Source organism: Lutra lutra, chromosome 4, assembly GCF_902655055.1.
Source record: "Lutra lutra chromosome 4, mLutLut1.2, whole genome shotgun sequence".
In the NCBI taxonomy this organism is placed as follows: Eukaryota; Metazoa; Chordata; class Mammalia; order Carnivora; family Mustelidae; genus Lutra; species Lutra lutra.
Window position 1 is genome coordinate 121,134,802 of NC_062281.1, and position 144,179 is coordinate 121,278,980.

The following is a 144,179-nucleotide window of genomic DNA, read 5'->3' on the forward strand; positions in this document are numbered from 1 at the left end:
AACACACACAATGGAATACTATGCAGCCATCAAAAGAAATGAAATCTTGCCTTTTGCAATGACATGGATGGAACTAGAAAGTATTATGCTGAGTGAAATAAGTCAATCAGAGAAAGACAATTATCATATAATCTCCATGATATGATGAATTTGAGAGGCAACATGGGGGTTTTGGGTGGTAGGGAAGGGAAAAATGAAACAAGGTGGGATGGGGAGGGAGACAAACCATAAGAGACTCTTAATCTCACAAAACAAATTGAAGGTTGCTGGGGGGAAGGGAGTATGGAGAGGGTGGTGGGTTATGGACATCGGGGAGGGTATGTGCTATGGTGAGTGCTATGAAGTGTGTAAACCTGATGATTCACAGATCTGTACCCCTGGGACAAATAATACATTATATGTTTAAAAAATCTATATAAATTAAAAAAAAAAAAGAATCCTGAATCACGTCATTATGGCAAATTCCCAGAAACAGAATAGCTGGCTGGCAGGGATTAAACATTTTCAAGTCTTTTGCTAAAAATACTGCCAAACTGACCTCCAGAATGTATGGATATATACACTTATTCTCTTAAAGACATTTAAGGAAGTGCCTCTCCATCTTCAACAACATATGGCCTTCAAAATAAAACTTTCACTAATTTGGTTGTTGAAAATGGGAATCTCACTTTCATTGAAATGACTTTGAATACTACTGAGGTGAACCCTGTTTTATGCATTTAATTGGCCATTTGTATGCAGGCTCTGGGGAATCATCCATTTACGCCATCTACACAATATCCTTCTGTGAGGGATATCTTTTACTGATTGGTTTGCAGGTAGCTCATTGGTCTTTTTCACAGTCAGACCATTTCCAAAGTTGAATTTTATGGCAATGTTTGTTTTACATCTTCCTTTGTCGCATTCTCTAAGAAGGTCATGGAAAATGAACACATGCTAAAACTGGCCACATTACTTTACTTCCTAATTTACAAGTGATCTTTTTTTTTTTTTCTAAGCGAACTCATGTAATTACTCTGTTTTGAAATTTTGCAGTAACTTCTTTCCACCTTTAGAATGAAAATGAAACTTACCAGAAAAAAAGGGTATCTAGCAGCAGACCTCACCTGCTGCTGTGCTGTTCAATACAATAGCCAGAGCAGCTCTTTCCTTAACTGTTCTTATCATGTGGAGGCCAAGAAAAACAAGGCTGTACCTACCTTGAGTCTGGCCCTGACATAAGTACAGCCATCTTGACAAAGCAAAAGCTGGAACCTTACACCCACTCTTCACCTGCTCTCCTCCCTTTGGTAGTATGTGTGAACAAATAGTTAACTTGCAGAAATCACAGTCCTGCAAGACAGGAGTCTCCCTCAGTTTACAAATGTCCCAGTGCTAAATCTCACTAACAAGTGAGTGACATTCCACCAGGAAACTCCCAACTGTCTTCACGTTAGTGCCTCATTAGAGGGAAAAACGGCCTTGGCTTGATAGTAACCAGGCCTCCATTATTCTGACAGTCCCTTCTTTACCCTGATAGCCCTTCTGAACACCCACTTTGTCCTCACCCACCACTGAGTCCACCCCTATTCTGCCTTTAAAAACTCTGACTGTAATCTGGTTCGGGGTCCAAGTCCCTACTCCACTGTGTCGGGTATACTTGGGCCCAAGCTTAAGCTTGCTGAATAAACCCTCATGTGTTTACATTGGTGTTGGCTCCTTGGTGGTCTCTCGGACGTGAAAACTTGGGCATAACAATCACACACACACACACACACACACACACACACACACTAATAATAAATAAAGAGGGCAAGAGCAAACCTTTGGAGGTGATGATTTCCCAAGTGTCTACTTATCTCCAAACTCATAAAGTTGAATACATGGAATCTTCACAGTTTTTTTTGTATGTCAGTCATGACATGGAGAATAAAGGCAAAAGGAGATGTAGACAAAATTAAATTTCCTTACAACTTGCAGCCCATTGACAAATACCTGAGGTAGGCTGCATATGATGTTTCTCCAGGAACTCCCAACTGTCTTAGCATTAATACTCTGCTAAAGGCAAAAAGCAACCTTGGCTGGATAATAGTCAGACCTCCAGCATCCTCTGTCTTCTTTAACATATGGAAATCATTTTTGGAAACTTCTTTGTGTCTTACCACCACCCCCAACTTAAAAAGTATAAAACCAAAAGCTCCTCAAAACCCTAGTGTGGGTCTTTCTGCCCATGGGCCATGTTTCCATGCTTTAACGAAACCACATTTTTTGCACTGAAAATGCCCCAAGAATCCTTTTTTGACCATTCACTCCCAGATCCCACATCAAAGCACCTCAAATCATACGTCAATAAAGTGGTGTTAAAAAAAAGAAAAAAAAAAAAAAACAGTAGCCCCTAGTTGCATGTGGCTATTTAAACTTAAATTTAAAAAGAGAAATAAAATGGAAAATTCAGTTCTTTACTTGTTTGATCACCACACATAGCTGGTAGCTATCATTTTGGACAGCACAGATATCGAACTTTTCCATCACTGCAGATAGTTCTGGACAGCACTGATCTCCAGATTTCATTTTCTAGTCTCTGGGTCTGCTCCCTTCTATTTCACCTAGCTTATGCTTGAAATGCCTTTCTCCTTTTCTTTGGCTAATTTCCACACATGCTTCAACATATAGCTCAGAAGCCACCTAATCTGGGAAAGTGTCTGCTGACCAGGCATGTCCCTAGTCTGGATGGCAGGCTCTTCTGTGGCGTAGAAAGCTCAGGCCACAGCATGGCTTCTGTGGCCAACCATGGATGTCATTTCACTGGTTCTTGCTCCCTACCAACTCAGTGAGGGAAGAGTACATATCTTCAACTTCGGATTCCGCAGGACCGAGCATAGTTCCTGAAAAATGGACAAAACTTGGTGTACATTATGGACTGCCCACCATTTGCCCCACCCTGTGCAAATGCAGTGGCTTATTTTTAAAAAATTCTCAAGAACTAGGGGCGCCTGGGTGGCACAGTGGTTAAGCCTTCAACTCTTGGTTTCAGCTCTGGGTGTGATCTAAGTATCCTGGATCAAGCCCCATGTTGGGCTCCCTCAGTGAGGAGTCTGCTTGAGTTTCTCTCTGCCCCTCCACTGTGTGCGTGTGCTCTCTCACTTCCAAATAAAAAAATAAACCTTTAATAAAATTCTCAAGAAGTAAAATGTATATCAAGCAGTATACCAAATAGTATACCAAATTGGTTTTCAAGGAGCAACACATATTTTAAAGAATAATACAATGATTAACTATAATAAAGTAATAAAATACATGGGTATACTTTACGAGCTGCCTCACAGAATACAGTTACAATGGCACTACTATACCCTTTCTCTTGTGAGAGATATAGACATAATATCTTCCTACTTCAAACATGTGTATCATTGGAACAACTACAAACCATATCCTCTTAATAATTTTCACCAAAAATAAAAGACTATGGAAACTTATCTGTTATCATTAGTCTTCTGGAATCATTCCAGGATTTTCATCTTATTTTTCCTTCTAAGTTACAGCATATTACTGGCAGAATATGCATTTTTGAGCAACAGGCCCAAGATACATTTTTCCTTTTAAATTAAACAAAATCACAATTAATACATATTTCTTAAAGGAAAAAAATAAAAAACACTGTTACATATAAAGACTAATGGATAACCCATTCTTAATCTTACCACCAAATGACAATTTCTGTTTGCATTTGGCAAATAACCCCCCAACTTAAAAAAAATCATAGACATATGTACTTTTGTTTCTTGCAAACGTGAGATCACGCTGTACTTTGAATTTTTACAATTGACACATCATGACTAAGTTTTTATGTCAACAAATATGCTTGTAACATAATTTTCAATGTCCATCCAGTGTTTCATTGTAAAAATGTCCCATTTAAAAAATCACTCTCTGTTTTTTGGAAGTTTAGATTATTTCCATCTCCCTCTCGCCCCCGCTCTTGATAACAGTGCTGGGTTGGATGGCTCTCCTTCTGACTAAATGTTTTCCAGAGATCTGTAGATCTGAACTTTTCCAAGGAAGAAACAAGCAATGCCCTTCTTTTGGGGTTTTAGAGTATGTTGGACAGAGGTGGATATAAACCTGCCCAGGCCAACCCAGGAACAAAGCAACAAATTTATGGGTCCAGAGCATTTTTCTGTGGTCAGTGGGCTGCTGGTAGTAGATTCCTTAGAAAACAGTCTGGGGCAAAGCTTAGCTGCTAATGCTTCTTTGGGAGGTGCAATGGGAGGCTTACAAAAATGAGGAGAAAAGGCAATCAAGGCAGAGAAGGGGCAAACTAAATAGTGGTTAATGAGTTGGTCATGGTAAAACACAGCCAGGCTCTTGCTGATTTGGGACAGCTCTAGCAGGGTATACCCAACAGTTGAGTTTGGGGATGATTGGTTGGAGGAGGAAGAGTATATTTGTCAGCTCCCTGTGGTCTCCTGTCTTTGGTTCAGGTAAATCCCACTGGGCATGATTTGCCCCACTTCTGGGTTGTGTCACCTGGTCCCTCTGGACAGCCATGGCCAGAGCAGCTCGACACTCACCAGTGCTGTGCTTCCTTTGTGTCTGAAAATGGTTGGAAGAGGGAGGGGCTCCCTGGGTCTGGTCAGGGAGAACACAGGTCACAGAGATGCTCCCACTGTGGCAGTGGGAGGTGTGGTAGTTTCCCTGGGGTCCTGCCAGGATCTGAGCCTTACCTTGGGGGAGGCAAGGGAGTGAGAGACACACTGAGAAATGGTACCAGCAGAGGAGGGGGACCATTTGTCACTTTTCAACTTGTACTTTTCCTTGGAGGCCCATCAAAACCCTTGGTTTTGAGCAAAAAGGGATTCTGTGGAGGGCTATCCACACGAAACACCAAGTCCCAGTCTCCCCAGGAGGTCGGACAGGAATGCAATGTTGTAAAGAATGGGAAAAGGAAATGAAGTTCTGTGGGCAGGAAAGCTCCACCTTTCCTCTGGAGACAGAAAAAGAGCAAGAGGTCAAATGGGGATGCTTGGCTGAGCCGAGCCACACCTTCCTCCACTTCTCCTGGGCTGGACTATCCAGCCCGCAGGACAAGCAGGCAGCCTGGGCTCACCCAGGAGCAGGCTTCAGAGGGCCTGGGGAGATACAAAGTGTGTACATCCTTGTTTGCTCTGAGATCAACGGCACCTCCACATGATCATCCTGATACCTTGAGGGGCAGGGGCAGAGGAAGGAGGAGAGTTAGGTCCTGAGACGTACACTTAGAGTTCAGCTGAATGGACTGGTTTCCTTTATGACTTTCCAGACTCGAAACAGGGCAAATTTCCCGCAATTAGCTGGGCTATTTAAAAAAAAAAAAATGACAGCAAAGCAAAGGAAGAAACTAGGGTGTGAAAGAAGAGGAAGAGGCGGGGGCAGAGGAGAATGAGTCTGCTGGGTGGTTTCCCTGATGTGTCCTAATGCCAAGGACAAGTTCAAGCAACACTTTGTTTGTGAGTCTCATTATGCACGGCCAAGTTTGCTCTGGGCATTGTCAGTCTGCCGACAACGCTTGGCTTCCCCTCACAGCTTTTGGTTTTCTGCAGGACCAGATGGTGATTTTTTTCTTCTTGCAAGGCTTTGAAAACAGAGAGGAAGCTCTCAGGCAGACTTTGTAAGATTATCCAGGCTTTGGATGTCACTGAGGATGGGCTTAAATTCTTTCCCATTTCCCACTGCCTGAAGGATGAGCTCAACCGCTCTCTGGCATGGGTGGCTCCTGCAGGATGCCCGTGAGCATCCATGTCTTCCCATCCGCACCTTCCATGTCTACAATGGCTCATGATCCTTCCCTGATACCCTGTGGTCTTGCAGGCTTCTGTACCCACACAGAAAGTTCCCCCACAGTACTCTCACTTCTGCCAGGGAGTGGGGGGGTCACATGCATCCAGACTCAGCTCAGGTTTGCCTCCAGAAACCCTTCCTATTTCCAGGGGAATCTGCCACACCCTCCCTTGACCTCCTGTGTCATGTGAGTTCTTCTCATTGGTTCTAGCTATTGAATACTTGGCTGTCTTTTCTTATCATATCAAGAACTGCTTAAAAACAGGGATCATGGGGCGCCTGGGTGGCTCAGTGGGTTAAGCCGCTGCCTTCGGCTCAGGTCATGATCCCAGGTCCTGGGTTCGAGCCCCACGTCGGGCTTTCTGCTCAGCAGGGAGCCTGCTTCCTCCTCTCTCTCTGCCTGCCTCTCTGCCTACTTGTGATTTCTCTCTGTCAAATAAATAAATAAAATCCTTAAAAAAAAAAAAAAGGGATCATATTCATTCTTGATCCTTCAGCATCTCAAAAACAGTGAAAATGCATTTGGTGGAGAAGGAGCCTGTGTTTCCCGAGTACTGTGGTTCCGTACTGGCTACCCCACTCATCACCCTGCCCATGGGTACTGCCTCCCTGTGACTCTCCTGCTATGCTCCAGCTCCTTGAGGGCACACCTACAAGCTCGCTGCCTTTAAGACAACGTCCAGCACATCTAGGCGTTAAATCCATGTTGTCTTTAGGAAAATGGACAATACCATAGGCTACTTCCTGAGTTACCCAGAGCTCTGTTCACAGTCCCCTGATGCCAGCAAATCTCCTGAGTGCAAGCCCTGAGCTGGACACGTGGCACGCATCACACTCGTGACCACCACAGCAGCCCTTAAGGTGGGGGTCTCCCTCCTGCTGTCCCTTTTACCGATGAGGAGACCGTGACTCGAGGAGCTAAGGGATTTGTTCCAATACACGCATCTGGACAGTGACAGAGATGAGAGGTCAACTCTGGTTTGAATTCAGAGGTTATGAGGCAGCCAGGCTCTTGGCTGCAGCCTTTACCCCTGGAATTTCCAACTACCTGTGAGCATTTGAACTTCTGGAGAAAAGGGAACAAGTCATCCCTCCCTAACTCCACCCATGTCTCCTCACAGCCCAGTAACAGCTGTGGGACAGAGCAGACCGTATATGTGATTACATTGTCACTTCATTTCACTCTCTTGCTCTCAAACCATGCGTCACCCCGTAGAGACCCTGAAAACAGCTATGACTTATGGCTGAGGATACAGGATACAGGTAGAATTTCCAGAGCACAGATTGTCTCTACCTTGATTGGAACCAGGACTGGTGATCAACTATGAAAATAGATCTGTAGTTTAGCTGGGACAGACTTGGAAGTAATCCCAGCATGGGGATACATAACATTTTCGTCCTTCCTGGGAGGGGCAGTATATGGATGCCTTTCATATAAACAGAGACCAGAGAGTTTACATTAACAGTCTCAAGGTTATGTATCAGGTAAATGGATAGTGAGGATCTGAATTCACTTTGGATTCCAGGGCCTGTGTTGGAAATGCTGTTCAGACCTCAATTGTGGTGGGCCTTGAAACACAGGCTAAGGTCTACGACTCTATTAAGAAAACAGCGAGAAGGTTTTGAGAAGAGGAATGGTAAGATCAGAATTACACTTTGGAAAACCAGTCAAGCAATAGAGAAGAGGAGAATGCGAGGCTGGAGGGATGAGCAGTTTGTGGGGGAGGCCAGCCAGGGGGCTGTTGCCAATAGTTGTGCTTAAATGAGGTTTTCTCTCAGACAGGTCAAGCCTGAGACGACAGAACAGGAGGAAATGCTCAGAAGGCAGCTGGAGGTGAGAGGCGGGGGGCTGTGGTGACGGGGGGCACAGCTCTGTGAGTTATTGAAAGGCAGCAGACGTAACTTGGAAGTCATGAGGTCACTAAAGGCTCCTGTGAGGACCAAGGGGGACAAAGGGCTGAGGGTGAAACTTGGAGAGGGAAGGAGAGAGGCAGGGGATTTTGAAGAAGATGGGAGGAGCCGTCAGAGGGGCACAGCCTAGACCAAGGGCTTGTAGCAAACAGGCTGAGAAAATAATCTAATGGCAGACGCCAGCATTCCTCTTACGGAATTGTGCTGAGAGACTCTTTGATAAGTGGCCGGGGTGGAAGAGGTGAGTGAAGAGGTCCATAGCAGAAGGCCACGGAAGAATGGGGAGAGTTAAACTGCCCTCACTGGCCTGACGCATTTGATCTGGGGCTGAGTGTGAGAGGCGGAGAAAGGGGCTGGGGAATCTGAGAAGAGGAGAAGAGGCGTGGAGGAGGGGTGGGGAGGGAGGGTGGGGAGGCAGAGGAATAATTCATGGACATGGTGAGGGCTTTAACAAATAGGCTGGAAAGTGGCTTGCATGGCTCTCTAGAATGCTCTGCTTTCTCTCCAAACCTTCACTAGAGTCTCCCTGACGCACCAAAGCTTGGTGTGCGTGCGTGCGTGCATGCGTGCGTGCGTGTTGGGGGAAATCAAGGAACAGGGCAGACTCTTCTTCCAAGTCTGGAAGAGGGATCAAACATACGGAACCATGAGGGGATGCATAGAAGACATTCCATAGAAACAGAGATGCAGAGTCAGTGGCCTGAAACCATACACACACCAAAATTTGTGAAGGTTTGGGGAGGGCGCAGGACTTCGAAAGGGCTTGGGATGGGGGTATAGCCAATGTCATCTAAATCTTAAGAGACATTCAGACTCCAGCTGACCTCGGCGGTATGACCTTATGAGGGAAGACATGCCATTGAATAGTTATTTTTTCCAAATGAACTAAGTATGCTGGTGGATTTTACAAGGGTGAACATGAGCAAGGGGAGCCCGCAGTGAATGGTTTGAAGATGAGTAGGCTGGAGGGAGGACACCGATCCTGAGGCAGCATGACACAGACTGGGTTCCCATGGGCCCCCATGGGGCACACTGCCCAGCTGCGAGTCATTAGTTTAAACTGTCTGCTGGAGAACATCTCTGGGACTTTTCTGGTCTCTTTGCTTGTGAGTAATTGTTTCCTAGAAAACTTTTCCTAACCCCAAATCTTCCTTCTGAGCCGAAAGGGCGGGATCTAATAGAGAAGGCTGCAGAGAAGCAGGGGGTGGGCGACTGCCAAGGCCTGCTCCTGTGGGAGGCCGGGGAGGGCAGGGAGCTGGGCACCGGACCACGTCTGGGGCTTGGAGAAGAGCTTCAGCTGAGGGAGCCGGCTGATGGGCCGCTCCAGCTCTCCCCACCTTTCAGCACAGACACTGATGAGACTTTTCCTCTGGTTACTCTAAGTCATAGACCAGGGCTGTGCACGCCCTGTGTCCACATGCGTCTCCAAGCCCTGCAGGAAACTCTGGCTGTCTCTGGAGAAACACAAGACAGTCAAATAAAATTTGTGAAAGAACCTCTCGCTTAAACCCCGTCAAAAGGTTAAAGATTTAAAAAATTTTGTCCTTTTTCAAGCTGTGCATTATTTTAGTAAATTCTATCCCCAAGCAGGGCTCCAACTCAGGACCCCCAGATCAAGAGTTGCATGTTCTGCCGACTGTATCAGCCAGGTGCTCCCAAAGTTGATGATTTTGAAGATACAATCCAACACAACGAAATGATCACTCTCTTACAGTTATTCCTTAACACATTCTGCCAGGCTCTCCCATCTGGCCCAAAGAAATTAGAAACAAAGGAAAGGGGTGAAGAGAATATTTGTCGGCTCAGTTTTCTGGTTTTCTATGATAGTCACTGGATTTGCTGAAGGAGTGTGTCGAATGTCTTAATGTTAGTGGCCTCCGTGGGTCCTGTATTTACTAGCTACAGTTGCTAGTGGACATTCATCAGGGAGAGGTGCTGCCTCTGACTGAAGAGACTGGTGTGGATGATGGGACACTGTCATTTTCACAGAGGCCATCACAGGATCTCTTGTTCCCCCTATTCTTCACTCTCCCACTGAAAGGTGAGGTCTGTATCCCCTCTCCCCTGCCCCTAACTGGGGCCAGATTTCCAACTGTTTCAAACAATAGAATATGGCAGAAGTGATGTCACAAAAGTGAGGTCATAAAAGGTGATACAGCATCCTTTGTGCTTTTTAGGATAGTCTCCTAGGAGCCATAATGGTTTACATAAGAGCTCTGATTTCCGAGAAGCTCACATGCTGTGTGGAAGCTCAGGCTGAATCGAGAGGCTCAGCTGAGGTTCAGGTCGACAGCCAGAATCAAATGCCAGATGTAGGAGTGTTGATGACTGCAGATGATTCTAGCTCCCAGCCATTGAGTCTTCCCAGATGAGGTCCCAGACGCTGTGGAGCAGAAAGAAGCTGTTTTTGCTACGCCCTCCAAAGCCCATATCCACAGAATCTGGGAGTGTGAGAAAGTAAGTCGTTTTTACCTACAACGTTTTGGGGGTGGTTTGTTACATGGCAACAGTAATTGGGACAGATATGAAACTGAGAGCACTATCTGGTCTCTGAGTCCTTCTGAGATACTTTGTTGGAGCATTAGAACTTCTTGGAGCACTATTTGAAAACTCTGAATGAACCAATCTTTAAGGGCCCCAAATCCTATGTTTCTAATAAACCTGGAATGTAATAGTTTTATTAAGAGAAGCATCTTGCCTAGTGTTACGGATTGAATTGTGTCTCCTGTAGTGGCCAAGGACAAGCTGTCCCAAGACAGGCCATGTTGGCATGAAGATTATTTTGAGCTGAAGGCAATTGAGACCTGCAGGCTCAAGAGAAATTTTTTGTCTCTCCCTTAACTACATAGAAAGATCTAAATTGGGGTCTCTCCCAGAATGAGTGTTTTTAGCAGAGATAAATTTTATCTGACCTATGCCCAGCCCTATGGCTGGGCAAACATCTAATTACCAAATATCTGATCTTCTTCTTCTTATTATTTTTAAAGATTTTATTTATTTATTTGACAGACAGAGATCACAAGTAGGCAGAGAGGCAGGCAGAGAGAGAGGAGGAAGCAGGCTCCCTGTTGAGCAGAGAGCCTGATGCGGGGCTCAATCCCAGGACCCGCGATCAGGACCCCAGCAGAAGGCAGAGGCTTAACCCACTGAGCTCCCCTGATCTTTCTCTTATTACTTTGTAAATTGCATTCCTTCCCTTTGAAGACCTCAACCCCCTTCTCCTTAGTTCAGGATGATATATAGACCTCCTTTTTCCTGTTTTTAGAATTTCCAGTCTGTGTGGATTTCCCCTAGGTACGGTCTTAAAATTTTCTCCTCTTAATCTGTCTCATACCAATTTGATTCTTAGTCCACCTAGAGGGATCTTGAAGAGGACACAAATTCCTGCTCTCCAACACTCTCAAAATGATGAAGTCCTAACCCCCAGTACCTGTGAATTTGGCCTTATTTGAAAATAGGGTCTCTGCAGATTATCAAATTAAGAGGAAATTATTAGGCCGGGCCCTAATCCAATATGACGGAGTTTTTATAAAAAGGGGGAATTTTCGAGGCGTCTGGGCGGCTCATTTTTGGTTAAGTGTCTGCCTTTGGCTCAGGTCATGATTTTGGGGTCCTGGGATCAAGTGCAGCATCGGGCTCCCTGCTCAGTGGGGAGTGTTTCTCCCTGTCCATCAGCCCCTCCCCCTCTGCTCGTGCTCTCTCTCACAAATAAATAAATACAATCGGGGTTGGGGGGGATGTTTGAACACAGAGGACACACGGGGAGGATGCCAGATGAAGATGAAGGCAGAGATTGTGTGATGACGACGCATCTTTAAGTCAAGGATTCCCAGAGACTGCCGACAAACCGCCAAAAGACAGGAGGGGCGTGGAGCAGATTTTTCTCTTACAGCCCTTGCAAGCCACCAGCCCTGTGGACCCCTTGAGCTAGCACTGTGAGATGATAACATTGTTTGTGGAAGCCACCCAGCGAGTGGTAGTTATGGCAGCCCTAGGACAACAATGCTTCCCAGAACCAGTTTGGACAGGGATGATGGCCCTCGTAGCCCCAGGGCTATGAGTTAATAGAATTAGGCTGTACAGGGGCGCCTGGGTGGCTCAGTCATGAGCCGCTGCCTTCGGCTCAGGTCATGATCTCAGGGTCCTGGGATCGAGTCCCACATCGGGCTCTCTGCTCAGCAAGAAGCCTGCTTCCCTCTCTCTCTCTCTCTCTGCCTGCCTCTCCGTCTGCTTGTGATCTCTCTCTGTCAAATAAATAAATAAATAAAAATCTTTAAAAAAAAAAAAAATTAGGCTGTCCAAATGTTAGAGTATGATTTTTAACAAAATTACTCCACAAAGGTTATATGAAATCATAAAGGAATCCTAAGAAACTTTGCAATTAAGATTGAAGAAATACAACTTTTTATATTAAAATCACTGCTGGAAGTTTATAATTTTTTTCTTAGACTATAAAGGAGATATAAAACACAAGAGTTACATGCTGCCTCTTTTGTGTCACTGTTCCCAAGAACTATATTAGTTGAAACTATTACTAAAAGGTGAATAAACACTTTTTAAAATGGTGATGTCTAAATGTAACTTGAATTGAAATAAATTCCTCGAAAGATAAAAAAAATAAAGCCCATTTTCTACTTGTTTGCAAACTTTCTAACAGGATTCCCTAAATCAAAATTATCAGAATGGCCAGTTATATTTGGTAATAACATCTTTGCCTAATGCTGTGTCTTTTATGTAAAATCTTTTTAAACTAGGAAAATAATCTCCCATCTATGGTATCATATAAATGTTTGTACCTTGCTTGGCTCAAATATGAAATCTTAAGTATATAGCTTGTATTCAAAGATTTACATACAAAAATAGTACAGCCTCTCACTTTTTTCCTACTTGGGTACTGAGGATAACATTCAAACTTACATTCTGAAACCTGCAGGCCTGAGGCCAGGTGAGTACCCCCACTGAGTCTAAAATTGTCTTTAGTGACTTTCCTCCTGTGTGTTTCTGGACCCAAACAGAAATGCTGCTATCTCACTAGCCTGAGCGATGGACTTGATTCATTCAACATCAGTGTTTACCTCAATGTTGTATATAAATGAAAGGACTGGAAGATGGGACATTGGAAGGTACCAGGAGACAGTCTTCTCCATATCGCAATTGCAACAAATCATCAGCTGTCTCCATTCTATTGCATTTCTCAGCTAACGTCTCCAAAATTTCTCTAGCTGCCACACAATTCTGTGCTTCTTTTTTAAAAAAACTTTTTTAAAAAGATTTTATTTGTCAGAGAGAGAGAGAACTAGCACTCACAGCAGGGGAAGCAGCAGGCAGAGGGAGAAGCAGGCTCCCCACTGAGCAAGGAGCCCACGGGACCTGAGCCAAAACCAGATGCTTAACCCCCTGAGTCACCCAGGGGCCCGCCTATGTGAGTTTCTGATGCACACATTTGCAGGGCCTCTTGCCACTCTCAGGATCCTTCCTTGTCTCCTGTAGACTTTCTCCCAAGGGCTATCAGTTGATGATCAGTAAAACGATGGGGTCACAAAGGACTACAGAAAAATACGGTAAGTGACAATTTAACTTCAAAAGTCACCAATCACAATTTTCTTATGCATAAGTGGTATATGAGATTTTCTTAAAAAGGGCTTCCGTAAGTCTGGAGTGTGTGTGATAAATGATTCCTAGCTGAGCAGAACCATTCTGATTCCTTTAAGTAACCACAGTCATTACGGTAACAGTATTTGGTGAAAGCCACGTGAGACAGCAATCGCATAATCTGATCTGGCAACGGCAGCGCCATTGCCCTCCAGACTACATATTCGAGTGCTAATTACTCAAACGGAACTCCAGGGGCACCTGAGGTAGATGCAGCAGCACACGGAATTAAGGGAGGAAATAATTAGTCACGGTTGCAGAAACTAGCTCGACATGAAGTGAAAAAAGGCACGTGGGCCAGTTTCCTGCGCAGCCCAGAGAGCCTTCGGAAGGGCAGATGCAAACGCCTGAGAGAAATGCAAAGGATAAACATGACTTCTGTAATCCAAGAAAGGGCGAATTTCAACTTTAAATTACAAAAATGACTTTATTTAAGTTATTTTCTGTTCCTGTGTACTACATAACCAAATAACATGAAGACATTTTATTGGGAATTTGCACTACAATGAATCAACTTTCAAGCATTTTCTGGAGAGTCTTAGAGGTTTTAAGAGCATTTGACACAGTCTGAGCAGAGTGGGAGAAAACAAGTGGCAGGAAGACCGACGAAGGGAGCACATAAGGCATTGCGTTTCAACCCAGTAAAAATATTCATTCAAGAGGCAGAATCAGGTGGGAGAGGGACTAGTATTCAGGAGAGAGCAACTGTATAACTACATTAAAAACCATGCATAGGAACTGTTACTTCACATGGCCAACAAGTTGTTCAAAGTACCCCTTTTCACAGTCTTCTGATAAAGAAAAAATCCCCGGGGGCGGGAGTCTATTCTTCCCTCTCCCCAGAAAGAACCTTATGGTGTTACCTTTGTCGTGCATGGCTCTGGGAAGACACAATGAGCGGGGACACCTCGTTTGAAAGGCTGGCGTGAGATTGTATCCAAAGCATGTCACTGAGGCCTAAATCTGAAAAATCAACGGCAGGTCTGGCTGAGACTGTCCAAGTTTTCTTACAACGTGTCTGATTTGACAAGAAGGGATGAGAATCTCTTACAGACCCTTTGAGGCATTCCCTCACCCATAACTGTGCTGTTTTGTTTACTTGTTTTACTAACTTAAGGTTACCGTGGGGCCCTACTGTGAGTTACTGAGATCCTATCAAAAATGTCAACTGCTTGACGAGCATTATCACATTCAGAATTAATGGGAGAACACAAATTGAAATTCTGTGAACATTTATCTTATCTAGTCACTACTAAGTATTGCTGACCATTTTCATCACGATGGATCATGGATGTCCACTGTTTAAGTATAGCATTACTATTGACCAGGTATTTGGTAGGAAATTAGAGAGTAGAATAAACTACTTAAAAATGGACTTTTTTTTTTTTTTTAAATGATAGACTTGGAAAAATAAACAACAGCAAAAATCTTCTTGGGGGAGATAGTAAGAAGAGATATAAAGAATCTCTCTTCTTCTTTCTTAATATCAGAAATCATAAGACAGCATATTGCAAGAACTCGGACCTTCCTCATCCCACGTAGCCTGAGAAAGACGCCAGCTTGTCTCAGACCTTCTCTAAGATGGCGGCTTGAGGGGCAGATACCGAGGCACCTCTGAATGGACGAATACTCCTAGAAGGCGACTCTCCAGGCCTTCCTGCCAAACAGGATGCCCTGTAAGTTGTTGGAACTCTTTACAGCAGCTTCGGGGGAAATGTAATGGCAGGGAAAAGGTGGGTGAACAAGAAAAATCTACAATTGTTTCACTGTATCAAGAACACTTATGTTAAGAGTGTTCAAAGAACAACATAAAACAACAAAACAAGAACCTATCACATAACCAGTTTTCTGAGGTGTGGTCTTCTTAGGGGAGTTCCACTGGGATATACTTCTATGCTCTGCTTCAAGCAGACCCTCACCAGACAGATACCTGTTCTCCGCTCCAGGTATGAAAACCGACCAGAAAGCGCGCCCATCATGGGCTTCAAGCAGCCATAGGCGTGATGAGCACCTATGGTGCTTTTCCACTGACAGAAGCAGTTTCTCACGAATCCTATAGAGGTTGGAGAAATAGAGCTAGTTGTTCCTTTTTAGCAAGAGCACTTGTAAAATACAGAAAGGGATTAGGTAAATACCCCTTTTACACTGAGTTGATCCATTAAAGGACTTTAGAAAAGTCAGCAGTTCATTTACCTGAGTTTCCCATTTAAAGGCTAAATGCAATTGAATACTTTTTGCTTATAAATGTGAACCAAAACTCATGACATTAAAAAGGGCCAGAGTCAGAAAATTGAGACTCCAGATGAAGTTTGAGACTTTGGAATTTTTATAAAATCCAATAGAAGCATCTATGAATTTTCCTTCTTCGTTAAAGCATAAAGTCACAGAAAATACTGATTTACAGACTGTTATTTAGAATTTAGGTTAGGGGTCAGCCTGTGACCTCATTAAGCAAGCAAATCAGAGTCTTTTAGAATTGGGAGCAAATTATTACAAGTTATAAAACTACTTACTAGTCCCTTACTTCAGTTGTGAAGCCCATGTGAGATTACGAATTAATACCAGATAAACACGTCAGCACAAATGATTTTTAACCTGAATAGATCCCTTTTGAAGGGTGATATAGAAAATAACTATAAATTTTATCCAGAAAAGTAGTGCACCCAGTGTTTTACCAGTAGTTATTTAAGCTTACCTTTCAAGAGGGTGTTTTTGTCATGCTCAGTCATGGAGAATCTTCCAAGTCTTTAGTTTGTTTGCTTAAAATAAAGAGGTCTGTGTTTCTAAATACAACACATTGTTCATAATCAGGATCCTAACTATGTTCTGGAATCAAATATTCTCTCCCACAAGAAATATAGCCATGCACTCTTTTAAACATATAATTTCAATTCTAGGTGGGAAATAAGTTATACAAAATCACCATTCTGACACGTGGACAAGAGCAGAAGCCATAAAGCATCCCAGACTTCTTGATTTCATTATTAAACAAATGAAAAGCATCTCTTTCCCAAATCTTCCCTCCATGACAGCTCTTTGCATCTCAAACACGACTGAGGTACGTGTGTCTGCTGTGTAGTTCCTAGAAGTTGTGTTCTGTACGTGACTCGGAGCAGCACTGTGCGAAGTCACTGGGATCGAGGCGTAAAATTTAAAAGCAGTTGTTTTGAAACCCCAAATCATCTTCCTAGTTCCTTTCATTGTTAAGTCACAAAACTCTCTTAGATGAGATTAGAGTTCTGAAAACAGTCAAGTGTGAATTTACTACATAAAACAAAATTCCCACAATCAGCAATACCAGTCTTGGATTGAGGGCTCAAAAAGTGTTTTCATTTTCCTGTTCTACACAGCAGAAGAATCAGGAACAGATTTTGCCCAAGAAGCATCTACTAGGTTGGATTAAATACAAAGATAAGGAAAAGCCCTGCTGACCATCAAGCAAAAATTATTTTCTAAGTGACATCCACTTAGCAATTTGTTCACCCCTTAAAAAAAAAAAGTAACAGGACCATTTTAGATGAGATGCTTATTTTAAGCCAAAAAGCAGAAGGAGTTCCTGTGCCTGCATCACTCGCATCTGCAGCACGGGCAGGGTTACGGGAGCTCAGTTTATGGGGATGTGGGTTATTCGGTGGCACAGGCAGAATGGGAGGCAGTGGCCGGCCCCACAGCTGCCTGGGGCCACCAGCACACCTGGCTACAGGACCCCAGCTCTACCAAAGAGTGCTTCAGCGGGGAATATTTTTTCCATCTGATGTACCCACATATCAAGATATCAAAGATTATTACATTACTTAAAAACCAGGCTTCTGATTCTGATTTTTAAATTTAATTACCTATTTTAATTAAAATAAATTTAGCTTCTCTAAGGTGGTTCACCAGTACTACATAGCAATATTCAGATGGAGGGTGGGGTGAGGTGGGGGGAGGAGAGCCTCTGTACTTTGTTTTTAAATGATATTTTTGAAATGTTGGTGAGAACGCAAATCAGTTAGATGGGAAATGACCAATTCAGATCAGCTCAGCATGGAAGAGATTACTGTCTTCACTCACGTAACAATATCCCAGCCTAACGATCACATGGACCGTCAAGTAGAGGAAATAACACAAGTGGGGTTCTGCTGGAGATGAGGAGAAATTTTGAAAACAATGGTCTGTGGCAATGCACTTCTGTGAATTTACCCTCCAGAGAAGAGTCTTCTGTAGGACGGAGGACTTGGCCAGTGCAGAAGGCAGCCAGTATGACGATGACTAGTACAGACTCCTTGGTACATACACAAGGAAAACAAATATAAGGACCCTGGACAGGTGTAAACAAGCAAAATAATCACCTTGGCAAAATATCTATTTAAAAAAGACCAAAAAGCATGCAACTTAAAATTCCCTCCCTTTGACGAGAATGAAATGAAACACACAAAAAAACCCAGATGGAACCACCTGTTTCTGTCAGTAGAAAACAATAATAGATACATTAGGTTCCTGGACAAATAAAACTTTAAAATATTAATATTGAAAAAATACAATTAAATTTTTATTAAAAAATACAGACTCCTTACTCAATCTCTGTGTACAGTTTGTGTTGTGTGAAAAAGAAAAAAGAAATAAAATAGGAAAGGCATTAAAATGACTACCTAATTATTTATACTGTATTTGGTAGAAGCACGGTTCAGTGAAGCTTTAAAGAAAAAGAAGTTATTCCGCTTTCATTTGCTCCCGGATGTCCGAAGGCAGAGTTTCAAACAGAGCGTCTTCCACAACCAACCCGGCTCTCTTCAGGGCCCGGCAGTCTCCCAGTTCTGGAGGGAGGATTTCAAAGTGATTGCCTTTAACGTCTAAGTAGGAAAGAAATAACAAATTCCCGATTTTCGGTGAAAGTACCGAGAGGCTGTTTTTCCCGATCTTCAGGGTTTTCAGTTTCTTGCAGAAGTAGAGTTCGTCGGGAAGGCTCTCCACTTTGTTACACGTGATGGAGAAGTACTGTAAACTCTGCAGAACTCCGATTTCGGGTGGGATGAACCGGATGTCATTGTAGGACAAGTCCAAATACCGGATTTTGTTACACAGGAAGAGGTGGGAAGGCAGCACCTCTATTTTGTTGTGACTGAAGGCCAGGCGCTCCAGGCTGGTGAGCTTCTTGATGTGCTCCGGGATGTACGTGATGCTGTTGTGCCACAGTTTGAGCACCGTCAGCTTTCTCAAGTGCTGGAAGCTAACGATTTCCTCTATGGACTTCAGATTATTCTCTTTGAGGTCCAGTTCCTGGAGGCTGAGCAGACTGAACACGGCGTGGGGAATGCGCTCCAGGTCGCAGTGGACCAGCTCCAGCTCCGTCAGGTTGGTCATCTTCTTCAAGTTGTTGAGCATCACCAGCTTGCTGCCATCGTTATGGATGCACATCTTCTGGAGATGGCTGGCCACGTCCACCACGGCCTGTGGGATCTTGGAAACGTTGCTTTTGATAGAGAGAATTTTAAGGCTTTTGAGATCCCGCAGAGACTCGAGGGTGACGTTTTTGGAGATATCGTGACTTAGAGAGCCGACCAGGTAGAGCTCTTCCAGATTCCGGAGCCCGTACATCCAGGGGGGCAGCTCCCTCATGTCATCAAACTTGACGCTCAGGACCTTGAGGTTCTCCTTCAGGAAGGAGAGTGCCGCACTGTGGATTTTGACTGAGCACTGGTGGAGCGAGAGCTCCTGGAGATTGTCGAGCTGTGCGATGGTGGCTGGGATCATCACATTCTTGATGATTTCAAGTTTTAGAGACTGCAGCTCTGTGATCTCAAAGACCGTGTCCGGAAGGCCAGAGAGCATGATGAGAGGCAGTTCTAGCCGGTTATGGGCATTCATCTGCAGCTTCTGCCTCAGTTTATCGGGAGTCCACTCATTATTTAAGTTCAGCTGCTTTAATTTGTTCTCGCTCACTTCAGACAGGAACACGGCAAATCTCTTGGAATACAGCGGGTCATACTGGTCTATCATATGAAGCATGAAAGCAAAGTCATTTTTCACATCCGGAATGTCATCAATGCCGGTCTCCTGGCGGACATACTCGAAAGAGTATTCCCGTAGAGAACGGTAGAATAGCCAGTATAAGGTGTAAAGGCACGTCAGTCCGTAGATGCTTACAAAACACAGGTAGCAAAAGGACAGTTTTGAGAACAAGTGGGCCATGGTGTGATTACAAGAAAAATTTTTATATCCGGTCATGTCCTGAATGTCAACATTACAGTCCACGGTAAACTGAACTTTGGAAACCAGGGCGCTATTGTATGCGATGATGATGAGGAATTTTATAACCTTCAGCACCGTCTGGCGAACGTACATAGCATAGAGTATATCGCCTTCTTCGACATGCAGCCTGAACTTCTTCACCTTCTCAAACAAGGCCTTCGCTTGCTCACCTTCCTTCTTATCCAGGGCCCCCGCTGTGGACTTGTCAACCACGAACTTCTCAGGGATGGACTTTAATGACTGAGAGTTGACCAGGCTGCCTTCCGGACCAGACTGGATGGTGTTGGACCTGCTCATGTTGTTCTTCCTGTTGTCCTTTTCCTCTGAATCCTCCCCAGACACTTCTGATAAAGCCCGTGTGGTCCAAGGGGAGTCAAAACACTTCCCCAGGATCGAGATGAAATGCTCTATTTTGGAGCTGGAGCCGGGGAACTTAAACCAAAAGTTGCTGCAGAGCATGAAGACCAGGGTATGGATGAGGACTAGGTAAGGGAAATACTTGGCATACCAGTGGAGGGCTCGCTCGTAACACATCTGGTTTATAAAACTGTACTGCTGGAGGTCCAGGTCTGTCTTGAGTCCTTTCATCTCCACGGTGGCAGGGTTGGTAGGCGATGGCTTAGGGGGAGGCAGCGGGGTGGTGCTGGCAACTGCTTGAGAGACATTGGACACAGAAGAGTGATTCTGAGAAGGCTGGACTCTTTTCGGAAGGCAGATGATCTTGTCTTGCATGACCTGAAACACAGAAGTAATATTTTTGAATTATATTATTCCAAGAGCTCTGATAATGTCATTAGTGTGAAGACAGCAGCAATAACATCCAATAAATGTCCATTTCCTTTGCCTGGAGAATACAATGTTTGATTCTGGCACCAGGATTTCATTCCCTGCCCACGTGCTGGGAAAATGAATTATTTGACTTTGCTCGTCAGGTCTAAGTTCTGACATAGAACACAGTGGTTTTCTTAGGCCACAGAAGAGCTTACAACAAAGTATTTAGAGAACATTTGTGTATTTTAAAATTTTGCATTTCTTCTCTCCTTGGAGCCTGGGAGAATCAGTCATTGGTGTGGGAAGTATATCCCCTTATCAGACTGGATGGCTCCCCGGATTAGATGGGGTTGTGTATGGGAATTAACAGGATTGGCAGGAGGAAATGTGGAAGAAATTCCTGTCTTGATCCTCTCCCCTTTACTTTCTACCCATATCCTGGATTGCATGCATAGATAGATGCAAATGGTCTTCATAATGGGAATTCACTAAGCTTTTATAAAGACCATTTCATCTCTCTGAAGAGAGGTATGAAAGAATACAGAAGCACTCCATAGTAAAACAATTAGGTTTAAACTTGCTGGCTTTTCACACAAGACATTACATTGAAAACTTTAATCTGTCTACCAATACCACAATTTGTTGGAAAACAAAACAAAACAAAACAAAACAGTAAGCCCTGAGCATGTCCAAGAGTCTCCTACCACTGCGATTTGGGTAAGAGAGAGGGCATCTTCTTGCAGATGAGGGAGCAGGAGGCAAAATACTGTTTGAATCAACTGGGAGGAACAGTCTCACCATTGAGGAGACCAAGGCACAGAGAAGTTAAGTCACTTGCTACTGTCATCTTGCTCAGGCCACCTGGACCCAGAGCCCACATTTTTATTTTATTGTACCGCATTTCTAAAATTAAACCAAAAAGATGTCAATTTGACTTCATCATAATAAATTAGCATGTGCAAATTATGTTACAGGAAAAGAGCTTACTTCTTCAGGACCCTATGCAGATAAAAATGAAAGAACGAGGTTAAGGGGAAGAGAAGAAGTCTCACTACAAGAGTTACAAAAGCTCTGTCCAAGAAGATAAAGTGGGGAGCAATTATTTACTATGTCAATCAGGAGATGCAAGGAAGAATTCACACATGTGACTGCATTTCTAGAATCTGGTGGCCACAGAGGTATGCAAACTGAATAGTGATCTTCAAGCATTTTTGTAAAAAAAAAAAAAAAAAAAATATTTAACAGAAAGAGAGAGAGAGAGAGAGAGAGATCACAAGTAGGCAGAGAGGCAGGCAGAGAGAGAGAGAGGGGGAAGCAGGCTCCCTGCTGAGCAGAGAGCCTGTCTTGGGGCTCCATCCCAGGACCCTGAGACCATGACGTGAGCCAAAGGCAGAGGATTAACCCACTGAGCCACCCAGGTGCCCCGGTCTTCAAGCATTTTTATCACTTACCTATGTCAGAGAAAAAATTGAGCGTGCCCACTCAGTATATGTATGTCTATTCATAATTATATCCACAAAGCACTGTTGAGCCATATGTGAAATATTAGAAAACCTTAATTCCTTTCCCTTGAAGCTTAAAATAAATACAGGTATACCTTGAAGATCCTGCAGGTTTGGTTCCAGACTACCACAATAAAGCAAATACTGCAACACAGTGAGTCAAATTAATTTTGTGGTTTTCCAGGGCGTAGAAGAGTTACATTTACACTATACTATAGTCTATTTTTTTTTAAAGACTTTATTTTTTTATTTGACAGAGATCACAAGTAGGCAGAGAAGCAGGGAGAGAGAGAAGGGAGGGGAAGCAGGCTCCCTGCTGAGCAGAGAGCCTGATGTGGGGCTCGATCCCAGAACCCTGGGATCATGACCCAAGCTGGAGGCAGAGGCTTAACCCGCTGAGCCACCCAGGCGCCCCTACTATAGTCTCTTAAGAGAGCAAAAAAGTGTCATGTTAAAAAAATGTCCACCATCATCTGAGCAATTTATAATCACTGGTCATGGATCATCACAGCAAATATGATAATAATGAAGAAGTTTGAAACACTGGAAGAATTACCAAAATTCCTGAGACAGGAAGCGAGTAAATGCTGTGGGAAAAATGGGGCCAACAGACCTGCACGACACAGGGTTGCCACAACTCTTCCATTTGTGAAAAACACAGTATCTGTGAAGTGTGATAAAATGAGGTATGCCTGAATAAGAGTTTCCATTTCTATCTCACATCTCAATGCACACCCTTTGCATTTCTGGGGGTTGAAGCACTCTACCTTGGAAACCCCTGAAACAGAAAATAGCAGGAGGACATCTAGACAAATGGCAGACTACCCTTAAGGACTGTAGGAAGGAGACAAATAAGCAATTCGGCCTTTGGGGTCATGTTCTGGATGCATTCCTGCTTGTGGTCTCATTTAATGCTCCTACAGTCTGTGTAGTAAGCAGAAGGTGGGGGTGAGAGATGAGCACTTTGCCCAAGAGTGACACCTTCGAGCTACTGTGTTCATATGGCATTGTTAGTGTTGTGATAAAAACATGGAAGACTTGGTTTGTGGAAGCGAGATCAGAAGGTAAAAAGGCAGGCACCTTCTTAAAGTGCTAACTCCCTGCCAAGCAGCCAGGCAGACCCCGTTCCTGGCCCCTTGCCCAGCACTTCCCCAGGCTTGTTCCTAATGGAGGAAGATGATAGACCTGTGGAGCTTGCTTGCAAAGGGTCTCAGGATAGGCATTGCACCAGGGTGCTAAGCAAATGGGGCAGACAAGGGTGGGCTCCTGCTGGGCTGGGCTCCCCTCAGCGGGATGGAAGCCCCATCCTCTTGGGGCTATCTATGGTTACACGGTGGGGCTACCTTTTAATATTCTGCATAAAGGTACCCGATTGGCTAGCATCTGCCATGCTAAGGAGGGAGGCAGGTCATATTTTTGCCATTCTACAGAAGAAAAAACCAGCTAAGGTTCAGAGAATGTCAGTAACTTGTCCAAGTTCACATAGCAGGAATTTAAACCTGTCTTCTGTTTACAGCCTAGTGTTCTTCGACCCCTCCACACGTCTTCTCATCTCACTGAGCTTCTGCTGAGAAGGCTTCACAGAGAACAGCCCAGAGTAGGGGAAGGAGACCGAGCTGACCTTCCCAAGTTCCTCTCAGTCTTCTGATGCCAGATTTCTTTTTCAGTCTTCACGAAGACAATTTTTAAAATGTGCCTACTTCAATCGCAGGAGGGGAAGGACGGTGATCTGCTTTCCAGCAGCCGCTAACTGTTCGGAAGTGAGCACAGGGTAGAAAAAATGCTGGAATTCAGTTGCTAAGGACAAGAGCTGCTCCTGTGGCTGAGAGAACATCTCGTCGGAAGACTCCAGCAGAGACGCAGCTCAGAGTGGAACTCCCCAAAAATGTGACAGTAGGTTGCCTAATCCAGGATTAGGAGAAGGAACAGGGCGGGTTCAGTGTGAGGATTTAAACAGTAAAATGGCCACGGGATGGAGGAAGGAAGTTGCCTCCTCCATGTTAAAGAGACACAGTATTTCTGAACATGGTAGCATTGAGAAGAACTGGGTGAAGGATCTGTGTTTTCAAAGGCATGGTAAAAAAGGGAAAGACAGACAAAAGTAAGGCAGCCAGGCTTCCTAAAACAGCAGCCGCAAACTCAACAACAAACGGCACAGGGTGCTTTGTGGTATCTTTGTAAAAAAGAGTATCTTGTAAGAACTTGAAATTCTTTGTTTCCTCTTTTCTGCTTTTTGGAGAAATTTGTTAATTAAACTTAATATACCTCACTTCTCTGTACATTTATCAATCATTTAAAGATTAGGGCACCAAACAAACCTTATAGAAAGGCAGCAACATGGATCCTCAGGATTCTAGGCTGCTGGTGCAGGACTGAGGAAGAGTGGCTGGGGGGTGGGCAGGGACAAAGCCACGCCTCCCGCACCCCTCACTCATGCACAGATCATACACACACAGATCACAAGGCAGAGGAATTCCACCATTTTCATCCAGAGGCAACCCTCAGAATGCCTTTGGAGGAAAAGGGCTTGAGACTGGTAGTTACAATGTGTGTTTGTGAAGGGAGACTGGAGGGGCAAGGAAAATGGGGTGGGGGGAGAGAAAAAAAATGGAAAAGCAGGATAAACCAGAGAATCCAATCCAAAAATACAGCAAGGTGAGAAAGTTATTATCCTAAAGGCAAATATAAGAATAATTCTTGAATTAAAATCATCTGTGTTAAGGAAAATACCTGAGTTGGTTTGGGAACTGGGAAGGGAGGTATCCAGAATAAGGTGAGTCACTGAGAGCAAAGGTCAGATGCACCATGGCGGCAAAGAGAGCCAACCCTATACTATATTGGGATGAACAGGCTTGGAGGTGGGAGGAGGTGTCAGCAGAGCAGAGAGGGGCTGGAATCAAAGAAAATGGGTCAGGCAACATGGTGGGAGGCTGGAGTGTATACTCATTATTTCTATTTTGAGATATAAATACATTTCACTCTTGCCCAAAACTTTGGTAAAATCTGCTACACAGACACAGACACACACATGCACACACACACAGAGCTTTTGTGAGTTAATTTTATAAAAATCAACAAAAAGGAACAAACTTTCATGCTTGGATTAAATCTGTACAGACGGAGAATTTGCCTGCGATGGTAAAAATCTGTGATCTAAACTGTTTCCATGGCAGCAGGAATGAGGACCATGAGAACCAAATCCTTCCAGGAGTCTGTAGAACTTGGAGAGGGTCATGGGTACGGGGGCTGGAATTTGATCCATCACGGTCTAGATCATAAGGAGCAGCTAATGTCTAGGTGACAAACATATATAAATGCTCTTTCAAGGCCTTACAACAAAAGACCCGGAGGGATAAAAATATACAGGTAAAATTGTTCCATCACTGTGATAATATCCAGGTAATGTTTCTGGAAAAGGAACCCAAGGGTTTCAGGGTTTGCAGAAATGGGCTCAGTAAAATTTGGACTCATAAATTCTCATTTGTAAATTATTTTGCGATAACAGCTGCGCTTAGGAGGGAAAAATGAAACTCGATGTGTTTTCGAGAGAGAGCGAAAATTCAAGCTGCCTTAAAAAAGGAAAACGACCCTTCCAAACCATGCTTGAAATGCTGCTCAGATCTAGGAAAAGAAATAAAATATTTCAGATCATAATTATCAAATTTATACCAGGAAAGAGATGAATTTTTAAGTGGAATATGGGCGTACTACATCACCTATTGAAATGCCTCACACGGTCAAGCCTTTGGGTGGTAGCTGTCACTATTTTAGAACATTAGTGATCATGCCTCCATCTTAGATTGTCTGAGGCAGCTTTGATGACAGTTATTTGAGTCTCAGTACTTTGTTAGAATTATAACAACCACTATGATAATGTAAAAACAAGATCTTAATTTAGACAATTTCCAGAAACCGCAGTGCGCAGTGCGGTGAAAAGCGGAACCCACCTGTGGTAACAAAAAAGTATCACATTTGCATGAATGAGACACCAAAGAGTGGAGGTTAAAACAAAACAGAACAAAACCAAAGCACTTAGCTTCAGAGAAGCTGCTTGAAATAACAAAGACAGAGCAACAGAAGTAAGTGCCAGCTAATCTCTAACACTCCGGAGATAGAGAGGACATTGATGGGAGGGGCAGAACAGGAGAGTGGAGTAGTTCTGCGTGTGCCCTCCGGAGAAGGCAAGCATTTTGGCCTCTCTGCTCTATGTCAGATAATATGTTAGGGTTACCAAGAGCAATAAGGTCTTCAAGGTCAAGCACTCGAGAAAGACAGCTAATCAGCGATCAGTGTGATAACTGCTTAAACCCCTGCTCGTCGTTCACAATGAACTTTATAATCAACTTGCCTAGACCCAGAAGGGGAAAAAAAAACAAAACACCTTGGTGGTATTTTTATTGGAATTAAATTACTTATAAATTAGTTTAGGAAGAACTAACATCTTTATGGCGTTGATTCTTCTTCTCCACGGTGTGTTTCCATTTGTTCCCATTCAATTTTAAGACTTCCAAGAGTGTTCTATAGATTTCCTTACATAGATTTAGGACATTTAATGTTATGCCTAAATATTTTTATTATTTGCTATCATAAGCTTTTTTTTTTTTTTTTTTTTTAACACAGATGGTAGAGTCCTTCTTTCCTCCTTTCCTACCTTTGTGCTGTTCTTTAGAAAGCCTGGTGAGTCTGGTGGACACTCTTCCAGATCTCTATCTGTGCATTTGCAGATATATGACATATAAATGCATGGAATCTTACTATATGGACTGTTCCTCCACCTTGAGCTTTTATGTCCTGAAGACCCTAATGTGTTGGCACACAGGGCTCTATTTCATTTTGAGGACCAAAGAATTCCTAGGGTGGGTATGCTTTACTTTACTAAAAACATTTCAATGATGACATGCCTTTAGGTAATTTTTCTACTGAAACCAATGTCAATGTTACAAATGACACACCGTCTCCCTTTATATGGAATTCTACAAAATGGGACAGAGAACGACGGGCAGTCACCAGAGGTTCTCGGCAAAGTTTTGGCACCAGAATGCCTTGGGTGACTGAGATCTTCTGTATCCTGTTTGTGGTGGTGGTTACAAGTTTTATGCATGTTTTAAAACTCAGATGTAGGGGCACCTGGGTGGCTCAGTGGGTTAAGCCTCTGCCTTCGGCTCAGGTCATGATCCCGGGGTCCTGGTATTGAGCCCCTCATCGGGCTCTCTGCTCAGCAGGGAGCCTGCTTCCTTTCCTCTCTCTCTGCCTGCTTGTGATCTCTCTCTGTCAAATAAATAAATAAAAATCTTTACCAAAAAAAAAACCAAACAAACAAAACTCAGATGTAGACCTTGTTTTGATAAAGAGTGCATTCTTGAAGATGGCAGGGTTAAATGAGATCTAATAACAATACCTCACCAGCTTTAAAAAAAAATATATTGTTCTTTCAGACTTTGCACCTGTCTATGATTTTGTTTCATTTTTTAGGTGTCTCTCTTATGGATCTTAAAAAAAGAAAAATCCAAACTAATTGCCCTTTTTATAGTGAATTTAACTCATTACATTATTTTGCTCACTCATATTTGGATATTTACTAGTATTTGGACTTATTTCTGTATTTTTTTATTTTTATATATCCCTTTCCTTCTTCCTGCCTTCTGCTGCACTGATCATACCACTAGCTAGTTCCCATCCTGCCTCACCTGGTTAGTAAGGTGTAGACTGTATTTCTAGGAAGAAGCTAATTATAATTTCTTAAAACATACATATTTTAAGTTCACAGTATTGCAACCCTGTCCCCAAGCATGTTTGAACTACCCAGTGAACTACTCTATTGCGCTGTTCTTGGGCTTTGTTTCAGTTTTCTCCTGAAACACACATTTAAAAAAAATGACCTCTAGTTGGTTGAGGTTATTTGTAGGTTTATCAAATCATGAGCTCATCAGTTCTCTTAGTTCCTGCATCTTCTCTAAGTAAATTCCTTAATAATTCTTTTAATAAGGGTCTGTGGACTGCAAGTTCATAAGCCCTGTGTATCTGAATGTGTCTCTACTGCTTTCATTCTATAAAATTCTCTCTTGATAGCAGTTTCCCTTCCGCACTTTAGAATACAAGTCCATCTTCTTCTGGCCTCTATTTTCACTGCTGGGAAGCCTGCTGTCGGATCGAGTTTGTTCTTTCGTGGGCAATCTAGCTTTCTCTACGGTAGCTTTTAAGATCTTGCCTTTAATCCCAGATCCTCTACAATTTCACTTTAATTTGAATATACATGGATTAATCCTGCTCAATATCTGTAGCTCAGGACTCAACTTTCTTCAGTTTTGGAAAACTTCACCAAAATTTCCTTAAAGATTGCTTACACACTTCCTCTATCATTTCTTCCATTTTTTTCCCCCCATCATTCCTATTAGATGGATGTTAGAACCTCTCAGGGATCACCCATGGGTGTGGGTGCTTTTTAATTTAATTTTAATCTGGGTAAACTCGGAATCTTAGCGAATTCATCGTCTTATTTTTCATATTTCAAATTCAGTGACTTTTTTTTATTTCTAAATGTTTTCTATCCATTTGCTCTTCTGTCACAGCTCCCCAATTTTTAATGGTATATCTTTATCTCTCTGACCACTGTAAGTATATTTACTTTAACTTCATTATTTGGTTCAAAATGTAGTTTGGTCTCAAGTAAATCAATGGACCATCGGCTAATTTTGCTGAGAGCCTTCTCTGAGAGTAGTTTTCTTCCTGTGCCCTCAGTGGGAGGCTGGTTCTGAGGTGGAGATTGTCTCCCACCATCTCCTGTGTGCTCTTTTGTGGTTTCCTGCACCCAACCCCCAGCCCCTCAACCCACCACTGGCTCTTATCATGGCGTTCTGGTGTTCTGCTCCCATGTCAGGGTCTCACAGATCCGGCTGGGAAACAGCAGGCAGGCTGGCTCCGTTCCTGGTTGGGAGGCTCGGTTTCCTCAGAAGCACCAGTCCACCACCCAGTTACTTGTCATTCTTTTCAGCTTCCTTTTGGGAAGCAGGGGCCTTTGGCTTCAAACAGTGACCAGGCTCTGGTCTCTTATCTTGTTTCGTGCATTTTTAGCTCCCCTTGCTGGCGGGAGCGCAACCCCTGGCTGCTACTGCCTGTCCTTGGCTCACAGCCTGGCAGTCACTTCAGCTCAGCTCCACTCAGTAGTCCATTCCTACTCCACAGAAATGCTCTCTTGTTTTCAAGTCCATGAAGGCATTTTTAAAAAATCTCCTCTTATACTTTATCGTGGCTACCTACATTGAACAGAGCAAGCGTTTTCAAGTACAACACTTGCTTTAGGATCTTTTCCAGAAGAAAAATCTGCGTGTGTGTGTGTGTGTGTTTTAATATGAAACTTTAGTCTCAAGACTATGAAGAATCAGCATTACTTGGGTAGTGCCAGACAAGGTACACCTGTCACGCCGAATCCCTCTCCCTACCACACAAAGGTTGAATTTCTTTTTGTGTCTCCCAATAACAGCACGAGAGTACGTATTGTCCTACAACCTCAACAATTAAGTCCATTACTCTTTTTCTATACATTAGAACCCCAAGATTATTTCTCTCATCTAGACTTTAAGCCACAAATATGACTATATTACCACTAAAAGAAGTGAGAACTTCTTTGCTGCGTATGATAAAACGGCAGGTGTCATTTCAACATGCTAAGTTGTGATCCAGGCATATTCTTTAGATTGGGGTTGATTCTTTAAAGAGGTAGTGGTTTATTTATTTTTTTTTAAGATTTTATTTACTTGTCAGAGTGAGAGCTAGAGCAAGAGAACAGCAGGCAGCAGGAGAAGTAGGCTTCCCACTGAGCAGGGAGACTGAGGTGGGACTTGGACCAGAGCCAAAGGCAGATGCTTAACTGACTGAGCCACCCAGACGTCCCAAAGAGGTAGAACTTTAACTTGGTTATGGTCTAGTTACAATCAGGTAGATGGTAGCCACAAAGAGGCAGATGGGCCAATATGAAGGTGATAAACCCTGTCCTTTTCCCACCCCATAGATTCAAATACAGCTGATTCCAAAGGGTTCTATCCCACAGCTAATCATCTAGATTTGCCCCCAATCTGACATTAAAAAAACAAAAAGCAAACAACAACAACAATAACAACAACAAAAAACCCTCTCCTAACCCAGAATGACCTAGCAAGAAACAGATCCTAAAGACCTCTTTCCCAGGACTTGTTCAGAGATATTAAGGATAGAGTAGTTTCAGTTTTATCAGCTAGAACTGATAGAATCTTCTTCTTTTTTTAATTTTTAAAGATTTTATTTATTTACTTGACAGACTGGGATCACAAGTAGGCAGAGAGGCAGGCAGAGAAAGAGGAGGAAGCAGGCTCCCTGCTGAGCAGAGAGCCCAATGCACGGCTCGATCCCAGGACCCTGGGATCATGACCTAAGCTGAAGGCAGAGGCTTAACCCACTGAGCCACCCAGGAGCCCCTCAGCTAGAACTTCTTTAATATCCACTCTATGTTAAGCAACATAGCAAAATCAAGGAGGCATAACCAAGGTTTACTCTTCTAAAAGCACTTCAGCTCTATTAGACATAAAGAGTCACATGAAAAGTCACACGGGTGCAAACGAGGCATGTATACACCAAGTGAATGGTGTGGTAAGTACAATGAGCACTCAGGCTTGGAGTGAGGGGGGTAGGCTTCATGGGGTTGGAGCACCTTCACTTGGACCTTGAAGCTACTGGACTTGGATAGGTTATGGGAGGGTTAAGGTCAGAACCTCGTGGGTCCAGAGGCAGGAACAAAGAGTTACATGGGAAGAGCCAGAGAAAAGAAGGGAAAGATGGAGTGTGGCTCTTTCTCTCTGAGGTAGACTCAATTCTCCCGGGAGAAGGGAGAGATACAAGGGAAGGAAGTTAATGTTCATGTCTCTAAGTTATCAGTTAATGTACAAACTTAACTCTCCCAGAAACAAGGTGCTAGAAGATAAAGAAAGCACCTATTCTCAAGAGACAATATTTGCTTCCATCAGTGACAGGATTCACTCTGAAAATGTAGATTTCACTTCAGGGCTAACCGGTGGAAATATTTTAGGCACAAACACATCTTGGTGAGAAAGAGAAGGAACTGAAAAGGTAGGAAAGGTGGTTCTAGAGCGGTGAACACCGAAATGGGTTCATTCTCAGCAAATGTCTGATTCATATGTCTTCCTATTCTCCAAGGCTGGTGTGTGTACATTTGTGTGTACATTTGGAGGCAGTCACCACGGAAGCACAGACACAGACATCTCCAAGCACTGCACCCGGCAACCCTCTCACCAGCACAAACCAGCACCTGTCTCCAGGGGAAATGGGAACGCATAACTGCGAGGTGTGGGGTTCCCTGTGTGCCATGTGCATTGTATCTGCCTTCTCTTTAAGGATGGCGCTTAAATCTTATGTGATGGACAGGTAGTAAGACACTGTACGGAGGAAGTGTACCTATAGCCAGAGAGTAACAAGGAAGAGAGAGAAGAAAACACCAGTCTTAAGCAAACTGTCCATTTTAAGGTGTTTATTAACAAACACAAAGGCTGAGTAAAATGTCTGTTTTTATTGGTTGCTCATTTCCTCGACAGCAACGGGAAATGGAGAAGAAGAAAAAAAGTCATACCCTGGCACTTCTGATGTGCAGGGTCGATGTCCTCGAAGCCAAATTCAAGGGAATGGAGGGATGAACTGATTAAAATGTGAATTTTTGAATTCATGAATTCTCTTGGTAGTAAGGTATAGCAATAGTTCACTTGCTACAGGGTTCATCTGTACTGACTAAAACCCAGGCATCAAGCACTTCTTCTCGGCCCTGCATTATCAGAAACTTCTGTGCTTGAGGGATTTGAATGCCATTAATCTGGGAGAAGAATTAAACACTGAAAAAAGTTATAGTTTCTGGAGTTGTTACCATATAGAATAAGGACATATAGTTAAACAGAACAGGAAGAGGGAGCCTGAGTGGCTCAGTCGGTTAAATGGTTAGGCAGCTGCCTTCAGCTCAGGTCATGATCCCAGGGTTCTGGGATTGAGCCCCCCAGTAGTCGGGCTCCCTGCTCCATCAGGAGTCTGCTACTCCCTCTCCCTCTGTCCCTCCCACTGCTAGTTTGTTCATCCACACTCTCTTTCAAATAAATAAAATCTTAACAACAAAAAAAAACCCTGAAGAGTCTTTTAAGCCCTGGTTTGCCCCCATCACAGCAGATAAGGAAACAGCATAATTGCTCATCATTTTACCTCCCAGACCAGCAAGCTCTCTAAACGTTGACTCCATCCTTAACTAATACTGCCTGGTAGAAATTAGGTATGCAATAAATAAGAGGTGAATAAGCAAAGACATTTTCCCACCAAAGGGAAAAAAACCACAATGGTAAGCACACACACTTATAAAATCGGATGCCAGTGAACATCTGGAAATAATATGTGTTCGAGCTATGCTCCTCTGAGATGAAACAATTCATTTCACACATCTTCCAAATTGCCAAATGATGTCTGCCTCGTGATTCCTAAAGCCGGAGCTGAGTGCTTACTCATTTAAGATACACGAAGAGGGGGCCAGAATTGGGAAGCAACATCCATTTATTCCTCAGTCAGAAAGAAACCATCTCATCTGCCTTAGAATCACGTCTACATTTGACACTTCCCTTAATAAAGGTGATTCTCCTACCACTGTAAATACACTGACTTTTCAAGGGTGAGGACGACTACACATATTATAAATGTTATTTTAATTGACTATTTTTAGAGAGAGCGCGGGTACAATTTTGTGAGTGTGGTGGGGGAGGGGGAGAAGGAGAGAGAGAATCCTAAGCAGACTCTGTGCCCAGCGCAAAGCCCCAACGCAGAGCTTGATCTCACGACCCTGAGATCATGAGCCAAAATCCAGAGTTGGTTGCTTAACCGACTGAGCCACCCAGTGCCCCAAATATTAATTTTTTAAACCTTTGGTGAGTCTGAGACTTTTCAGTCATCAAGGATGCTCTCATTTCCTGTATCTTAGTGGTATCTACATTGTGTTTTCTTCTCCATTTGAGGTTGGCTGCACCGGGATGCAAAAGGAATTAGGGGAAAAAAAATTTAAAAATGAGGGAGTGGATCAGATTCAAAACTGTTTTTGCTTCATGGCATTTTTCCATAAGCCAAGTGGACTAGTGAATTATTTGAATCTTGGCAATTTAAGATTTAAGTGGAAAGCATTTCAAAGTCAAAACCACATGAGAGAATTTAGAGGATTTAAAAGAAACTATGGGTAAACATTAGGAAACTACAGTAAATGGTTCACAATAGAGAGAGTTTGTTTCAGTTGCCTGTGGAATTTAAAATATTTATAGTTATGCTCTTGAAATAATGAAGGGAAAGATCTTTTTTTTTTTAAAGATTTTTTTATTTATTTGACAGACAGAGATCACAAGTAGGCAGAGAGGCAGGCAGAGAGAGAGAGGAGGAAGCAGGCTCCCCGCCGAGCAGAAAGCCCGATGCGGGGCTCGATCCCAGGACCTGGAGATCATGACCTGAGCTGAAGGCAGAGGCTTAACCCACTGAGCCACCCAGGCGCCCCGGGAAAGATCTTTTTGAAGCAATCTCCAGGAACTGAAATCCTAGTTCTGCAATCAACTGACTTATCCCTGGACACCCTGTAGTTCACAGATAAATGTGTGAACAGGACTAAGATGAAAGAAATTAGAGGAGTACAAAGAGAAACATAAATCCTCTGGGCTATCTAGACAACAGTGCTGTAAACCAGCACAAAAATGCACAATTCTAAACAATGCAAGCATACAAACAAAAAAAAAATTGTACTGAAGGGATTTTTTAAAAATATGGTCATTTATTTTAGAAATTTACTCTAATAATCCAAGAAAAATTGCTACAGTACTCAGCAAGTGAATGATGTCAAGGCTGTGGTCAATCTTATGTGAAGGGACAGAGGTTATCATTTATGAGAGAATTCCTGTACCTTGTTATGACGTCACGGAAGACTAGCAGGTAAGGCAAGAGACGGCAATCCTTAGTCATTAGGTTTGTTGGATGGTAGGAAATCATCATGCTTTTTGGAAGCTAACCTATCTGGACTCCAGAAATATCATTAACTTGGATAAGAAGGATTCCACACCTTCCAGGTAAATATAGCTTTTACCATGCAGGGTGAATTTCAGTTACTGATATTTTTCTGACGTATCTAGATAGTTGACCTCTGGGCAGAACGCAAGACTCTTCTTTGTTCCTCCCTACTTTCTAGGAGAAATGGGGCTAGTAGTGACAGTAGCATTAAAGGAAAAGTAGGGAAGCTTAGTGCTCATAAGAGTGGCAGGCTCTTAAGATTAGTTCATTTGGACTCTTTCTTTAGAGCTTCCCTTGGGAGTCACTTTTTTTTTTTTTAAGATTTTATTTATTTGACAGAGAAACATGGCGAGAGAGGCAACACAAGCAGGGGCAGAGGGAGAAGCAGGCTTCCCGCTGAGCAGGGAGCCCGGTGCAGGGCTGGATCCCAGGACCCTGAGACCATGACCTGAACCTAAGGTAGACACTTAATGACTGAGCCACCCAGGTGCCCCTGGGGGTCACCACTCTGAAGTCTCTTTTCTTCCTTGAAGGTGGTGTGATATGATGGGTCTGGAGCTGCCTCTCTTGGAAGTAGACCATATCCTAGGTGCGCCTGGGGAAGGTAGATCAGAGAAGCTCTCCCCTTGGCTTTAGAGTGAATCAGCAATCTCTTCCCCTCTCCTAACCCTCCATTCTCCCCTCAGTCTCTTCCTTGCCTGAGTGTCCCCTTTCTCGCTCTGGGCAGGCAGAGATTAAAGTGCAGGGAAAGAGGATAATGAAGCTTTTTGAGCTGCCCCTCAGCCCCTCTTCATCCAGATCACATAGCCTTCAGTGCTTAGGCAAAGGGAGGCCTTGTGACTTATCTGAAGTTTGCCTTAGCTCAGAAGATGGATATAGTGACTTTTTGGGGCCAGAGCTGAGCTTTCATCAAATGTTCTTTTGACTGGTCCTGTCCTTTGTTTACCAAGCTCCTGTGTGGTGCTCTGGGAGAGAAAAGAATTGAGCATCTGGCCTTTATCTTAGACCTTTCTCAATCTGCTTCGCAGAGAACCCAACTAATCACACTTTGGGCTATAAGGAAATGCACCAGATAAAGGCATTTGAAGTATATAGTTAAAGAGACTAAAAATAATACATTTCTATTTTATCACCACTTTTTCACAATAAATTGTGAAATGAAGATGATGACTATCCTGCTCATTTAATAACACTGAGGCTCAGAAAAGCCATGTGTTTTACCTAAAAACCCATCTATGGGAGAATTCATATTTTCTGTTTGAAATCTGGGGGAAAGACTTCACTTTTCTCTTTAAATTTACTCGATGTAGCTGAAATTATAAAAATCAACTCAGGTTTTGCATTTCCAGTGAGCATGAGGCTTCTTACAAGGTAAACGATGATGTAATTGATGGTCTGTTAAATAGACAAAAGCCTTGTGGTTGGTGGTGTAGAATTTCTAAAAATATAAAATTAAGTGACTAACCAATATAGTCATACACAAAAGTGATCCAGAAGGAGATATCTCTACATTTTCTCATCATGCATTAAGCATTTCTGAGTCCAATATGTAGCACCTACAATTTATTTTCTTCTTTTTTTAAATTAAGTTTTTATTTTTATTTATTTTTTTTTTTAAAGGTTTTATTTATTTATTTGACAGAGAGAAATCACAAGTAGGCAGAGAGGCAGGCAGAGAGAGAGGAGGAAGCAGGCTCCCCGCTGAGCAGAGAGCCCGATGCGGGGCTCGAACCCAGGACCTGGGATCATGACCCGAGCCGAAGGCAGCGGCTTAACCCACTGAGCCACCCAGGCGCCCCTAAGTTTTTATTTTTTAAAGATTTATTTATTTGAGAGAGCACACACAAGCAGGGGAGGGGCCGAGGGAGAGGAGAGAGAGAATCCCAAGCAGACTCCATGCTGACCGTGGAGGCCGATGCAGGGCTTGATCCCACGACCCTGAAATCATGACCTGAGCTGAAACCAAAAGCCATCCCTCACCCAACTAGCCACCCAGGCATCCTTTAAATTTTTATTTTAATTTCAGTTAACATAAAGTGTTCTATATAGCACCTATATTTTAAAAGTTAACATCATTATCCCAAAACATAAGCTAACATGTTTGAACTTAAAGCTACAGAGCCTTAGCTTTAAGTATCAGTGCAAAGACTCTCACCAGTCTGAAGGACTAATATGCTTGGAGCTCAATTTTAAAATAGCTGACCCTAATATTGCCAGTTAGCATAGTTTACTTCTTAGGAAAGCTAATGTTTAGGACTTGCTATTATATGATGAAAAGTCACTATGCATATTTAAGAGACTTTATTTCTTTATTCTTTAGGGAGAAGAAACCCTGTTAACATTAAAAGAAAAAGAAAAAAGAAAAAAAACCCTGAGTCTTCATTTGCTATAGAATCTTCCAAGTGAACATATATTAAATTTTACTTTGCCTCACAAATCGTATTCCTTGTAACACACCATAACCCTTTCTTTTTTTTTTTTTTTTTTAAGATTTTATTTATTTATTTGACAGACAGAAATCACAAGCAGGCAGAGAGGCAGGCAGAGAGAGAGAGGGAGAAGCAGGCTTCCCGCTGAGGAGAGAGCCCGATGTGGGACTCGATCCCAGGACCCTGGGATCACGACCCGAGCCGAAGGCAGAGGCTTTAACCCACTGAGCCACCCAGGCGCCCCACCATAACCCTTTCTTCCCCAGGAATGTAATTTAAAAATCATCGAATAATGAGTATTGACAAACTTGATTTCCCCAGGTAGACTTAACTGTTCTCCATCTTTCGTAGTCATTGCAAACAATGGTCATTGAAACATGACCACATGTGAGCATGAACGTACACACATGTACAATTATCTTACACTTTAGATGGATGTGTATGAATGTTTATCTTTGTAACAGTGCAAACAGCTTCAGAGCCAAGACCAAGTTTTGTGTTGTTAGAACTTAGCATGTAACAGAGCATGTGAAATAAAATGGTATAATGAATGAAAGAATATGTTATTTTGCCTTTCCAACTATTCCTTAAGCTTCCTGGGGCAGAGATGGACCCGTAATTATTTTGTTTCTCCCCATAAAGCCAAACATAGTCCTCGGCACCTAGTCATCATTCAATAAATACATACGGATTTTGTTGAAATTCGCGAAAATTTCATTGAACAGAATACTTCTCCCTATCACTACATATACTCAAATAGAAACTAGATATTAATCTGTCAAGGATGTTATAGAAGAGATTTGTCTATTGGATGGGAACCTATAGTAAATCACCTCTAAATCCCCTGGCAATTCTGAAATTCTGTTGTGTTTATTTTTTAAGGAAATTTAATTAGTGCGGGACTATAAACTTTAAAGAATAAAATAACCAAGTATTATGAAAGTATGACCATTACTCAAGAACCACTAAATTTTAAGTTAATTTTTAAAGATCCCCGAAAGACTAAAGTATAATAAAGAGTTAATGAACATTAAAAAAAAAACAACAACCCTCAAAAGTCCATTTTTGGACTTTTGTTGTTTAGAATGTTTGGACTGGTTGTTTAGAATGAAGAAATCATTTTCCCACAAAACAACATGGAGATTTTCAGACTTCTAGGGAAGCTCATAAAATCACATCCTTGGGTACAAAGTCAAGTATTAATACTGTTCTAGAACTTAATCAGTGCCCATAATATGGTTTACTTCGGGATGTTGGCAGTATACTTCTCTGCACAACATCTGAATAAATGGGCAACTGTCTGGATAAGAAAAACCTGGTTTTCACCACGGCAGTCAACTACGATTTTATTATAAAACAAGCACATATGGTCAAAACATAACAAATTCTCAGTTCTGTAAAATATATCCCACTGGTCTCGCAGAGCTGACTTTATAACTTCTTCTGTGTAGGTACCTCAATTTCTGGAAGTTTCTTTGCTAAAAGAGCATGATTTTTTCCTACACAAATTTTGGCTGTACTTTTCTAGCACACGAGGGCATATAACCACATATAAGTCAGGCTGTGTTGATCCGTAGCACATTGCTATAATACATCTTCAAATAACTTGTTTTTCCAAGTCTGTTGCTCAAACGTAGGGCTTATCTCACTTCTTTGTCACTAGGCTTATGCTGATTATTCTAAGAATGATGCTTCCTCTGTGCTTACCCAGTTCTAGAAGGCTGCGTTTAATCTCTGATATTTCTAAAGGAAGATTACTTGCTACTGGCTGCTTTTTCTACTTTTGGGGGAAGATCTGATTTTTATTACCTCCTCATTAATTACCCCACACAAGTTTTCCTCTGTCAGTTTATGATTCAGTTTTAGGCTGCACGTTCACATAATTGTTTTTATTAAGATAGTCACTGAATTCTTCGGGCTGCTGAAGCATATTAATGCATCTACCCCACACATTTCTTGAGTCTGGGGCAAGTCTAAGACATGCAGGTGGGCACAAAAATGAATCAGACACGCATCCTGCCTTTTATTTTTTTTATTTTTATTTTTTTTAAGATTTTATTTATTCATCTGACAGACAGAGATCACAAGTAGGCAGAGAGGAAGGCAGGGAGAGAGGGAGGAAGCAGGCTCCTTGCCAAGCAGAGAGCCCGATGTGGGGCTCGATCCCAGGACCCTGGGATCATGACCTGAGCCGAAGGAAGAGGCTTTAACCCACTGAGCCACCCAGGTGCCCCCGCATCCTGCCTTTTAGCAACTTCAAGTCTTGTAGGGACAAGGAGGTATGCTCTTGACATTTTCTGCCACACACTCCGGCTAGTGTTGACCAAGGGTCATGCTAATTGCTTTGGCAATTCATAAGGTCCTAGGTCCCCAAAGCTGTAGGATTAAGTTCTTTGCCCTAAATCTCACGAGTCAGACTTAAATCTGAAAGCTTCACTCTAAGACTTCTGATATTTGTGGGAGCGCAGTGCTCCCAAGTACTGGTGGTGATGCTCAAGGTAGGTTAATGCTGATGTCAAACCCGATGAAAAGGATGCAAACAAGAAAAATTGCAAGGGGCGGCACTCCCTTATGCTCCCTCTGGAGCTGGCACACTGGCTTCTTCTGTTTTATAGTTAGCATTCTCTTCTTCTAGATACCCACAGCCCTACCTCTCTCAGTTCCTTTAATTCTGCTCAAACGTCACCTTTTCAGAGAGGACTTCCTTGACTACCCTCTTTACAGTAGAATGCTTGTCACTCTCTCTCCTTATATGGCTTTACCTTTTTTTTTTTAAATTTTTGGAATTTTTAAAATTTATTTTTATTTTTTTATAAGATTTTTATTTATTTATTAAATAAATAAATTTTTATTTATTTGGCAGACAGAGATCATAAGTAGGCAGAGGCAGGTGGGGGTGGGGGGGAGGGGGAAGCAGGCTCCCTGCTGAGCAGAGAGCCCGATGTGGGGCTTGATCCCAGGGCCCAGGGATCATGACCTGAGCCAAAGGCAGAGGCTTTAACCCGCTGAGCCACCCAGGCACCCCTGGCTTTACTTTTCACAAAGCACTTCTATCTAATGTATTTTAAGTTGATTATTTGTCATTTTTTATCACTGCCTGACCTCACTGCTTAGCACTATTTATTACAGAGAACAAAGGAACATTGTTTGCATGACACACGGATTCTTGGGCCACGTAGAAGGGCATCTCCAAGGAAAGAAAACTCCTTACTTCACATGACATTTTCAGAAAGTTCTAGACTTTTTGAGAGTCTGGGTTGGTACTGAGCCAAAATCCTCCTTCCTAAAATTTGTTATTGGTTCTATTTGGTGTTCTAGGACACAGGGCATAAGTTTAAGACATTTCAACTTTCCACACATATTTGCTGTCTATTCTCATATTCCCATCAATCTTCTCAACTTTAGGCCAAGCATACCTTCCACCAGGCCTCAGGGGGTGTGGGTTTCTCTCTTGCACTAGTCACAGTCTCTGAAGTTATGATATGAGATACCCACAAATGGATATACCTATCTTTGTGATTCAAAGGTCTTATCAGCCCCCTTCTACAGCTGTTATTCTCACTGCACCTTACCACTTGGCAAAAAGTGTCTTATCTACTCTTCCTTGTTCACTCATCCCTTCATTCCACAGAATGAATTCTAGTGAGTGCTTACACCGGCATGCTACTACCCTTGGTCCTGGGGATAGAGGATAAACCTGACATGAGGCATGACCTTATGGAGTTTAGATCACTTAGAGGTATTTCTTCCAGCAGATTTTTGCTTTTGAAACAAAAGTATGATGAATCTTATAGCTAATGACTCTTCTACTTGTGGAATTTGGAGTTAAGAAATTTCCAGCTTGGAAAAGAAAAAAGAAAATTCCAGCTTGTAAAATACAACAGAAATATTTGCACAGAGATTTAGAAGTTTATAACTGAAAAAAAAGGATAAGATTTAAATGGAGCACCTGACTCTATAAAGAATATTTAAATAATTAGTTCATATAGTTGGGGTGGTGTGTGTGGAGGGGGACAGGGAGAGGGGAGGCTCAAGGACAGAGGGCTGAATTATCCATATTCCTCAGTGCATAGTAATTATCATTCTTACAGTGCCTCTTCCTTCCTCTATCTTCTTTCTTTCTTTCTTTCTTTCTTTCTCTTTCTTCTTTCTTTCCTTTTCTCCCTTTATGCCATTCTATTCCCCATCACTGCTATTAAGTGAGCACTTGTCTTATAAACTTTGGTATAAATTTATCAAGTTTCTAAAAAATTCAAATTAGATTTTTATTAATATTGCTTTAAATTTATAAAATAATTTGTGGGAACTAGACCCTTTGCAATATCAATTCTGTACTATCTGAGGACATATAATATCTCTCCATTAATTTGAATTGTCTTATATGTCATTCACTAGACATTTTAAAGTTTTCTGTGAAGTTCCTGTGCATTCTTGGTTAGCTTAATTCCTATACATGTGATAGTGGCTATTTTGAATGGTATCTTATTTTTTGTTAAATCCTCTAGTTGGTATGTATCTTCTAGTTGGAAGTGTTTTATTACATATTTTAAAAAATGAACACAAAACAATACTGGGTTAATTTTTTTTTAAAACTATACTAAGGCTAGATGTTCCAAAACAATAGAAATTATAAAGTAAACATAACAAAAATGCAAGTGTTTATACAGAAAAACAGTACAGTGGAGGAAGAAAGAACAGCACTCTATATTAAGCAGAAGACTCCAGATATAACCTAGAAATTTATTAGCCTTACAATTAAAATGTAGTCCTGGTTTTAGCCAAATCTTTACCTCAGAGTCCCTGTGTGGATGAGAGGACCCATATGCTGTCAGTGTCCTCAGTGAAATGGGAAGGAGGGGACTTCGAGAGAAACCAAGTGAAAGCAAAGGAGGACTAGTGGGTCTGTTTGGCTGATAGGATTAGAGGACTGGAGAGGGTCTCCAAGTGCAGTGCCCTGATCAGAAACACAAGACCATGCCCTTCATATCAGAGCAAACATACTTGACAGAGACCTTTAAACACAGGTATTGGTGACTTATAACTCAGGATGAACAACAGAGACTAAATATATGGTAAATCTCATTTGCTTCTTATAGAAACACACACACACACACACACACACACACACACACACACCCCTAAAGTCTATCAGTGCTATGTTATTTGAAGGAAAAGATGCATTATTAAAAAATCAATAGGTAACATGATCATAACAATACATAATAGTAAGATAAAAGGAAATGTTCTTCATTCATTAACTGGCATTGGACAGCACCAGATGATCTAAGAAAAGCATTTAAATTCATGCCCATGTTAAACCCAAGAGGATGAGGTGAAAGGCACTCATATATTTTCTCATGGCCAGGAATTCACTGCACATTAAATTGTCAAGGTGATAGATGACAAGAGTTAAGTTCTAGGGAAGATCAAAAGTATCAGTTTGAATAAACCAGTGTAACAAGAAGTCCTAACTAAGGCATATTTTAGTTACTTAGATGCAACAAGGACTTTGAAATAGTGTTTCCCTTACAGCACCCACCACCATCCTAGAGAGATAGGAAAGGTTGCTCTTTAAAATTATTTTCCCCATCAGATGATTTCTGTCTTATATTCCTCAGACCTAAAGTAGAATGGTGATACGATGGTACACAGAAACTTTATAAAACAGATCTTAGATCAGGGCTTCATTTTCAGCCTCCCCACTGGGGCCACCTGCTCTTTCATCAGAATTCTGAGTTTCACCTAAAACACGAGGTTAATCTGAGTAGGAGTTTCTGACTCTCTATCTCTAAATTCAAATTTGACGAAAGACATGGGGCACCTGGGTGGCTTAGTGGGCCAAGCCTCAGGGTCCTGGGATCAAGCCCTGTGTCGGGCTCTCAGCTCAGCAGGGAGCCTGCTTTCCTGGCTCTCTCGGCCTGCCTCTCTGCCTACTTGTGCTCTCTCTCTCTGTCAAATAAATAAAATCTTTTTTTTTTTTTTAAGATTTTATTTATTTTTTTGACAGAGAGAAACCACAAGTAGGCAGAGAGGCAAGCAGAGAGAGAGAGAGAGGAGGAAGCAGGCTCCCTGCAGAGCAGAGAGCCCGACGCGGGGCTCGATCTCAGGACCCTGAGATCATGACCTGAGCTGAAGGCAGAGGCTTAACCCACTGAGCCACCCAGGCGCCCCCAAATAAATAAAATCTTAAAAAAAAATTGATTAAAGACAAACATCTACTAGAAATCCAGGCAGGATAGGACAGAGGGTGGGGGAAGGAGACAAAAGCTGGAATTCAGGGCACGTGATCAAAATGAACTCCTCCAGAATCGTTCTGGAGTCTCTTATGTTTTCACCTCTACTTTCCAGGGAACCGTCTGTGAGTCTCTTCACCTGCAGGCCATTGCTGTGACACTGACACTGATGGCTCTCAGAGAAGCAGAAGTTACCTTCAATAAGCACCGAAAATCAAGGTGGGGATCAACTCTGAACAACAGACTCAGATGTCCCAAACTCTTCTCTGGGGTGACCCTGCTGGCCAGACTGAGCCCGAGTATTGGGTTACATCCCCAAGGAGTTTTCGGTAGGTGCTCTCAAGTCACTGAAATCATTCTCTTGGCTTTCTTTCCTAATTCAGAAAGCAGGAAATGTCTTCTTGTGTAACAGTCACAATGCAGTCCCTTTGGACTTCCAGGGGGCTTGTTGCGTCCAGTTCCTGTTTCTGGTTTCTAACTACTAACTCTATATTTGGTAACAGCCTGCCTGTGGGCTGTTTTGGATTTGGTCATAATAAGATAACCTGGAGTCACGGAGCAGAGATCTAAAGCAATCTTATTTTTCCAGGAAGCAATGTGTTGACCTTTCAGGATTTGTTCCATTTTATTGAGTGTGTTGAGTTTTGAATAGTGTTTATAGCACAAAGTTGGGTGTTTACACAATTGGTCCTCAAGGGTGTGTGACTGTGCAGGAATAGGATACATACAGTCTCCTGGTTTACAATGAGTTTACATTTGCTTCTAATGTGCACTGATGTAATCTAAGGAATGCTTTTTATACGTGCTCTTATTGCATGGCAGTCTTGAAAATAGCTACTTGCTTGGAAATGGACAAATATTTGTCCGAAGAGTAAGACCCGCATGTTGACTGTAACCCTTTACATCAGGGCAAAATAAAAAAGGACACTGATAACAACTGATTCATAGGTAATAACTTCCTCCTTTCCCCAGTATTCTCAGAATACAAAGTGTTAAACCTCTATGAACACAATACATTTTCTAAAGATTTTATTTATTTATTTTAATGAGAAAGAGAGAGAGAGAGCATACATGCACAGGGGAGAGACAGGTTGGGAGAGGAAGAGACAGAATCCCAAGCTTATTCCATGCTGAGCTCCCAGCTGAGTGCGGCCTGATCCCATGACTGACCTTGAGACCAAGACCTGAGCTGAAACCAAGGGCCAGATCCGCAACCAGCTGAGCCACCCAGGCACCGCTGAACACAATATTTTAGGAATAAACAATCAAGTTTTACTTGCTATTGGAAGAAGCCATTTCAAAAAGTCAAAAAGCTATCAGACTACTGTTTTATAACCACTGAGTTTTTTTGTAACCCTACCTTAGATTTGCTTTGTCATGTGTTTGAACCATAGGAATAACTTGTTTTGTAAATAAGATCAGAAAGAAAGATCACACTTTCATTCTACAAAGGGAAACCCAAGGCATAAAATCCTATTTTATGATATGATTTTAATGATTATTTAAGTATTTATTTATTTTAAAGATTTTATTTATTTATTTGACATAGAGAGAGACAGCAAGAAAGGAAACACAAGCATGGGGCATAGCAGAGGGATTCTCACTTAGCAGGCTTCCCACTGAGTAGGGAGCCTGATGCGGGGCTCGATCCCAGGAACCCGGGATCATGACCTGAGCTGAAAGCAGACTCAAGGACTGAGCCACCCAAGCACCCCTATTTAAGTATTTAAACAATTGCCCTGGAATTGGGAAAGGAATTTTAGTTTCACAGAGAAGCTTTTGTTTATGAAATTACCAGTCATTAAGCCAATTTCAGAGGATTATAGGAGAACTAAAATAAGAGCTCAAAATCTTCCCCTAAGGAACATTACTTTCATTTGTAATGTGGCTATATGGGATGTTTTTACTTTCTTAGGTAATTTATACCATATTTTATTTTTTTGTTTCTTCAATGTTTACTATAGATTGAAAGTTATTCTTTTTTTTATGGCAGGTGTACAGTGAATAATCTTTTAGAAGATCTAAGACGGAATTGGGGAAATTAATTCTTTCTCTTTCTATTTTCCCTTTTAGTCATTTTGTATGTGCTTTTATACTGAAGATCCTGTTTTACAAGTAGTATTTGGCCCTATGATTTGTGCAAGTGCACAGGGGTGAATCAGCAGGAGATCTGAATGTCCGTTGCATTCCTTTTGGCTTTGGGACAGATTACTTAAGCTTTCAGATGAAAATTCTCATTCGAAAAATGGGACTAATCCACCTCTACAGTTTCCCTCTAAAGAGCCAAAGTACGTAGATATTATCTGGTCTCTAGACTCTTAGGACTGAGGGCAGGGGCTGTTCTGTAGTTCTCTTCCAGCGCCTAGCACCTGACACCATGCTTGGCATATTGTGGGTACGTAGGGATGTTTGTTGGATCAAATGGTCTACTCTGTCTGAATCTGGAGCCTGGAAGCCTTCATATTCTGACACAATCTTCCTTTGAGGCATTTCTCATTGTTTAGAGCCTTGACATCTCAGACTATACTCCCTGGATCTAGTTAACTGAGGTCTGTTTTCTTTTAAAGGCTGTGAGGATGAAACAGGCCTGTGAGTGAAGGGCCTAGGGTAGGTCACTCTCTGAGGCGTGATGGTGGCGCTGGGTGGGGTGCTCCTTGGGGAGCACCAAGAGCCACTGCACAATAGACAGACATGACAGGGCTGTGCTCCAGGAAGATGACTGTGATTGCGGCACAGGAAGAGATGACCAAGTCGTGCTTGAACTCACTTGAACTCCTTTGCTTGTCCCTTCTGGGCTCCCTATGGGCATACTTTCTTTTTTTTTTTTTTTTTTTTTAAAGATTTATTTGACACAGAGAGGGAGGGAGAGAGTGAGGGAGGGAATACAAGCAGGTGGAGTGGGAGAGGGAGAAGCAGGCTTCCTGCTGAGCAGGGAGCCTGATGTGGGGCTCATCCCAGGATGCTGGGATCATGACCTGAGCCCAAGGCAGATACTTAACAACTAAGCCACCCAGGTGCCCCTATGGGCACACTTCTTAAATGATGTTCATTACAGACATTTTCATAGGTTCATGCTCTTGTTTTCATGTTGTTCCAAGTAAACTAATAGTTGTTTTTTTTTAAATTTTATTGATTTATATATATATATTTTAAAGATTTTATTTATTTGACACACAGAGAGAGATCACAAGTAGACAGAGAGACAGGCAGAGAGAGAGAAAGGAGGAAGTTCCCTGCTGAGCAGAGAGCCTGATGCGGGGCTTGATCCCAGGACCCTGAGATCATGACCTGAGCCGAAGGCGGATGCTTAACAACTGAGCCACCCAGGTGCCCCTATGGGCACACTTCTTTTTTTTTTTTTTTTAAGATTTTATTTATTTATTTGTCAGAGAGAGAGAGAGCGAAGAGCGAGAGTGAGCACAGGCAGACAGAGTGGCAGGCAGAGTCAGAGGGAGAAGCAGGCTCCCCACGGAGCAAGGAGCCCGATGCAGGACTCAATCCCAGGACGCTGGGATCATGATCTGAGCTGAAGGCAGCTGCTTAACCAACTGAGCCACCCAGGCGTCCCTGGGCACACTTTTTAAATGATGTTCATTATAGACATTTGCATAGGTTCATGCTCTTGTTTTCATGTTGTTCCAAGTAAACTAATAGTTGTTTTTTTTTTTTTTTTAAGATTTTATTTATTTATTTGAGAGAGATAGTGCAACCAGGGGGAGTGGGAGAGGAAGAAGCCGGCTTCCCACTGAGCAGGGAGCCCGATGTGGGGCTGGATCCCAGGACCGTGGGATTATGACCTGAACCAAAGGCAGACTGAGCCACCCAGGTGCCCCAAACTACTAGTGTTTATAGACCCTCTGTGTGATTTCTCTTTCCTGCATTTCATCCTGCCATGGGGACACAAATGAGAGAAACGAATCCTGCACTCTGTAAGTAGGTCTTGTGGCCGGGCCAGGCACCGTGACATAGTAATAAAGTAAAACAGATGGGAGTCCTCCTGGCCATGTCACCTCCCTCTCTATTTCCCAAACCGGCCACTTGAAATATTTGTCCTTCTCCTGGAGGACCCTACTCCATGCCTTCCTTGTTGCCACATGCCGCCACCCCTCTGACCTCACCAGGTCCCTGCAGATGTGTCACTTTCTACCTCACAGAAGCCATGAGGCATAGACTTTCATCTTCCTAAGCCTCTCTCTCTCCCCCCACAAAACGCATCTGTAGCCGTCATTCCTCATAGATCGGGTGGAAGACCCTCTCCACAAATCAAGGGTTATCCTGCCACCTGGACCAGAATCCATCACCTCCTTCTTCGTGAAGAGGACCATCCTTCTTCACCCACCCTGAACTCCTCAGTCTTATAGGATATCTAGTTATGGATATCTAGTTATGCTCAAAACCAAACTTTTCTCAGATGCTCAGGCCTAAAAAACCTTACAGTCATGATTTTTTTTCTCTCATATATCACATTCCATCTTTCATCAAATCTTAGTGCTTATCCTTCAAAATGTATCCAGAACCACAGCTTCAATCCTTGTACAAGCCATCGGATTCTTGTTCTGCCCGAATTACTGCTGTGGCCTTCTAAATAATCCCCCGGCTTCCACCCTTGCCCCTTATACTGTATTCTTAATAGCTAGAGTGGTCTTGTTGAAACACAAGTCAGAATCTGACAACCTTCTGCTTGAACCTCTAAACATATCCCATCTCACTCCGAGCAAGGCCTAACCCTTCATAGGGGACAACAAGGTCCTATGTGAACCACAGCTGGTGCCTCTCGGGCCTTATTCTTCTACCCTGCCCCTCCCTCCCTCTGCTCCAGACCCTGGCCTCGAGGCTCTTCCTTCAGCATTCCACGGACACCCCTGCTTCAGGCCTAGAACGTCAGCAGGGGTCTTTCTAGGTTCATCTCAACATTCAGACTCTAAGATGAGCCTAACACTCATCTGGCTGTGGAATCACCTAGCAAGATCCAGGAGGTAAGTCAGAGCTTGCCAGCAAAGCAGCATCAGGCTTCCTACCTTTGGAAGAACCTTCACATCTGTGTATGGTCCACGCCCTGCCCAGGACCTCATTGCAAGCCCCTCCTCCCCAGATCATCTCAGGCACAAGGAAAAAAGATCTGCTGGAGGTGGGGGTCTGCCTTTACCCTGTCTTAAAATCCTTATGCTCCAAAGGGACTGATAATCTGTTGTAACTCAATAGATACCCTTTCGGTGCATCAAGGGATGTGCCTGCCCAGTTATAGGTGTCCCTACAGTCACAGAAGTCCCGTGGTGTGGCTTCCTCCCAGGCATCTGTCATTCTTCCAGCCCAGCCGCAATTGACCAAACAGCAGTCATTTCTACCATCAGCACCGTTGCCTAGTAACACGGCTAACATTCTACTTTTATCAGGTCTCCAGGGAAACAGAGCTAGAAAGTTGAGAAAGTCAAATGTCAAATTCTCCTGGAGAAGGGGAAGGGATCTGTGAACACTTTGTCCACGTGTCTCTTGTTTTTGCTCTTCCCTCTTCCGGGGAGGCTCCTCCCTGGACATTGGCCCGGCCTCCTCCTTCACTTCTTCCAGTTCCTTTATCAGACGTCACCTTCCCAATGAAGGCTTCCTGCTTGAGAATTGCAACTCCTAACATTACCTGCTGAGACCATCCTCGTATGCTCTCGTTTCTTTTCCACTGTCCTTATTACCTTCTAATATATAATATTATAATAATATAATATGATATAATATGATATGATACAATATAATATAATATTCTAACATATAATCCACTAACTGTTTTTCTTATTGGCTTTCCCACAGAATTTAAACTCCATAAGGCAGGGATATTTGTCTTTTACTTTTTCCTCCTGCCTTGGTAATTCTGAGCACCTAGGACAGTGCCCAGGACACTGTGGTTTCTTCAACAACCATTTGTTTTATTTACTAGTGAACATATGTTCTTTCTCTCAAGTTCTAGTTTTTCACTGGCATCCTTTCTGGGGGGCAGAGGAAGGGCAAAATGTTTTCAGGCTACAAATAAAAAGCAGCATGGGCTTAGAGATTAAAAGCAGAGACTTTGGGGCCAAACTGCCTGGGTTTTTGGCATTTACCTTGGAAGTTTCCCTAAGCTCTCTGAGCCTTTGTTATCTCACTGGAAATGAGGATAATAATAGTACCTACATCTTACAGTTGCCATGAGGATGAAATGAGTTAAAATATGTATGAAGTATTCAGAAACTCTCCTGACACTTGGGAAACACTATGTGGTAACTATTATTGAAATCAACTTTTTTTTTAAAAGAGGTTGGCGGAGGAGTGGGGGGGGCAGAAGGAAAGGGAGAGAAAGAATGCTAAGCAGGCTCCACACCTAGCACAGAGCCTGATGAGGGCTTTAGTTCATGACCCTGAGATCATGACCTGAGCCGAAATCAAGAGTTGGTTTCTTAACCAACTGAGCCACCCAGACACCTCTTACAAGTCAACACTTAAAAGGCCTTTATTTCTATTCTGCACCACTTCTAGTTATTTTCCTTTCTTCCAAGTTTATCTTCTTCTCAGCTAATCTACTTGAAAGTCACATCTACCCCACAGTCTTTAATTTCTATTCACTTTTCCAACCACTCAAACTATGATTTTGAATGACCTATGTGCCACTTTTCTCTCCTTAGTCCATGAGTTAGCTGTATGCCTACCATCACCATCTTCCTGACTTTTGAGCCCCTCCTCTCTCCTGGTTTCCACCTATCTGTGTGGATGCCCCTTCTCAGTCTCCTGCAGGGGCACCCCTTTTTCCTTCACTCTTGCTTTGATACCTCTGACATCATGTCACCTGCCACATTCTCCTTGGTGATTCCATTCACAGGCAGAGATAGCTTCAACTCTCACACTCATGACACCCAACAGATGTCAGTCCTACTGACAATTTCCCAAAGAAATCACGTTCTTCCCAACATCCATGACTTAGAACTTTCTTTGTCCTTCTTGGCACCTTTTTCAACCCCCACTTTCCTCCCCCTATCGCTGATTTTCCAAGGTTTTTTTTAAAGATTTTATTCATTTACTTGAGAGAGAGCAAGAAAGAGCAGGAAAGAGAGGGAGAAGCACACTCCCTGCTGAGCAGGGAGCCCAATGTGGGGCTCGACCCCAGGACTCTGGGATCAAGACCTGAGCTGAAGGCAGATGCTTACCTGACTGAGCCATCCATGCTCCCTGGTTTTCCAAGTTTTAATACAATCATCCCCTTTTCTCTTTTCTCCAAGCCCAGTGCCCCATCTCTGCAATCCTTTACTGCTTTACATCCCTCTATCATAGTAAAACACTTAACTGCTGGTTTAGTTTTACCTGAGACATTAACTGTGTGTGTATGTATATATGTGTGTGTGCATCTCCTTAAAGTACAGTGCCTGGCACATAACAGGTAAGCAAAAGCATCTGGACTCAATATATGAATATATAGCATCTACACAGAATAAATTTTGATTGGGTTACATTTTAATTCAGAAATAAATCTCGGGGGTGGTGCCTGGGTGGCTCAGTCAGTTAAGCATCTGCCTTGATTTTGGCTCAGATCATGATCTCAGGGTCATGAGATCGAGCCCCACATCGGGCTCTGCACTGAGCATGGAGCCTGTTTGGGATTTTCTCCCTCTCCCCCTCCCCCATCCCCCGAAACAAGTGCACAGATGTGCACATTCTCTCTCTTCTCTCTAAAATAAGTAAGTAAATACATATTTTGAAAATAATTAAACAGTAGATAAAATAATTTTATCTTCTCAAAATGCTAGTTCTTTCAGAAAATCCTATCAGGAATTAGTATAAGAGGTAAAGAAAAAGCTTCCATTCAGGCAATATAAATGACACTGTGGCTGTACATACTATATTTTCCTATAAAGCCAACTCTGAAAGATAAGGGATTCCCTTTGATGTCAGTGGCATCAAGTATTACTTAATCACAGGCAACGGCTATCTGGGCTCAGTGAAATCTGACAAGTACCCCATTTACCTTATTAGGAACATTCAATAAATACGTGTTTTGGGCTTCCTGCCGTGACTACAAACACCATATACAGGTAGAGAAGGGCAACTAGTACTTACATGGTTCAAAATCAGACTGCCAGCTCTTTTTAGAGGTTTCAATAGCTGAGCGTCTTGCTCTGGCTTCTGCTGGGACCCGAGTCTAGGCACCTACCTGGAGAGTACATCCGAACACACCGATCATCAGCATAGCCACCGAAAGGTAGTCGGTAAACACGTCCCACCACGGTTTCAGCACCCGGAAGGCAGGCTGCTGCTCAGAGAACTGCCGGAACTCTGTCACCGGAATCATGTTTCTGAGAAAGGAGAGGTTGTGGGTTAGTTCATCTTCGTGCACAACACACTGCACTGACAGCCTTGGAGATGCCGCTTCAACCGTGAGAAACAGTCCGCATCTGTCCAGGAGTTGTGATGGCGTCTGAGTGTTTTATTAAGCCAACAAACAAACCACCAGTAGCGTGGTTTCCTCATGGAAAAGGCAAGTCCTTTACTGACTATTATCCCATAAGTGGGTTCCTTTTGGCTGCATGTGGACCGGAGAGACCATGGCCAGGGCAGAGCATTATTTCCTGGACTCTCCCTCCTCCTAAACAAAAGGGGAAGGTGCTAGAGGGAAAAGAGTCCAACCTTTGAAATGTTTCTGTTATTTACCTTACCATCCTGAGTTGCTGCTTAAACTCTTATGTGCAATCTCAGCACTGGTTTGTGTTATTTACTGATCTCTCTTTGTAAAAGAAAAGCGCTTGCACCCTGGGAAGGCTAAGCACTTTGCCACATAGTCCTTGTCCTGTAAGAGGGAAGATCTCCCTGGTAGTGGTTGCTGTAGGGGCAGGGGATACTTTGGAAAGGACTTCATTTTTTCTTGCCTCTCATCTTTGTCCCTGTGCTTTTGACTTCTTTTCTCTATTTTCTGTATTCTCATCTTTCACCATGAACCTCAAATTCATCCTGATTTTCTCCTATGAGAAATCAGTTGCTTCCGGAAATGTCTATCTCTAGCAAAATAACAGAAGATAAAAGAATAAGAGCACCTGAGGCTCTGGGAGAGAAGGGGAAAGATGCCCATCCTCTTCTAGTCTACGTTGTACTTTCTCACGGCTCAACCCCACTGCCTTTACTGTGATCTGGGACTCGAAGTTTATCATCCTGCTACTGTGAGAAGGAATGTTCTTTTCTTATGGTAACAAATAAGGGTAGCCAATGAGATACAAAAATGACATTTCTCTCCTGTTTGGCACCTTTGGAACCAGTAATCTAGCTCTCTGCATCTGTCCTTGTTACTCAGTCCTCATTAAAAAGCAAGGGCAAGAGACGCCTGGGTGGCTCAGTTGGTTAAGCCGCTGCCTTCGGCTCAGGTCATGATCCCAGGGTCCTGGGATTAAGTCCCGCATCGGGCTCCTTGCTCAGCAGGGAGCCTGCTTCTCTCTCTGCCTCTGCCTGCTGCTCCCCCTGCCTGTGTTCTCCCTCTCTCTCTCTCTCTCTCTCTGACAAATAAATAAATAAATAAAATCTTAAAAAAAAAAAAAAAAAGAAAGCAAGGGCAAGGCTACATTGGCAGCCAATTTCCCAAGCTTTGCTTGTGTTTTGGATCTTTCCTTCCTGAATACTGAATTAACAGCTATACAGTAAACAGTCCCAAGCCAAGCCAAGCCAAGCCTCTTTGAGTTCACAGGTGGTTTATCTTTGGAAACTACTATGTTACCCATTCTGTCTTGCTGCTTTAGCTGACTTCCTTAAGCAGAGATACATCTTCTTTTTGGATTTATGCCTTAACACAAGGTTGAAAATTTCAACTGCCCAGTGCCACTCTCACCTACGACCTACCTGCTTGACATCTGTGTAGCATTTGATTTGACTTTTTTTTTTTTAAAGATTTTTTTATTTATTTAACAGACAGAGATCACAAGTAGGCAGTGAGGTAAATAGAGAGAGGGGGAAGCAGGCTCCCTGCTGAGCAGAGAGCCAGATGCGGGGCTGGATCCCAGAACCCTGGGATCATGACCTGAGCTGAAGGCAGAGGCTTTAACCCACTGAGCCACCCAGGCACCCCTTGACTTTTTTTTTTTTTTTAATGATTTTCTCATTTTATTGAAACCCAACTTGCCTAACTCCATTCTGTTACTACCACTAGGCTGCAAGCTTCTTGAAGGGAGATCCTATAAATCATGCATGTGTGTTCTCAAAACATATGTTGCCCGCAAGCCGCACAAGCTAAATAAAGAACTTTGCAGATTCCTTGAGTCTTTGACATTTCAGACTAGTACAAAGTTTGATATCCCGACACTTCATGACCTCTTTGCTTCTCAGTGAATCATTACAACCTCACTGCCCCAAATGTTTCCTAGTCCTGAAGGTTTCAGGGGCAGTCCCAGAAGCTCTCACTCCTCTTAGCCTCCAAGTTCTGCTTCAGAAGCTGCTGTCTTATTTTATTTTGCATTCCCATCACTTACCACAGTACCTGGCAAACAGGAGGAGGCCCTAAACCAGTATTGTTGAATACGTGGATGCCGATGCTTGTGCGTGGAGCAGCGCTCCTCCAAATCAGATCTGGGGTGAGTTGATCCAGCCGCTGTGGCAACGCTAACAAGGACGGCACTGGTGCTCTGGTCTACATTCTCAGATGGATTTTTTGGTTGTTTCCTTCACAGTAAGGCCTGTATACTTAGGGGGACCTGGGCTTATCTTGTCTTTATTTTCCATATTAAGAGACTAATGTCTGTGAAGGCAACTTGGTCAAGGACTCAAAGAACCTCACTTATTTTGAGTGCCCAGGGTTTGCTTTTTTAATGTGAGCTGCAGATAGAGAAAAGAACAGTAAGCCTCTACCTCAAAGTTTCTCAAAGTGTGGTTCATGGAACCCTAGTGGCCTAAACTTTTTTAGGGAGTCCACACGGTCAAAACTATTTAATGTTAAGTTTGTTTTTGTTTTTGTTTTTGCCTCTTTTAACTCATGGTACAAAAGCAATGGTGGGTAAGGCACCTTAGCATGAATCAAGATAGAGATTTCAGACTGTACTGTGGTGATTGTATTCTTCATTGGCATACACTTACAACTTTGAAAAAAATACCAGTTTCATTTAATGTCCTTATTGACCTAATAAAAATTACTTCAATAACTCACAACCCATGACTACATATTGTATTAATGCACTATATGATGGAGAAGAATACATAAAGCATTTCTGCTGCATTCCACAGTACGATGGTTGTCTCAAAGGAAAGTCCTTATTTGTTTTTTTTTTAAGATTTTATTTATTTATTTGACAGAGAGAGAGAGAGAGAGAGAGATCAGAAATAGGCAGAGAGGCAGGCAGAGAGAGGGGGCAGCAGGCTCACTGCTGAGCAGAGAGCCCGATGTGGGGGCTCGATCCCAGGACCCTGAGATCATGACCTGAGCCAAAGGCAGAGGTTTAACCCACTGAGCCACCCAGGCACCCCAAAAAGTCCTTACTTGAATTGAAAGCTGAATTAGCTACTTTATCATAGTATGCCACTTTTATTTGAATAAAATAACTGGTTTTTCAGACTTTAGTATGTGGAAGATAATTTATAGAAATGAATAAAGTGAGCCTAATGCTTCAAGAAAAGCCACTGATGCTATTTGCTGCCTGAAATGAAATTCAAACTTTCCAGTGGTGATTAGACAAACTAAGGATTTTAAGAAACCTAAGTATTATACACTGCCTCCTACTACCGGCACAGCCTAATTAAGATGGGTCATTAGAAAGAAGACATAACACACGGCCAACAGCACATGAAAAAAATGCTCCACATCACTCAGCATCAGGGAAATACAAATCAAAACCACAGTGAGGTTCCACCTCACACTAGTCAGAATGGCTAAAATTAACAAGTCAGGAAACAACAGGTGTTGGTGAGGATGCACAGAAAGGGGAACCCTCCTACACTGTTGGTGGGAATGCAAGCTGGTGCAGCCACTCTGGAAAACAGCATGGAGGTTCCTCAAAAAGTTGAAAATAGAGCTACCCTACAACCCAGCAGTTGCACTACTGGGTATTTACCCCAAAGATACAAATGTAGTGATCTGAAGGGGCACCTGCATCCCAGTTTTTATAAACAGCAATGTCCAAAATAGTCAAACTATGGAAAGAACCCAGACTTCCAACAACAGATGAATGGATAAAGAACATGCGGGGTGTGTGTGTATGTATGTATGTATGTATGTGTGTGTGTGTGTGTGTGTGTGTGTGTATAAAACGGGATATTACTCAGCCATCAAAAAAAAAAAAAAGAAATCTTGCCATTTGCAAAGTCGTGGATGGAACTAGAGGGTATTATGCTGAGCGAAATAAATCCATCAGAGAAAGACAATTATCACAGGATCTCACTCAGATGTGGAATTTAAGAAACAAAACAGAGAGCATAGGGTAAGGGAGGGAAAAATAAAACAAGGTGAGATCAGAGAGGGAGACAAACCATAAGAGACTCTTAATCTCAGGAAACAAACTGAGGGTTGCTGGGGGGTGTTGGGGGAGGGATGGGGTGGCTGGGTTATGGACATTATGGAGGGCATGTGATGTAATGAGCACCAGGTGTTATATGCAACTGGTGCCTCACTAACTTCACCTCTGAAACTAATAATATACTGTATGTTAACTAACTGAATTTAAATAGTTTTTTTAAAAAGGTGGGTTATTAGAGAAATAGCTGGTCAAAATGACACAGCCTTTTAGTGTTCGAGTCCCCAACACGCTTCGCCTCTTTTGGGTAAGTTTATGTATATGGGCATGCTTATGTACATACCACATATGTGTGCACATATATACTACATATGAATGGTATGTAGACAGATGTAGAATACATACACACACATAGACTTTATAATTTTAACATATCATAATCTCACTCAAAGGTGATATCCAGCACAGCAATAATCCTTGGAATTATTTCTGATGCAAAAAAAGGGTAGGAAAAAAGAAGTTGATTAAAAAACTCCAATAATTAAAGAGAGGACAGATGGGCCTTATGCTCACTGGTTGAAAAAAATTTTTTTGTATTCTTTCACGAATGTCAGCACCTCTGATGACACACATGCGTAACCTGGACTACACTTGATTTCTCTTTCATTATTATTTTAGCTTCCGATTGATTCGTTACCATTTCAAGAGTTAGTGTTTCAAGCTGAAGGAGTCACTCCTGAAAATAAACTGCTTGGGTTTAAATGTTTCTTTTTCCCCCTAAACATCAATCAGCATAATTTTATTTTTTTTTCTATTTCAGAAATATAAATGATTATCTCTATATTTCTTCCAACGTGGATTTCCAACATATTATGTAAGAGTTTAGTTTACCTAATTAAATAATGTCTTTGGAAATACAGCTTTCAATTCAGTCATGAGATTCTGGTGTCTTAATTAAAATTATATAATTTTTACATTATGTTAAATATCTGCCCCATGTCCCTTTGGAGAAATCCATGTGCATTTCCTTATTAAAAATACTTATTTCCTGGGGCACCTGGGTGGCTCAGTGGGTTAAAGCCTCTGCCTTCGGCTCAGGTTAGGGTCTCAGGGTCCTGGGATCGAGCCCCGCATTGGGCTCTCTGCTCAGCGGGGAGCCTGTTTCCCCCCCCTCTCTCTATCTGCCTCTCTGCCTACTTGTGAACTCTCTCCCTCTCTCTGTCAAATAAATAAAACCTTTAAAAAAAATACTTATTTCCAAAAGTCCTTTTAATGGCTCTACAAAATTTACTTCTCCAAAAGATTGTATCATATAATCCTTTGGTAAAGAATATCGGTAAGGTTAGTTGCAAACCTAGAGTTTCTTATTTCTTTCATTTATTTGGCTCTTCCTGAACAATCTGTCTTCTTCCCTCTCAGGAGAATCTTAGTATCATCTTCTCCAGAATTAATTACACAGAACAAATTCTGCTCTACTAATCCTTAACTTTAAGAATATGAAACTTATTCTACTTTGATTCAAACCTGATTGCTAACATTGTTCTCCAATGCCTACTGGCAGGTATGGCCAGCATTTGCTTTGTTCCACATTTTCCTGGCATCTGGAAAGTGGCATCAGCTTTAGACAGTACAACCATACACCACTCAAAGGAACAAGAGCCAATTCCAAATGAAAACAGGTATTAAAAATGAATGTAAGCACATAGAATATGAATTCTACAGAAAAGAAATCCACATACATTGTTCATCTATGTTCCTAAATCAAATGGCCAATTCTCAGTCCTCTCCTATTCACTCTATCAGGATATCAGCAGAATAGGCATAATTTGACCATTCTTTATTTCACTCTCAGGATGCCACAGCCTTTAGGTTTTCCTCCACTTTCCTTGGTTGCCCCTTCTTTAACTCCTTTGCTGTTTCCTCCTCTTCTTCCTGACCTCTGACTCTGGAGTGCTCAGTGCTCAGTCTTTGGTCCTCTTCTCTTCCCAAAGTCATTCATCATCTGGTGATTGCATCTAGTCACATTGCTTTAAAGAGGATCCATACTAAACACAAATTTATCTCTTCATCCAGAGTCATGGACCCAACTGTCTACTTGACATCTCCCTGTGGATATCCACCAGACACATTAAATGCAAACCGACTCCAGTTCTATCCCCTTATTCCTACCTCCTCCGAACTCCAACAAAGTCCCGTTTCTCTTGTAACTCTCTTATCTCAGTTGATAGAATTCCCTTTCCAGTTGCTTAGGCTAAAAACCTTGGGGTCATCCCTGACTGTTCTTTGTCTCTTACATCACATCCAATCTGCCAAAATATATTGTGTTCCTTAATTTTTTGTCTGTCTCCTGCAAGAATGTAAGTTTTATGAATTTACATTCACGAAATGTAGGTACTTTTTAATTCTATTTTGTACATTGATGTATCCAAACTACCCAGAAAATAATGCTTGACATATAGGAGACACTCAATATTTGCTAAATAAATTAGTGGATATGTAGTCATTTTAATGAGGAACAGGGGTGCAACTGACTTTAGCTTTAGAAATAATCATTATAAAGGCAAAGCGTGTCTCTGAGTAATGTCATGGAAGGAAGATCCCCAGTGCAGGGCCAGAACATCAGCTGGTGTCCTGATGCTCGTGTGGAGAAGGAGTGCAAGTGAGGAAGAACACAGAGATACCATGATTTATTTAGGGGTTCTTTCCAGCTGTACCCAAAGGCTCCATAAATCCAAACAAAGTCATCAGGATATGCTCAAAACATCAATTACAAAAATAAAACAAACTGCTTTTCTTCTGGCAGTGCAACGATGGAGATAAAAAACAGGAGAAAATGCCAAATTTTCCAGTTCCTAAAATGATAATTTTCTCTCTTGGGAGAACATGACTCTAGATTGTGTTTTACTCTGTAGTTGTGGTACACATGACAAAATAGCTCTAGAAAAATCCACCAAAGAAGATCATAATTCCATGGTTCTATATGCCATTAAAAGAAAACCATAAATGAGTTATAAAATTTTAGAACCCGAATGGCACTTCAGAGATGATCTCGTCAAGAACTCTCCTTTTATGAGTGAAGAACTTGACCGGAGAGATTAGGTGACTTGCCCAAGGAACACAGCCAATGGTGAGCCATAACTTCTAACCAAATCTCACCCTTTATAGCTCTTAGTGAATACTGCATTGAGATGATTCGAATGTAGAGAGTTTTAAATATACTAAGAAACAAAGAGTTTAAGCAGAATTTCTTCTGCATTCAGTTTTTCTTTTCATATCCCTATTTGATGGTATGAAATTTTAAAAAGCTATTATTAGTATATTTAAATGATTCTTGAGCTCTCCTGGCCTTACAGTCCCAAAAAGCAAGAATTTGACTAAAGCAGAGTGAGAAGAGGCAAGTGAAAGTTGCAACCCAATGGATACATCTGTGTTATTATCTCCTTGCATATTTCCATGACGCCATAGGTTAAATTAATGTTCCAGTCACGTCATTTGGAAAATATTCAAATTGAGCTTCACCTGTTTTTCTGAGAGTGGTAGTGATGGTGGGAAGCAAAAATTACTCCTACTTATCAGTTCTCTTTCTTAAAAAAAAGATAAACCTCTTCCTCATTATACCTTTCACATACCTAAAGAAAAATCCCTTTCATAATTCTACTTCAGGCCCCACATCTCAAGGACTTTACTTTACATGGTGGTTCCACAGTTATCTCTATTGTAGTCAGAAGCTTTTGAATCCACTAAAAATTTGTTATATATGATGATCCACAGCTGAATTTTTTTTCTCACAAGCATGAGCTCATGTACTTGCTATAGAATCATGAGTGTGTAAGCTAGGTCAGGTATTGAGCTAGGTGCTAGGGGAATGGAAGTGAGCAAAACAGAAGACAAGGTGCCTGTCCTCACCGCCGTGTTAAAGAAATTCCTATGAAAGCATGAATTATAATTGGTCTGCTTTGTAAATGTGACTGATTAGTGTTTCCTATGCCAATGTTGCATTTAAAAAGGTTATTTTTATTTCGCTGAAGATAGGGTTTAAATCTTGTTTATCTCTGTGTCTTCTAGAAAACAATACAAAGCCTTAGAATGGACCGCAATTCACATTTGTTAAATCAAACTAGGCCTCCATATACACACACACTCACACACAGATATGCACACCCATTGGAGCATTTTGTAGTAAGGACCAAGCTCTTGTTTCTGTTATTATCCTCTGTTATAAAGTATAGAGTGACTATTACCATATAGCTTCACACTGTAAATAATGATTATTCAAAGAGCATGCACTACTGGAGAGAGTGAGAAGAAGAAAAGAGTCAGGAATAATTTATAATTTCAAAGTTAAGGATCACTGAAATTTTAATGCACAATGTTCTGTCATGAATGCTAAAGGGGATTTGTAGATCAATAATGACTTCTGAGGTCCAGCGTGTACCCAATGGCCAACTTCTGTAACTCCCTTATCAGAACATTGCTCTATTAAGAAACAAGAGACAGAAAACAGATCCATACGTAACAGTCTTGTTTATGATAATAATGGTTTGGAACAGTGCACTTCTAAATCTTGGCGAGATCTTAAAAGAAGGCTTTGCTTTCTTTAGAATTTTCGTCAAAGAGCTTCAGCTCCATCTGTATGACACTAGTTACTATTTAATGCTTATGGTGTATATTTCAAGTAAATGTGAATTCACAAATTTTTTCTAAAATGAGGCTACATTGTGATCTAATAGTCTTAAAAAGTGATCATAAAGGATTATCATCAAATGTTACTCACTGCCTTCCCCTCTGTCATTGCAAATTTACGGAAAGTCTCTCTGAGAAAATATGGCTTTGGCTCTCAGGCATCCCACTGGCCTTCCTGGTCGCCTCTTCGTTTCCTGCTGTTTCTCTTTCCTTTAAAGCAGGAACAGTCTTGCAGGAGGCACCGTGTATGCACAAACCTCCACCCCTTCCCTAACGGGATTCTAAACCCTTGAAAAGATTGTGTGTTTCCCTTCCAACCCTTGATATCATTTAAATATGATGGAGACAAGATTTCAGTTCATCTTATCAGTCTTGACTTCTAAAACCTAAGTTTAGGGTTCATTTGAGTAGATGCATAATAACTGCTTTGAAGACTATCTCTTCCTTTAATGGACAAAGAGAAACATTAATCGCCAGTCCAGTTTTGCCTGCCTGAGCAAAGAAAACATAGCAGTCCTAAGTGGCAGATGCACCGTGAACATTCTGAGCCGGCCAGAAAATGCAGACAAAACAAGCCTGGCCAAGAGGTCAGTCCACCTGGGAGTCTGCTTCCTTTCTGACAAGAAGGACAGCCAGCAGAGGATGGTGGGGAGACATGGAGACCCCGTCCTTCAGAACATCAACACTGAAAGTTCTTACTCATTTTTTAGATTTTTGGAGTTTAAAGTGGCCTGAAAGCCAGAGGTAGCCTTTGGTTTCATATTGTTATCTCCAGGGCCTACCATGCTCCATTGTTTAAGTTGAATTCCTAATGAGTCTGGGGGAGGGGGTAGTTGTCTCATCTGTTCCAGTAGGCAGTTTGCCATGTTTTTTTTTTTTTTTTTAAAGATTTTATTTATTTGTCAGAAAGAGAGTGAGAGAAAGCAACACAAGCAGGCAGAGAGGCAGGCAGAGGCGGAGAGAGAGGCAGGCTCCCCGCTGAGCAAGGAGCCTGATGCGGGACTCGATCCCAGGAACCTGGGATCATGACCTGAGCCGAAGACAGCGGCTTAACCCACTGAGCCACCCAGGCGTCCCAGTTTGCCATGTTTTATAAATACTTTTGACAACCATGGATAGACTGATAACTAAAAAAACAGAGTCAACCAAAAGTGTGACAGGCAGCTAAAGTAACTCATTACTAAGAACTTTCCCGCTAAGCTGTTTTTGTTTTGTTTTATTTTAAGTGTGGTAAGATTTAAAAATTTCTAGCTATGTTCAATATAATAACTAGGAAACAAAGTCACACTACTCAGGTAACCAGATATTGGCGTTTAAAGTGAGAGACTGGAAGACTAATGGATATATAGTATAACATTTTGATTGCCCTTTTTATTAAACCCTTTACAGGGAGCTACACTGAAGGTTTGATAATAGCAAAAAAATATAAACTGCTAAATAATCCTCTTTGAAGCTTTTCAAAAAGGTTGTTTTCAAGAAATCAGCTCTTGGTTTGTCTTTCCTGTTGGATGTGCTCAGTAAAATCCCTGATGGAAGGAAGTCCAAGTCCTCCAGGCCCCAGGAAGACATGACTCTTTGTAAGAAAATTAACAACCACCATATTTGAGTGTCAGAATATTAAAATGGATGTGGATGCACCTAAAAACTAGAATATTAGTTTTTGTTCATCCAACTAATAAATATTTAATGCAAGGCTTTTCGCCTACAGGAAAAATATTTGTTGGGTTTGACTCTAAATTTAACATATTGATTTAATGGTCCATCTTCTCTGAGTTAGATATTATATGAGTTCCCTCTTCTCTTATTTTCTCACAGCAAAGCTAAATGAATTCTAACATGATGATATCTGATACTCCTAGAGGCTTGCATTCTAGAAGCTGAGAGAGGGAATTAACAATTTCTTTGGATGAAGGTTCTAGGAGAATATGGTCAAAGGCTCCTTGCCTCTCAGACCTAGAATGTGCCAAAAATCTAAATGAAAGAAAAACTTGGAAGATATGAATCAACTAGTTAAAGTATATCTGTTCCTGAAGATAATAGATTCTTTTGTGTTAAAAAAACCCCACAAAAACAAAAAAACTACTCTCAGCCCCAAAAGAAATAGTGAAAGGAGGTGACACACATGACATGACTGCAAAGGTCCAGTGATCTGTGTGGCTCTTGAAAAGTCACTATGAGGGAGATTGAAGCCATAGTAGCAGGGCCTTGTGGTTCATCCTAGGACTGAAATAAATGTCCTTGCAATCCCCACCCCCTACCCCCTTGCTCTGCAGATTCCTATGCAGCCTACAGACCTTGGCTCTACCAGCACTTGCTGAGGCAAGCCACCCCTGATCTCCCCAGCAGGGTCCAACCCAGCTCGCATGCTCAGAAGCACCCTGGACTCCCAAGGTGGCCTATATCACAGACCCCATTGTCCACTCATTTGTGTGGCTCTTGGATGAATGTTGCTCTCCATTCTATTCCCATTACCTAAGTCTTTGGCATGTAACAGGTGCTCGACATATATTCGTTGAATAAATGAATAATTAAAAACAGAGCTACAAGACCATTTAAGAGTGAAATCTCAGGCTTATTCATTGAAATACTTTGTCAGCAAAAAGAAAATAGAGGAAAAAACATAGAACCCATCAGTTAACATGGAATAAGACCCAAAGTAGTGCCGTCTTTATAGACAAACAGTATCGTATTATGAAATTGTTTACTTGCAGTTGTTATTATTAGTAAGACAGATGGCTTAGGGCCAGTGGAGTCCCTTCCTGAGAAAACTATCTCAAAGACATGGAGGGCCCTGCTAAATATATTTTTAAAAAATGGTTGAAAGACCTAGAAAACAAGATAACGAAGCCCCGTAATCTATCAACTTGCATGGTGCCTTTTGGTCTAAAGCTAATCTAAAGCTGTTTTGGTCCACAACTTCATCAGTAGGATGAAAAAGTGGGTGGGCTAGGGAGGCTTGAAAGGAGCACAACTAGTTCAGTAGTTGTTAAATTGGGAGGGTTTTTTTTTTTTTTAATATTTTTATTTATTTATTTGTTGGAGAGAGGGAGAGCACAAACGGGAGTGGCAGGCAGAGGCAGAGGGAGAAGCAGGCTGCCCACTGAGCAGGACCCCAATGTGGAACTCCATCTCAGGACCCTGGGATCATGACCTGAGATGAAGGCAGACGCATAACTGATCAAGCCATCCAGCATCCCAAATTGGGAGGTTTTATGTATTAATCAAAATACTGAAAAATGTAAAATTGTGTAGAAAGGTCACAGGAATTTATCTAAAACCTTAGATTTAGTTGGAAAAAGTAAGGAAGAAACAAACAAACAAACAAACAACCCTAACTTTTTAAAGTCAAACATTTCAAAGCTAAGAGACTCTGGAAGTTCTGAAGTAAAATGGGATTTAGGAATGTGTAGATGATCTTTTGGGTGGCTCAGGTCCAAGGGAAAAATCAAGGTTTACAGAACAACAACCGTGGGGATTTGTTTTTATTTGTTCTGTAATGTTTGATTCTATTTTCAGATGACCCATGTTAATAGACTAATGTTTTAAGGACCAAAAAAATGTCTCTCTAAACATAAATTTAAATTGTTCTGGCAAAACCAAAATAAATATCCACTTAACAAAGAACCAGATATTAGAAAGATAGGATGGTTCATTTCTACTCCATGTCCTTAGATACAAAGAGTCCATGTTGGGATTCTTGTGGGAAAGAAGTTGGATTTGGGAAGATGAGGTGGAGAAAGCCATGCCATCGTGATTCACCCTTGCTCTCTGCCCTCTGGAAGCTGAGAAAGGGATAAATTATCTTTGGAGATACTGATTTCAGGAGCACAGTTTCTCAAGGATAGACACAGTGTCTTTAAGAGCTTTATATCCCTAGCACCTACCACAGCACCTGGCAGCTTTATTCATTCATTTCTCCCCCCCAAAGATTTACTTAATTTTGGTGCAGGGTAGGGGGGAGGGGAGTAGGCAGAGGGAAAGCAAGAGAGAATCTCAAGCAGACTCCCTGCTAAGAGTGGAGCCCAAAGCAGGGATTGATCCCAGAACCCCAAGATCATGACCTGAGCCAAAATCAAGAGTTGGACACTTAACCGAATGAGCCACCCAGGTGCCCCTTATTCCTTCTTTCTACAAGCCCCAGAGTAGCTTTAAACTGCAAGGTATTGAGCTCACCCGTGTGGATATACCAGTGAGTAAGTCAGACATAACCTTTGTCCATATGAACCTTACATTATGGTGGAGAGACAGTAAATAATGACAACCATCTAATCACAGTTGTGATAGGTATGATGAAGTAGAAGTTTAGGACACTGACACATACTGAGATACCTGAGCTACTGAGGGCTCAAGAAGTGATGTCTGCATGGGAGCAGAGGTAGGAATAGTTATCTAGGTAAAGCTGGAAGCCAGGACCAGAAGAACATTCCAGGCAAAATGAAAAGTCTGTAATATGACTCTTTTTTTCCCCTTTAAGATGTATCATTTTGCCCTCCATCACTCTGCCATAACTGTTTCATTTCTGTGTACTTTGAATAAGGTTAGATCTGATATTTTCAATCCTGGAGACATAGGGTAGCCCAAGCTGGTCCAGATTGTGAGACAAAGAGGGCAACAAGTTACACGTTCTTAGGCGGAAATGCCAAAGGCACCAAGACTCACCAAGAGTCTTTTTCTAGTTTCCTAAAAGTTTATGCAAAGCAACCTTTTTGTAGAAGTATGGAGACCTTATCAGCTTCACACTGTACTTTGTTGGTGAACTTCCTTCTAAAACACATGAGCCAACCTCCACCGGATCTCCGGAATTATCCCCCACACAGTGCCTTCACTCTCTTGTTAATTGGCTAAAGATGCCCCAAAGTTCTGGGTGGGGAGGCCACGTTTGGTACTGAATTCATGAAATGTTCACCACAAACAGTGAACATTGTTCAGAATCTCAGCAGATCAGTCATGTCCAGGGAGGGGCTGTTCAGTAACTTCCTGGGACTGAACACAGGTGGTTTATTATTGTTATTTTTAAATTTTCTCCTTTTCTTAATTCCCTTGAATATATTCCTCTTCTTTCCTTTACTTTCTTCCCCCTTCCTTCCATCTTTCCTCCTTCCCTCCCTCTTTCAACATTTGTTATCCAACTACTGTATGTCAAGAACTGGGGATAAAAGATAAATAAGAAGCTATAGTCAAAGAGGTGGGCCACAGATCTGTTAAACTTTTCTCTTTGCTCCTCAGTTTTTTGCAAGAATTCAAACTCAAAAGGTTTATGAGCCAGACCAGCACTGGGAAACATGCACGCCAGCTAGCTATTTAACTCCAGCAGGTATAGTGTGCCAAGGGACGTGCCACAGGACAGAGATATAAAGCCAAACAGAAGATTGCCCTGGGATGAAGGAAAAACAAAAGCAGAAGTGAACAGAGGCCTTAACGTTTCACAATTTGAACTTAGAATAGAGTGGGACAGATTTTTTGATGAATCCCTTGCTATACAAACCCTTGCAACTTGCTATTCAAAACCCAAGACCCAAATAAATTTGGATAATGAAAAATAATATTTGTTCCATATTTTATGTCTTTTTAAAAAGATTTATTTATTTTGGAGAGAGCACGTGCACGTGTGCATAGAGGGAAGGGTAGAGGGGGAGGGAGATAGATTCCCCACTGAGTGGGGAGCCTTGATGCAGGGCTTGAGCCCAGGGCCTTGAGATCATGACCTGAAGTGAAATCAAGAGTCAGATACTCAACAGACTGAGCCACATAGACACCTCATCATGTCTTTTTTAGATCAAGGTATAATTGACATATAACACTGTATTTCTGTAGGTGTATACTATGATTTGATATATGTGTATATATTGTTAAATGATTACCCAGATCAGTTTAGTTAATATACACCAGCCATCTATAGTTAAAACTTTTTTCTTATGATGAGGACTTTTAAGATGGATTCTTTTAGCAAGTTTCAAACATATAATACAGTATTGTTAACTATAGTTTCCATGCTGTACATTACATCCTCAAGACTTACTTATTTTGTAACTGGAAGTTCATTTCTTTTGATCCCCTTCTCCCATTTTGCCTACTCTTGCCTCTGGTAACCACCCGTCTCTTCTCTGTATCTACAAATTTTGTTTTATTTTTAAAGATTTCTCATTTAAGTGAGATCACACAGTACTTGTCTTTCTCTGTCTTCCTAATTTCACATTACATAATGCCCTCAAGGTCCATGCATGTTCAAAAATGGCAGAATTTTCTTCTTTTTATGGCTGAATAATATTCTACTATACATAAATACACACACCACATTTGCTTTATGCACTGGCCCATCGATAGATGCTTAGGTTCTTTCCATGTTATGACTATTGTAAACAATGCTGCAATGCACACGGGGGGTACTGCTATCTTTTCGAGTTAGTTTTTTTTGTTCGTTTGTTTCTTTCAGATAAATACCCAGAAGTGGAACTGCTGGATTATACAGTAATTCTATTTTAATTTTTTCCGGAACCTCATACTGTTTTCTCATACTGTTTTCATTTGTGTCTACACCAATTTACATTTCTACCAATAGTGCACAAGGGTTCCCTTTTCTCTACATCTTCCCAACACTTATTATTTCTTGTTGTTTTGATAGTAACTATTCTAACAAGTAAGTGGTTGATAGATAACAAGAAGTGATATCTCGGTGTGGTTTTGGTTTGCATTTCCCTGATGCATTTCCCTGATGTTGAGCACTTTTCATATACTTGTTGCCCATTTGTACGTTTTCTTTGGAAAAAGAACTATTCAGATCCTCTGCCCATTTTTAATAGAACTGCTTTTTTCCCACCTATTGAATTATATGAGTTCTTCACATATTTTGGATATTAACCCCTTATTAGAAATATGATTTGCAAGTATTTTCTCCTATTCCCTAGGCTGTCTTTTCATTTCATTGACGGTTTCCTTTCCCACATAGAAGCTTTTTAGCTTGATGTAGTCTCCACTTGTTTATTTTTGCTTTTGGTGTCAAATCCAAAAAAATCATTGCCAAGACTGATGTCAAGGAGCATATCCCCTATGTTTCTTCTAGGAGTTTTATGGCCTTAGCCTTACATTCAAGTCTTTAATCCATTTTGAGTTTACTTTTTTGTGGGGTATAAGGTAGTGGTCCAGTTTCATTCTTTTGCAGGTAACTGTCCAGTTTTCCCAACACCATTTATTGAAGAGCCTGTCTTTTCCCCATTGTATACTCACCCATTATTTCTTAATCTGGCATTTATTTTTTCCTCTGCTAAGAAGGTCCATAGCCCTTTTCTAATCCTCAGTAGGATCTGTAATTCCCCCATATACTTAACTTCTATACCAACACTACCTCAGCCATTGTGGCTACAGAAAAGCAGAAAACATCTGTGTAAAGAAAGCAGCAGTGGGAATTAAACTAGAAAAGAAGTAAGAACATGAATGAGTCAGCATGAGGGTATAACAGCTTTAAAGGCATCAACTTCAAAGAGAAAATGAAATTATTTGGGTTGCCCTAGTAACACCAAGATAAAATGTGGAAGTGAAAATGCAAGATTTAACATTAAGAAAACCTCCTTTAGCACTAAGGTTTCTCACTCATGGAATGAGCTTTACCATGGCAACAGGCAAAAAACATGTAAACAGATTAAAGAAAGAGAATATCCAAGGGAGTAGAACCATAGTAATAAGGACTAAGCTAATCTAATAAACATTCTGTACCTTTCTTTTAACTCCCAGAATTAAACGGGGGGAAGGCAAAGGGTCTACAGGGATCGGATGAGACTTTCTTCGGTAATGTGTGATCTTAAATGACTTTAGAAGTGCAGCTTTATGTATTATTTCCAACCCACTCCTTTTTCCCCAAATGGCATGGCACCTCCACACATTCTAGGGTGCTGGCTTTAGGAAAAGACAAAAGAAAGAAACAAAAGTAAGGAATAGGTTACATTTTCCAAGCCCAAGCTCTGCATTTTGGGAGGTGATATGTCCCTAGTGATGAAGCCAAGAATAGACAGTCATTATTAATGTAGTACGAGGGTTTTAGCGTATTCCTCTAGAATTACAGTGATGGGGGGCACAGCACGCAAGTCAAAGCACCTGAGTGTGAATCTTGGTTCTGCCTACTTGTGAGCTGGGTGACAATGAGCAGTTTTTACTGAATCTGTTTCTTCTTTAAAATGGAGAAAGGAATAGAATCTTTCTTCACAGGACTACTGGGAGAACTGCAGCAAACACTAATTGCAATACTATAGCACTCAACATATGACAGCTACTAATACTATCGATAAAGCTAGCAATCAATTTGGTAAGTGTGATACTTACTAGCAAGAATAAGAGTTCCTTGGTGTTTGGAGCCTTCAGTTCTAACCTGGGGTATCACACTACAGAGCAATTCTTTATAAGAACAGAAGAAACAAACTTTGAATCATTTTTGTTAGATGGAAAAGGAAAAGCATAATAGTAATGACTATTTAATATTTTTGTGTCTCCTAACTGCCAGGCGTTAAACACACTTTCTGTGGGGCTTCCACATTAAACCCATGAGGTAGTATTATCTTTGCTCTACAGAAGAGGAAGTGTGCAAAGAGAGATTAAATAATTCCTCCAAAGTTTCAAAGACTGTTAATGGCATAGCAAAGCTTCCCACTTGGGTCTGTCAAATTCCAATGTCCAAGCTCATTGTAGTTCATTAGAGAAATTATTTCAGTCTCTAACAACTTCCTTTACGGGAAATTCAGCCTTGTCATCCATGGGCAACAACACCTATTTGAGGAGTTAGCTATCTGAGGACTGAATTCAGGGCAATCATATTTGCAATTTGTTCACTCTAGTCTAAATTCTGGCACTGAGAAATAAATCCAGTCTGAGGTAAGATCTTCTTAAAGGTTATAAAGGGCTCAGCTTCTCTCTGGAAAGGAGGAACTGGTATGAGACTTATTATTCTATCATAAATAGCTAGAAAAACAGAATTTTACCAGAGGCACAGAGAGTCCTTAATATTATACTTTTGGTTATACCTATTTTTCATTTGATACTAAACCCTTGGTTGGAGAAGGCCATACTCAAATTTTATACTGTTCCAATCTCTTTTTGGGGGAATCCCCATGTGATTTCCAGGAACTCAGAGTAGCAAAACAGCAAGAACCTTCTGTACTGAAAACTTGAATACTGGGAAATGTATACCAAATTAAAATAGAAGGACAGCGACTACTTACTTCCTTTTCATTGTTCTTTTTCAAATTAATTTGGCCAACACACTTAACTATTAACCATCTCTTGCCCCTAGAAGATTATCAGAATTTCCCTTCCCTGATGCCCCAGCAAAGTGTTTTGCTTTAGTACAGATATGCCCACAAAGGGGACTGGTTTTTCTACAAAATGGTTCTAATGTTCACCATCTTTTTAAAATTATGACTCTGTATTTTTGACTTCCCCATACAGGTCCACAAAGTTTCCAGAGGCAGGGAATAGAAAAATACTTCAGGTGGGGGTGACTGGGTGGTGCAGTCGGTTGAAGGTCCAACTCTTGGTTTGAGCTTGGGATCGTGATCTCAGGGTCACGAGATCGAGCCCAGTGTAGGGTACCCCGCTCAGTGTGGAGCTGGCTTAAGACTCTGTCTCTCTCACCCTCCTTCCACGTCTCCCCTCCCCGGCTCTCTCTCAAATAAATAAACTTTACAAAAATACTTCAGGTGAATTTCATGTGAATACTCTCATGGGTACCTAAAGTCTCCTTCCACTCCCTGGGGCTATAGCCTTAGTTGTGCCAGCTAATTTTTGATGTTAAGATATATCCAAATATAGTGGACCACTCCGAAGTTGTAGCTCTTTTAGGACACATCTGGCTTATGACATAGCTTCACGTCAACTGAGTTCCAGGGCGCACATTCCCTTAGCTTCAGTTTTCTTCACACCATCAAAGAGTGCCCTGCAGATCCTTCCATTACTGGTAAGCTTTCTGCTTTATCTCACTTGCTTTGTCCCAGCTCTCCAAGTTTCCACCTTTTCCAGTTTTCCCCAGTATAAGTAATCCTGATCAACCTGATGCATGAGATGTGGGGTTTCAGAGAGGGAGATGACACCAAGATTTTTGACTTGCAAAAGAGAAAGCATAGGATTGCCATCTGCTAAGAGGAGAGGGATGCCTCAGCAAGAGCAGGTTCGGGGAGTGATAAGCTTGGTTAGAGACCTGTTAAGTCTGAGCCACCTATCAGGGGCTCCACTCACCGCTGGATATAGTAGGCTGGAGCTAGGAAGATCTGGGCAGGAGATACAAATGTGGGAGTCATCACCCTACAGGAAGTAGGTAAAGCCATGGGGCAGGATGAAGTCACTTAGGAAGTGCATAGCGAGACGAAAGCTGTCAAAGCTGTCTAAGGACTTCCTGTAGCAAGGAGTATTTTCCCACCAGATGTGGGACTGAGTCACTCTCATTTCCTTAGGTTTCTGTGCAAATGTCGTATTATCAGATGCCTTCTCTGGTCACACTATTTTATTTTATTTTAAGATTTATTTGAGAGAGAGAAAGAGAGAGAGAGCACAAGTGAGCGCAAGTGGGATGGGCAGAGAGAGAATCTCAAGCAGACTCCCCACTGAACACAGAGCTGCATGTGGGGCTCGATTCCATGACCCTGAGATCATGACCTGAGCTGAAATCAAAAGATACCCGCTTAACCAACTGAGCCACCCATGTGCCTCTCTGGTCACCCTATTTAAAATATGAATACTAACTTGCTAGGGCCAGTAGCACACCAGTCCAGCATTCCCTTTTTCATTCTTTTTTTTTTTTTTTAAAGATTTTATTTATTATTTATTTGACAGAGAGTGATCACAAGTAGACAGAGAGGCAGGCAGAGAGAGAGAGGGAAGCAGGCTCCCTGTCGAGCAGAGAGCCCGATGCGGGACTCGATCCCAGGACCCCGAGATCATGACCTGAGCCGAAGGCAGTGGCCTAACCCACTGAGCCACCCAGGCGCCCTCCCTTTTTCATTCTAAGTGACTTTTCTCAACAGCATTATCTTTGACAGATGTCCTACATATGCATTCCCTTGTTTACTTGTGTTGTCTGTTTCCTGAGTTATAAGCTCAGTTCTATAAGAAACAGGAACTTTATTTTGTTCATTCCTATCTCCCAGTGTGCAAAACAGTGCCTGGCACATAGAAAGTACTCAATAAATAGTTGTGGAATGAAAGACAAACATATACTTATTTTGAAATTCTCCCAGTGGTTAAAAATGTGTAACAGATATATTTCTGTGAATACCAGGATTTAGAGTTAAGTGCACTTAGTTTTAGGGAGGAGAACCCCAGATGGCTTACAACACACTGCATTTCTCATGCAAACTGCACATAGAGGCAAAGGGGATGCAAAGAATGCATCCAAAGCCCCCCGAGAGATTTATGAAGAGGCTGAAAAGGAGACTTTTTTTTTGTCTTATTCAAGGAGTTGGGAGAAGGAAGATGGGAGTGGGAAAAGAGGTGTTCTCAGCCTGGCTTATTCTGAACCCAAGGTTCCTTTATAAAAATATTAGTAGGATTATGTTCTTTCCTCTATTCCCATTGCCTGCCTAAGCCACCTTCCAGGGACCTACCACGGAATCAGGTAAAGGCCACAAGAAAGGAAGAACAGGTATTTACTAGGCAACAGCAATGCAACAGTGATCACTGATTATTTGTGTCAATATAGTCTGCCAGCAACAGAACCAGTAATGCCCGAGAGCAGGAAAAGGTGAGAAGTTAAGGTGGATCAGAAGTAGAACAAATCAGCAATACTGCTGCTCTTTAAAAAAAAAACAACAGGATACTGAATTTGGGGTATTCAAGAGCCAGAAAGTTAATCTTTTCCTATAACTATAATGATTTGGGTCTGTTACTAGAGTTTGAGACTCTCTTAAGAGGAATGTGGAAAAACATCAGACACTTAAGAGCAACAAATTCTACAAATTCTATCCAGATCCAACTGTTTCTGACTCATCTCTGTTGCTATTACCCTGGTTCAAGCCATCATCTCTCAACTAGATTATTGCTCTTAGAACAGATCTCCCTGCTTCTACCACTGACCCATGCAGATTAAGTCTCAACAGAGCGGCCAGATGATCGTATTAAAATGTTGGGCCAGACACTCCTAGACATCTCCTCTGCTCATCTCACTTAGAGGGAAAAAAAGCCATAAGCTTTACCAAAATTCTATAAGGCCCCATGCAGTCTACACCACTCCTCCCTCCAATATCAGTTTCCTATCCCTCTCCATCACTCTCACTTTGTTCCAGGGCACTGGTCCTTCTTACAGGTTCTTAAACATTCCAGGTTCACTCCTGCCTCAGGACATTTGTAGTACCCTCTGCCTGGAATTCTGTCTGGTTCAATCCCTTGCTTTCTGAAGGCCTCGCTGAAACATACACAGATTCTAACCAGTTTTCACCATCTCTGTCACCAATGCTCTGGTCCAAGACTTCACCAGCTTTTGCTTGGAAAACACGGCAAAGCTGATTTCATTCCACAAACCACGCCGAACCCCAGCACTCTGTGCCTCCTGCCCTGCCTTATTTTTCTTTATAGCATTTAGCACCTTGAACACACCACATATTTTACCCATATATTCCTCTTCTGTTCCCTCTCACTTGAATGTAAGTCCCACAGGGGCAGGAATTTTTGCCTGCTTTGGACATTCTTTTGTCTGTAACATCTAGGAGAAGGTCTGGCTCATATTTGTCATTCAATAGATATTTGCTAAGTGAAAAGGTAGTAGAAACAGAGCCCATACAGGAATGTCACATACACTGAGATAAACAAAGGAAAATAGACGTATAGCAGGTGAGTCAAGAACCATTAAGTGCATGGACAGACTAAGGTACCAGATACAAAATGCTTCAACTTTGGGTACAAAAATGGACTTCAAACCACTAGGTGAGAAGTTTATGGTAGACAGGAAGAACCCGTTACTAAATGACTGAATAGAAGGCTCTAGAACAAAACCTGTCAGTTGGTCATGCCTTGGAAATGTGAAAAAATAGGCAAGACTCTCTCTCGAGGCAGAACGCCAGCTGAGAAAAGCCCCCTGCCACTCCAGTCAGAGCCTAAGATAAATCTTTCCCTGGGAGCCAGCGTCACTTACGAAACGGCAGAAAGTGGCATGTGTTTCCAAAGGGAAAACACGTGACCAGATAGGAAATTATGAACTGTCAATTGGAAAACCTGTTGACAGAATCTGGGCTGAGCCAGTCTTCTGAAACTTATTAGAACATCTTGGGGAAAACAAAACCCATGGTTGGTAGAGCTACCCAGGGCGGCTCTCACTGTTGGCTGCACACTGGGATGAGCTAGAAAGTGCTAAAAATACTGATGCTTGGGTCCATGAAGTCAGAAGAGCTGGGGTGGCCCCTGGGCAGGAGGTTTCTCAGGTGATTCTAACACGCAGCTGAGGTTGAGACCTATTTCCCTACAAACACCTTAATTCCTCTTCCTGTGATAAAACATTAGATGAAATCTGAAGGAAAAACCAGAGCTTCATCTGGGCCTATCATAGCAGAACTCACTTATTTAGAAGGACTTCAGCACTCTATACATGTATATTTTATAGCTATAAGGAATAGGTTAATCACATCTTCAGTTCCTGTGTACCTCCAACCCTCTCTTTCCCCAGAACAGCACTTCAAGACAGGTTCTCCCTGCGGTCCCCTTTCCATGCGAAATGCATGCCGCTGGAGGACATCTGCGAGGGTCTTTGACCATAAGGGCAGAGTCCTATTTTGGAAGCCTGTGGCTGAGTCTTTTCATATGCAGCCCAGGATCAACACTTTCCCTACCTGCTCTGTTCATCCTTCACTCCCCTCCCTGGGTTATTTACACACCATCTATTGCCCCTCCCACACGGGAACTCCAGTGTGGTTGGCTGTGTACCTAGCCAGGGTCTGGACCTTGGCATGTAACATAGGACTTCATCCCCAAACGCTCTGCAAGGGCAGAGCGTTGCTCACGTTGGCACTCTGAGCCTCTGCCCTAGTTTGAGCCGTCACGGTCGGACATAGACAAGAAGCTCCACGCGGGCAGCAATGATTTACCCTTCCAGAACATTCTCGAAATGCAGACGATGCTTGTCAATGTTAGAACTGCAATCCATTTTAATTTTACAGTCATTTTTATTTTAGAATGACAGTGAGTATTGAGCTTACTTAGCAAAGATCTCTTCACGTATAAAGGAAAACGCATTTCTAACACAACGTGACCTATGGTTGGCTGTGTACCTGGTGAGGGTCTGGACCTTGGCATGTAACATATTACTTCATCCCCAAACATCCCCAGGCTCCAGGTATCGTGAGCCCACGCTTATAGAAGAGATCACGTCTGTGGAAGGTTTAAATGTCCCGCCCAGAGGTACACAATGGTAAGCAGAGAAGCCTGACTACAGCGAGTGAATCTGTTTTTACAGCCAGCTGTTCTCAGTTACTAAACCTAACATTCCACAGATAATAGAAACAACAGAATTGAAGACTGAATTCCTTTGAGATTTAATTTAGGAAACCGTTAACAAGAAAGGGTGTTTACTTTAAACAGAATTTCTTTAAAAACGGGAGTGGTGCTACTTAAAATTTCCTATTAGCTTACATTATCATATTGGAGATGCTTTCTTTTAAATTTATATTATACTCAGGGGATAATACCTACTCTGTGTGTGTGTATTACACTAGTATGTGTTTTCTTTTAAATTTCTGTTTGCTTTTCTATTGGTAGTGGCTCCTAACGCTCTGGCATTAAATCTCTTAGCTCTTCAGTCTCTTGGTCAAACACTTAATAACTGTAGAGAACTTAAAGGGTAGAATCTACTTCATCCAATAGCTAAATGAGAGTATGAAGAGTCCATTTTCCTGTGAGAAAACTGTCCATTTTCAGCATACTGAATGTCCATATTATTAATAAACATAGTTTATCACTTGATAATGAAGAATAAGATACAGGTTCAGTTTTTATACCAATTGCTTAGTTTTAGAAAGACAATGAAGGGGCACCTGCATGGCTCAGTCGGTTAAGCATTTGACTCTTGATTTCAGCTCAGGTCATGATCTCAAAGTCCTGAGATCGAGCCCTGCCTCAGGCTCCACGCTCAGTGTGGAGTCTACTTGTGATTCTCTCTTTCCCTTTGCCTCTGCCCCTGCTCCTCACCCCACTCACGCTCTCTCTAAGTAAGTAAATAAATAAATAACATCTTAAAAAAAAAGGCAAGGAAGATTTCTTCAATCCTGTTCAGAGGTGATTCTAATATAAAAACAGCGATGGTGCTTAGGTAAAATCTTTTTTAAAGTGAGGACATAGTTGTCTATTTTTAAAATATTATGTTTCTCTACCTTCCCCACTTCCACAAAATAAATGTCTTAGTTGAAGTACAAGGCGTTGAGAGATGGGGAAGGGCTATTTTATTTTAATTTTTAAAAAGATTTTATTTATTTATTTGCAAAAGAGAGAACGAGCACAAGCAGGCAGAAGGACAGAGGAAGAGGGAGAAGCAGACTTCCCACTGAGCAGGGAACCCAATGCCGGGGCTCCATCCCAGGACCCCAGGGATCATGACCTGAGCCAACGGCAGCCGCTTAACTGACTGAGCTACCCAGCCTCCCGGGAATGACTATTTTAAAATGTTATGGAGGTTACAAACTTTCTAACTCTTTTTCAGATTATATTCTAAAAACAAATATATTTTTACAACAGGCTTTGCTCCAGGTTTCCAAGCAAACACACCCAAATAGATTAATTAATCTATCAAAGCCTTAGGCTGTTTTCAGATGCTATACTTACACTACTTATGATGTCATGCAAATAATTTTGATTCAGTTTGTATATATCAACAGGAAGAGGTCTGGCAGAAACATAAAAATTCTAAGCAAACTAATTTTGAGACTCAAGCAATTCCATTACCAGAAATGTTAGTTAAGCCAAACAGTAGTGTGGCCAAAGCACATCAAGGAACACCACTGTTTTCAAGATTTGTGGTTTCTTCATATAAGAGACCTATTCTGCTCGTATTTGGATGTGGCACAGGGGGGCTTTTGAAAAGCACAGTGGTGTATTTCGATTACAAAAAAATCTCAATACAGCTGAGTGAGTGTAAAGATGCTCGAAGTCACACACTCACATTCCCGGGGTTCTCTATAAATATGTTTGCTGCTTGACATTGAGAACACACCTCGCCTCCCTTACACCATTTTTGGGTATGTATATAAAATATTCTAACGTGACATGCTCCTTTGTGTGTGGCTCCAGTTTGGGTCTAATGTTTTTTTTCTCTTCTATGGCAGAACAAATCCCCTGAAAATTTCTGCAGAGGCATGCTCTCCTCAAATTCAGCATCCTTCTTCTAACCCCAGGGGCCACTGCTTACTGAGCACACGACCATCCTTAGGTGAACCTACAAAGAAAGGATGTGCTCCTACTTAGGACACTGGCATGAATTTCAGAGCATCTTAATATAAAATGTAAAGGTAGTTTGTGCAAATTTCCTTCTCTGTGAAGTGATTACAGCTGTTGTGTGTATCTAGGGTGATCTAAAGTCCTTAGTCCCAAACAACTATATGCCCACAATAAAACTAATAAATAACACTCTTGTTATTAACCTTGCATGTATATATTACATCACTGAACATCAACATTCCCAGAACACGAAGTTTAGTCATGAACAGCCACATTCATCTACAAAAATAAAAAGTCATCCCCACTCACCATTTTGTTCAACCTAATGTAGTGGTTACAATGCAAATTTTACAGCCAGAAGACCTGGGTTTAAAATTTAGCCCTGTGTCAACATCTTTAAATTATGCACAGTTTGAAAAGTGCCTGGCAATAAATATGACAATTATCAACCTCATTATTTAATTAAGAAAATATGAGCTAGGCTTCTCTCTTTGGAAGATTTTGGGTCCTCAACAACCCTACTTACTGTATGTTTCTCTATATTTACTGCTTATGGAGAGGGTCCAAAAAGTACCCCAAAATTGTGGTGTCCTTCTTAAAATGTTTATGAATTTTTTTCAAGATGGGCCAGTTTCCTCCAATCAACCATCCCAATTCCAAGTGTTACCTGTCCTTGTTGCATGGGTATATTGAAACAAACCCCATGAAAATGCCACCCTGCCTCAATTCTTGAACCAGGTGTCTGCAAACCCAGAGGTCTCAGATGTGCAAATCTGCCAGGTCCCCCACAGCTTATTGGCTCCTGGAGCTTACTCACTCAGCATCAAGCATGTCCAGAGTATGACCTGGAGTTTTAGGAAACTCTTGAGTAGCAGGAAATCTTAAAGATAATGATAAAGTGATGATAAGGTTAACCGAGCAGTTGACCTAAGGACAAATCCTTTCCTACTGCACACCGTCAGGTGGGTAGACCTGCTTCTGTGAAGAACACACAACTTCAGAAAGGCTGTTCCTCTGACTACTGCCATCTACCAACATAGCTGCCTTTCTGGGGCCTATGGGATGGTCAACAATGTGTGCGCCTATGCTTTTTGTGCCTTCAGCTACAAGACAGCAATATCATGGTGGGAGAGAAGATCACTTATTGTCTCCCAACATCCAGTCTCTCCTTTTTACATGATAATAGGTAAGTACATGTGCCAGTCCTCCAGGGGTGACCATGTGACTTAGTCCTGGCCAGCGAAATAGAAAGAGGAAAAAAATATAATCAACTCTGAGTTGTGCCCCTCAAGGCAAGGAGTATACCCTCTAAGTAACCTCCTCCCCAATTGCGAGTTGGGAAGAAGACTTCGTATTCATCATCTTCAATCAGACCAGTGAGGGATACATGATACCAAAGCTAGAATGTCAAGACAAGGAGGCTGAACCTTGACATCATATACCCAGAGGATTATGTTCCCACTGGTGTGAGAGAGAAAGAAAGAATGTCCTTTCTTATTTCAGTCACTGTTAGGGATGGAGAAAGACTCTAAGAGTATTTGCAATAATATCCTAACTCTCTAGTCGCTGGGCCAGTGCTCACGGTGGAGGAGGTGAATGCATGCCAGATGGGGAGGATGAGAAGCCATGGGATACACATGGCAGATTTTATAGGCACACTGAGGTTACTCAAAGATTTTGGATTAAAAGAAAGTATTATATTGAAACCAACAAGGGTGTAGTTAAATGTACTTTTTAAAATTAAAATACAAGATAGTAAATGAAAATTGGTCCTTCAACAGAATGCTTCTAGCTCTACTCTAGATTTCTGAAATAAGCTGAAATTCTGAAAGCCTGATTTCTGAAAATCTCTTCTATCCTGTGGGAGGCTCTGATGGAAAGTATGAAGAGTGTTAGTTGTAGAAAGAACAGTAGGCTGGAAGTTCAAGTTTTGAGACCAAACTCCACCTCTGACCACACTATATTAGACAAGTCCTACAGGCCTGGTATTTTCTCATCAATAAAAAGAGTCTCACCCCTATGTGTCCAGTCAATATACACTATTATACACACACACACACACACACACACAAACACACACACTACTGGGTTTTGTGTGGGATAAAGATGATGTAGACATGACCTTGAAAGGCAATGAGATGCTAGGTTGTAATCCCGGAACAATGTTGTCTAAGGTGAAGCTTTCCTCAAAAGGCTGCTTACCATCTCAACAACCACTGGGAAGCTCTTCGGTGGATAAATTCTACAATTCACACAATACTCCTAAACAGCTTTCTATACTTCATTATTAAATGTGAAAACACTATTATAGATTACCAGCCATTTGGGGAATGCTTCCAACCTGAAATTCAGATATAAACACATAATCAAGAGTGAATGAATGCACAGAAAAACCAAAAGCAGGAGAAACACACAAACAGACCCCATTTAAATTAATAACTAATATTCTCAGGGTACTAGTAGAAGATATTGTGTCCATAAAACAAACATATCAGAAAAAACTTGGAAATTAAAAATAAGATAATAAAAAAGTCAATATATGGGTTAGATTATAATGCTGAGGAAATTCATCTTAAAGTCAAATAAAAAGGCAAAGGGGAAGAACAAATAGATATATAGATTCCAGATCTGACAGCTAAAAGACAGAAAGTTCATAGAGTAAAAAGATAAAATGAATGCAGAACCTACCAGGGAAACATTGCAAAATTTTCCCAAACTGCAGGATATGAGACTCAATATTAAAAAAGGCTGACCAAAGTGTCCAGCAATGAATGGATATAAATACCTGTGCTATCATGAGGTTTCAGAACTCAGGGATAAAGAGGTGAATCCTAAAAGCCTCTGTGGGAGAGAAGTTAGAAGATACACACAAAGAAACAAAACCCATACCAGCATGAGACTTTTCAGTGACAATACTACATACCAAAAGATAATGGTAAAAAAGAAAACCTTTAGAATTCTTAGTGAAAGTAATTGTTAATTTAGAGTTCAGTATCCAGCCAAACTAACTTTCAAGTCTGAGAGTAGAATAAATAATAGATTTTTAACACTGAAAGGCTCAGAAAACTTACTTTTATGCATTCTTTCTTTAAAAGATACTGAGGACAAAAACATACACATAGATCAATGGAATGGAATAGAGAACCCAGAAATGGACCCTCACTGCTACGGTCAACTAATCTTTGACAAAGCAGGAAAGAATGTCCAATGGAAAAAAGACAGACTTCAACAAATGATGTTGGGAAAACTGGACAGCCACATGCAGAAAAATGAAACTGGACCATATCCTTACACCACATACAAAAATAGACTCAAAATGGATGAAGGACCTCAATGTGAGAAAGGAACCCATCATAATCCTTGAGGAGAACACAGCCAGCAACCTCTTTGACCTCATCCACAGCAACTTCTTCCTAGAAACATCACCAAAGGCAAGGGAAGCAAGGGCAAAAATGAACTATTGGGACTTCATCAAGATCAAAAGCTTTTGCACAGCAAAGGGAACAGTCAACAAAACCAAAATACAACTGACAGAATGGGAGAAGATATTTGCAAATGACATATCAGATAAAGTGCTAGTATCCAAAATCTATAAAGACCTTATCAAACTCAACACCCAAAGAACAAATAATCCAATCAAGAAATGGGCAGAGGACACGATCAGGCATTTCTGCAAAGAAGACATCCAGATGGCCAACAGACACATGAAAAAGTGCTCCACAACACTCGGCATCAAGGAAATACAAATCAAAACCACAATGAGATACCACCTTACACCAGTCAGAATGGTAGTTAGGAAATGACAGATGCTGGCAAGGATGCAGAGAAAGGGAAACCCACTGTTGGTGGGAATGCAAGCTGGTGCAGCCAATCTGAAAAACAGCATGGAGGTTTCTCAAAACGTTGAAAAGTGAGCTACCCTATGACCCAGCAATTGCACTACTGGGTATTTACCCTAAAGATACAAATGTAGGGATTCAAAGGGGCATGTGCACCTGAATGGTTATAGCAGCAATGTCCACAATAGCCAAACTATGGGAAGAACCTAGATGTCCATCAACAGATGAATGGATAACGAAGAGATGGTGTATATATACAATGGAATACTATGCAGCCATCAAAAGAAATGAAATCTTGCCTTTTGCAATGACATGGATGGAACTAGAGGGTATTATGCTTAGCAAAATAAGTCAATCAGAGAAAGACAATTATCATAAGATTTCCCTGATATGAGGAATTTGAGAGGCAACATGGGGAGTTTGGCGGGTAGGGAAATGAAACAAGATGGGATCAGGAGGGAGACAAACCAGAAGAGACTCTTAATCTCACAAAACAAACTGAGGGTTGCCGTGGGAGTGGGGTATGGAGAGGGTGGTTGTGTTATAGACATTGTGAAGGGTATGTGCTGTGGTGAGTGCTGTGAAGTGTGTAAGCCTGATGATTCACAGGCCTGTACCCCTGGGGCAAATAATAAATTATATGTTAATAAAAATAAATAAATAAATAAATAAATAAAAATAACTGAAGGATCTAAAGGCAATTTTTAAAAATCCTTCTAAATCCCAGCTTTAAATATCCAGCTGCAGACTTGATATTTATAATTGGATGTTTAATAGATACTTCAAAATTATTAAGTCCAAATCAGAACTCTTCCTTTAACCCCCAAATCTGCTCTTCCCACAATCTTCCACATTTCAGTTCTTCTGGTTCAAAACCTGGAATTTTGACTTTATTCTCTCACAACCAGGTCCATTCTGTCCACAAAGCCTACTGGGGTCAACCTTTACATTATCTCCAGAATAGGACTATTTCTTACCACATTGACTGCTACAACCCAAGCCACCAGTGGATATCTCATGGTTTATTGCAACAGCTTCCTAACTAGTCCCTGCTTCCACTTGCCTCTTATAGTCTGGTCCATTCTCTGCCTCTTTTTCTCAAAGGGTGCCTTCTCAGGGACCAGTAAGGTGAATACTACACATTATTTGCCTTTTAATTCTCATTTTCTCCTGAGTATACAGTGGAGTTTTCTAGAAGCTACATGACATCTGAAAGTGAAGAGGCTGAACAGACCCTGATGAAACTATAAAAATGTAAACAATGTTATTATCTCTTTTTTGGAAGAAAATACAGTTATTTTCATTAAAATACATTATCTGTGTTAACTTTTGGTGGCTTCATTATTGTCATTTTAAAATAAATACTTAGTTTTAAATTCCTAATATAGTAAAATATCTACAGATATAAAACACACAAAGCTCTTTTGGGGTCTTCAATAATTTTGTAAGAGTGAAGGGCCCCAAGGCCAAAAAAAAATTGGCTAAGGGCTTCTCTACACTGCAGCCAGAATAATCTTTTGAAAAGTTAAGTTAGATGTTCCCCCTCATTGTTCGCAATCCTCTAACAGCTCCTCAGTTCACTCAGACTGGAAGTGGACAAAAATAAAATCTTTTAAAAAGGGTAGAGGGGCACCTGGCTGCCTCAATCAGTAGAGCATTTGACTTTTGATCTCTGGGTTGTGAGTTTGAGCCTCACATTGAGTGTTGAGATTACCTAAAAATAAACTCTTATTTAAAAAAAAAAAAAGAAGAAGAAGTGGGCAAGACACTCCCTGAGCCTACAATATCCTCTCTCTCTCTCTTTTTTTTTCTTTTTACAATATCCTCTCTTAATTACTGCTATTCTCCCCTCTCAGTGCCTTCCCTCACCCTGACCCTCTTACTGTTCTTCATCATGCCAAGGATACACCTTTAGATTCACTATTCCCTCTGCCTGGATTGCTCTTTCTTCTGATAGGGATGGCTCTCTCCCTGAGTTCAGGTCTTTGCCTTCTAAGCCATATTTTTCATTGGTTCTCTTTCCAGATATTTAAAATACTTGCAAATATTTCCTTGTCCCCTGTGGTAGTGCTACCCCTTACCTTTGCTACTCATATATTTGTTTACCTTACCCTCTCCAGCACAGAGTAAGTCCTCAGGGACAATGCTGGTTTTAATCTCCTCAAAGGATAGCAGACCTGATGACTTGTATCCAGTATGGTCTTAAATGAAAAATACATGAACTCAAGTGGCTATCTGACTAAGCCTTCAGGCAAGACCATATTCGACCCATGGCAGAGAGCCCCAACTCTACTCTATTTTTAAAGTGTCTTAAAGACCCAGGCTCTATGAAAATTTGTGTAAAGGATGATGTCTTGATGTCATTTTCATGCTGCAAGTTAATTTTTTTTTACCTCTTTTCTTTTTTTATTTTAAGATTTATTTGTCTTAGAAAGAGAGAGCATGAGTGGGATGTGCAGAGGGAATGGGAGAGAGAATCTCCAGTAGACTCCATGCTCATCACGGAGCTCAATGTAGGGCTCAATCTTACAACCCTGAGATCATAACTCAAGCTGAAACTAAGAGTCAGATGCTTAACTGACTGTGCCACCCATGTGCCCTAAATTTTTACCTCTTTTGAGAAGAGATGTATAATTGCTCTTCATGTTCAGTTGGAATCCCCTTTATACCCGTGGAAGTAATTGTTAGATTTCTACTTGTCATCCTCATCTTAGCTGGAACATCCAATTCCTTTCATTTTTTCCACATAGATTCAGTTTTTCAATGCTTTAATCCTCTTTGTGATGGTCTTCTGACTCCCTTCCAAATTTTTCATCTTCCTATTTATTTATGTAGTCCTAAATTAAACTGTAAGAGTTAGTGTGGCGTCAAAGGTTCCTAGAGCCTACTTTTCTTTTACTGCATCCCAGTGTATGCTTTTAAAATACACAATACGTTGCCTTGTAAAGAAAAACTGTTCCTAATCTGTTTCTATGATATAAGTTGCAACCTCTTTCCAGAAAGAAATGTGCTCTCAATACAACCTCAAGTAACTGATTCTCATGAACTTCAATGACATTGAGACTTGTTCTGGGAAGTTAACACCCACACAGTTGACCAACTGTCAACCAAGTTTAGTGCCCTTTAACAAATATTATTTTCTTTTGATGTCAAATCTAATGCTTTTCTAACCATTCTGTTTTCCCAAAAAATGTCCCTATCAAGAGCAAATCTTTAAATTAGCCAACGAGAAAGCTTTTCTTTTATAGGAAGTTGGTTATAGAACTTTGATACATACTAACAACAAAGTTGTATTTTTTTTTTTTTAAAGTGCAGGGATAAGTATCTTGTTCTAAAAAGGGAGAGATAGTAAATATTTAGGATTTACAGGTCACATATAGTCTATGTTGCATATTCCTTTAAAAAAAATTTAAACAACCCTTCACAAATTTCACCAAGTGGGCCAAATAAAAAACAGGTTGCAGACCCAAACTACGTGGGTCACAGTTTGCCAATGCCTAGTGTAATGATTCTTGAAGGTTCAATGGAGACTCACTCAGCTCAGAAGAGGCAGAGCTGCAAGTAGCCTCTGGATTAAAAGACTTCATGACATGCATGCTATTGACATGCTTTGTGTTTCTCTTCCTGAGCCTTGAAGTTTTTGCTGGTTTATGGCAATTTGAGCACTTGAATGCCCAAGTCTACTGGCCATCTGAATGGATTCTCATTCTACTGGGCTTAGATGACTTGCCATCCAAGTTGAGAGCTTGGAGAGCTTGGAGAGCAGTCTAGGCCCTACGAAGTGGTTGAACATGGGGTTGAAGTTCAAATAGAACTCCTTCCCAGAATGAGGTTAAAGAGGTACACTGACATCTGAGAGACATAAAGGACTCCCAAGGAGTCAAGTGTAGAACCCAAAGTTTCTGTCCCGTGTTTTAAGGATTTCCATGGCCAGTGTTTTGTATTTGACACATTCCATGGCTAAATGTCTGTTACTTTACTAAGAAACAGTCAAAGCCCTTAAAAAGAAAATTTAGGGTGAGCAAAAGTATGCATTATTAAGAAAAAAGTACCCAAAACTTGGAAACGAGACAAAGGGAAGGCAGTATGCCATTTTGATGTAATACTAAAGACCTGTTTGACAGGCTCACACAAAGATTTAGAGAAATATAACTTTATTGGACTTGCTAAATATTGCTGATTAAATTCCAGACTTGTAGATTTTTTTCCCAGTATAAAAGAAAATCCCAAATATTGTTTATTTTTCATGGCCCTGAAGGACATTACCTAGTTTTTCTATCTCACCTAGCAATGTTATTCTAAGATTCTTTTTTCAGATAGTTTCTTGAATGCTCTTTGAACCAGATGGACTCTTTATTAAGAGCTTGAATAAATCCTTAACATGTTCATTCTATATTAAGAGTCACATTCAACTTTTTGAAAATTATCCTTTGACAACATTCATAGAAGTCTTAAGTTTTCTGTGTCTTGCTTGTGGTCGGAATGTGTAGATATTTGCATCTGTCTAACCGTAAAAATTGTACATAGGAATTTTTTTCAGAGGTTTTCTGTTCATTCGCCTGTGTTTGGAAGCGGTTATTTATAGTATTCTGTTTTTATGGTGAGTGAGTCCCTTGAGCCCCTACTAGACCTTTAGCTTCCTTCCCACTTGCTTAGGACACCTCTAAGAATGAAGGTTGTGGTTGCAGGAGTTTGTCTCTTGTGTGTTAGGAGAATACTTCCTTAAACAAACAGATTCACTTTGAAAAGAAGGGAAAAGGGAAATCTGTCTAGGTGATTTTACAAGGGTGTGGGGAGAAAGGGTTAAGGTAAATTTCTGCCAGCTCTTGGTCTGACAGTGAATTAGAAGAATAGTGTGAAATAGACTGAAACAGATCCAATTTATCAAGACAGCCTCTCTATCACCATCCCAGGCAAAAGAGCAGTACCTGAAAGAAATTTTAACCAATAAGAAAAAATTTAATTTTATAGGTGACTTTACCCCTTTCCAGAGGGAAACTAACAAGACAGTAGACTTTCAAATGAATGGAGTTCACATTTTCTAGGCAGAAGATAATACACACTTATTTCTAGAGTAAGGGGTATGAAAAATATCCCTCCTCCACCATACAACAAAAAGGGGGAAAATGCACAGAAGTTTGGCATTAACCGGTAGTGTTCAGTTACTAAGGATCAGGGATCCAAAAATATAAAAATAGCTATAGAGTTAGCCCTCAGTCATGCTTTCTATATTTCTTTTTTCTTTCCTAAGATTTTACTTATTTTTGAGAAAGATGGAGAACATGAGCAGGGGGAGGGGTAGAGAGAATCCCAAGCAGACTCTCTTCTGAGCACAGAGCCCAATGTGGGGCTTGATCCCAGGACCACGAGATTGTGATCTGAGGCGGAATCAAGAGTTGGATGCTCAACCAGCTGAGCCACATAGGTGCCTCCTTTTCTATATTTCTTAACCAGAATTTTTAATCCAAAATTTAAAGAGATCTAACGGTGCTTTAATAGTACTTTGCAAACTGTGGTTGAAGTATACTAAAATTCAAAGTTCAATGGATATTCCTAAAGATGAATACTTGGACAAGTTAAACTATTTTTTTTAATGAAAATTAGTGAATTTAATATCTCAGCCCTGATTTTATTCTAGTTTGGGACATGATGCAAAAATTATACCTCATTTACATCAAACTCACCTCAAAATTTGAAACACAAAGTTATACATGACCCAGCAATTCCATTTCTACATAAATCTATCCAACAGAGAAATGAAAACATATGTCCACCCAAAAACTTGTATTCAAACATTCATGAGACCATTACCTAAACATTCATCAACTGATAAATGGATAAAGAAAATATGGTATATCCATACAATAAAATATTATTTGGCAATAAAAAGGCATGGAGTACTGATACATACCACAACATGGATAAACCTCAAATGGATGCCAAATGAAGAAGCCAGTCACAAAAGACCATGTACTATAGGATACCATTCACATGAAATGTCTGGAATAGGCAGATCTATAGATACAGAAAACAGATTGGTGGCTGCCTAGAGCTTGGGAGGAGGGAGAGTGGGGGGGCATGGTGGGGAGGGACAGCTAATGGGTACAGGTTTCTTTTTGGGGTGACAAAAATGTAAATTAGATTATGGTGAGGAATTCTGTAATTATACTAACAGACACTGAATTGTATCCTTTAAACTAAGTGTTATAGTATGGAAATTATATCTCAGTAAAGCAGTTAAAATGCATTTTAGCTTATGCATGACTGATCTGTTCTCTGATAAGATGCATATTTAATTGGAAGTTACTAAATTCCTTGTATTTATATCATAGGTCAGATCATTATTTACACTAAAAATTTAAGTGTTTGTAGATATGTTCAACAAAATTGAATTACAGCTAGTATGTTTTTTTAATGGTGGTTATAAATTTTAGGCAATGCTGCAGTAAAGTGAAACTGTGGAATGTCATATTTATTTGACAGATTTTTAATATGAATAGGAATCATACTATTCTTAAAGATTTTATCTCTTTATTTATTTATTTATTTTTAAAGATTTTATCTATTCATTTGACAGACAAAGATCACAAGTAGGCAGAGAGGCAGGCAAAGAGAGAGGAAGGGAAGCAGGCTCCCTGCTGAGCTGAGAGCCCGATGTGGGGCTTGATGCCAGGACCCTGGGATCATGACCTGAGCCGAAGGCAGAGGCTTTAACTCACTGAGCCACCCAGGCACTCCTATCTCTTTATTTAAAGAGAGAGAGCCTGTACATACATGGTGGGATGGGCAAAGGGGGAGAGAGAGAGAGAGAATCTCATGCAGACTCTGGGCTGAGAATGGAGCCCCACTTGGGGCTCGATCTCACAACCCCAAGATCATGACCTGAGCTGAAATCAAGAGTTGGATGCTTAACTGACTGAGCCACCCAGACACCCTTATATTATTTTTAAATGGCAGTGTAAATTGTAATTCAAGATAATTAATTTTAAAGCTTGGGACTAATATTAAAATTAGATAATGAATGAATAATCTTTGACAAAATACTATCAAGGGATAGTTTAAATTTACATATCATAAATACAAACATTATCTGTTCTTCATAACACTCAAAGAAGGTCATAATCATTTTATAACATGCTCTATAAAATTAATTTTATCTTAAAAAGTAAAGTCTAACATTTTAAATACATCATCCACTATGGCTTAGCTTAGCTTATGTGATTTATCTGAAAAATAACACAAACTGAGATAAAATTACTTTTTAAAGTATCTTAATAGAATAACTAATAAAATAAATAACTTAATAGAATAAATAACTCAAAATAACTTTTGAGATGGACTTTTATCAATATGAGGCTGTAAAATTATTTACTTATATATCCTACCCAGGTAGCAAAAGTTATTTTTGTCTTTACCCAACCCAATGTGTTCTTTCAAAAGAAGCAATTAGGTTTTGTGCTTTTTTAAATAAATTTTATTTATTTGAGAGAGAGAGAAAAAACAAGAGAGCACAAGCAGGGGGAACGACAGAAGGAGAGGGAGAAGCAGGCTCCCCGCTGAGCAGGGAGCCCCATGTGGGGCTCCATCCCAGGATGACCTGAGCCAAAGGCAGATGCTTAACTGACTGAGCCAACCAGGTGCCCCAGCTTTTTTGCTTTTATACTGTTTTTTAGAATTGAAATTGTAAATATATGAAAGTCAACAAGCAGAATAATTAGAGATTCCTGACCTCTAGAGAAATTAGAATTCTGACTTTTTAAAATAGACTTATTTAAGTGGTTAGTAGTTTAAGTGGTTTATTTAAGTGGTTAGTATTTAAGTGGTTAGTAGTTAATGCAACAACCAACAACATGGCCTTATCTTATCATTGGACATCTATATTTTTCTCTGACAACATTTTACAATGTTGTCTTAAGATTATGTTAGATTACTGGAGGTTTGACAGTGAAGGAAAGGAAAAAGAACAATATAGTTAAAACAAAAGCTGGAGGAGACGAGGATGAGCTCTTTGCAGGGAAGGGACCGTGCCAGGGCTGATGGGCTCCAAATGCTGAAAGAAGTCAATATACAAAAAAGCCAAGCTCTTCTATTGCTTGCAGCTCCTGAGACTGGACACCAGAAGCCCAGCCTTATGCTCCCTAGGGAACTGGAGTAAGGAACAGAACATGAAAAAGCAAAGAATGACATCACAGCCCCACTTCCCTGCAAATATCTACTTGTTACGAACTGAAATCTCTTTGGAAGGGAACGTAGTATTTCATAAGTATAAATAAATGGCTTAAAATACAAATGCTCTATTAAAGACAAACTAATTTGTGCTCATGTATAAACGACCAGTTACAAGAATGAATAATTAATAGCAGAGCCTTCCCAGCATAACATAAGTAAATAAAGGGTATTGAGCATTTAAAGTCTGGGGAGGGATTCCTATCCAGGAAAGAAAAGACTGCAGGTAGAGGGGGCTTTGGAAGATAACTTTATAAATTTAATAATTTTGCCAAGGGAGAACTGGGACAAGAAGCCTTATTTTTTTTAACAAGTATATTTCAGCTTAAGAGCCGACAGAGTATGCTTCTCTTTATAAAGGCAAAAAAAGAAAAGAACGATCTAATTCCAGAGAATGTGTGAATTAAGTTACCATACACACTCATACAAATACATATATTGACTTTTCTTTATGTCTATAGTTCTGGCCCTTTTGTGATTTTCGGGCATAATATAGAACCATGCCACAGCATGTGTTCTCAACTGGGGGGCAATCTAGTCGCTGTCAAAAATCAGTTTTGAAAGGCAGGGTAAAAAAAAAAATCTTAAATAATTATTTGTAGCCTGCCAAAAGGCCACAGTTCATGAACAGACAGACAGCATATCTGCAATATTACAATTTATCTAAAAAAAAAAAAAAAAACAACTCATGGAGGGAGAGTAATAATGAAAAAAAAAATAAAGGTTGGAAACACTTTTCTATGAGCTCCATTATGTTCTCCCTAGTGTTTCAAGCATTCAGGCAGTTTTATGGCTTAGCCAAAATAGCTCCTCTTTGCTCTACCTTCCAGCCCTTCTCCAACAGAATAGCTCTGGTTCTTCCCAGTTCTTAGAAGAGTTCTTCAAACAACATATATTTCTGGATTCCTTTGACTCAAAATACTTCAGTCATCTGAAACATCTTCAGATACTTCCCTAAGCTTTAAGGCATCTTTCTTAAAAATGATTTCTGGGGCGCCTGGGTGGCTCAGTGGGTTAAAGCCTCTGCCTTCGGCTCAGGTCATGATCCCAGGGTCCTGGGATTGAGCCCCACATCGGGCTCTCTGCTCAGCAGGGAGCCTGCTTCCTCCTCTCTCTCTGCCTGCTTCTCTGCCTACTTGTGATCTCTGTCAAATAAATACATAAAATCTTTAAAAAAAAAATGATTTCTGAATTTTGCCAGTTGCCCCTTTTCGAAATCCTATTGATTTTCTGAATCCACATTACCATTTCTCTACCAGCTGCCATTCACAATTTGATACACCACAGACTACAGAACCATATTTTATTTTATTCTATTTATTTGATTTTTTAAAAGATTTTTTATTTTTATTCATTTGAGAGAGAAAGAGAGAGAAAGCGCACAAGTAGGAGCACGAGAGCAGAGGGAGAGGGAGAAGCAGACTCCCCATTGAGCAGAGAACCTGATGCAGGACCCTTGGATCATGATCTGAGCCGAAGGCAGATGCCTAATCAACTGAGCCACCCAGGAGCCCCTACAGAACCATATTTTAGAGGAATACCCATCCAACACCATAAAGTGATCCTAAATTCACTCCCAGAACTTGTGAGTGTGTTATACTTCTAAGCAGATAGCCCAGATTCTCTATTGAAGAGTTCAGTCATTCTCTATTCCTGATAATTAGGAAACTTTCAATATGTTCCTGCCAAACTATCTACTGTAAGCAAACCTCTGAGATTATCCTCTTGTCTTTCTGGGCCAGCCCAGGCAGCAAATGAGAATATATTAAGGTACTGGGCATTTGAGGCCACCCTAGTTCCTCTCCTCTCCTGCCTATCTTGCCTCACAGTGTCTTTCCTATTTCTACACTCCAGGAATACCATCTATCTAGCAGGCCTCAGTCATATACTACTGTAGTTGTGCTTCATTTCTGTTACCACTTCCATTTTTCCCACCTCTCATATTTGTGGGAAATGGTCTGCATCTTCTCCCTGTGCTGATTCTCTCATGAAGGTCACTTCTGGTTGCAGTCTCTGCACTGTGCCATGGTTAGTCCTATTACCAACCAAAGGGGTTTGAAATCCTCCTTGCTCATTATCTCAACCTTCTCTCAAGGCAGGTATTCCTTTCCCTCGGGTAAATCCTACTCCTAATTAAAGAAATCCATCTGGACCACAGGAAATACCAAACTACTCAAATACTGTTGATGGGCTCAGTACTTGCAAAGTTAATGAGTTTTCTATACCACCACAGGAGCCATTTATTAATGAAACATAGCTATCTTATCTGGTTCCAAATGGCCAAGCCTTTAAGAAGTATGGTCTTCCAGGGATGTCTGAGTTGCTCAGTCAGTTAAGCAACAGACTCTTGATTTCAGATCAGAAAAATTCCCTTGCCCTCAAAGAGTCCGTACACTCTTTGAGGGCAAGGGAATTTTTCTGCTAGTGGTGATCTGGTCAGGGGTGAGGTATGTGGTGGGAAGATATGGGATTGTCATGGTGCCTTGGGTGATAAGCAAGGCTGAGAAATCAGAAGACACAGAAAACAGGAAAGTGTGTTTGCCAAAAATTACAAATTCCAACTCACTGAAGTATGGCTAATAAAGTTCTAAAAAAAAAAATGCAGAGTGGAGCAAATGAAAAACTATGTAAGGTGAGTAAATGTTTGTAAGTCGGACTACAAAAAAAGGATGTGATTCAAAAGTTAAAGATGCTAGAGACCAGATTAGACCTTTGTCTAGCCATATGAAGAATGAATCACTGATAGCAATGACTAATCACTATATGCATGTAAAATATAGATGGAACAAAATCCAGCAGCAATTTTCTTCAGTACTGGGGTACAGGGGTGCTAATCCCTACCATTTACAGAGCACCTAGTAGGTGACAGGAGCTGTCCTTTATATGGATTGTTACATTTAGTCCGGATAACACTCCAACTAAGTAGGTTTTATTAACTCCATTTTATGTCAGGAAATGGGCTCAGGAAAGTTCCATGGCAGGAATTAGTTTACACTCCTACTGGACAGTAAAGCCAAAATCTGATACCAGCTTTTCCCATCTTGAGACCATGCTCTTTCCCCCATGCCAACATAGCCTGATTTATATTTTAAGGGAAATGAAGTCCATTCAAAGATACCTTTATAGTCATGTCACCCTCATTGGTTGCAAATATGCTTTCATCAGTGATCTCGGGCTGGACATACAGCCAGCACTCCAGGGACTGAGTATAAAACCTTGCGAGTGTAATGGAGCCTATGAGACCGTCACTGTCATGTGGATGAGAACAGGTGATGAAAAAAAGTGAAATGTCCATTAGGTTAAGTTCTTAATCTGTCATTTAATGGAGATCAGTGGCAAGAAGAGGGGTTTAGGAAATCGATGGCCCTGATTCCAGATGTGAATTCTGCTATATATTAGTTCCATGGAAAACCTTGGACAGGTGATTCTACTTCTTTAATCTCAGCTTCTTCACAGAGTCATTACAGCAAGCTAACAATACATTTTTGTAGAAAAAAAGATAGGCAGCTTTGGATAACAAAAAAAATACATCAATAAGGCTAAAGAGGCTTGGCCTCATTCAGGCATTAAGCTAGCTATCTTGTCTTGGGCAAGTCACAAGCTCTGACCCTCTTTCTTCTGTAAAAAGTTGATGGCACCATCTACTTTAAGGATTTGTTTTATCGGGGCGCCTGGGTGGCTCAGTGGGTTAAAACCTCTGCCTTTGGCTCAGATCATGACCTCAGGGTCCTGGGATGGAGCCTCGCATTGGCATTCTGCTCAGCGGGGAGACTGTTTCCCTCTCACTCTCTGCCTAGTTGTGATCTCGTTGTCAAATAAATAAATAAAATCTTAAAAAAAAAAAAGAATTTGTTTTATGAATCTAAGTGTAATGTAGGTTAGGTACCTACAGTGCTCGGCTATATAATAACAATGTACCCACCATATTAAATCATTAACACAATGCTTGGCAAAATTTGTATAACTTTCCACCCCATTTGTTTTACACTTGGGCTCTATTACAATGTTCCTGGTGACTATAACTTAAAAATACTACAGACTATTGGAAAATCGTAACAGCAATTTGGTAAAAATTAGACACCTTAGGCATTTTAAAAATTGCTAACCTTGTATTGTTTTTAAAAGTTAAAATTTACATAAAAGGAAAATTATTCATTCTTTTATACTCCCTCATATTTTTTTTCCACTAAAAGCATTTTCTTCTAAAAGCATTCCATTAAACAAAGTGCTTAGTCAATCCGAGAAATAAAAGATTAGTACCATTAACAAAGACTTTGATAATTTTATTACTAAGAAAATTGTTAAACATGCTTGCTGTCTCTGATAGCACTGTTGAAGTGGTAGGAACCATCTGTGGTCAATCCATTATGTGAACCATGAAAAGTAGCCATCCTTGCAAAGCTGGTCCCCAACTGCCCCTCAAAAGCAAACAAACAAACTGATCTCAACACTGTATTTAAATTAAGCACTCCAACGTAAAGTAAGTCAGGGTTACACCCCTGGTCTTTCCTAATTAAGCAATTCAGAAGAAATACAAATATCATAGATTAGAGCTGTATACACCTAATGGGTTATCTATATCCACATGCCCAACACACGGTTTATGAATCTGAGCATATTTGGGGAAGTTAAATCTACATTTTGGGTTTACACAAATCGTTAAAAAATTTAAAAACGTACACACGTATAAAGTTCCTTGGTTCTAGAGATTTTGCAGTGTTGGCCCAAGCAAGGGGGTTACCATCACTTTGCTCCTTTCCCATCTAGATGGCATCTTATTGACTAGTCCATGAAGAAGCCTCACAGATGCCTTAGGAAAGCACTCCATACCTGTCCGTAAATGTGCCCGTGGGTCGAACCTCCATTTCTTACATTATAAGAAGTATGTGAATAAAATAAGACTGCCATTTCTTTGATCTATTCCTCCCCCATAAAGCTACAATAAATAGGACCACTCAACCCTCCCTTTGCCCAACGCCAGCACTCCCACAAATATGACTGGTTCTTATTTTTTACTTTAAGGAGGATGGGGACTTGCAAGTGTTTACCTAACGGGTTTGCTGAGTTTCAAATGTTTAAAAAGAATTTGAAACCAAGTGAAGTTTGATCTTCACACTCTGAAATACCCGTCCTGGGATGTGGGCTAGGTGTCTGTGGTTATTCAGAGCTAGGTACCGTGCGAGCTTTTGAAGGAACTGTAATCTGATGTACACCGGCAGGCGTGGGGTGGGGGAGGGAAGAACTGGCTGGGGAGAAAAGAATAGAATTAGCGTCTACAGGAGCACATCCCAAGGTTCCGGAGTTGCTAACTCCATCCCTAGACATCTCGCTGCTTGGAACCAGCTGGAAAGGGAAAGACCGGCGACCTTGGGTTTGGGTTGAAGGCGGCAGTCCTGGTCTCAACCGCCGGCCTAGACACCTGGCTTCTGGGGCTCTCCCGACCCGGCTAAACCCTCTCTCCCCTCGGGTCCTCCAAAGGGGCAGGCACGGCGGTCCGGTTCCCGTCGGAGACCATCAAATTCCTCTCCCCCGAAAGTGCTAACTTCAGGGACTCGGGGGTACAAAGGGAGAGCAGACCAGGAGGGACAGGCCGTGGGGTCTCACCGGGTTATCAGGTAGGGAAGAAGGACGAGCGCCCCGGCGGTGGCCACCTTTTCTCCTCGTCCTCCACCCCCCCATCCCTCCCACCCCCCACCAAGTCCGCAGAACCTGCGGCTGCCGCGCGGTGCTCCGCGCCAGGCTGGGGTCCCCGGTCCCGACGCTGGGGCTGGCTTGGGATGGGTGGGGTAGGGGCTGGCGGGTCCCAAAGCCCCAATAGCGGGTGGCTGCAAGGACCAAACACCGGGCAGGCGACCACCTTCCGCCCGCCCGAGAGCGGGAGCAGGCAGGGCGCGAGCGAGGCGGGGCGAGCAGTGGCTCCCGCGCACCTAGCGGACCCAGCCCGGCGGTCCTCGGCGGGCCACCCCTCTCCATCCCTCGGCAGTCCCCGCCCTTACCTCTGGGCGCGAGGGTGCCGGCGGGGAGGGTGCTGGGGAGCGGCGAGCTGTCTCCCGGTCCGGCTCAGCGGCGGCCAGCGACAGCGGGGTCGTCGGCGGGGCCGCTGCTCATGGCGTGTGGCTCCCGGAGCACTGCGGCCGCGGCCACCGCGGCGCCTTCCTCCTCGTCCTCTTCGCGGGCTCCGAGCCGGGACGCAGCTACCGCCCCAGCCCCGCAGCCCTCCTCCCCTCCGCCTCCCCGGCCGCGGACGGAGCCGCCTCCAGCGCCGCCCCGCGCGCAGCAGGGCCAGCGGCAGCCAGCGCCCCCCAGCGCCCGGCCCCGGGGTCGCCGCCGCCGCCGCCCGCCCGCCCCGCGGTCCCAGCCCCGCTGTGACGCAGGCCGCCGTGCCCGGGAACTTCCTCCTCTGCGGAGACCACCCCGCGCCCGGACTGGCCGGCGAGGCTGCCGCTGGCCGCCGGAGGCTTTCCCCTGGATGTGGAAAACGAACCCTCCCGCGCTTCCCGGCGGGGCCGCCCGGGCCTCTGAGGCGGCCACCTGGCTGCCTCTGCCTGGGGAACGGGCTGCGCCTAATACCTCCCCCATCCCTAACAGGACGCGGAAAACCGAGCCTTCTCTGCGCTCTGCGGCCGCTCCACTGCCGCAGCTCCTCCCCTGGGTGTTAGAGGAGAGCAGCTACCACTAAAAATAGCCCTTCTGGCAACTCCCCTGCAGGACTGGGGTCAGGATGGAGATAATCCCTCCTCCTCATTTCCCGCTCCTCAGGAGAACAGAAGGACCCCAGAAGAACACAAAAATGAGTCGGGGCGGGGGTGGGGTGGTAAGGCATTGAGGGAGACGGAGGAGAATGGTTAAAACCAATCTCCCCGGACACCTCCGTCTCCTCTCCAGCAGGAAACCCCATGTTCCCGGACACTGAGAGCTGGGCTCCCTCGTCTCTCAGCAACAGGTTCAGAGACGCTGAAATTGAACGCTCCGCCTACAATTGTGAACTGTGCATAAAGGAGTTGACCGTCCTCATCAAAACCACCTGTTATTAAGAGTATAGGGGGAGGGACTCTCCCTATTGATTGAGCTGAAGCATGATTTTCTTCTCCACAGTCTCCTACCCAATTTCAGCAAACTATGAAAAAGCAAACTATGTTCTTGAAAGCTGACAGCTATTCCTATGGAAAATCTTCTTCCCAGTGAAAAATGTGCAGACAACATTACTAGGTTATATAAAGTCTCATGGGATGCCTTCTCAATGTTAGTTATTCCAAGAGTACTGAAAATGAACCTACTGCTCTGTCCTGGCAGTCAGGAAAAGGCTGATATTCCTAATCGTCTTTCACTAGTTGACTGGTGCTTACAAGCAAACCTTAACAAAACAGGCACCTCCTTTAACCCCATTTCTAGTTCCAAGTCAAAATGAAAAGACAATTTGTCTAGAGGTTGTTCTCTTAAGCTTTCAACTGTTTTTCTGGTGCCCCCCCCCCCCGCCCCCCGTCCCCGCTCGCTGGGCAAACTACCACACTTTTTTCCAATCCAGTATGTTGTGGAAGTCAACCTTAAATCCTCTGACTTTAACACCACCAGCCTTAACTTCCATAGATCCTCACAAAAATCTAGGGTGGAGCTTTCCTCCTAGATAGCAGGAGGAAAATTTCGTGGAGAGTTCCTGGGGAAAGGGAGAGGCTGGCTTCAGCAATGTGCTAAAATTGCAAGCACCTTGCAAGCTACCAGATAGTATCTGAGGTAGCTCCCGCTCTTAAGCACCCCCCCCCCCCCGCCGCCCCCCGTGGATTTAAACGCTCTAATGAGGCAAATACTAAGGGCACAAACCTCCTGTCAGGGGCTTTGTTAGGCAAGCGCTTTCTGAGCATCTCCATCCTTCTGTACCATCCCATCCTGACTTCAAGCTTACACATCCCTGAAATGCTTCCTCATTACCCAGTGGCAAGGAACTATTAGACTAGACTTTGGACTCAGGTGAATCAGGAATAAATCCCTACTCTTCCTGTGTAAATGTAAGGGAGTTACTGCTAATTTTATTTTTTTCCCCCATCATCAGCAATATAAGGATAGTACTCTAGGATGCTGTGTGAATTAGATAACATGCTTAAAGCAGCAAGAACAATGCCAAGCGCTTTGTAAGTACACAATAAATGGTAGCTGTTATGGACTTAATCTACTCTTTATAGACCTGAAAGCAAAAGGATGAGGAATGGCAACAAGGCTTGGAAATGGGATATGAACCCTGAAAATTGAGTCTCCTGCCTCTGTCTCATGTTTAATTGCAATACTTTTGTCTGGACATGACCTTTCTTTCTTTCTTCCTTTCTTTCTTTCTTTTTAAATAGGGTGTATTGGGTAGGGCTACACGTAGTCATGAGATTGACATGCACTGTGAAGTCTGAGAGGCACTAATCTGAAAACCACTGTTATACTGCTTAGATCATGTCTTCTTATTTTAGAGCATGTACACCCAAAGTCTAGTCACCTCACCTCAGTCAACCTAACTTAAATCAACATCCACACTTATCAAGCCCTTGGAAAACCATCAGGTGAATCCACAGCCGACTCTTGTGAGTGCTGACCTCTGAGGGTCTCAAAGAAGCACCACAGAGGCCCTGATCTGTGGGAAAGAAGCACCAATACACCAGTGGATGGCTAAATCTGCAGATAGTACCAAACCTTATAGATACTGTTTTTTTGCCTGTACATACATACCTATAATAAAGTTTTATTTATAAATTAGACATAGAAGTCAACAGTAATAAAATAAAACAATTATAACAATATACTTTAATAAAGTTATGTAAATATGGCCTTTCTCTCAAAATATCATATTGTATTGTACTCCCCCTTCTTCCTCCTGTGATGATGTGAGGCGATAAAATACCTACGTGACGAGATAAAGTAATGTGAGGGACATAAGCGTTATGATGTAATGTTAGCCTTCTGACAGTTTGTCAGAGGAAGGATCATCTCCTTCTGGACCACAGTTCACTGGGCATCTGAAACCATGGAAAAAACCTCAGATAAGGGGGGGACTGCTGTATGAGGCTTATTCCCTGACTTCAGGGTATTCACAGAGCTTGAGAGACAGAATCTGGCAGCCCATGAGTCAGAGCAAACAGTTTCGAACTAAATGTGATTGCTTTTCAGAGTAAGGAGAGGGCACTATACCTCGGTGAACTATGTATATAGACCCACCATCTTCACCTTTCACTCACCCAATTCTTTAGATCAAAATTTGACATTCTCAATGGGTTTTCAAGAGTGAGTTCCCACATTGAGATACCACCCTACACCAGTTAGAATGGCCAACATTAGCAAGACAGGAAACAACGTGTGTTGGAGAGGATGTGGAGAAAGGGGAACCCCCTTACACTCTTGGTGGGAATGTAAGCTGGTGCAGCCACTTTGGAGATCAGTGTGGAGATTCCTTAAGAAATTGAAAATAGAGCTTCCCTATGACCCTGCAATTGTACTACTGGGTATTTACCCCAAAGATACAGATGTAGTGAAAAGAAGGGCCATCTGTACCCCAATGTTTATAGCAGCAATGGCCACGGTCACCAAACTGTGGAAAGAACCAAGATGCCCTTCAACGGACGAATGGATAAGGAAGATGTGGTCCAAATACACTATGGAGTATTATGCCTCCATCAGAAAGGATGAATACGCAACTTTTGTAGCAACATGGATGGGACTGGAAGAGATTATGCTGAGTGAAATAAGTCAAGCAGAGAGAGTCAATTATCGCATGGTTTCACTTATTTGAGGAGCATAAAAAAATAACACGGAGGACATGGGGAGATGGAGAGGAGAAGGGAGTTGAGGGAAATTGGAGGGGGAGATGAACCATGAGAGACTATGGACTCTGAAAAACAACCTGAGGGTTTTGAAGGGGCAGGGGGTGGGAGGTTGGGGGAGCCAGGTGGTGGGTATTATGGAGGGCACGCATTGCATGGAGCACTGGGTGTGGTGCAAAAACAATGAATTCTGTTATGCTGAAAAGAAATTAAAAAAAAAAAAAAAGTGAGTTCCCACACCAAGATTCCACACAGCTACAAGTTCACCGTGCACTGGTTGGCAGTAGGGAGCTGAAGTGGATCTTTCTGGGCAGTGTGGGGGCGTGGTAACAGATTTGGGGTAATATGGATCTGGGCTCAAGTCCTCAGTCCACTCTTACTAACTATGTGGCCCTGGCCTTAATTTTTGAACCCCAGTTTCTCCATCTGTCTATTTGAACATCAGTACCTACATTTTTTTAAGGTTCTGGTGAGACTTGAAAAGAGTACGGAAGTGGTAATTATATCGTTTTGCTGTTAGCTATAGTAAAATGCAGGCTGGGCTATAGCATTCCATGAAGGCATATTTCAAAAGTTGCTTTCTCTGTGAAGCTTCTATAGGCTCCAGGCAAGTGTAATTCTCCGTTCTTTGTGTTCCCCTAGTACTTACCATGATGTGGTACTATTTATCTCTTTGCATTTTTGTTTCACTACTGTACTTTTTTTTTTTTTTTCAATCTCTTTGTCAACACCGAGCACAGAGCTTGGAATTAAATGTTGAAAGAATGCATTTTTTAAATTTTCAGAAATTTTTTACTGGTCTGACTTTCAGTATACAATAATTTGTATTAAACATCAGGCTCTAGAATGCGAAATCCTCTAGCTCATAGAATTTATACTGACATTATGTATTATGTATATGCATGTGCTTAAACCTTGCTTTTTCAGTGCTGGGCCTGTTCTTGAAGACCAACCTGCTATGCTTGTTTTGTTTTATGTTTGATGTCAGTTGATCCTGCCTAGTAATAGTGAAAGTAAAATCTAAATTCTAAACCAAAACCACCAGCAGGGTTTAACCCAGCATTCTCTACCCACCCTATGCACATCTGTTCCCCAGAGCGGTTCTGAGCTTTTGTGGGAAGGTCCTGAGCTAACAGAAAGCATTGTTGTTTTAAGTTTCAGCTCATAGCACTGTTGCAACAATTAGCAGTTTCTGAATTAATGGTTGCCAGTTAAAATCCACCTTTAGCAACAGTTTTGAAATCCTTGACTCTGTGCCATTAAAAATGCGAAGACCGGGAGAATAAAACATCCCCTAGAAAATGTCGTGTGAGCAGGAAGTTGCCCAAGAGGTAATGTGGTCAAATGTGGTCTTGACCCTAAAATGGCAGTTGAATGTGTGCCAGAGGAGAGGCTGTTGGTGCTGAGGATTTAAAAATAAAATACTACAAAATTATGGGCCAAATTCTTCTAAAATCAGTCTTGTTTATTTACCATCACTCCCCCAACCCCCACCCACCGTCAACACACACAGACACATAAGATTGAAGTGGTCAGCCCCACTAATCTGTGATATACTTTGGAAATAATAGTAATAAACACTTGCTAGGTACATACTGTGTGCTAGGTACTAGCTTTATACGTATTGTCTGATTTATTTAGCCTCGCTATCCAAGCAGTGTTATTTCCTCCTACTGACAGAGGGGGAAACTGAGGCACATTATAAGCAAGTCACTAATCAGAGGTCAGATGACCAATGAGTAGAAGAATTAGGATTTGGGCCCAGGCAAGTCCAATTTCAGAGTTCTTCTGCTTAACCACTGCTCAATCAGATGGAAAATGAATATTTTAAAATTGAATACATCAAGTATATTCGATAAGGTACTTTTCAAGGAGTTTTTGAAATGGCATTAGTTTGTGCTTTTCCCAATAGCCTAGTCACATCCCAAATGTGTCTTCATGAGATTTTTTCAGCTTACTCTAACTGAAAAGCATTTTATTACTGAAAACAAACTTCTTAATGAAAGATCATAAAGTGTCTGTGGCTTTGAGTTTAGGCAATATGAAATATACCAGGTAGAGAAACTCATTCTTACAATTATTATTCATATGGGCCAGTGATAAGTAAGTAACTTTCATGTAATACATATATGATAAAAGCTTACAGTAAAAAATGAGTTTGACATTCTCAATGGTGGCTTTTATTTTTTGCATCTGAATCTCACTGCTATAATTCTAATATTAAATAATACCTTCCTGCTACTATTTATGAAGCACGTGCAGCCACTGCTCGAAGAACTTTACATGTGTGAACTCATTAATTAAATCTGAAATGACTAGCTGTAGCCATGCAGTGAATTATTCTGAAGGTAATGAAACATCCTTAAGGGGTTTAGAACATCCTTATTTATTAAAACAGAACAAAACACTAAGCTGTACCTCCTAAGGAAGGTAACTCAATTTTCCCAGGACTCCACATTTCCAGTCTTTTAACTCCATATCTTATTGTGCATATAGAATGTACTATAGAACATCTCAGATCACAGTTTAACACTGACTTGTTTCAAATTTCAGTGACATCAGCCCTGACAAAGCACCTAATTTCAAGCCTAAGGAATTGCTTCTTTCCTTTCACTAAGAAGGTGCTTGCTCCCTGAGGCATGGCTATCGATGGCTCAAGAAACCTTACCAGGATAGTGAAATTGAAGATGCTCTTGTTACTCACATAAACATGACTCTCTTTGGAAAATTATCATGGGGACACCCAGGGTGACTCAGTTAATCACTCTACTCTTGATTTTGGCTCAGGTCATGATCTCAGGGTTGTGAGATCAACCTCTGTGTCGGGCTCTGTGCTGACTTTGGAGTCTGCTTGAAATTCTCTCCCTCCCTTTCCCTCTGCTCTTCTCCCCACTTATGGGCTCTTCCTCCCTTTCACTCTCTAAAATAAATAAATAAATAAATAAATAAATAAATAAATAAATAAAATCTTAAAAAAAAGGAAAACGGTCATGAAAGGTGCTTTGTGTATTTAGAAAATGTTAAAAACCACGCCCAGATGATCTCTTCTTAAAGCCATCACTCATACTGATATATGATGCATTTTCCCGAGTTCATTTAATAATTTCCTGAATTTACCCATGTTGTCTACCTCTCTGGGAAAAAAAGAAAACAAAATCAAAACAAAAAACTAAGAAAGCCTGGTTTTCCTTCTCAGTATCAATGGTAATGGTCATTAATGGTCATTTTTATCGCTATTAGTGAAGAGAGCGTAAATCGGGATTAATGAGACCTATATTCCAGGTGTGGATCTGCCATTAACTAACTCTGGGACTTGGAACAGGTCTCCTAATGTCTTTGCATCCTCAGTGTCCTTACTTGCACTGAAGGGGTTGGAATAGGTAATTTATTAGGGCTTATTCAGTGCCAAAACTTTTCAGATCTATCTTAAAATGATACATATTTATCCTCCCTAGATTTCCATCAGTAATGGATATAATCACCAACATTTGATCAAGGAAAGGGGAAGGCCCCGCATTGCTCTAATCCATAGGAAATCTGCCTGGAACATGGCAGACCCATCAGGCAACATCTTCCCAAAGCACTGTTGTCATTCACCATCCATGGCCAGTGAGCTAGGGCCATTCCTCTGCTGAGGCATTTCCAAGCAGCTCTTCTTAGAACTCTCTCCTTTGAGCTTCTGGAGAAATAGGGTGTCCATGGTCAAATTCCCTTGGAAGATACTATCTCCCTTTTGGAGATTCACAATGTGTGTTAACACGCTTAGCACTCTGAGTAGTTCTGAGTTAAAAATACTTGTTTAATTTTGCTGACCCTAGCATTTCTCTAGCTTTATTTGATAATGGAGCTGTTTCCTTTGTCACAACTACCAACATTCCAGGAAGAACAAAATCTCTCAGAATAGAACATTTGAACTGTTATTCCAGAGTTGAAGACGGCAGAACCTTTGTGTGACCTTTTTTCTTTGGAAAGCACAGGAAATTATCAGCCCTATTAATTCATTTAATGAATGCTTACCAATATAAGCCCTCTGGGTAGATGTTTTCCATAGCTACTTTCCTTCCAAACATCAGCCCTAAATAGAGTGCCTTTCATCTCTAATAGGACAAAGAGCACCCATTCTCACCAGTAAGTGTGGCCTTTCTCCTTTACATTGAGGAATATTTCCTTGCCTTTACATATTCTTATTAGTCCCTGGGTTCTTTGACACCTTTTAGAAACCTGAAACTGGTTTAAGACAAACACAAACATTCTGAGTACTTAAAGGGCTGGCGTGGAATAGTTTTTTTTGTTTGTTTTGTTTTTTTAGTTTTATCTAGTTTTTTTTTTTAATTTCTTTTCAGCATAACAGAATTCATTGTTTTTGCACCACACCCAGTGCTCCATGCAATCCGTGCCCTCTCTAATACCCACCACCTGACTCCCCCAACCTCCCACCCCCCGCCCCTTCAAAACCCTCAGATTGTTTTTCAGAGTCGGTAGTCTCTCATGGTTCACCTCCCCTTCCAATTTCCCTCAACTCCCTTCTCTCCATCTCCCCATGTCCTCCATACAGTATGGAGTATTATGCCTCCATCAGAAAGGATGAATACCCAACTTTTGTAGCAACATGGACGGGACTGGAAGAGATTATGCTGAGTGAAATAAGTCAAGCAGAGAGAGTCAATTATCATATGGTTTCACTTATTTGTGGAGCATAACAAATAACATGGCGTGGAATAGTTTATCTATTAATGTCTTGGAAGACAGTTCTCCATCGGTTTCTAGTATTTTCACACATCTTAGGAACTGCCTGTCTTGTAAGCAAGGCCCTTTCTTCCAGACTGTAAAATTCAGGGATACTTACAGAGTGAATAGCCTTTGAAGATAAAGAAAATGTCTCCCTCTGGAGCAAAAGGCAATCAAACTTACTGTCCAGTATAATAATGTTTCTCTTCAGAGGAAGAGGCAGGCGTACTCACACTTGTTATAAAACATTCACATTCCCTAAGCTATAGCACTGTGTTGGGACCCAAGTAACCAACACAAAATTGCTAATGCTCTGGCTTCTGCTTTTGCTGAGTAATGAACTTTCATCTGATCCGGAGTTTCCTGTCTTCTATCACCATCCAAGAAACTGTTGTGGCCTTTTTTTTTTGTTAAGCTTGCAAGGGATAAAGTCTCAGATCCTCCACAGTTCTGACAATAACTGGCTTTTCCCTCCCCCTATGAATTGGACATTGGTAGAATAAGTTTATATCCTTAGGTGTTCTCCCTCCCAGAATCATCCCCAGTCTTGTGACTATTCTCTTCTCTGACTGCCTTTCTAGGCCTGTTGTAGCATTTATGGTTGTCTCTCCTTGTTTCTGAGGTCCTTTCAGTAGAGAGCTATTAGAAGTGATATGCTCTGATCATGAAATTTCAAAGAAAGACACCAGGAATTCTGCTCAGCATGATAACATTTCATTAAAATGATTAGAAATTATTTTACATGTGATCTCGTTTTTCAAAAGAAATTGAAAAATTAATCCTCAATGAAAAGGAAGTACCATCTTATAGTAAAGAATGGACGTGTGTGTGTGTGTGTGTGTGTGTGTGTGTGTGTGTGTGAGCACAGGGCGGGGTGGGGGTAGGGGGTGTCAGGGAAACTTCCAAGTTAATTGCACTGATTGCTTCCAAAAACAATGTAGAAAAAGACGAGTTCGGATAAGATAAATTGCTTTATGTGACCAAAGGGAGGATCATTTTACCACAACATGAAAACAATCATGGCCTTCTTTAGGAGACTGAAAACATCCAGATTTTCTTGAACGTCCTCAATATTCTTCAGCTTATAAAATGCTCCTGACAACAGTCTGATCTGATGTCATTTCACATTAACTGTTGAGTTCATTGGCTAAACCAGAATTCAAAATCGTGCTTTCTATAACAACGCTTCCGATCAGCTGCTTTGAAACAATCAGAAAATGTTTGCAGGGACTTTAGAAATTGGTTTGGAAACCCAGTCTAGAAATCATAAGTGGTAGTCTGATAACGTGCTACAGTGATCTGAATGCCAGAGATAGGGTGTAAAGTAAGCTTTGTTTAATACTCTATGCCAGGCACCATTTAAGCATTTCACATGTATTATATCACTCAACCCATGTAACAATACCATAAAATAGGTACTGTCACTGTCCCCATTTCACAGATGGAAAGGATGGGGCACAGATGGGTAATGTCATTTGTCTAAGGTCACGTGGCTAGTAAGTGGCAGAGCCAAAAACAGAATCCAGGCAACCTGACTCCAAAGCCTATACTCTTACTATTCCCTTTTTACTTTATAACATCACAATGTTTTAAACTGCTGGAAAGTGATTTTTTCCCCCTTAGAATTCTTAAAAGAAATCAACATCAATTTTCTTACTTCTTCTGATTTTTATCTCTAGATTATCATTTTCTCAGATATAATGCTTCATTTTTCTATGAGGACTATACCTCAGGACCACTAAGGGTGAATTATGTCTGTCATCAGCCCATGTGGACAGAGAAAGGAGATACTATGTAGCCCACTTGAGTGGGGAGACACTACAGTTAAGCCACCTTGAAATCTTCCGTGTAAGATTTTGATTTATCTTGAATTCCTAACATGAAAAATCTTTTAACAATCTAAAAGACTATAGATTTAATAATCTAAAATAGAGTTTTCTCTTTAAGTCTGTATTGAGAGAAGAAGAAAAAAGCAACAATATTTTAAAGGTTATCAGTTCTTTACTTGGGTAAGCTTTAATCTTTCATGATCAGGAGTGGTAGGTAATACCAAATCAACCACAACTGCCACAGTCCCCAGATGGGCACATTGTGACTCTGTCTAGACCAGCAATAGCATCACAATGCTTTTCCTCAAATAAGACTGGCCCCTTATCCCCTCCAATCTCCCAAGGAGCATGGAGGTGGGAAGACTAGGGGACTTTGGCACGCTTGAAGGGGAACAGAATTTTCAAAATCTTGGAGGACTGCTTCTTAGAATGGTGAGGACAGCCTTTATAGATTGCTGCCCAGCCTCTGAAATTCCAAAATATTTCTGAAAACTAGTGATAGCAAAGTTAGGCAGAACTTTCTGCACGATTAGATCTGTTCAGAGTTCTGAAGACAAATGGCATGGTACAAATTTCAAATGTGAGAGGGAAATACGCTTCTGTGCACCCTGCCAACATTTTCAGAGGAAAATGAGGGAGTCAGCATGGTCTTTGCAGAACAACTTTTGTGGAGATTTTTCCCTCTTCCTGTCAAGGCCTTGAAAAGCCAAGAGTTGAGTGGAGATTCCTGCCTGTCTGCTTCTGATAAATAGAGTGAAGCTAGAGGTTCAAGAGAATCACAGATGAATCCATCTTCCAATCTTTCTGGGACCCTAAGCAGCTGCACAGAAGTATTGTAATTCCTTAACTAAAAGGATTTGGATTTATCTTGATTTTAACTAGCGCTGCTTAAAACAACAACAACAACAAAAAACAAAAACAAAAAAAAAACCCAAACAAACAAAAAACCCATATAACTGAATTCTTACAAACCCAATTTTTTTTGGCAAAATCAAGTTCCCAAATGTTACAGTTGGATTACTCTGAGGGAACCCCGCCATCAGATTTGCATGTGCTTTCAGTGGCTTCACAGCTCTTCACCACCTCCTTGATTTTGTATGTATCTTTACTCCCCCTTTTAATTTCTCTCACTTTTCTTCCCTCCTCTTTCTCCTCCCCTCCAAATTGTATTGGTCTTTAAATGCCCTATCCAAATCCTAGCTCCGTGAAGTGTTTCTAACACTTTATTTTCTGAAAACTCTTATAGTAATTAATCATTTTTTTAGCTTCCACAGCTGTGAAAACTTAGATAAGTTGCTTAGCTTCTCTGAGCCTCAGTTTCTCCATAGATAAATGGGGATAATTACAGTACTTTATAGTGTGTTGAGAGGATGAGGTGATTTAATATGTGTGCCTGATCATAAATATGCAATGTGTCAATTTTTATTAATATTCAACAGTTAATTATATCTTCTCTTTTTTGACACTTTATATTTTTTTCGTTTCCCACATAGTTGAGGTTCAAAACTTATTTGTTGAGTTAATTATTTTAACATTGAGTCAAAGGGGGAGTATTTCCTTCACATTTTTTAAAAAATAAATTCACATTAAAAAAATAAATTTAAAAAATAAATTAAAATTTAAAATAAATTTAAAAAATTAAACAAAAATTAAAAATAAAAAAATAAAAAATAAAAAATTATTTAAAATAATAAACCACATATTTAAAAAAATTAAAAAAGAAAATAAAAATAAATAAATTGCTCTGTTGAGCAGCATCTGACTCTTGATCTCAGCTCAGTTCTCTGTCTGAGGGTCGTGAGTTCAAGCCCCATGTTGGGCTTTATGTTGGGTGTGGAGTCTACTTAAAAAAAGAAAATTATGAACTGATAAACATGAAGAACTGCCAGTTGCCAGTTTTCTTAAAAGCCAAAATCTTGATGCTTGATATATAATTTTTTTTAAAAAGTAAACATAATAAAGTATATTTTTATACTTTTGTTTCTATTTCAACATAACACCCATGATATATAAAATAATAATTAGTTCTCTTTCCCCAATCGAAACCCATGAAATTATTTTTTTGAGAAATTCTTGTGTAAAATATCATGTTGCAGAACTTCTGTGACTATAAGTGATTCAGTGTCTTTTGTTAATGTTATGGGAAAAAAAAGTATTCACTGAACCTTTTGAAATATTACATTTATTGTTCACCGAAATCTGCATGTAGGAAGAAATAGCCAGTTTTAACATATCAATGTTACAGGTTCTTATTGGACCTGATTTCCACAGGGGTGCATTCCAACATTCCCCCAGCCGCTTCAGGAATTTGTGATCTGCAGGGGAAGGGAGGGCCTTGCGCTCCAAAGAGAACACATTTCAAAAGTCCGTTTGAAGGGTAAAAACTGACCATGTTAATTTTAAAACAGAAATAGTTCAGCCATTTGAAGACAAGAGGAGTCAACATTTTTGTTCAGAAGAATAATGGAAATATGGCATTAAAAACCAGGACAGAGGTGCTGAAGGTTGCTCAGGAGCTAAAATACTAAGATCTTTTCTGCTAGTTGAATTTTCAATGTTTAGAACACAAAGCTCTGTGAATCACAAAGGAGCTAGTTTATCAGTATTGGATTTCTTTAGAAAGTAGTTTAACCCTTCAACTAGTCTCCTCTCGTCTTCACATAGTAGTTTGTAATGGAGACAAAACTTTGAATTGGGGACCAAACTGGAGTGAAGACGAGATTGGCTGGGGCAGTTTCCACATTCTGCCCTCTTGCAACAAGGATTTGCTTTTGGCTTGCACTGGTCTGAGGTACCCAGATGGAGTTATCTGAGAAGGGGAAAACTTGTTCCTGGTGGAACAGGAAATGCAATGGTTGAGGGACAGGCACCAGGGACCAGAGATTGGGTTTTAAGTCAAGATCCTGGACTCCTCTGGTCAAGATAAAGAGCTCTGTGCATGTTAAAAGTGAAAATGGCATAATCTGTGTTAACATCCCATAGTTTGAAGGCATGATGATGAAAGAACACACATAGATTTGTGGCACATGGAAAATGTGTGCACAGGAAAAGAGACCTATGATTTTCTAAACATAGGAGGACATTCATTCTTTCCCACCAAAATGTCTACATTCTGCTTGGTTATCAAATCTGAAAATTTCTAAGAAGACTGTGTTCCTGGAGTCCCATCAGAGCCCTTAGGGATATAGCAACACATTCTACCATGGCCATGATTGACCCTGCATTGTGGTCCTGGCCTTTGCATATCACTGGAGGAAGTGTGACTTTATTTCATCATGTTGATGAGTTATAAATTATAAAATTCTTTTTAATTACTCCAGTGCTATGTTTATGGGTCCTGGGTTTGTCCCTTTGGGGTGGAAACCAGAAGATTCTCAGGATAGTAAAGCCCGCCAAGCATATAAGGCACTATGATTGCGTCACTGCAGAAGATCTAACAGGTGTGTGATAAAGATGTACCATTGGTTTCCTTGGATGAACAACTGCTATAGTTCCCAAAATCATGCTTCCTCCACACTGTTTCTCCTTGAGCACCCCTGGGTTGTATTCATGCTGCTTCATTTTTTGTTATGACTATGTTTACACAGCTTTATAGTTGGCTCTCCTTTGGGAGAAATACGCTGAAGATTGATATGAATGCAGCTTGGAGAGATCCTCTCCAAGGATCCTCTCCAATTATTCCCTTCGAGTTAGCAGCATTTGCGGTCACCTTGTTTGCCTTGAGATTAGCTTTAGGAACAACCATCGCTGTTGGGATGTTATTTTGTAACCAGATGAAAACAATTTTCACAAACAAAACTTCTGTTGAATCCTAGGTTGAAGAAAAGGCTAAAGATTAAATTCAATATTACCAACTAGATGAGGTTTTACCTTATGATATGGAAGTAGATGGAAGAACTTTAAATGGGTATTTACATGGTCAGGGTCCCTGAAGGAGATGGGCTAGAGTGGCCAATTACAGAAGGCTGTCACCAGTAGAACTTAACAGTAGAACAATTGAGACAAAAAACAGATAAAAGAGTCAGAATTGGGGGAGCCTGCGTGGTCAGCTGGTTAAGCATCAGACCTGTGATTTCCACTCAGGTCATGATCTCAGGGTTATGAGACTGAGCCCCAGGTTGGGCTCTGCATAGGGTGTGGAGGCTGATTAAGATTCTTTCTCCTTCCCCACTCCCCACCATGGACTCTAGGGAAAAAAAAAAAAGGAAGAAGAAGAAGCCTTCAGTATAAAGCAGTAGAAGATTCTAGTGGTACTTGCTATCCTTTGACTAAAGGAATCAAAAGGAATGAAAACCTTCTTCACAAGCCCCTTTACTGAAGAACTTCAAATAAAGATATAGAAAGGGGAGTTCTTTTCAGCCACGAGATGGTTATGATACTGATTGCTTAGAGGTAAAATTCTTGATGATTCCTTTGATAGAAGGTGTTTCAAGAATAAGAGTCTGCTTTTCTAGAAAGTGTGTGAAGTATCTGTGTGATGCTGAAATAGATCAAACCCCAGAGAGTGAGAAGAAAAGTAGATAGCACACAGTTAAAGTAAAATTGTTCTTTAAGCCCTCTCCATTACACAAAAATTATAGATATTACTAAAGAATTATACAATGAGCCTACTCTGATCAAGGTGTGGTTTGTTTTTTTTTTTCCTCAAAGGTATCCTAGTGCCATGATCTAAATATTTTTATTACCATTTTGAAATGGGAGAAGCCATTCTGCTTATGCCTTTCATTTCCTGCTCCTCTTTGCCACCCTTCTTCACCCCAAAAGGAAAAACACGTTACAAAATGTAAGTCCATTGCAGTGTCCCTGGGATTATTTTTATGTGGTTGCACACTATGGACAACACCTGCAGATATAGTGATGCTTTTACCCATTTCCCCAGCTGACATTTCTTATGTATTATTCTAAATACTACAGAACTTAGTATGTTAGGTTCAACATAAGCTTAAATTTTATTACCTGTCTTTTAATAATGCAAATTTTTATCCAATCTAACAAAGATTGATGGATGTTCTATAGAAACAAAAACAAAAAAAGATTGCGAGTTGAAATCTTCAAAACCTCTCTCAAATGCCTCCAAAATTTTCCGTTTCCACTTGTACCCCCTAGGTTAGTTAGCTCTCATTGCTTTATGGGTACACGGGGGCTACTGGCTCCTTCCTAGTCTTTTGTCTTCACTTCATGCAGACCACCCTCCATATAATCATCTATCTTCCAAAAGTATAGCTCTCAGCATGTATATTATGAGCCACCTCATAGCTGCTCAGTAGTAGCTGCTCAGTAAATCACTTGCTTTAAGCGATTCCACATTGCCCAAAGGAAAAAGCTTAAACTCAAAGCCCTAATGTTTTGTAAATAATAATAAAAGACTATGATATGGGGCGCCTGGGTGGCTCAGTGGGTTAAAGCCTCTGCCTTCGGCTCAGGTCATGATCCCAGGGTCCTGGGATCCAGCCCGGCATTGGGCTCTCTGCTCAGCAGGGAGCCTGCTTCCCCCTCTCTCTCTGCCTGCCTCTCTGCCTACTTGTGATCTCTGTCTGTCAAATAAATAAATAAAATCTTAAAAAAAAAAAAAAAGACTATGATATAATAAAGAATATATTTGGCCTTTGCCCCGGGTTCCTGGTAAAAGAGCTCCCAAAACTCTTGGAATTTCCCGAATGATAGAAGTGTCTTTGTTAAGCTAATGAGATGACTCATCAGCCTGGGCCTTCAGATAGCTTCAGGATGGGGGTTGGACATCAGAGAGGCCAGCCATGTGATTAGAGTGTTGCAGTTTTGGCCCAGCCTCACGTGGGGTGAGGGAAAGTTGTAGGGATGGGGAGTTGGAGAGGGGTGAGTTTGAGATCAGTCATGTCTTCATAATGAAACACCAATAAAAACTCTGACATCAAGGCTCATTGGAGCTTCCCAGTTGGTGAACTCACAGAAGTGCCTGGAGTGTGACACATTCTCTCTCAGTCCATGGGGAGAGGGCACATAAGCTGAGTTCTGTCCTAGGCTCTCCTCATTTGGCTCTTCTTGAGTTGTAACCTTTCAGATACAACTGTAATAAGTATAGCATTTTCTTGAGTTCTATGAGTCATTCTGGTGAATTATCAAACCTGAAGGAGTCACAGAACCCTCACATTGGGCAGTTGGGCAGAAGTTTTGGTGGCCCGGGGACTCCCTGAAACTTGTGACTATCATCTAATGGGAGGGCAGTCCTGTGGAAGGCTCTGCCCTGAACTTGTGGAGTCTGCACCAACTCCAGATAGTCGGTGTCAGAACTGGGTTGGGTAGAAACAAAATCCAGTATTAAGTAGCTATTACTGGAATCTACAGAAATAGACCATGGAACCAGAGCATGACTTTGGATATCATAGCTGTAATGGAAAGATTGATTTACTAAAAGGCTCCTGGGACCACAAAATGATAATACCACTTCCTGTGCTCTGGGTTAAGCAGAACCCGGAAGTTAGGTTGGCCTCATGCTGAGGAACCATGCCTGTGAGTCATTTGAAGAAAGAAGAATCAAAATATTTTGACTAGCCTAGGGGAAGGCATTTGAAATGCATTATGATCTATGGTCTTGATTCCATGGGATGGGTCCTACCAATGGCTTATTTTGACAAAGACAACATAAGTGTCCTTTTCCACTTAGTTTCTCTGAGGAACATTCCACTTTGGCAAGACAACTGAGCCTGGCTGACAAGTTATAAGTCAATGGGTATGTTCTGTGTGAAGATCTGGAGTTTTCTGGGCTGTCTACATCCTAGTAGCACTTCTGAGAAGAATCGAGCTGCTGGTGCTAGTGAGAGTGGTTATGGTAAGAGAGAGGCCACTGTCTATTTGGTGCTCGCCAAGGTATCGGTTTCCAATTTTGGCAGTAAAACATGGCGGCAGAGGGAACGAAAAGAGAAGGTCCAATGCACTGCACCCCTCTTGCCTACCAGTGAGTGCTTTGACTTGAATTAGCTGATTTTATCCTCATAACCTCCCTGGGGAGGAGGAGGAGGAGGCTTGATCATCCCACCTCACAGAGACCCAAACTGTGTCTGTGAGTTTCTGGAGGTCTCCCAACTCGTAAGAGAAGAAGCAGGAGAATTCAGCGTTGTCTGAACCCAAATCTAAACCCCCCATTCTCTGTTACAGATGACAGATGACAGATGACGTGTCAGCTTTGGGCCGCAACTTGGCAGGCTTGACTTACACTCTGGGTGAAGAAAGCAGAGAAATGTTACCTTTTCCCTTTCAGCTTAGTCTAGAGTATGCTCCTGAACCAGTTACCCCCAGACAAGCCAGAGATTACCACTGGCAAAAAAATACTGAAATCTTTTGCAGTCTTTTCTCTCAGCATTCTCTCACTGAAGTAATTGGTGCTAATTCTGGGCAGGCGGGAACGAGTCCTCCTCACAGCCTCCTGGAGACATTGCTGGCACAGCCTCCCAGGGCATACTTGGCCGTGTTTCCAGAGTGCTCCCCCCATTCCCCTGAATTAGCTCCATCTACTTGCAAGTAGCAAACAGTGACTCTTTCAGCAAGAATCCTTGATGGTGCATCCCTCTGACTGCCAGAAGATTCTCTAGAAGGCTCGAAACATGCTGAAACCACCCTGGGAGGTTGAGGCTAGAGGACCTACATTATCAAGAGTCTATGAGTCATTAGCAGGTGCCTTTGTAGCGTGGTTGGCCAGGCCCTGACACTTGGGTAGTGTAGTGTAGTGTAGTGTAGCGCCAGACCGTGGTAGTGGACGCTCAAAGGACACTTTGAGACACACAAGACATGCTGACCTTCTCGGTGTTACTTGGCCACCAGCACAGCAGCAGCCTAGGACAGTGTCTTGCCTGTCCAAAATTTTGAACAGACCCGGGGGCTGGAGCCTGGGCTGCAGGCAGAGGGTCACCGCTCACCAGAGAACGAACACCTCGAACTGAACAAATTCTCCCTCCCATTTCCTAAGGTTCCCCAGCAGTTGATTTCCCATGGAAACAAGCAGAAATCTGTTTTAGTCATCTGGCATTTTTTTAGTTCCCTAATTTGTATGAGAACCTGGAGATATCGACATATGGTACATTCATTACCCCAGAAAGCTACAGCTGAAAGAAAAATAGTTAAAGCCAGTCTTAAAACTGGAAAGCTTCCGCATATGCCTTCAAATGACTTTCTCTAATCTCAGAGACTGTCCAAAATGCTTCCAGAATCATTGTTTCTATTGCAGCTCCGTGCTTCCAGCAAGATACACATTTGAACTTTGGTGTGTGCCTCTCTTCCAGAGCAGCTGCCCCCTTTACCTCCTGACCCAGATGGAGAGAGTGGAAGGTGCTCCAGCCCAGTCCTGGGTGTGACCCTTGCACTCACGAGTCCTGACCTTGGGCTAAAACAGCTCGTGGGCCTCATTTTCCTCATCATGAAAATGTCATTCAGTCACCTACCAAATATTTACTGAACATCTATTTTGTGGCAGGCACTGTTCTAAGCACTGGGAAGGAAACAATGAATAAAATAGCATCCCCACCTTTGTGCAGTTTAAAACCCTTGTGGGGGAGAGATGCAAATGAGTAAAAGGCATAATACATTAGCTGACAATAGGGTCATGGAGTAACACAGAACAGGGCAAGGGAATGTTTGTGCAGGATGATTGTAAATGAGAAATACACTGGGGTAGGAAGTCCTCCTGAGAGAGGAGGCTGCTGACGAGAGGCCGGAAGCAGGTATGAGGTGCGCCGGGGGGATAGCAGTGGAAGAGCATTTTGCAGGGGAGGCCCTCAAGTCGGGGACTACCTCTGTTTTTGAGAAATGGCAAGAAGTTCGAAATGGCTAGAATCTGTGAGTGTGGGGTTTCAGAGGCCACCAACGAGGGTTTGCCTGTGGTTGCTCTCTGAGGGTTCTGAGCAGGGGAGTTATGCTCTAAGTTGTGTCAAGGTAACTGTGGCTGTCCCTCTTCAGTGACGGGGTAGGGCTGCCATCGCCACAACTGAAGGGAGGCCCCGTGATGGGCGGGACCCGGGGACTTGGCATCTGGTGGTGAGAAGCACTTGAACTGTAGCCTATATGTTATTTTGAAGGTAGAGCTGCTGGAGCTACCAGAGGAGAGATGGATGGGAAAGAAATAAGGGAGGGAAGGCCAACTCCATGGTTTTTAGCCTGGTTACCAGGAAGAAAGGAGTGTTCATTTTCTGAGACTGACAGTAGTTTAGGAGGACAAGCGGGGAGGCATGGCACATCTGGAATTCAGCTGGGGGCATGGGAAGTGTGAACAGCCAATAGGTAATCCAAATGGATACAACGAAAACATGCTGCTCAACACACAGTAAAACTTAATCAAATGAATTAGATCTGAAAGAATGACTGCTTTTGTCTTCAAGAAAAAAAAAAAAGAGCAACGTCTTCTCACTGTGTGGTGAGAAGCCAAGATGCCTGAGAAGTCAGTCATTGTGAGAAATGAAGCTTCTGTGCTTTCCTAGCATGGTCACTATTATCGTTATCTCCTTGCAGTTAATTATCTAAAGGGATTCCAAAGGTTCACAAATTTAAAAGTAAAGGAAGCTCTTGTCATGGGAACATACAATAAAGAAAGCACACATCCAGGGTGCCTGTGTGGCTCAGTGGGTTAAACGTCTGACTCATTATTTTAGCTCAGGTCATGATCTCAGGGTCATGAGATCAAGCCCCACATCAGGCTCTATGCTGGGCATGGAGCCTGCTTGAGAGTCTCTCTCTCCCATGTCCTCTGTCCTTCCCTCTCTCTCTAATAAAAAAAAAAAAGAGAGAGAGAGAGAGAGAAAGCACCCATCCACCCACCCATTCATTTGGTTTCTTTATGAAAGTTACATGGTGCTATATAGTCTGAATGTTTGTATCCCCACTCCCCCTCCCTCCACACACACCCTAGCCAAAGGGATATGTTGAAATCCTAACTACCAATGTGATGGTATTAGGAGGTGGAGCCTTTGGAACTTGGTTAAGTCATAAGGGGGGAGCCCTCATACATGGGATTAGTGCCCTTATAAAAGAGCTCCCACAAAAGGACTTACCAAGGGGCGCCTGGGTGGCTCAGTGGGTTAAGCCGCTGCCTTCGGCTCAGGTCATGATCCCAGGTCCTGGGTTCGAGCCCCGCATCGGGCTCTTTGCTCAGCCGGGAGCCTGCTTCCTCCTCTCTCTCTGCCTGCCTCTCTGCTTACTTGTGATTTCTCTCTGTCAAATAAATAAATAAAATCTTTAAAAAAAAAAAAAAAAAAGGACTTACCAAACTCAACACCTAAAGAACAAATAATCCAGTCAAGAAATGGGCAGAGGACACAAACCGACATTTCTGCAAAGAAGACATCCAGATGGCCAACAGACACATGAAAAAGGGCTCCACATCACTCAGCATCAGGGAAATACAAATCAAATCCACAATAAGATACCACCTCACAACAGTCAGAATGGCTAAAATTAACAAGTCAGAAAATGACAGATGTTGGTGAGGATGTGGAGAGGGGGAACCCTCCTACACTGTTGGTGGGAATGCAAGCTGGTGCAGCCACTCTTGAAAATAGTATGAAGTTTCTTCAGAAAGTTAAAAATAGAGCTACCCTACAACCCAGCAATTGCACTACTGGGTATTTGCCCTAAAGATACAAACGTAGTGATCCAAAGGGGTCTATGCACCCCAATGTTTATAGCAGCAATGTCCACAATGGCCGAACTAGGGAAAGAACCTAGATATCCATCTACAGATGAATAAAGAAGATGTGGCGTATATGTACAATGGAATATTATGTCATCAAAAAAAATCTTAAAAAAAATGAAATCTTGCCATTTGCAGTGACATGGATGGAATGCTAAGTGAAATAAGTCAATCAGAGAAAGATAATTATCATATGATCTCACTACTAAGAGGAGTTTGAGAAACAAGACAGAGGATCATAGGGAAAGGGAGGGAAAAATGAAATAAGATGAAACCAGAGAGGGAGAAAAACCATAAGGGACTTTTAATTTCAGGAAACAAATGGAGGGTTGCTGGAGGGGAGGGGGTTGGGAGGGATGGGGAAGCTGAGTGATGGATATTGGGGAGGGTATGTACTATGGTGAGTGCTGCGAATTGTGCAAGACTGATGAATCACAGACCTGTACCCCTGAAACAAATAATATGTGTTAATAAAATATATATATTTTAATATATATATATTTTAAAAAAGAGCTCCCACAGAGCTTCCTGCACCTTCCACCATGTGAGGACACAGCAAGAAGTCAGCAGTCTCCATTCCAGGAGAGGACCCTCACTTGAACCCAGCCATGTGGCACCAGATGTTAAGTTTCCCAGCCTCCAGAACTACAAAAAATAAATGTTGTGTAGAAGCTACGCGGGTTGTGGGATTTTGTTATAGTATCCCAAATGACTAAGACATACAGGCCAGAGTTGGAAGGAGGGTATTTATGACTAAGGATGTAGAGAAGACCACGGTACCTATGCTCATCTCAGTTTGAACAAACTTTCAGGTCCCCAAATAAAGAGAACTGGGAAGCTGGAGTCAAGCTGTATAGTGAAAATCATAATTATAATATCTTGTTTGCAAGGTTGCCCAGGGTCTGGGTCATAGCAGGACTCAATGAATCTTAGTTCACTTCTTCTTAAGGACAAGAACCCTGTGTTATTAGTCTTTGTACTCTTAGTAGGTACATAACAAATGTACTTATTTCCAGATATGAATGTAGTCACTTTATATATTAATACATTTATATTTTTATATTGTATACTAATTTTATATTAGGTACTAATATATATATTAGTTATTAGTTATATATATACTATATATTAGTTATATATATACTACTATATATTAGTTATATATATACTACTATATATTAGTTATATATATATATATATACATATATATGTATATATATATATAAATGTTTCTAAGGTCCTAGAGACTTAAGGATCAGGTAGAGGCAAAGTTGAGACTTCATTTTAGAGCAGTGCTACCAAGGAGAAATATTGCAAAACTACATAGATAATTTTATGATTTCTAGTATACACATTTAAAACAACAAATAATAAAATTGATTTTTGATATTATTAAACCTGAAGTATTATCCTTTCAACATGTAATCCATATAAAAATATCGATATATGCTATTCTGTTTTTAACTAATTCTTTGATATCCAGTGTGTATTTTATACCTACAGAATATCTCAATTAAAACTAGCCACATTTCAAGAACTTAATAGCCACACATGGCTAGGGACTGTCACACTGGAGAGCATGTTTCTGATGGCAATAGGCAGTTTTTTTTTTTTTTATTTTGCTTTATATTTTTTGAGCCTGACATAAATAGTACCTCTCACAGGTAGAATCAAAATAAAAAAAAAAAAAAAAAAAACATGAAGGAAAGATCCAAGAGCAAAATTTCTGTTTGTGTGGATTGTAATCCTGATACTGCACCTGAAAATGTTATCTTCCAGGGCCCCTGGGTGGCTCAGTCGTTAAGCAGATATCTGCCTTCGTCTCAGGTCCTGATCCTAGGATCCTGGGATAGTCCCGCAGCAGTCTCCCTGCTCGTGGGAAGTCTGTTTTTCCCTCTGCCCCATCCCAGCTCATGCTCTCTCTTACTCATTCTCTCTCCCAAATAACTAAATAAAATCTTAAAAAAAAATAAAGCATTATTTTCCTCTGATTTTATGTTAAAAATCTCTATGGTGAAAAAGCATTAAAATGGTGGTGAGGGAGGTGGAACAAATAACTTGGAATTGGTTGCAGGAGGTCTTCTGAGAAATGGCACTCAGAGGAAATAAAAACAAGGGAAAAACTATCTTGAAAAACGTAGAGCTCTTAGTCACTGAATATATGGGACTTCTAACTTACATTTCAGTTCATCAAAATAACTTCATGTACTTTTGCAGACTCAACCATATCTCTAACTTACAAAATTCCTCCCTGAACTCCAGATTCTTAGTGTTAGTACTTAATGGAGAGAGTTACTGAAAGCAATACTGTTCTAAGCACTTTAAATACTGTTCTAAGCACTTTTAATGTTCTAAGCACATTAATGCATTAAATCACTTTAATCTTTGCAATGGTCCTATGCTCCTTATAATAAACCTGTAACAGGTTTGAATCTCAGCTCTGTCACTTGCTAGTTAGGAAACTTTCTGAGATTCCATTTTCTAATATATAACCACTTACCTCATAAGGTTGTAGTGAAAATTAACTTGAAATGTGTGAAATGTACATAGAACAGTGCTTGACATATAGTAGGATCTCCATAAACATTACTGTTCTTACTAGTGACAAATGGTTACTTTACAAATCTTAAGGAAAGAGGTTACAAATATTCTATGACAAGGAGGCCACAGGATTAGAATCTCTTTTTTGGCTATTAATAGGCTATTAATAGACAGTGGTTTTCAGCTTCAAGAGCCACAATTTCCCTTGTCCATATTATTAGAAAGCTTTAGGGGATATACTCCAAGACATGGAAGAATTATTTCTAGATTATGTAACTCAAGAACTCATTTCAACATCATTGACTTTTTAAAAAAAGACTTTATCTATTTTTATTTTTTAAAAGATTTATTTATTTATTTGAGAGAGAAAGAGTACAAGCAGGGGGAGGGGGAAAGAGGGAGAGAATCTCTCAAGCAGACCCTGTACTGAGCTCTGAGCCTGATGCCCAGCTAGGGCTTGCTATCACGACCTTGAGATCATGACCTCAGCTGAAAGCAAGAATTGGATGCTTAACTGACTGAGCCACCTGGGCACCCCTAAAGATTTTATTTTTAAGTAATTTCTACACCTAATGTGGGATTTGAACTCACAAGCCCAAGTTCAAGAATTGCCTGTGTCACCGACTGAGCCAGCTAGGTGACCCCCAACATCAGTTTTTAAAGTAATTTCTGAATAGGTAAAACTTGCATGTGACACAAAATTAAAAGAAAATACACAAAGATACACAGAGAAAAGGGTATATGAGATGTCAACTGAGAAAAGAGGCTGAGCTACAAAAAAAAAAGCATTTATTTGGGGTCTCAGAATTGCAATTTGGGAAACACAGATTTGGGCAGGAATCCAAAGTGCACCCTCCTCCCAGGCGAGGGCTCAAAAGTCAAGGGTTTTTAAAGAAAAAAAAGGAATACCTGCATATGTTGTTTATAAAAATTATGATTGGTATGGGTGGCAAAAAAAACAATCTTGGCTGAATATAATTGATCACTAAAGCTGTCATCAACTAAGTCTTTCACTGTAGGAAGTTGCAGGCGTTCAGGCAAATGTCCCTGGAATATTTGCTGTTTGGCCCAGTTCAAAAGTTCATGGTTCTACCAGGTTAGGATGTGCATAAGGCTCATCTCCTTAATGGCCTCTTGGCTCCATTTAAAAATCTCTTGACATCAGTAACCCTAATTAATTTCACCTTTCACATGGCCTCTACTGATCATGAACTTTGTCAGAAAGCATTGCTGATCAACCATAGAGGACTTAGTCCCTTGTGGCTGGAATAGACCTGTCCCAGGAAGTCGTATCTGGCATTGGGGAGCATTTTTAGTTATTGATAGTTGTTTTAAGGCATTACTGTTGTTGGAGTCAGGCCACATATGAGCAATAAGGGGGCTGTCAGGAAATGGTTGTTAGGCAGTTCACTCACATGGGGCTTTATGAGGTCACCTGGAGTTTCAGATGAATTAATTTATGGAATGACCATAAACAGATGCTTATAGAGGTTTTAGCAAGGTGACAAGCATAAAAAGAACAATTAGCAAAGAACAAATTATAAACCTCAGGGACATTAGGCATTAATCTAATAAATTGTTACAAATGTTGGATTATTAAGTACCTAAGAGTTCAGTAAACTTCAGTATGATAGAGCAGATCTAAGGAAGTAAAACTTTCCATTAAGTTTGGCAAATCAGCAGGGACAGCAGAGTGTCATTTTTTTAACAAGATTGATAACAATGTATAAAAGTGGAGTCACTGTTGGCAACTTTTTTTTTTTAAGATTTTATTTATTTATTTGACAGAAGGAGACACAGTGAGAGAGGGAGCACAAGCAGGGGGAGTGGGAAAGGGAGAAGTAATCTTCCTGCTGAGCAGGAAGCCCAATGCGGGGCTCGATCCCAGGACCCTGGGATCAGGACCTGAGTCGAAGGTAGACACTTAATGACTGAGCCACCCAGGTGCCCAGCAATTTTTTTTTAAAAATGTTTATTTATTTATTTTTTTAAGATTTTATTATTTATTTATTTGACAGACAGAGATCACAAGTAGGCAGAGAGGCAGGCAGAGAGAGAGGAAGGGAAGCAGGCTCCCTGCTGAGCAGAGAGCCTGATGCGGGGCTCGGTCCCAGGATCCTGAGATCATGACCTGAGCCAAAGGCAGAGGCTTTAATCCACTGAGCCACCCAGGTGCCCCCCAGCAATTCTTTTTATAAGGTGTTTAGTTGAGCTAGTACAAATATGCCTGGGGAAAAGCTGAAGCAGGTAGGGGAATACTTGGTTGTAATAATGTAATCCGGGGCGTAACATCTATAGCCTTGTGGGTATAATCAACAGTAGCATTTGGGACTAAAGAGAAATTAGTTATGGGGAAGACTGAGGGGTCTCTGACATTGTGAACAGATCAGAGTTTTTTGGTGACGGATCTAGCAGGTTTCTTCCTTTTACAGTAGACTGAGAAATGTGGGCAAGAGCACTGTCTCTCTAGGAGAAAGAGGGGAAAGAAATACAAAAACAAAAACCAAGGTAGAAGCAACAGAAAATGGTATACAGGCAGGTCATCCTGGGAAAACTGTCTCTTTCAGTTTTCATTGGCTTCAATTCCTGGAAATCTTTCTTTTTAGGTCACCAGTTAGTGTGTAGGTCTGGCCAGGATTTGGCATTTTGTTTTGGTTTGTTTTTGAGATATGACCTGTGAATCCAAGGGTCTTTTTCTTGGAGTTTGCTGACACAGGGATTGGTTCATTATACCTGATGGGAGTCTTGCCAATGGGGCTGAAGGGAGTCTTTCTGGAGATGTCTTCTCCAACAGACAACATCTCCAGGTTGTAAGGTGTGATGTTTAAGATTTCTCTCCCCAAGAACACACTGTGAGAAGATGTAGATGGTAGATGCTCTACCAAAGCATGGTTATTTATTTTTTTTTTAAAGATTTTTATTTATTTATTTGACAGAGATCACAAGTAGGCAGAGAGGCAGGCAGAGAGAGAGGGGGAAGCAGGCTCCCTGCTGAGCAGAGAGCCTGATGTGGGGCTCGATTCCAGGACCCTGAGATCATGACCTGAGCCAAAGGCAAAGGCTTAACCCACTGAGCCACCCAGGTGCCCCAAGCATGGTTATTTTTAATACAAGCAATTAGGCTCTTACAACACTGAAATAGGTTGTCTTTTGTCAACTGTGGGTCAAAGAAGCAGAGGCTATGAGTATTGGGTGTCCTTTTATAATAACAGATTTCTATTAAACTTGTGCAAATACATACACTTGTCATGAAAAATAAGAATATTTAACAAGGGTTTTAGAACTCTGGATGAAGGGAGAAAAAGATAAATGTTTTGACCTTTGTTGTAAAGACAATGTATCAACTCACGGTAAGTTACAGATAGCTGCAAGGGTGGGGGGTTCCTTTAAGCCTGGGAAACAAAACACCAAGAAATCAGGTTTTCATTAGAGTTTTAGGAATTTTGTATAATTTCTACAACATTTATAATATACATTTATACAAATACAACGTAAAAGAAGCTTAGTATTACATTTATTTGACATTGCTTCCCATTAATTGGGCATATCAATCCTAATTAGTGTAGTCTCTTTTTATAAGTAGAGGGAACAGATCTTTGAGAAATTCTAGAGACCCTTTAGGAATTCTTTGTTAGCTTTAGGTCAGAAGGATTTTATTTAGAATGTGATTTGGAGAAGTTTGTCAAAAATACCAAATGGTTGTGAACATTTGATGAAATAGGACCATAGATTATTAAAAAGCAATACTTAAGTATTTATTTGACCAAAGCAACGATAAAAAATTTCAAAGGCAAACACAAAGGGTCACATAGTTAGATGCAAAACAGCTGTCTTAACAACAGAAGACTTGGTTTATTTGAGTAATGAAAGATTGATGAAGACAAAACAGACAAATCTTTGTTTTCTAGGTAGATGATATTAGAGGTAAGGAAAAGTCTTTGCTTACAATTTTCTATTAAAGGCAGGGAAGCAGGGCTTGAACTCAGGATTCTGAGATCACAATCTGAGTCAAAGGCACACACTTAATGGACTGAGCCACCCAGATACCCCTCAAGTGGTAGTTTTTTTAATTTCAAAAATTTATCTAGAAGTGATGTATGACAGTTGCTACAGAATAATTATAGACTTACTCTTAGAGGGTAGTATAATTGCTTATGCATGGCATTAAATGAATATAAATTCCTTCTATATAGTAGAATTAAAATAAACCATGTACTTTTAGGAAAATTATAGTGTGAGAGTTATTTGTCTCCACACTCATCCTGACATCGCTCTGCTAGAATGGAAATGATAGAACAGGCAAGGGCACTAGGATTGCCATATTATTGCTGAGAAGGGTTGTCCTGAACTGAGTGAAGTAGAAGAAGGATTAGAAAGATGGAACAGCTCCTAAACTGATGGCAGAGCCATGTATATATCAGGGGAAAACCACCACCAGAATTCCCAGCCTTGCCTGTAGTTTTATGACATGTGGGAAGTTCTTTTAAACAAAGATTGTTGCCTGGCTGTAAATTGGTAAAGACAAGGCAACAAAGTATGAACCCATCAAGGAGTGATGACAGCTTGGCCTTGAGCAGTTAGCACTATGTCTGCACAACAGAAAGTGTGGGTGGTTGGGTACTGGCCTTTTCAGATGGCCACAAACACCGTTCTGTTGCTCAGTTTACTGTGGTACGAAGAGCAGTGGCTTTTAAATATGTTGGATCAATTTCACAGCAGGAAAGACAGTGTGTGTTATGTTCCGGCACGTACCCATATAAAACCCTGTGAGTGACTGAAATAAGAGTTTAATAAACTGACACATATTTTCTGTTTTCATTCTACCCTCATGCATGCATTTTATTTTTCATTTTATGAAATTATTCTTTCTCATAATATTTTTAAATTTAAGTTAAAAAACCAGAAGAGGGATGCCTGGGTAGCTCAGTCAGTTAAGTCAGTCAGTCTGCCTTGGGCTCAGGGCATGATCCCATGGTCCCAGGATCAAGTCCCTCATTGGGCTCCTTGCTCAGCGGGGAGCCTGCTTCTCCCTCTGCCTGCTGCTCCCCCTGCTTGTGCTCTCTCTGACAAATAAGTAAAATCTTAAAAAAAAAAAAGATAAACAGATGTTGAGTCAAGATGGCGGAGAAGTAGCAGGCTGAGACCACATCAGGTAGCGGGAGATCAGCTAGATAGCTTATCTAAAGATTGCAAACACCTACAAATCCAAAGGGAGATCGAAGAGAAGAAGAACAGCAATTCTAGAAACAGAAAATCAACCACCTGCCAGTCCTACCTTTCAGAGGAGTGAATCCAAAGCGACGGGAAATTAGACCGCGGGGGGAGGGGCCGGCTCCCGGCAAGCGGCGGAGCAACGTAGCACAAAATCAGGACTTTTATTAAAAGTCTGTTCCGCTGAGCGACATCGCTCCAGAGGTTTACCGGGGTGAAGCCCACGCGGGGTCAGCGTGGCCTCAGGTCCCACAGGGTCACAGAAGGATCGGGGGTGTCTGAGTGTCGCAGAGCTTACAGGTATTAGAATAGGGAAGCCAGCTACAGTGACAGAGCCGAGGAGTGAGCTTACAGCTCGGGGTTACCTTGAACCGGTCACAGGCTCGATCAGCTCAGAGTGTGGCCGGAGGCCAGGGTGACAGGAGTAATTGGGTGCTGTTCTCTGAGGGCGCACTGAGGAATGGGGCCCCGGGCTCTCGGCTCCTCCAAGCCGGAGACCGGGAGGCCTCCATCTTCATTCCCGCCCTCCAGAACTCTATGGAAAGCGCTCAGGGAACAAAACTCCTGAAAGCAAACCCGAGCAGATTACTCAGCCCGGCCCCTGGTAAGGGCGGTGCAACTCCGCCTGGGGCAAAGACGCTTGAGAATCACTACAACAGGCCCCTCCCCCAGAAGATCAACAAGAAATCCAGCCAGGACCAAGTTCACCTACCAAGGAGTGCAGTTTCAATACCAAGGAGAACACAGAATTCCAGAGGAGGAGAAAGCAAAGCACGGAACTCATGGCTTTCTCCCCATGATTCTTTAGCCTTGCAGTTAATTTAATTTTTTTTCTTTTTCAATTTCTTTTCTCTTCTTCTGCCAAAATTTTTTTTAATATTTACCCTTTTCTTTTTTAACGTTTTTTAGCTAGTTTACCTAATATATATATATATATTTTTTTTCTTTTTTATATTCTTTCTTTATTCGTTTTCTTTTTTTAATTGCTTCTTTCTTTCTTTCTTTTTTTTTTTTTTTCAGAACCTCTTTATCCCCTTTCTCCCCCCTCATGATTTGGGATCTCTTCTGATTTGGTTAAAGCATATTTTCCTGGGGTTGTTGCCACCCTTTTAGTATTTTACTTGCTCCTTCATATACTCTTATCTGGACAAAATGACAAGGCAGAAAAATTCACCACCAAAAAAAGAACAAGAGTCAGTACCAAAGGCTAAGGACCTAATCAATACAGACATTGGTAATATGTCAGATCTAGAGTTCAGAATGACGATTCTCAAGGTCCTAGCCGGGCTCAAAAAAGGCATGGGAGATATTAGAGAAACCCTCTCGGGAGATATAAAAGCTCTTTCTGGAGAAATAAAAGAACTAAAATCTAACCAAGTTGAAATAAAAAAAGCTATTAATGAGGTGCAATAAAAAATGGAGGCTCTCACTGCTAAGATAAATGAGGCAGAAGAAAGAATTAGCGATATAGAAGACCAAATGACAGAGAATAAAGAAGCTGAGCAAAAGAGAGACAAACAGCTACTGGACCATGAGGGGAGAATTCGAGAGATAGGTGACACCATAAGATGAAACAACATTAGAATAATTGGGATTCCAGAAGAAGAAGAAAAGAGAGGGGAGCAGAAGGTATATTGGAGAGAATTATTGGAGAGAATTTCCCCAATATGGCAAAGGGAACAAGCATCAAAATCCAGGAGGTTCAGAGAACACCCCTCAAAATCAATAAGAATAGTTCCACACCCTATCACCTAATAGTAAAATTTACAAGTCTTAGTGACAAAGAGAAAATCCTGAAAGCAGCCCGGGACAAGAAGTCTTTAACATACAATGGTAAAAATATTAGATTGGCAGCAGACTTATCCACAGAGACCTGGCAGGCCAGAAAGAACTGGCATGATATATTCAGAGCACTAAATGAGAAAAACATGCAGCCAAGAATACTATATCCAGCTAGGTTATCATTGAAAATAGAAGGAGAGATTAAAAGCTTCCAGGACAAACAAAAACTGAAAGAATTTGCAAACACCAAACCAGCTCTACAGGAAATATTGAAAGGGGTCCTCTAAGCAAAGAGAGACCCTAAAAGTAGTAGATCAGAAAGGAACAGAGACAATATACAATAACAGTCACCTTACAGGCAATACAATGGCACTAAATTCATATCTCTCAATAGTTACCCTGAATGTTAATGGACTAAATGCCCCAATCAAAAGACACAGGGTATCAGAATGGATAAAAAACCAAAACCCATCTATATGTTGCCTACAATAAATTCATTTTAAACCCAAAGACACCTCCAGATTTAAGGTGAGGGGGTGGAAAAGAATTTACCATGCTAATGGACATCAGAAGAAAGCAGGAGTGGCAATCCTTATATCAGATCAATTAGATTTTAAGCCAAAGACTATAATAAGAGATGAGGATGGACACTATATCATACTCAAAGGGTCTGTCCAACAAGAAGATCTAACAATTTTAAATATCTATGTCCCTAACGTGGGAGCAGCCAACTATATAAACCAATTAATAACAAAATCAAAGAAACACATCAACAATACTACAATAATAGTAGGGGACCTTAACACTCCCCTCACTGAAATGGACAGATCATCCAAGCAAAAGATCAACAAGGAAATAAAGGCCTTAAATGACACACTGGACCAGATGGACATCACAGATATATTCAGAACATTTCAACCCAAAGCCACAGAATACACATTCTTCTCTAGTGCACACGACACATTCTCCAGAATAGATCATATCCTCGGTCCTCAATCAGGTCTCAACCAGTATCAAAAGATTGGGATCATTCCCTGCATATTTTCAGACCACAATGCTCTGAAGCTAGAATTCAATCACAAGAGGAAATTTGGAAAGAATCCAAATACATGGAGACTAAACAGCATCCTTCTAAAGAATGAATGGGTCAATCAGGAAATTAAAGAAGAATTGAAAAAATTCATGGAAACAAAATATAATGAAAACACAACAGTTCAAAATCTGTGGGACACAACAAAGGCAGTCCTGAGAGGAAAATATATAGCGGTACAAGCCTTTCTCAAGAAACAAGAAAGTTCTCAGGTACACAACCTAACCCTACATCTAAAGAAGCTGGAGAAAGAACAAGAAAGAAACCCTAAACCCAGCAGGAGAAGAGAAATCATAAAGATCAGAGCAGAAATCAATGAAATAGAAACCAAAAAAACAATAGAACAAATCAACGAAACTAGGAGCTGGTTCTTTGAAAGAATTAATAAGATTGATAAACCCCTGGCCAGACTTATCAAAAAGAAAAGAGAAAGACCCAAATAAACAAAATCATGAATGAAAGAGGAGAGATCACAACTAACACCAAAGAAATACAGACAATTATAAGAACATACTATGAGCAACTCTACGCCAACAAATTTGACAATCTGGAAGAAATGGATGCATTCCTAGAGACATATAAACTACCACAACTGAACCAGGAAGAAATAGAAACCCTGAACAGACCCATAACCAGTAAGGAGATTGAAACAGTCATCAAAAATCTCCAAACAAACAAAAGCCCCGAGCCAGATGGCTTCCCAGAGGAATTCTACCAAACATTTAAAGAAGAACTAATTCCTATTCTCTTGGAACTGATAAAAAAAATAGAAATGGAAGGAAAACTTCCAAACGAATTTTATGAGGCCAGCATCACCTTGATCCCAAAACCAGACAAGGATCCCATCAAAAAAGAGAATTACAGACCAATATCCTTGATGAACACAGATGCGAAAATTCTCACAAAAATACTGGCCAATAGGATCCAAAAGTACATTAAAAGAATTATTCACCACGACCAAGTGGGATTTATTCCAGGGCTGCAAGGTTGGTTCAACATCTGCAAATCAATCAATGTGATAAAATACATTAATAAAAGAAAGAACAAGAACCATATGATACTCTCAATAAATGCTGAAAAAACATTTGACAAAGGACAGCATCCCTTCCTGATCAAAACTCTTCAAAGTATAGGGATAGAGGGCACATACCTCAATATTATCAAAGCCATCTATGAAAAACCCACCGCAAATATCATTCTCAATGAAGAAAAACTGAAAGCCTTTCCGCTAAGGTCAGGAACACGGCAGGGATGTCCATTATCACCACTGCTATTCAACATAGTACTAGAAGTCCTAGCCTCAGCAATCAGACAACAAAAGGAAATTCAAGGCATCGAAATCGGCAAAGAAGAAGTCAAACTATCACTCTTCGCAGATGATATGATACTATATGTGGAAAACCCAAAAGACTCCACTCCAAAACTGCTAGAACTTGTACAGGAATTCAGTAAAGTGTCAGGATATAAAATCAATGCACAGAAATCAGTTGCATTTCTCTACACCAACGACAAGACAGAAGAAAGAGAAATTAAGGAGTCAATCCCATTTACAATTGCACCCAAAACTATAAGATACCTAGGAATAAACCTAACCAAAGAGGCTAAGAATCTATACACAGAAAACTATAAAGTACTGATGAAAGAAATTGAGGAAGACACAAAGAAATGGAAAAATGTTCCATGCTCCTGGATTAGAAGAATACATATTGTGAAAATGTCTATGCTACCTAAAGCAATCTACACATTTAATGCAATTCCTATTAAAGTACCATCCATTTTTTTTCAAAGAAATGGAACATATCATCCTAAAATTTATATGGAACCAGAAAAGACCTCGAATAGCCAAAGGAATATTGAAAAAGAAAGCCAAAGTTGGTGGCATCACAATTCTGGACTTCAAGATCTATTACAAAGCTGTCATCATCAAGACAGTATGGTACTGGCACAAAAACAGACACATAGATCAATGGAACAGAATAGAGAGCCCAGAAATAGACCCTCAACTCTATGGTCAACTGATCTTCGACAAAGCAGGAAAGAATGTCCTATGTAAAAAAGACAGCCTCTTCAACAAATGGTGTTAGGAAAATTGGACAGCCACATGCAGAAAAATGAAACTGGACCATTTCCTTAGACCACACATGAAAATAGACTCAAAATGGATGAAGGACCTCAATGCGAGAAAGGAATCCATCAAAATCCTTGAGGAGAACACAGGCAGCAACCTCTTTGACCTCATCCACAGCAACCTCTTCCTAGGAACAATGCCAAAGGCAAGGGAAGCAAGGGCAAAAATGAACTATTGGGATTTTATCAAGATCAAAAGCTTTTGCACAGCAAGGGAAACAGTCAACAAAACCAAAAGACAACTGACAGAATGGGAGAAGATATTTGCAAATGACATATCAGATAAAGGGCTAGTGTCCAAAATCTATAAAGAGCTTAGCAAACTCAACATCCAAAGAACAAATAATCCAATCAAGAAATGGGCAGAGGACATGAACAGACATTTCAGTAAAGAAGACATCCAGATGGCCAACAGACACATGAAAAAGTGCTCCATATCACTGGGCATCACGGAAATACAAATCAAAACCACAATGAGATACCACCTAACACCTGTCAGAATGGTTAAAATTAACAAGTCAGGAAATGACAGATGCTAGCAAGGATGCAGAGAAAGGGGAAACCTCCTATGCTGTTGGTGGGAATGCAAGCTGGTGCAGCCACTCTGGAAAACAGCATGGAGGTTCCTCAAAATGTTGAAAATAGAACTACCCTATGACCCAGCAATTGCACTACTGGGTATTTACCCTAAAGATACAAACGTAGTGATCTGAAGGGGCACGTGCACCCGAATGTTTATAGCAATGTCCATAATAGCCAAACTATGGAAAGAACCTAGATGTCCATCAACAGATGAATGGGTAAAGAAGAAGTGGTATATATACACAATGGAATACTACGCTGCCATCAAAAGAAATGAAATCTTGCCATTTGTGACGACGTGGATGGAACTAGAGGGTATCATGCTTAGAGAAACAAGTCAATCAGAGAAAGACAACTATCATATGATCTCCCTGATATGAGGGAGAGGAGATGCAACATGGGGGGTTAAGGGGGTAGGAGAAGAGTAAATGTAACAAGGTGGGATTGGGAGGGAGGCATAGATACTTAAAATTGTTAGATCTTGTTGGACAGACCCTTTGAGTATTATATAGTGTCCTTCCTCATCTCTTATTATAGTCTTTGGTTTAAAATCCAATTAATCTGATATAAGGATTGCCACCCCAGCTTTCTTCTGAGGTCCATTAGCAAGGTTAATTGTTTTCCACCCCCTCACTTTAAATCTGGAGGTGTCTTTGGGTCTAAAATGAGTTTCTTGTAGGCAGTGTATTGATGGGTTTTGTTTTTTTATCCATTCTGATACCCTGTGTCTTTTGATTGAGACATTTAGCCCATTTACATTCAGGGTAACTTTTGAGAGATATGAATTTAGTGCCATTGTATTGCCTGTAAGGTGACTGTTATTGTGTATTGTCTCTGTTCCTTTCTGATCTACTATTTTTAGAGTCTCTCTTTGCTTTGAGGACCCCTTTTAATATTTCCTGTAGAGCTGGTTTGGGGTTTGCAAATTCAGTTTTTATTTATCCTGGAAGTTTTTTATCTCTCCTTCTATTTTCAATGATAACCTAGCTGGATATAGTATTTTTGGCTGAATGTTTTTCTCATTTAGTGCTCTGAATATATCATGCCAGTTCTTTCTGGCCTGCCAGGTCTCTGTGGATAAGTCTGCTGCCAATCTAATATTTTTACCATTGTATGTTAAAGACTTCTTGTCCCGGGCTGCTTTCAGGATTTTCTCTTTGTCACTAAGACTTGTAAATTTTACTAATAGATGATGGGGTGTGGACCTATTCTTATTGATTTTGAGGGGGGTTCCCTGCACCTCCTGGATTTTGATGCTTGTTTCCTTTTCCATATTAGGGAAATTCTCTCCAATAATTCTCTCCAATATACCTTCTGCTCCCCTCTCTCTTTCTTCTTCTTCTGGAATCCCAATTATTCTAATGTTGTTTTGTCTTATGGTATCACTTATTTCTCAAATTTCCCCTCGTGGTCCAGTAGTTGTTTGTCTCTCTTTTGCTCAGCTTCTTTATTCTCTGTCATTTGGTCTTCTATATTGCTAATTCTCTCTTCTGCCTCATTTATCCTAGCAGTAAGAGCCTCCATTTTTTATTTAACCTCATTAATAGCTTTTTTTATTTCAACTTGGTTAGATTTTAGTTCTTTTAGTTCTCCAGAAAGGGCTTTTATATCTCCCGAGAGGGTTTCTCTAATATTTCCCATGCCTTTTCTGAGCCCGGCTAGAACCTTGAGAATCATCATTCTGAATTCTAGATCTGACATATTATCAATATTCATATCGATTAGGTCCCTAGCCTTCGGTACTGCCTCTTGTTCTTTTTTGTGTGTGGTGAGTTTTTCCGCCTTGTCATTTTATCCAGATAAGAATATATGAAGGAGCAAATGAAATACTAAAAGGGTGGCAAAGACCCCAGGAAAATGTGCTTTAACCAAATCAGAAGAGACCCCAAATTGTGGGGGGGGAAGGGGGTAAAAAGAAGTTCAGAAAAAAATTTAAAAAAGAAAACAAATAAAGAAAAAATATAAAAAGAAAAAAAAATATATATAAATATTAGACTGGTGACTAGAACAGGGTCACCCACTTAATTTTCAGAGTGTCTTGGTCTCTTAGAAGAAACTACCTTCCAAAATTTTAAAAAATGAACAACATATATAAGGGTAAACACAATGAAGGGATGGAATATGACTATAATGATGAAAAAAGAATTAAAAAAAAATTCTAACAAAGGAGTTGATAAGTTGGTTGGGAGAATAAAGAAAAAGAAAGTGGAAAGAATTTGTTCAGGCTGGAGATTGGATCAAGCCCAGTACTAGATTTAGGGTGTATTTTGATCTATTAGAAGAAGTTGTACCCCAAATTTTTTAGAAGAAAAAATCCTACGTGTATACAAAAAAATAAAGTTAGATGCAATGAAGTACAAAATATGACTATAATAATGAAGGTTCAAAAAAGATTTTTTTAAATGAAAGGTATTAAGATAAGCTAGCTAAAAACGTTAAAAGATGAAAAGTTAAAAGTTAAAAAAATTAGCAGAAGAAAAAAAATTTTTAAAAATTAACTTTTCAAGACTAAAGATTTATGGGGAGAAAGCCATGAATTCCATACTTTGCTTTCTCCTCCTCTTGAATTCCGCTGTTCTCCTTGGTATTGAAACTTCACTCCTTGGTAAGTTACCTTGATCTTGGCTGGATTTCTTGTTGATCTTCTTGGGGAGGGGCCTGTTGTAGTGATTCTCAAGTATCTTTGCCCCACGCGGAATTGCACTGCCCTTACCAGGGGCCAGGCTAAGTAGTCCGCTTGGGTTTGCTTTTGGGAGCTTTTGTTCCCTGAATGCTTTCCGTAGAGTTCTGGAGGACGAGAATGAAAATGGCAGCCTCCCAGTCTCCGGCCCAGAGGAGCCTAGAGCTCGTGGCCCCACTCTTCAGAGAAAAGTGCTCAATCACTCCCGTCTCCCTGGATTCCGGCTGCCCTCTGAGCTCACCCAGCCTGTGACCAAGCTTCTCTGTCTCTGGCACACAGCTCTGCCTGGAGTCTCCCAAACCTGCAGATCCCTGAGCTCTTCCAGGGCAGGGTCTCCCTGGATCTTGTGGGGACCCCACTCACAGAGCACCAGCCTGTGCCACGGATTACGGTTCAAGGTAACCCCAAGTTGAGAGCTCACTCCTTGGCTCTGCCTCTGTAGCCAGCTTCCCCGCTCTAATACCTGCAAGCTCTGCGACACTCAGACACCCCTGATCCTTCTGTGACCCTGCAGGACCTGAGGCCACACTGTCCCCACGTGGGCTTCTCTCCGGCTTAGCCTCTGGAGCGATGTCCCTCAGTGGAGCAGACTTTTAAAAGTCCTGCTTTTGTGCTCCGTTGCTCTGCCACTTGCCGGGAGCCAGTCCCTCCCCCCCACGGTCTATCTTCCCATCACTTTGGATTCACTACTCCACGGGTCCTACCTTTCAGAAAGTGGTCGATTTTCTGTTTCTAGAATTGTTGCTCTTCTTCTCTTAGATCTCCTGTTGGATCTGTAGGTGTTCGGAATGTTTTGATAAGCTATCTAGCTGATCTCCTGCTACCTGATATCGTCTCAGCCTGCTACTTTTCCGCCATCTTGACTCCTCCTCCCGACTCTAGAGGGTCTTGAAGGGCATTAGGAAATTCTTCAGTAACAACTAACAATCCAACTTCAGTCCAAGGGTGCTAAGAAACAGAGGGAGTTCCTGAACCCCCTTTGTTAGGGTTTATCTCAAAGAGTGCTTGACTGCCTGGATGATTCAGGGATCTTCAGGATGTTGCTATCGATGAAAAGCTCAACTACACTGTGGTAGATAGGTAGAGGGTTGGGGAAAGAAGGCAGAGGAGAAGTAGTAGTGACCATGGTCAGTTCAGGAGCTCCAGAAAGCTTTTCTACTTCAGATAGACTCTAGGGAAGGTCAGAGTTGTCTTTAGAGAGCCAGCATTAGTTTCTTATAAGGAAGAGAGTTTTGAGTCATTTGATTACTTGGAGACCTCTGTATACCAACTGAAGTAGGTTTCTCATTGATTTTGCTTGGTTATATTCCCCCTTTCCAGGTGTGCATGCAAATAAGTTCATTTTCAAATTTCAAAGGATCTCCAAAGTGACCATTGCAATTTTATTTATTTATTTATTTTAAAAGATTTTATTTATTTATTTGACAGAGCACACAAGCAGGGGGAGCAGCAAGCAGAGGGAGAGGGAGAAGCAGGTTCCCCACCAAGCAAGGAGCCCAATGCTGGGCTCAATGTGGGGCTGGATCCTAGGGTTCCTGAGATCATGACCTGAGCTGAAGGGAGACACTTACTCGACTGAGCCACCAGGCTCCCCTGTGACCATTGCAATTTTAAATGTAGAGTGCTTCTCAGGTAACTCTGGAGAGGAGAGTGTTAATACCCTGTAGAAGCCTTACCGAACAGAATCCTGTTAGGAAAGTGTTAATCCCCTGTGAGTACTGGATAGAGTCAGATGGGATGTGTGAATCCCCTGTGAGAAATTCTACCTAACAGAATTGGGTCAGAGAAGTTTTACTCCCCTGTACAAACCAGCACCAAACAGATATCCAAAGAGAGGCTAGAACCTCAAGCAAGGAGGCAGGTTCAGAGCCAGGAGGACTCAGCACAGGAACTCAGGCTGTGGGGTGGGGGGACAACAGAGCACAGAGGGTTCAAGAAGGTACCTTGCTCGACCAACAGCAGCACCAAGTTGAGGCTGTGTGTCACTTCAGATCCCACTTCTTCAGACACCAGAAATGTCAACCGAGAAAAGAGGCTGAGCTAGAATAAAAGCAAAAGCATTTATTTGGGGTTTCAGAATTACAACTCAGGAAACACAGATTTAGGCAGGAACCCAAGCAGTAACTCCCCCCAACCCCGCCAAAAGATTTAAAAGACAAAAAAAAAAAAAAAAAAAAAAAAAAAAAAAAAGCCTATAAATGTTGTACACATACATTTTTGATTGAGAAAAAAAATACAAAAATTTTTTTGGATTGGTGCTGGTGGCAGAAAACCAATCTTAGCTGAATATAATTGGTCATGAAGGCTATCACTGAGCAAATTCCCTTACTCTAGGAAGTTGCAGGTGTTCAGGCTAGGTCCTTGGAACATTTGGGTCCCAGAGAGCTATCAATAATTAGGTATAAGAAATGAGAAGTAGGTAAGAAGAAAGCTTGGAGAAAGGAAGGGGAAACTGATGAGTACTTATCCACTGTCATATATAACTCCAAGAATTTTAAAGGCACTGTCTTACTTAATTTTCCCACCCCTCCCTGGGAGATGTTCATTATTCTCTCCCATTTTACAGATGAGAAAACTGAGGTATAGAAAGGTTAAGTGACTTGCCCAATGTAACACAGCTAGAAAGTTTTCAAGACAAGATTTAAACTTAAGTTTGGCTGATATCAAGGTCCCAAGCCCAGGACTTCCACCCTCTGACAAGGACAAAGGGGAGCAGTAACCAGGAAGGTAGAGATGGCTGAACTACTCTAGGAAGGGGTGGGAGGTGAAATCTGAAAAACTAACAATTGTAACGTCGAACCCACACCCAACAGGCAGAAGCCACAGATGACAACCCTTCTCTGTCTCAGCACCTCTTCAGATGTGTGAACTTTTCACCAGGCCACATTTTAATTATTCACAGAGGTCTAGTCTAAGACAAGCACACAGAGGTGGTGAAGATTTGTTGGGAAAGCAGACATTCTACTTTTATGTGTGCTGCCTTAGTCCATCCCCAGAATCCTTACTTTTGTGGCTAAGTGGAAATCAGTTATCATCACTTAAGAACAAACTAAGATTTTTTTTTCCCCCAAGATTTATTTATTTTGGAGAGAGAGAGTCTGTGCGTGAGCAGGGGCAGGAACAGAGGGAGAGGGAAAGAGATTCTTGAGCAGACTCTGAGCTGAGTGTGGAGCTGTACGTGGGGCTCAACCCCACAGCCCGGAGTTCAGGACCTGAGCCGAAATGAAGAATTGAGGGCTTAACTGACTGAGCCACTCAGTGCCCCACTAAGATTTTTATGAATCAAAATTCCTGAAGACGGGGCGCCTGGGTGGCTCAGTGGGTTAAAGCCTCTGCCTTCGGCTCAGGTCATGATTCCGGGATCCTGGGATCGAGCCCCGCATCGGGCTCTCTGCTCAGCAGGGAGCCTGCTTCCTCCTCTCTCTCTATCTCTCTGCTTCTCTGCCTATTTGTGATCTCTGTCAAAATAAATCAATAAAATCTTTAAAAAAAAAATTCCTGAAGAAACAAAAGAAGGTATGTTCTTCAGTTCTGGTGGTGTCATTGTCACAGTCAGTTTGGGCCACTGTAACAGAATACCACAGACTGAGTGGCTTAAACAATAAACATTTCTCACAGTTCCAGAGGCTGGCAATCCAAGATCAAGGTGTCGCCAATTTGGTTCTTGGTGAGGGCTCTCATCCTGGCTTATAGACAACTGACTTCTTGCCATCACAAGACACGGAGAGAGATAGCTCTGGGTTTTTCCTCTATATCTTCTTCTTCTTCTCTCCTCCTCCTCCTCGTCCCCCTTCCCCTCCTTCTTCTCCTCTTCCTCCTCCTTCCTTCTTCTAAGTTTTTTATTTTTTAAAATAATCTCTATGCCCAACCTGAGGCTTGAGCTCACCACTTTGAGAATCAAGAGTTGCACAGTCCTCCAACTGAGGACTTCACTTAAGTACCTTGCAAGGCCCCACCTACTAATACTATCCCTCTGGGAGGTTACGGTTTCAACACTTGCATTGTGGGGCGACACGAACATTCAGTCCACAATACTAACAGTAACAAATAAGTCCGTACACACAGAGCTTAGCAACTGACAAAGTAAATTCACATAAACCTCATGTTTGCTACTGAGTTAGCTATTTTTATTTTCCTTGTTTTCCAGATGAGGGAGCTGAGCTGAGAAGGATTCAGTGATTTCCCCAAGGTCACACCCCTAGTAAGTGGCCACGGTGGCGGGCAAATTCAGGTCCTCTCGTTCCAAATCCCGTGTTCTTTCAGCTGCAGCAGGAATCAGGCTGTTCTGCCCCCAGTATGAACAGCCGCAGTCACAAAGCCGAAACGAGAACTGATGTGTACATAGTGCTCTGCTACGGGCCATCCTCTTTGAAAACATTATCTCCTAGGGTAGGTATTATTACTCTACTTTAGGTCCCTGAAAAAATGGGAAACTATCAGGTTTAAGTCACTTTTCCAGATCATGTGTCTCGTCTATGACAGAACAAGTATTTGACCCAGGTCTGGCTGAACCCAGAGATTATGTTCTTAAACCTTCTGCTTTTTGAAATGCTCTTTGGAAAACACTTTGAAAGATGAAAATATTCTGCTAGACATATTTATCAAGATTTTTAGTAGAAATGGATCTCTTGCCCTTTTAAAAGCATTAGCGTCTCACAATGTACTCCATTGAAAGCCCTATTTTCTAAGCACTGCAGATGGAGGACAGATGTTTCTTTATGCTCTGAAAGGTCCACTCTATGTAGCTGACCATAATGAGATTGTATCTTGTTCTGAATGTTTCAAAAAAATGGCCTCGGACAGATCATTCCAAACGAAAGGCAAATCAAAGGAGTTACTGCATAGATTTGATGAAAACAACAGGATGTCATTCAGTGGTTTGGGTGGGAAGTTTTCATCTCAGAGTTCACTCAGAACCACACAGCCGTTTTCAGATGTGTTCGACCCTAAAATTCAGTCTCAAGTCAGAGAATTGCATGCATTATCTGACTGAGATTCCTGTGTTGGGGTGGGGTGCCACGGGTATGGGGCACAAAATGCTGGACTTTATTTCAGTATGATACAGAATTACAGGTAGAATGAAGTCTTAAGGCCATGGAGAGGGAGTGGAAACTTGGACTTAGGTCAACTATTCAGATAAAGTTACTTTCTGTGAGTTCAACAGTTATACTTGAATGCGTGAGTATATTTCAAACACCTATTTGGGAAGAATAATTGGGCCTCTAAGATAGTATTTCCTAGGCTTTGTTGTGTTTTGGGGTCATGATTGCAACCCATGATAAGGTTTTTAGGGCCAATACACCAGTGGACTTATGTTTTGACTGAGCTGATCACCAGGTTAAGAAGTCTGCTGGCATCCTGCAGAGAATCCTAGTATCTCAGGCCTGAATTTGGTCTCACAGACACATAGCTCAGCGTTTCTCATTTTATTGAAGAGGAAACTAAAGTAGGCGCCAATAAGGGTTAGTGACATTCTGGAGTTAAACTCAATACAGCTGAGAGAGCATTCCCCAAAGACCTGAAGGACCCAAGTTCGAGGTAGTGTTTGAAGATTTGTTTGAGGTTTTGTGTAACATCTAAGAACACGAACTCTGAAATCGGATCTGCTAAAGCAGATTTCTTTGCTTACTAGCTCTGTGTGTTTTGGTAAAACATTTAACTTCCTTGAGCCTTAGTTTTCTCATCTGTAGAATGGGCACAAGATTTTCGTCCTTTAATTTCACCATCCTGTTACACCTTCAAATAATGTACCCAAAGTTCTACTTCCTTGTGCTGTTCTGCCCACCAACCTTCAATGACTTTTTGTCATTTTCACAGTCTGTCCACAGTCTGTCCAGTAGTTTCTGGCACATACCCTTGCAGTTAGGCATTCTGGCCGATCTACTGGCCCCATGACACAGTTTGCTGGTGCCTAGTTTTCTCCTAATTTATCATTCTGCACCTGCAACGTGCTAGACACTGCACTGGTTGAAGAGGATAAAAAAGTGAAGAATATTTGGTTTCTGTCATCAGTTTAATGAGGAATAAATCAAGAAATAATCTTACTACCTCGTTATTTTTAATAAAACCACCTAACTCCAATTTTGGAGAAGGAAGGTGGCCAGAGGAGGTTGGAGACAGAATGATATTTCATCTTAGTCTTGATGAATGAATGGAGAGTTGACCAAAACACTGAGAGATGATGATGGGTAGATAGATGATAGATACTATTCCATATCTCCATGGAAGGAAGGAACTTCTGATGGAGAGAAGAGTACGGGCAAAGACACACGGAGGCTTAGAAAGGTCTGGTAAAGAGGACTGCCATGCAGTTCCATGTGGGGGGCTCATAGGAATGCATGTGGGAAGTCCAGCATGGCCCAGTGCATTTGGATTTTGGCCAAAAGAAAACCACTGGGGTCAGGCCACATCGCTGTTTTGTTCCATCCCACAGGGCTCCAAAGGGCAGAACATTAACCTTTGCAGTGAGTCATATGTAAATGACTGTGTTTGCTGGAGTCTCTTCCTCAATGTACTGAGGCTGGGGGCATCTTTCATACCATGTGACAGAGCGAAAAATCAACATGGTTACATTTCTGCTGCTGACATCATTCTAGCCATGTGCCATTGGACTTCATTTTTCCAAGCTTCTTCTAGCTAGTTACAAGAGACAAGACCATTTCCTTTAAATCATACTGCCTGGCTGTGGGAGGCAGATGAGGATGAGATGGTGGTACATGGTCCCAAAGGAGACTCCTACTGTCCTGTTCTCTGCAGCACCCTGAGTGGTGATGGATAAATCTTGTTACCAATGGGCAACCCAACATGCCATCATTTGCATGGTGACTTGACTATCTGACTGCCTCCAAGGAGATGTAGATGCTGCCCAGGGCATGGCCTGTTTTACCAGCCATGTTGGCTAACCCTCCTCTTCATATTAGGCCAGAGAAGAGGGAGGAAAGAAAGGGCCTGAGTACTCCTGATGGGCCAGATTCTCGTTTTTCTGGTCCCATAGACTTCTCTCATTTGAAAGAGAATATCCCATTCACATGTCAGCCAGTCGGATGGTCAGATACTTATGGAACATCTTGGAGCCAGGAGCTGAGACTTGGGTAGACATGGATGCCATCCACCCCAGTTTTATAATCTGGTCAGGAACACAGACACTGAATGAGTAGTAGTTATCAAAGGGATGGATACCTCAAAGTAGAGTGCCAGTTGCAATGAGGACACACAACAGGGAACCCCGAACTTGGACCTGGTCTGGGAGGTGCTATGCTAAGGAAGTGACCCTTGACCCCAAGCACTGGATGAACAGGAGTTAGCTAAGCAAAGGGAGCATGGAAGAGCCTTCTAGGCAAAGAGAAATACATGTGCAAGAGGTGGGAAAGATCATGTTTTAAAAGATTTTCTACTGTATTTGGAGGAAAAGTCATCAGGACTAACTAGCAGTGAACACCTACTAGGGTCAGAAAAGATGCTAGGCATTTTATATAATCTCATGGAACCCTCCTGAAGCCATACTTCCACGAAGGTGGGGCTCTTGTTTGTCTTGTCCCCATTGATCATACTGTATCCTCAGTACCTAGGATGGCAACTGGCTGGGAACAGATGATTAGTATTTGTAGACTAGAGTTTACATTTTATAGAAGAGGAAACAGAGGCTCAGAGACATTAGGTTACTCACGTGTTACTGGTGGAGAAAGGCCTCCAAGTCAGCATGGAGCGGAGTGCCTTCCTGGTAGCCTGCTAATTGTCCAGCTGTGTCTAGGACACTGATCTTGCTTCCCCTTCTTCTAGACACAAAGGAGCACAAGCCTAAGAGCAGTCCTGAGCTGGGCACCAGGGCCCAGAGGAGGAGCACAGCCACAAGATCCAGGACAGCCCGTTGCATGTCAGGTGAGCCTGATTGGCACACTGTCTGCCCTGGGAGCTGGTACCCTGTTGGAGGTGTATCCTAAATGCAGGGAGAAGCTGACACGCCTCAGTCCACCAAGACTGGAGGTGTGTCTCTCCAACTGACCCTGTCTGCTGCTTGGACGCTTAGGCTCAGAGTCCCATGGAATATAATCCTGAGACCTGAAAATTTGGAGGCATCCATGGGCCCTGAGTCAGACTCCAGGCTCAGTGTAAGTGGTGATGGAGCGGCCTCAGATTTCCAGCTTTGGTGTTAAAGTCCACGAGGGTCAAGTACCTCATGGGTCACCTTTGTCATTACTGGGACCTATCATCTGAGCATGACGAAGGCCCTCCTGAGACTGTTCTAGCCGGCCCGCCCTCGAGAGCACCTCTTCACTGTTGCGCTATCTTCTCTGACGCAGAGATGGCAGAACGACTCTCTCTACCAGTTCCGTCCTCCTCCACTTGCTATTATGCTTTAGGTTCTCCAGTGAATAAAAGTCTTATTCGTATGTCCTGAAAATGAGTCATTTTAAAAGCTCAAAAATAAATGTATGATGTGTTCAGACTCTTAAGAAAGTTAATATTAACCCCCATCAACACTTCCTACTCACTGAGCCTTCTATGTCGATCAGAATATCAGATTGCAGGCACCCTAGGGAATACCTAAGTTCACCCTCTCATTAGGCTCAGTTAGGCCAGGCCCCCGAACCCATGGACATATGCACATTGCACTGGAAATGCCATCACGAGGGCAGATGCTGAATTCCACATGTCACAAGGACTCCACGGCCTCTTGCCTGTTGAGCTGACCTCCAGCATCCTCAGCAACACCAAATCCCCTGAGTCACGGCTCACCCTGAGAGAGAAAAGTGTTATTTTCCTACAGGCCCTCCAGTCATGGGCTCAGTGAGGGTCTCCGCTGAGCACGCCAAGCAGCACCTATTCCATCTGACTCATTTCCCCCCTTGCAGAAAAATTCTCTGTGGGCACCCTTTTTTAAGCAGGACGAATGAAGACTCACCACCAGTAGAAAAAGGGCCAATCTCTTTCATCTAGAAGAAGATAAAAACAGACAACATGATTACACAAAGTTGCTTGGTAAGGAATCTTTCTTTCCTTAGCAGAGCTCAGTGGCAGGTTGGGGGACAGGCAGCCTCCAAGAGCTGTGGTTGCACTGGGTGCATGGACCCCAGGGACAGCTGACCTGATGTACCACTTGCCTTGAAAGGCAGGTGCTTTGAAATGATGCCAAAGGCAAATGCCAAGGGAATCAGGGCTTCAAGGAGTGGGTTCTTTGCTTGACTTAAGGCTTTTTCCATACTTAGCAGTGCATTCAGCCAAAAGGCAAAACCAGGGAGGGACACACCATCAGCCTGGGGTGAGAAACACAGCTTCTTAGCTGGAACATGGCATGAATTCAATAAGGACAGCATAACCCGCTCCTCCAAACGTCTAAATCAGCAGAACGAATTTAGAACTAATTTAGCCTGAACTGGGATTGGTAGTCATTTTGCAAGTCTAAAATGTCTGCCAGCATTTCCCTATAATAAATCAGGGCTCTCGGGGAGTTAGACTTCCATTCTGTAGTGAAACCCAAATGGATGATGAGTCTCATCTCTACCTTGAAACAAAACCCAACATATTAACCTCTCCTTTTAATGGCATGAGGGTTTTTACCCAACATCTCCCACAGGACTCAAAATTCAGAATGGTATTCCATTCTTCAAATGATATCAAAAGTGCTCGGAGCTTAGGTTAGGACATGTAAATAAAAATAGAGTGTTTTTTTTTCCCAAAAATAACCACATTTAACAATACATTAGCACTTTGGATGAAATTTTATATTTACATGAAAGGGTATTTAAAACTGTGTTTGTGCATATGTATGTGAATGTATGTCAATCTTTTCCCAGAATATCCAGAGCCTGTACATCATAAAGGACAGTATTTGATGTCCAAATCCTCAGCTGTATTCACTGCTACATCCCTTGCTTGCCATATGACCTTGTCCTCGTGCACTATACAAAAAGTGGGGATTTGGTGCTACAGAGTCCCTAGTTCAAAACTTGGCTGTGCCACATCCTATGCAATCTCATATGTGACCTAATATGTCCTTTAACTTGCTTGGGACCTATTTCTTTTTCTATAGAATGGAGATCATGCCTACCTTCATATGTTTCAAGCATTAATGATATTTACAAAGTCTATGGCAGATGCCCAATGTGGTAACTATTGAAGAATGTCTCTTGCAGAGCCTAGTTTTCTTTTAGGTGAAATGGGGATAGGAACCTAAACTGCTTTGTGCCCAGTAATGCCCTGTGCCCAGGAGGGATCATTATTAAGATGCAGGACACAGCTCAAATGAATGCAGCTTGTGAGGGAATCCACAGGACTGGAGTTAGGGAGGATGCCTGGCTGCTGAGCTCGAATCTTCCACTCTTTGGTTACATATAGATTTTCTGGACTTCTGAGAACCAGCCTAGCAGAGCACAAAGTGTACTCACCAGGGGTACAAGCAGATAGATGGCAGCTCCCTCATACAGTGGGTCTGTGATCTAAACAAGCCAGTTAGGTCTTCCTCTTCAGAAAAGTCTATGTGGTTCCTTCCAGTTGGAAAGTTCTAAAATTCTGGAATTATATTTGTAAGTGAGGGAGAAAATAAAATGGACAGGAAGTAACTCACTGGCGTGGAGATGACCAACTAGGACAGATATGGAGGAGGAAGAACTGGGCTTAAAGGGAGGGAAGAAGGCAGTGAGCTCTGAAAACCAGAGAACCATCTGGAGTCTTCAAACTCCAAGGTGGGGAAGAGAGGATGTAGTGTGGGGTTGTGTTCTTTACTGCACCTCTGTAGAAACAGGTTTTGCAGACTTGTAGTTTGAATAGGATTCCTCTTCTGAACAGTCAGGAGAACTTGGAAAATGTTACAGTTTCCAAGTTTTCTCATCTGTAAAATAGGAATAACATACCAAATAAGGCTGTTGGATGGGTGGAGCTAGCACGCATAAACCATCCGCCACCTGGCTCGTAGCAGGTGTTCAATAACATTATGCTATTTCCCCTCCAGGGATGGACACCACGCTGAAGGAGCATAGACAAAATGATTCCATTTTTATCTTTTCTCAATTTGAAATCATTAATGTAGTTCATGATCTATTGCTCTGTCCAGGTATCACAAGCCAGCAAAAATTTCCCAAGTTTCTTAACGCAGACTGAATCAATTCTCCTTCACTTGGTTATTTCTTCAGACTTTCCCTTTTCACAGAGCAATCGTAGGAGACTGGCTCTGTCTATTATGAAAAGGGTGACAGAACTCTTCCATTCTCCCCATAATGATCTAAGTCATTTCTCTAGGAAACACTATAGAGACACCAAGACAAGGATGTGAATCCAAACCCACTTCAGGCAAAGACTAGAGGGAAACTCTTGTCACACAGGTGGCATTTGGTCCTCCTGGGGTTTAGACATTTGCCTTGGGTATTAATTTACACAGATCAAAATATTAATGAAGTAATTGGAATTAGGTGACCAGTTAACTCCGGTTTCCATATGCAATTCTCTAGGTTATCCGCTTAAGGAATGCAAATTGGTCCCACCCCCATTCAGTATATTGAAGAAATCTCTTATTTGGAATTTGAAATTGTGACCAGAAACCACCTTCTAGGAAGGGAGACTCTTGATAAGTGAAAGACATTTATTTTTGTGAGTACAAGCTAAAACATCATTCTTAGTATGACTTAATACTCTCAAAGATGGCACTTAGTAATGGGTGAGGATATGTAAGCTTGGAGTGCATAATTAGGAAAATGCTAAGTAGCACAGCCAGAGGAGGGGTGGAGAGAGAGGGAGAGAGCGCATCCTGGAAAGGGAGAGGGTGGGGACCAGGAGAGTAAGGTACTTCAGTCCTTCCAAGGGAAAAAAGGGAGGTGAGCCCCAGCAGCTGACAGGCCTGCTCAAGAGGCCTGGGAGGAGATTCTCTATGGGGGTGTGTGTAACATAATTGTTATGAGCCATGAGAACTCTCACTGGCCCTGCAACCCTTGGCCCCCCCCATCTTTACCTTACTCTTGAGATTTTTTGTTTTTAAGAATGGAATAATTAGTTGACACAAAAGTTCATGAAATTTTTTTTTTATTTTTAAGGATTTTATTTATTTACTTATTTGAGAGAGAGAGTGTTGTGGGGGGAGGAGTGGAGGGAGAGGGACAAGCAGACTCCTTGAACCCAGGACCTGGGATCATGACCTGAGCCGAAGGCAGCGGCTTAACCCACTGAGCCACCCAGGCGCCCCAAAGCAGGTTTTTAAAAGGGGTACCAAATTCTTACCTGCCCAGGGCACCCACATGTCTGGTCTGGGCCTGGTGCCAGGCACTGCTTGAGGCTTTCTGAGTGCCTCTCATTTGACAGGAGTCACTGAGATTAAGTAGGGGCCACTGAATTGTTAAGATCTTACCTTGGGGGTTGCACTGGATAAAGGCAAGGCAAGAAGAAACTGAATAAAGGGGGAGGGAGCCAGAGCTTGTCACCTTCTATTTGATTTATTCTCATCTCAGCGGCAGAGGGAGGCAGAGAGTAAAGAATGGTGTGTGACAAGCCCTCCCCGAACAAACACCAGGCATGTGTAAAAGGGCATACGCAATTTAAGGTATTTATTTTTTAATTTTTAAAAAAATTTTTAAAAAAGATTTTATTTATTTATTTGACAGACAGAGATCACAGGTAGGTAGAGAGGCAGGCAGAGAGAGAGGAAGGGAAGCAGGCTCCCTGCTGAGCAGAGAGCCCGATGCGGGGCTCCATCCCAGGACCCTGGGATCATGACCTGAGCTGAAGGCGGAGGCTTTAACCCACTGAGCCACCCAGGCGCCCCCTTAAGGTATTTATGATAACAAGTTGAAAAAGTTCCGAGTAGCACACAGGTAGCTCTACAGAATCCCCGGTATTTGGGAGGCAGGATTTATAAATCTAGATCAGAGGATAAGGAGACAACAGGGTGAAGAGAGATTTGTAATTTAAAAAAGACTGTGCATTTTATAAAATGACTTTTTTTCTGATCCTCCTTTGCCATACAAGATCTCTTTTCTTAGGTAGATATGGGGCTTGAGTTCAAGGTGTGACTCTGGGCCTCTGGAC

At 41.6% G+C, this 144,179-nt stretch overlaps 1 protein-coding gene and 1 pseudogene across 3 annotated transcripts; one reads left to right on the forward strand and one right to left on the reverse strand.

Moving 5' to 3' along the window:
- Positions 1 to 13,766: 13,766 nt before the first annotated feature.
- LRRC8C (leucine rich repeat containing 8 VRAC subunit C) lies at positions 13,767 to 94,286 on the reverse strand. 3 transcript variants are annotated; one of them, XM_047725937.1, is made up of 4 exons: positions 94,150 to 94,286; positions 78,874 to 78,929; positions 50,747 to 50,888; positions 13,767 to 20,325 (listed from the first exon to the last, which is right to left on the reverse strand). In XM_047725937.1, the coding sequence occupies exons 3-4, from the start codon at positions 50,882 to 50,884 to the stop codon at positions 18,052 to 18,054; spliced, it is 2,412 nt and encodes an 803-aa protein (XP_047581893.1). In that variant the 5' UTR covers positions 50,885 to 50,888; positions 78,874 to 78,929; positions 94,150 to 94,286; the 3' UTR covers positions 13,767 to 18,051. The 3 variants fall into 3 exon arrangements, with proteins under 3 accessions (XP_047581893.1, XP_047581892.1, XP_047581894.1); XM_047725936.1 differs by lacking the exon at positions 78,874 to 78,929 and having other exon boundaries at positions 94,150 to 94,276; XM_047725938.1 differs by lacking the exons at positions 78,874 to 78,929; positions 94,150 to 94,286 and having other exon boundaries at positions 50,653 to 50,763.
- Positions 94,287 to 107,605: 13,319 nt separating this feature from the next.
- LOC125098528 (palmitoyltransferase ZDHHC6-like) lies at positions 107,606 to 109,028 on the forward strand (annotated as a pseudogene).
- The last annotated feature ends 35,151 nt before the right edge of the window (positions 109,029 to 144,179 follow it).

Bases quoted from the DNA above. Each gene is read 5' to 3' on its own strand.
- LRRC8C (XM_047725937.1), bottom strand. From the start codon at position 50,884: ATGATTCCGGTGACAGAGTTCCGGCAGTTCTCTGAGCAGCAGCCTGCC. The intron at 20,326-50,746 runs GTAGGTGCCTAG...TCTGTGTTTCAG, and splicing joins TGTTCGGATGTACTCTCCAG to GTCATGCAAGACAAGATCAT.